This window comes from Euphorbia lathyris, chromosome 3, assembly GCF_963576675.1.
Source record: "Euphorbia lathyris chromosome 3, ddEupLath1.1, whole genome shotgun sequence".
NCBI lineage: Eukaryota > Viridiplantae > Streptophyta > Magnoliopsida > Malpighiales > Euphorbiaceae > Euphorbia > Euphorbia lathyris.
Genome location: NC_088912.1, coordinates 79,631,506 through 79,775,684, shown reverse-complemented (window position 1 = coordinate 79,775,684; position 144,179 = coordinate 79,631,506). Strand labels below are relative to the sequence as shown.

The 144,179-nt window shown below is 35.1% G+C and overlaps 9 protein-coding genes, 1 long non-coding RNA gene and 1 pseudogene across 10 annotated transcripts; 6 read left to right on the top strand and 5 right to left on the bottom strand.

Moving 5' to 3' along the window:
* Positions 1–19,200: 19,200 nt before the first annotated feature.
* Positions 19,201–24,195, top strand: LOC136223316 (mitochondrial-processing peptidase subunit alpha-like). Its single transcript, XM_066011248.1, has 13 exons — positions 19,201–19,394; positions 19,917–20,159; positions 20,287–20,583; positions 20,768–20,935; positions 21,679–21,846; positions 21,946–22,026; positions 22,150–22,216; positions 22,340–22,437; positions 22,947–23,019; positions 23,132–23,202; positions 23,433–23,482; positions 23,708–23,820; positions 23,909–24,195. Exons 1-13 carry the CDS (start codon positions 19,356–19,358, stop codon positions 23,953–23,955), a joined length of 1,515 nt encoding a protein of 504 aa, XP_065867320.1. The 5' UTR covers positions 19,201–19,355; the 3' UTR covers positions 23,956–24,195.
* Positions 24,196–34,431: 10,236 nt separating this feature from the next.
* Positions 34,432–38,110, top strand: LOC136224218 (pentatricopeptide repeat-containing protein At1g51965, mitochondrial). Its single transcript, XM_066012488.1, has 2 exons — positions 34,432–35,244; positions 36,440–38,110. Exons 1-2 carry the CDS (start codon positions 34,456–34,458, stop codon positions 37,643–37,645), a joined length of 1,995 nt encoding a protein of 664 aa, XP_065868560.1. The 5' UTR covers positions 34,432–34,455; the 3' UTR covers positions 37,646–38,110.
* Positions 38,111–45,905: 7,795 nt separating this feature from the next.
* LOC136224163 (stem 28 kDa glycoprotein-like) lies at positions 45,906–49,073 on the bottom strand. The gene is made up of 3 exons (XM_066012426.1): positions 48,672–49,073; positions 46,276–46,485; positions 45,906–46,185 (listed from the first exon to the last, which is right to left on the bottom strand). The coding sequence occupies exons 1-3, from the start codon at positions 49,049–49,051 to the stop codon at positions 46,008–46,010; spliced, it is 768 nt and encodes a 255-aa protein (XP_065868498.1). The 5' UTR covers positions 49,052–49,073; the 3' UTR covers positions 45,906–46,007.
* Positions 49,074–69,119: 20,046 nt separating this feature from the next.
* LOC136222737 (kiwellin-1-like) lies at positions 69,120–69,671 on the top strand. Its single transcript, XM_066010467.1, has one exon. The coding sequence runs from the start codon at positions 69,120–69,122 to the stop codon at positions 69,669–69,671; it is 552 nt and encodes a 183-aa protein (XP_065866539.1).
* A 1,930-nt stretch (positions 69,672–71,601) lies between these two features.
* On the top strand, positions 71,602–72,470 carry LOC136224506 (kiwellin-1-like). Its single transcript, XM_066012859.1, has one exon. The coding sequence runs from the start codon at positions 71,827–71,829 to the stop codon at positions 72,379–72,381; it is 555 nt and encodes a 184-aa protein (XP_065868931.1). The 5' UTR covers positions 71,602–71,826; the 3' UTR covers positions 72,382–72,470.
* Positions 72,471–73,536: 1,066 nt separating this feature from the next.
* LOC136222736 (putative ripening-related protein 1) lies at positions 73,537–75,312 on the top strand (annotated as a pseudogene).
* A 32,813-nt stretch (positions 75,313–108,125) lies between these two features.
* Positions 108,126–121,585, top strand: LOC136223633 (uncharacterized). Its single transcript, XR_010686045.1, has 6 exons — positions 108,126–108,211; positions 108,646–108,749; positions 111,815–111,919; positions 116,658–116,761; positions 119,273–119,383; positions 121,345–121,585. It is a non-coding gene; the product is annotated as an uncharacterized lncRNA (long non-coding RNA).
* On the bottom strand, positions 109,032–109,586 carry LOC136221928 (kiwellin-1-like). The gene has a single exon (XM_066009409.1). The coding sequence runs from the start codon at positions 109,584–109,586 to the stop codon at positions 109,032–109,034; it is 555 nt and encodes a 184-aa protein (XP_065865481.1).
* On the bottom strand, positions 111,961–112,920 carry LOC136223632 (kiwellin-1-like). Its single transcript, XM_066011745.1, has one exon. It carries the CDS (start codon positions 112,797–112,799, stop codon positions 112,233–112,235), a length of 567 nt encoding a protein of 188 aa, XP_065867817.1. The 5' UTR covers positions 112,800–112,920; the 3' UTR covers positions 111,961–112,232.
* LOC136221925 (kiwellin-1-like) lies at positions 117,050–117,604 on the bottom strand. Its single transcript, XM_066009407.1, has one exon. It carries the CDS (start codon positions 117,602–117,604, stop codon positions 117,050–117,052), a length of 555 nt encoding a protein of 184 aa, XP_065865479.1.
* On the bottom strand, positions 119,871–120,453 carry LOC136221922 (kiwellin-1-like). The gene has a single exon (XM_066009404.1). The coding sequence runs from the start codon at positions 120,451–120,453 to the stop codon at positions 119,902–119,904; it is 552 nt and encodes a 183-aa protein (XP_065865476.1). The 3' UTR covers positions 119,871–119,901.
* Positions 121,586–144,179: the final 22,594 nt, after the last annotated feature.

Genomic DNA, 144,179 nt, shown 5'->3' with positions numbered 1-144,179 from the left:
TGTCATCTTCCTGGCCCTGTGCTTAAAGATCTTGATAAAATTAATCGTAGATTCCTGTGGGGCGAAGCTAAGGAGGGAAGGAAAATTCATCTTGTTCCTTGGAGAGAGGTTTGTCAGCCTAAAGCTATGGGAAGTCTGGGCATTAGGAGAGCTGAAGACAATAATAAAGTCTTATTGATGAAACTCCTGTGGCGGATGTGGCAATCCCCTTCGGCCTTATGGGTCCAGCTTCTCTGTGGGAAGTATCGAAAGGATAAAGTTTTTGGGGGTCCAAAGGATAGAGTGCTTAATTGCTCCTTTCTTTGGAAAGGTATCAATGCTATTTTTGCTGAATTTTGTCAGGGTATTGGGTGGAATGTGGGTAATGGTAGGTCTATCAGTTTCTGGAAGGATATTTGGTTAGGGAAGAAACCTTTGTTGGAAGTTTGTACTTCCTTGCCTCCTTTGGACACCCATGAGTGGAAGATTGCTGACGTTGTGAACTCTGAGGGAGAGTGGATGTGGGATAAATTTGAGTCTTTCCTCAATCTGGAAACGCTCCTTTCTATTAGAGGGATTCAGATCAGTACTCATTTGGAGGACAAAGATAGCTACTGTTGGGCCCTGATAAACAATGGGACCTATTCGTGTAAATCTGCCTTTCAGTCGTTTTATCAGGGTTTGGAGTCTTCTTCCCCGTGAGTGTGGAAGACGATTTGGGCCTTAAAAGTTCCGTACCGCATGAGAAGTTTCCTGTGGCTGGGGGCTAGGAATAGGTTGCTTACTAATACGGAGAGAAAAAGAAGACATCTAGTGGATTCTGGAGCCTGTGGGAGATGTAGAGGTTCTGAGGAAACCCTGTGCCATGCCCTCAGGGATTGTGAGGATAGTAAAGAGGTGTGAAGGAAAATTCTCCCGAGGGATGTGCTTTCTTCCTTTCTTACCCATTCTGAGAATGATTGGTTTGTTGATGGTGTAAAAGGGGTTCTTTTGCCTGGGGAGAAGGGGGTTCTTCTGTTTGTGGTGGTCTTCCATCAGCTTTGGAAATGGCGGAATGAGAAGATCTTTGGAGGTGGAGTGTCTTTTCTGCCTAATGTCCTTGATTTCTTCTCTAAGAGACTTAATTCCATGGTTGATAGTTTTGCTGATGACCCTTTGGCTAGAGCTGTTCAGAGGAAGGAGGTTAGTCTTTTAGGCTGGTGTAGGCCAAGGGAATGGGTGGTTAAGCTCAACACAGATGGGTCTTGTCTTAGTGATGGGAGAATTGCTGCAGGAGGTATCCTTAGGGATGATGGCGGTAGATGGGTTTCTGGCTTCTCCCAAAACCTGGGCATTGGTTCTTCCTTTTCGGCAGAACTTTGGGGTATTTTTTCAGGTCTTAAGCTTGCCAAGAATCTAGGGGTGAAAAAGATTCTTGTTGAATCGGACAACTAAGAAGCGGTTAGAATGATTTCAGAAGGCAACGCTGTTTGCCGAAATAATCTGAACATCATTAAAAGTATTATAAGGATCAGATCCTCTTTTGAGTTTATTGAGTTTGCTCATATCTTTAGAGAGCAAAACCGCGTTGCGGATCGTCTGGCGCTGGAAGGGCACTCTGTGTTGTTAGGTCTTTCTACCTTTTCTTCCCCTCCGGGCTTCATTTCTTCTTTGATTTTGGAGGATATGGTGGGAGTCAGTTTCCCTAGGCTGATCCCGGGTTGAGGTTTTTTGTTTTTTGTTTTTCCTTTCCTTTCCTACCAAAAAAAAATTAAATTATTTGTTTGTATTAAATATTTATTTTGAGCATACAATTTTTTTTTTATGAAAAGAGTTACTATATTAAGAAAGAATGATTAGTCGATTACATCCAACTAAGCCACTCCTCGCAAAATGAGGAGCTGAGTTCCAAATATAAGGTGATGCTCATGATCTGTTACCTTGTTCGCTAGGCGACTAACGTAAGACACTCTAATGTTCCTGTATTCACTAGCCAGCACCCGACAATTGTCCATGATTAGGCCCAGTTCTGATCGGTCATGTCTGCTACTGTGAAATAGGTCTACCACTTCTTTTGCGTCCGATTCGACATTCAACAATCGGAACTCGGAATCCTTTATCCATTATAACGCGTATTGTAATCCCACAGCTTCAACCATGACAGCCGACCAATTTCCTTTTACCACTCGCTTCCAACACGCCAATATCCACCCACAATCGTCCCTACAGACTCCCCTGAAGCCTACCATCATGTTTTATGTGTTCAACGCATCATCGATATTAACTGTAAGCCACCTAAATTTCGGTTTCTGCCACTCCACCTGCTGCCTATGACCCCGAGTCTCTAGACCACTTAGCCTTACATTCGCCCTCTAATAATCCTTCAGCCAGGCAAACCCCGTCTGAATAGCTAATGCCGGAGGCATGAGAGCAGCCGACCAATATTTATTGTTCTGTTGGTTCCAAATAATCCATAGGACTGTGCATAATTTCTCCTTAGCAATATCAGTACCCAACCCTTGCATCATTTGCTCAACCCAGCCGCAAGAGTCATCCAACTGAACCTGCGTTTTCACGTCCATATCGAGATACACGATCATTCATAACGTATATTAAATATCCACATTTTTTATCCCCATATCGGTACAATAATGACTCACCCTATAAAACACTCATATCGAGGTACTCCATATCGAATAAAGTATTATGATCACAGATGCAACTACTTTAAGACCATTTCTCTTACATACTTAAGCTACATATGCTCATATGCTCTCATATCTCATAAAGAACTTAGTTTAATCTCATCATAGTTTCATCACTCTCGTTCTATAACACATCAAAGATCATTCATCTATCTCGGGTCTTAAGCCTTAAAATCCCATCATGATTCATATCAATGCAAAGTTAACGTCTTTATAACAATATCGTACACATATTTAACATGTCGTCTCATATTTATAACCACATATAAATATCATATTGCAACCATATAACATATGTTTAATCAATCACACAAACTTCTTCATGACTCATGATAGGTGACTCGACCTAGGTGACTCGGCCTAATAAGAATAGAATAAAGACAAGTCTTACAAGAATCACATACATCCCCTTATAAGAAAACAGATAATCTGACCTTCGGAATAAGGCCCAGAGTAAGAATGACCTTCTTAGTTGCATGATGTAGTCCTCAGATGAAGATCCAAAGTGAAAATATATTTTCAACATTGTCTGATCCAGGATACGGAATAAGGTCCATAGTATAAATAAGTTATTAGAATCACATGATATAGGCCCGAAATAAGCCCGAGAGTGAAATAGAACGCTCCCTAACTCTTAAATGTTGATCCGATCTTAGATTCGGCCCCTGGGTACACAAAAACTTGCAAATTTCACCATTTAAAATCATGTAAACATATAAAGTACCACATAATTCGTACCATATGATATGAACCTAAAAAGTTCATATTTTACGTACCTTAATGTCTTGTTTTATTAAGTAATTCAGGTATTATATTTTCATTACATGTTTTATTTTACTTTTTAGGTACTTAAGAAGGATTTAGGATAAACTTGCCTCTAAAAATGCAAGGAACCAAGCTTATGAAGAAAGCTAAAAATTATATCTCTTCACCAAAAGTCACATCCTTCCACCCCAAAAGTCATATCTCCCTAGAGGGTATCTCCACATTTAAAATGACATCAATTCTGGAATTTATGATCATAATTACTTTGAGAAAAAAGCACAAAAATAAGAGAGAAATGATGAATTTGACGATCAAACATATGTCTATGGCATTTTGAAGAAAAGTTGGAGAACAAGAAGAAAGAAGACATTTATGTAAAAAGATATAGAGATCATCCTTCACTATTCTCCTTCTTCTTTACTTCTTGTATTTACAATTATATTTTATATGTTTTCATGCTTATGGATAATAACTACTATATTTTAATTTGTTTATTTAACTTGGTTTAATCCAACTTACATTATTCTTTTCATAATACATGTTTCAATTAAGTTATTAATTATTCTTTGTAGTTAGGAATATGATCGAGAAACAATTTCTTAACAAAATTTATGAAGAATTGATTATTTTTTATCACTAGAGAGATCGGGATAATAAATAGTTGTCCTGTGTTGATTATTTAACTAGCAAGGTTTATGATTGATTAATTGATTCAACAATTGAGAACTAAAAATTGATATCATCGTTTCATATTGCTAAGTAGTCTAATTTATGTCGAGAGAGTAATGTTAGAAATATTTACAACCTTATCATTTGACTCTAATCTATATTCAAGTGCATTTTTAAGTTTGATTTTTATATTTAAGTAATTAGATTAGTTTTAGTTAAATAATTAACAACCTTTTTAAATTAGGTTTTCTATAAACAAAAGAAACAGATAAAAGTAATAGTGAGTAATAACAATTTTTCTCGTGAGATCGATATCTTTTTATTACTACAAGAAAACCATGCACTTGCGGAAGACTGAGCTAGCGATCGGGATCAAGTGAAAATATCTCTATGTGATAACACTTTTTCATGTGAGAACTTCCCATAAAAAACGTAGAACATATGTACCATTATTTAGAACACTGTACTTAACTTTTTAGAACACACGCTCTAAAATATAGAACATATATACTCCAGCATAGTTCTGCAACTAATGTCTCATTTAACATTATTTAGAATATTGTACTTAACTTTTAGAACACATGATGTATAATTTAGAACATATATAACATTATTTATAATAGTGTACTTAACTTTTTAGAACACATGATATAAAATATAAAAGATATACCCTAACTAATACCTTATGTCCTACAACTAATGTCTTATGTAACATTATTTAGAATATTGTACTTAACTATTAGAACACATGCTATAAAATTTAGAAAATATGTAACATTATATAGAACATTGTACTTAACTTTTTAGAACATATGCTATAGAATATAGAACACATACTCCAACATAGTTATATTAGGCATATGTTCTAAAACTAATGTCGTATGTTCTACAACTAATGTCTTATGTTCTAAATCACCAACCATTCAACACTATAGCCTGGTCGACTCTACTAGTACATCTGAGAAGCCTATTATACATTTTTCGTTGTAGCTCCGGTCACCACTCAAAACTCTTTCATGCAACCCGAGTCCACCATACCCATAGGTAAAACGGCCTTCTGGTTCCATTTTGTAGTGTTAGAATTGTAAAAAAAATGAAAATAGGGTAAAGAAATAGAAGGGACAACTCATATTATGAATTTCTACTAAAACAAAACTCAACAAAAAAAATGGAAAAGCAATCTCTTATATTTACATGCACTTGTAACTCATGTTGTGGGCTTTGATTCGGTATAAAAAATGCGAAAACGAGTGAAAAATGAGGAAGAATGAGCATGAAGAAGTTTGAAGAGTAAAAATGGAGGAAATGGGGTAAGGAGGAAGATGATGGTGATGGAGGAGATGAATGTGCAAAAAAATTGATATTACAATAATGCCATTAATGAGAGTGTTCTCACATAAAAGAAAATCATTCTCATATAAGGGAGGTGTTCTCACAAGAGCCCTCCTCTGTATATATATATACAATATGAAATAAAGAGTGACACATGGAGTATTGAGAGCCTTCAGATCCAATAAACACGTGGAAGAATGAGAGCCTTCGGATGTGACAAACTTCTGGGAACCATTATCCTTCAAGAAAACCCCCTTGCCAACTAAGTGAAAACCAACCAGAAGACTTCTCCTAGAAGAATGCTCTCAAGGGAATACTTCTCATAATAGAAGAAGGATTCGTAACAAAGGAAGAACTCCTAGAAGAAGAGAGATTCGATAGAAACACTATAAATAGACAAGTATAGAAGAAGGATTCGTAACAAAGGAAGAACTCCTAGAAGAAGAGAGATTCGATAGAAACACTATAAATAGACAAGTATTGACAAAACCTAAAAGGTACATTAACATCAATATCTCACAAGCAATTCATCACCTTCAATCCTACAAACCCTTGCTTAATTAGGCATCGAAGCAGGTTCGCTGGATTCTGGTCCCTCTTTGACTGTCTGTTCTATCTTGTAGGTACTCCAAGGAACACACACACATATACTCTTTGCATGCATATAATGGAGCATAATAATTCATTTAATCATTCTTGTAATGATTTGATATAAACACACACCTTTAGGATTATTTTCTACTAGTTTAGCTAGTGAAAAGATTGTTCTTTGTTGGTTTAAGATCAAAACCATCATTATCGCCACGATCTTTATTATCAACTAGAAATAGAGTGTTAATTGAAACATTTTTTACAAGAAAAATATCTAAATATAAGATATGTTGCTTGAGATGTTGTTACAATAATTGTTCCCTCTTAAGCCACTAAACATAACCCATTAATATAAAAACTAAATCCCAAAGAAAAATATATAAAAGTCCTATCCTTGAAGCAATAGTGAAATCTACAGAAAAGTCCAACATAAATAAAACACAAATTGCAACAAAAAATTGACAAATTATTTTTTATGGCAAATCCTCCATCAATTTCATCATCGGACAGGTTGGAGTTACCTTCTTGAGACTCCATGGACCAAGATCGTTTTCAGAAGTTAAATCCTTAACCGGTGTAGCTATTGCAGCTAATAAAGTAGTTCCCTAGAAAAAATATTACCGCTAACCAGTTTCCGTTTCTTCAAGAATTTGCCAATTAATTTCGATGGTTGATCCCTTATTGTTGTCGTTTCGATATTAAATAAGGCTTCAACACTATTGTTGGAGCAACAATTTTCGCCGTTGTTTGCCTTAACGAATTCATCGAAAATTGAGTAAAGAAGAAAACCTAGTAATATCAAATGAATGCGAGTGAAGATGTAATGTGGGTGAAATTTCCAATGATGCAATGTGCTTCCTTCATTAGATCCCGCCATTCCATCGTTCAAAAAATTGATTTCACCTTGTACTTCTGAGGACCCAACAACGACCAATTATTGAGATTGCAACATGTAAGAAGAAGAATACGCCTCGTGAGAGAGAGGTGAGGAAGGCGAGAGGGAGTGTGTTTGTGTGAGGAATGAGAGGGGACTAAACAAGATAAATGGATTGACAAAATTATTTATGATTGACTTTTGACTTTGACTGCCACGTTAGTATTTTTTTACGGTGTTAGTATTTTAGACCATATGTTGCTAACACCATGAAACACATACCCTCTATTTATGGAGCTTTAAAACGCGGGAATCTGTTTACAAATAGGCCAAATGATATGTTTTTTTTTATATTATATCCTACAATTTATCTATAATAAGATAAAGTGCAAAAATACCTTTAACGTTAACAATTAAGAGCAGTTTTATTTACAAGGTTATAAATGGTACAATTTTACCAATAATGTTAACAAGTTGGACCAATTTCAGATATTATTAAAAAAATATGTGTATTTTATTCTCGTATTTTGGATCAATTGCATGTCAGTTGGTTCGTATTTTTTTTAAATCTCAGAACAAATTTGAAGATTTCTACTTTGAAACTCATATATTTGTGATATGTTACTGATAGATTATAATACGACGCACATATAGATTTATAGTTTGAGAAGAGTGGTTCGAATGTATAAAATTGACTCAATTTGTCAATATTAAGAATAAAATTATAACATTTATGATGTTAGAGGTGAAATTAGGGGAAAAAATCTGTTCTCTCCTTTTATCTGTCTCCTTCTCTGTACCCTCATTCATTTTTTGACACATGTAAATTTAATCCTAATTAATTTTAATAAGCTTAAAACTGCTAACCTTAATTAACTCTAACTAAATAGAACTCTAGTTAACTTCAATGTCTTCTTGTTAACGTACTAATCATTGTCAAGTACAACAGAACGTAATCTCTGCTAACGAGATTATTTTTTTGTTAACTCAATTTCTTCCACAACGGATAGAATCACGATTTCAACCTCAAGTAGCAAGTTTCACGATTATTTCTGTCTCTAATCATCTCTTTATTAATAAGTTCAATAATTCTCTTCAATCTCAATTACTAAGTTTAGGGATTTGTTCATAACCTCAATTACCAAGTTTCTCTCAATCATCATTTCTCTATTAGTGAGATTCTCTTCAAATCCTCAACCTCATCCAATTTCTTTCTCATCCAATCTTATCAAAAAATCTAAATCTATTCCCATAATTGATGTATTAATTCTAATTTTCTTTCTCTTCTAATCATCAAATCCAATTCCATTCTTCCTTTATTTTAATTTCACCCGACCAATACAATTCTACTGAAATAGCAAGGTTGGAAGCGGTGATTGTTTCGAACCAGCAGTTTGAAAAAGACAATTTAGAATTTATGGAAGGTGAAAGTTATCTGTCATTAAATTCAAGCAATGAATCAATATCAATAGAGGTATTTACAAGGCAACTTTGCCCAAACTCTATTAACTTGCTTTATATCATTTTTTTCCTCTGTCATTTCCTATTAAATCTTAACAGTACATATATCTTAATCCTATAATTATATATTTATTGGCTTCACAAATATCATTTAAGTTGTACTTATAAAGAAGACAATATATCAATTTTTTTGATTTATTTTGTCAATAAAATTTGACTTGTAAAACAACAGTCCCTTGATAAAAATTTATTAGAACCTTAAGCTTGAATTTCAAATTTATTAGAAGTTAACTCAATTTGACTTGTAAAACAATAGTCCTATGTATTTTATATTAAGTAAAAGTATCTTCTTTAGATTATCCATACAACACGTTTGAGGTTTGTAAATAATATGATCTTCCATTATCAATTTGGCCCCTGCCACAATAAAAAAAACATAATACATGATCTTCCATTAGCAAGGATAAGATGATTTAGCTTGCTCTCTTGAAAATATAATTTGACAAACAATATTTAAAAACTTCAATTCACCATTACATAAGAAAATGGACCCATCATTTGATTTAATAGAAAGATAGTTTGGTATAAATGATGTTGTGTAATTATATCATTGACAACATGTAAAACAATAGAAAATATGTTCTAGTGTAAATTGACACTATGTAATTATATCATTGACAACATGTAAAACAATAGAAAATATGTTCTAGTGTAAACTGATACTGTGTAATTATAATATTGGCAATTCAAATTGGTTAAATCTGTGAAAGGGAATAAGGAGATATAAAGATTTTTGGGTTAAGCATGCAAACAAATGGCTTCAAAATTTTCATTATATCAAAATTTACACTAAATAATGGTGTTTTTAATAGACTATATTACATGTTCAAATCATGCATTTTCCCATTTAAGGATTTGCATTAAATATTGGTGTTAACTTGTTAGCTTCCTTTACACATAGAAAACGTGTTAACTTATGGCTATTCCTTCATTGTTAAAAAAAACTAGTAGAATATTATGGTTTGTGAATGTAGGTAATTGGATAGGTAAATTATAAAAGAAAAAACAGTAATCAAAATTTAGAGAAAATGTTACAGGCAATGTTTGAAGTTATTAATGCAAAGCTATCTCTCTTTATGTGTTATTATTATCATCATTAATGCTAGTTTTTTTTTCTGATTCTTGCTTGTTTCTACATATTATATTATAATATTTCACCACTTTGCATATATATTAATTTGAAGATTCTTTTAAATTTCATTATGTAAAAAATGACTAAATATATAAATTGATCATTATGTTGTTTATCTAATTATCACTCCTCATTCCACTTTGTTGTATAATTTGCTAAATTGTAGTGCTACAAATTTTATTGATCACTTGTATAGAATATATAGCTTATCATTTAAAGAGGAAAAAGTATATGTGCTAATCTTTATTGACCATTTTTTTAACACTTTTTGTGTGCCTAACACGTTAGTTTTATATTTCTTAAAGGAAGTTGAAGCTACATATACTAATTACAATGCAATATCTAGTGAAGAAGAATCACATAAAGGTGACAGACTAGAAGATACTGATTCTATTCATTCAAGAATGCTTCAAGAATTGATCCCCGTTGTTGGTATGAAGTTTGAAACTAAAAAAAATGCACATGATTTTTATAATCGATATGCATATAAATTCGGTTTCGGTACTAGATTAAGTAAAGCACATAAATCATCTGCTGGCTTTGTGAGAGATAGAATATTTGTTTGCTCATCTGAAGGTAAACGTGGAAAAGACAAAATAAGCATCTATGTAAAGAATTCATCGTGCAGAGACAAGATTTGATTATGGAGCAAGAATGAAGATTAGGTATGATTCTTTGTCTAAAAAGTATGTTGTTTCAGAATTTGTTGCTAATCATACTCATTTGACTTCAACTCCTAGTAAGACACATCGGTTTCGGTCTCATAGAAAAATATCTCTAGCACATAATGTTACGGCTGATATGGCTGATGACTCAGGACTAGATCCAAAAGAAACTATTAAGTTATTGTGTAGACAAGCCGGTGGACGTGAGAATCTTGAATTTATTGCAGAAGATTATATGAACTATTTACGTTCAAAGAGAACAAGAGAGATGAAGTCAGGTGATATAGGCGGTGTGTTAGAATATCTACAAAAAAAAAAAAGAAATCAAATGATCATAGTTTTACCTATGCTATACAAGTTGATGCAGATGATTTGATAACTAATATTTTCTGGGCTGATGCAAAGATGAAGGTAGATTATGATTACTTTGGTGATGTAGTGTGTTTTGACACCATTTATAGAAAAAAACAAGGAAGACCATTCACAATGTTTGTTGGTGCTAATAATCACAAGCAAACACTTATTTTCGGAGCTGCATTGTTATATGACGAGGCTGCTGAAACTTTTGTGTGGTTGTTTGACACTTTTGTGAATACAATGTCAGGGAAGAAACCAAAAAGCATATTGACCGACCAAGATCCTGCAATGGCTAAAGCTTTAGCCATTCAATGGTCGGATTCACATCATCGGTTATGCATTTGGCACATATATCAAAATGTTGCTAAGCATCTTAAATGTGTCTTTGAGAAGTTTAAGGGGTTTTGTTGCTAAAGACTTTAGCAGTATAATATATGATTATGAAGATGTTGAAGACTTCTTAATAGCTTGGCAAAAGATGCTTGAAAAGTACAAACTCGAAGATAACATATGGTTGAGCCGATTATTTTCTGTAAAGGAGAAATGGGCTTTAGTCTACGGGCGTAAATCATTCAGTGCAGATATTACTACTACTCAACATAGCGAAAGCATGAATAATGATATCAAGAAGTATGTGAGCTATAAGTATGATTTATTGCGATTTTTTCGTCACTTTCAACGGTTAGTAGATGATCGTCGTTATAAAGAGTTAGTAGTTGATTTTAAAGCAAGTCATACTACCCCTGCATTATCATTCCCTTCTTGTCAGATATTAAAGGATGCAGTGAAGGTATATACACCAGCAATATTTAAATGGTTCCAAAATGAGTTATGTAAAGCTCATGATTGCACCTCTAAGTTGTTTATCGATATTGGAACTATGCAGATATATGAAGTGACTGATCATGGAAAGTGTTTTCATCATATTGTCACATTTGATTCAATTGATAATACTGTCAAATGCAGTTGTAAGAAATTTGAATTTGCTGGAATTTTGTGTTCACATGCTTTAAAGGTTTTTTCAGCTAATGATGTGAAGACTATTCCTAGCTAGTATATTTCAAAGAGATGGAGAAAAGATATTAGAGATCAAGGACCGAAGATGTCTTATCCAAATCAAATGATAATGATGATTGAAATGGTAAAATAGCAAGGCGTTATAGAGACTTAGCCCGATTACACATAGAACTGGCCACAATTGCTGCTGAATCTGACGAGGCTTATGAAATTGCTTCAAATGCTCTTCACAAGACATTAGTTGATGTAAAGACATGTTTAAGGACCCTTCAAAACCCTCCTGAAGACATCTTAGTGATTAATAATACTACACATGAGGTTGTGACTGATGAGATTGTTGATCACATAGTGAGAGGAATCAAGGTTAAAGAAAGAATTGTTCACAAAGAGGATTCTATAAGACTAAAGAATGCACTGGAGAAACTTACTAGGAGCAAAAGATCTAAGAAAATATTAAGGTGACATCTCAAAGTGATGATTCCATAAAGATTTATGCTTCACAAAATCCAATTAATGAACATGTACACCATTTTTTAGTTCCGAAGGTTTTTTTATTTGTATTTTGTTAACTTGCTTAATTAAAGTGTTTCAGTTTTATGTTCTTCTTTTCTTGTTTATATCTAACTTGCTTAATTATTTTTGTTTTGCTACACCATTTCAATAGATACCTCGATATACCTTGCAGAATGGAATTCAAATGCCAAATGATTTACCTTTGCACCCGCAATTAAATTTTGTTGTTTTCTCTCCACATTCGCAATTTACATCACCTATTTTGCACCCAAACATGCAGTTTGCTTCACCCTATCAACATTTTCAAGTTCTCTCAAGGAATTTGAATTCAGGCACAATTTCTACTGAGGAACATGATTTGATGAACATAATGCAAGATGAATTGTGAGGAAGAGATACTCGATAGGACGCCTATTTAAACTTTCCTATGAATGTTTGCATTTTTTTAACAATGAGCGTTGAATATGATAGAGTTCTTGCATTTTTAAGATTGTTTTTTTAAGGACATTCTTAAGGAAGTTTTAAGAACTTAATCCCTTACTGGGATTCTTGTGCTTCTTATATTAAGTATGCTTTTCCTTTTTTCCTTTTTATCTGTTAGATTAAGTTTCAAAGTGAAGTTTCACTTATACTACATGCTTAAACTAAATAATAATTTTAATCAGCTAAAATGTTTGATGAAATCTATCTCGATAAAGTTTTCTGCTAAGCCTTCTGAAAAGACATGTAAGTGGTTATGTGAGAGGTCAAGATTCTCAAACTCTAAAAGTTTTCCAATCTCTGCTGGGATAGAATCCATTAACTGGTTGTTCTGCAATAGCCTGTAAGTGCAGTGTGCAAATTGACCAATTTTTACAACATATAGAGCATGAGAAGTTCAATTAATTACATAACCACTAAAATGGGAAGAAAATAAACAAAATGATACAATTTATCAGATATGACTAATTTATTCAAACTTTTCTGAATGAACTCATTCAATGAAGTTCCTAAGTCTAACCACCATCATAAGAATTTTAACACAAATTAATAAATAAAAAACCAGCAACAAGTAAAAAGGAATGAACTAGGTGCAACAATATTTGTAGTCTTAGTGCCACTTGCAGCGTCCATAGCTTACCCATCTTCAATGAATACCCTTCCACCTGGATATGCTCTTTGGGATGATGCTTCAATTTTAATTGACACTACAACAAACCAAATCATGCAGTCACAAGATGAATTTACTGATATTAGTTATTGGTAAAACGTGACTAACTAAACTATAGAATGTAAAAAGTTACTGGAATATTAAGTCAGAAGTGATCATTTTCTTGTTCTTCATTACATCTTCCTCTCAGTAACTTCAGTAAACAAAATAATTTACAACTGATAAACGTATCGTATCGGGTGTAATTTACAGTAAAAACCAACATATCAGCCAACAAGGAAAGACATAGCTGGCAACAACTCTAAGAAATTAGAAACCGAGCTGCGGATACTAGGCTAATGTCGAGCTTCGGATACTAGGCTAGTTGTAAAGAAAGAATAGTAGTTTTAGCTATTTTGATAAATCTGGAGAAATTAACATTAAATAGTGAGAAATGCCGAGTGAGAAGCACAATGCTGTTGAATCAGCCGTTACCGAGCTAAACTGCGAGCTTCTGTTTTAGAGTTTGTAGATATGGGAAGATGGAGAAGGCGTGTGATCTGTAGTAGCGCTCGGATATATTGAGTAGTTGATTTATGGTATCCACATAAGAAGGATCATCCTGAGACAGCTGAATACTTGAAATCTTAACAAGTTCATATCCAATCACAATGTGGTTTCGACATAAAATATTCCAAGTGTCTGCTAGTCATATATGATATATATCAAATACGCGCTCGTTAGCTCAACATGTTGTCACGATATATAATTACGCATCATATATACTTAATTTCAACAATAACAAATATTATATGGGATATAAATAAAGCAATCCCCTGAATATGGAGATTACAGATCATCCTTGCATAACCAAAAATTCCTCTTGCATAACCAAAGAAATATGTTCATCCCACCACTGTAACGAGTAACTGATAAGATTATAGATCCAGCAAAAATAGCACCAACCTGACTAGAATCATTTAACTCTTCTCAGTTACAATTAGGAATCCACCAACCTAACATTTGGATCTATAGGCCAGGGCAATCTTTGACCTTAAGGTAATGCATACGAATACTGATAGTATGAGAATATTTGTCTACCCATAGGATGAGCAGAATGAACATACAATAAATCAAACATCACACTATTTCTGATCTATTCTTCCATCTGACCAAAAAAGTCATTTCTATTTTGACTAAAAAATCCATCCCATGCAATTTTATAAGGCATATTTTAGTTGCATTAAAAGTTAGTCATTTTTCTATTTTGAATATATATTTAAGCCATATATTTCCAAACCTATTTCTCTGAAGCATTTGAATTTGAATTTCAATTTATACCTTTACTCAATTTTTTCTTTTCTCAACACTATTTGACTTTTAATTTTCAATTATGATCATATGGAATGGAGAGGCTTGTATATCAAGTAATATATAACAATTGCATTTTTCATAATTATTATCAAATATGATAAATAATAGTGCAATTTCTGATCTGCTCTAAATAATATTTAGCACTGTTAAAAAAACCAGATCTTCCTCCATCTCTAATCAAGCATCACACTATGTCCAATCTTCCTATGAGAATTTAAGTACCTTGCTCACAAATTCTCATCATTAACTTTTATTCAATATGATAAATCGGGCCAGTTTTGGTATTCATCTGTATAAACCAGATCGATTGATGCACCTACAAGAACATAGTTTCATTTAATTGATGATCTTAATCTCAATTTTATTAGCTTCTAGAATCTGTTCATATAAATTCTCTTTTTACTATTAGTTAAAACAAGGATTCTAAAATAATTAACTAGAATTGTAAAGTAAAAACAGCTCAGACTACAAAAAAATTGAACTTAAACACAACAACAAAAATTCTATGAATTCAAGATGACAAAACAGAAGATCAAATTATAAAGATAAGAACCGTGTCTATTTTTTTTTACCAAATGTGTTGATTACCTGAAGAATGAAAGTGACACAAGCGAGATCCAATTACCAATTGCATCATCTTGTTCTTAGAAAGCTTTTGATTTATGGCCTAACCTCCCTTATCTGCAAATTCATAAATGCCAATTCAGTTGCTACCCACAACTACATCAACAATATAAAAAATAAACAAATTTATTTCAATTACCAGTTGCCCGGGAAATGAAGTTTCAGTATGTCGCCACATAATATCTTCGCCATACTTTTCAAAAACACAAAAAGTATTAGGCATCAACACATGCATCCCATTTTCTGCAGCAAGATAAGCGTCGAGGAATACAACATTTTCTGGACAGTCCCTATTTGGTTCCAATGCGACACCGCACATACCATACCCAAATTCACCGGCATCAGAAAAAGCCCTATAGTACCAATCGTCGCTCAAGTCCATATATGACACGAACATTTCCGATACGAATCCTCTATATAAACTTGACGATATCTTTGCTTTTGGGTCAGTAATTGTTGGAGAAACAACTAATTTTTGTTGCTGAAGGAGGTTGACCAGATGGAAGATACATGAATCATTGCCAAAAATGGAATAAGATAGATGTGGATAGCAAACAGAGACATAAGAGAAATGGAAGAGAAAGCTAATAGTAAAAGAAAGACAAAACACTAATGGGAAGAAATATGGTTTAACCAGAAAACGATAATGGGAAGAAGAATCGTTGTTTAACCAGAAAACGATAATCAGAAGAAGAAGAATCATTTAACTAGAAAATGATAATCGGAAGAAGAAGAATCGTTTAACCAGAAGAGTTATTTAGAGGTTAACTAAAGTTGGGAGAGTTTAAGTCTATTAAAATTAATTAGGATTAAATTTACACGTGTCAAAAAATGAATAGGGGTACAGAGAAGGAGACAGATAAAAAGAGACAATAATTCTTTTTCCGTAAAATTATTAGTAATTAATGTCACAAATTGAAATTAGTAAGACTTAGGTCTCGTTTGTTTGGGGGGAAAATATTGTGTTTTGGAAAATTTTATGCAGAGAAAATATTGTGCAGGAAAGTAAAATATTTTCATGTGTTTGGAACCAACACTGGAAAATATTTTCTGGTGTTTGGCTAACACTGGAAAATATTTTCCAACCACTAAATATAGATTTTCTGTATTTTTTTATTTTCAATTATTTATATAAAACATAAAAAATATGTAGAGACATGGAAAACTGTGAAAACACAAAAATAGGAAAAAATGTAAAAAAAAACCAATGAAAACTAGAAAATGTAAAAGAACACGAAAACACAAAAAACGTGAAAAGATGTGGAAAACACGAAAATGTTAAAAACACAAAAACCTGAAAAAATATGGAAAACAGAAAAACGTGAAAAAACACACAAAAAAAAGGCTTAATACATCATTTGCCCCCTGAACTTATCTAAAAAGCTCGATTGGCCCCCTGAACTTTCAAAGTGTCCCGATAGCTCCCCTAAACTTGCATAAAATGTTCAGTTAGCCCCCTGAACTTGCGTAAAATGTAATCAATTGATCACTCGGTCGCAAAAAAGTAAGTTAAATGTGGAAGATGTATTATACGAGTCTTAAAAAAAGTAAAACTACAAAAAACGGAGTATGCAGTTCTAATATTAGAGAAGACAAGTTGTATATTTCAGCAAGTAATACCTTCATTTTTAATTTATTTTTTAATTATATAATAACATTATAAGATGCGTGGAGTACATCTTCCGCATTTAACTTACCTTTTTGCGACCAAGTGATCAATTGATTACATTTTACGCAAGTTCAAGAGGCTAATTGAACATTTTATGCAAGTTCAGGGGGCTATCAGGACACTTTGAAAGTTCAGGGGCCAATCAAGTTTTTTGGACAAGTTCAGGGGGCAAATGATGTATTAAGCCAAAAAAAAAAGTGAAAATTTGTTAGAAACACAAAAGTGGAAAAATGCAAAAATCACGAAAAGTAAAAAAAATATTAAAAACATGAAAACATGGAAAAAAAAGTGGAAAACACGAAAATGTGAAAAAAATTAATGTTAAAAACACGAAAAAAGCTTTCACATTTTCGGCATTTTTTTTACGTTTCTCGTGTTATTAATGTTATTGTGTTTTTTTGCATTTTTTTCTTCATTTTTTCGCGTTTTCACGTTTAGTTTTTCGGTTTTTCCATTTTTCATGTTTTCTTTTTTCCCCATTTTTTATTTTTGCATTTGGTTACTTTTTCGTGTTATTCATGTTTTTTTCACGTTTTTGTGTTTTGTTTGCATTTTTCTTCTTTTTCTTCTTTTCATGTTTATTGTGTTTTTCATGTATTGTCACGTTTTTGTGTTTTAGCATTTTTTGCGTTTTCGTATTTTTTCACGTTTTCGTGTTTTTTGTATTTTTCACGTTTTTGTATATTTCGTGTTTTGTCACTTTTTCACGTTGTTAATGTTTTGTGCCTTTTCAAGTGTTTACTCTTTTTTTACGTTTTTGTGTTTTTCGCATTTGTTCACCTTTTCTTGTTTTTTGCGGGGTTTTTTCATATTATCGTGTTTTGTAACATTTCCACGTTATTCATGTTTTTCGTGTTTCATATTTTTTATATTTTTATATTTTTTAATGTTTTCCCCATTTTTCTCTCAACGCTATGTTTTGGGGAAAATGATTTACCTTTTTGAAAATGTTAAAACATTTTTCCTTATTTCTTCATTCTTTTTCCATTGACTTACCACTTATTTTTCTTTGACTTATTTTCCTGCCCAAACAAACACTGAAAAATTGGGAGAATATTTTCCTGCAGAATATTTTCCTCCAAACAAACAGGGCTTTAATCAATAATTATTAATCAATATTAAAAATAGAAAAACAACAACTCATGGTGGTCTTCTTTTTTCCTTCAATATAAACCAAAATGAATAAAAGTTGAAATTCACCTTTAAAATTGGTATAAATGATGGATTTAGCTAAATTAATTTTTGATTATCAATACAGTATTTAAAATTGGCAAGAATTGTCAAATTAATTAAAATTTTTCTTAAAAAAATTTATGCACAATGCGTTTACATTAATTAAAGAAGAAAGAAAAATCTCCACCAGATCCGGATGTGATTCGAACCCATGACCTCCCAAGACATAGGTAAGCTCTCAACCACTAGGCTAAGAAATTCATCACAATCAAATTAATTAAATTAACCATGAAGTATGATTTTTTATACACGAACTTTATTATCTATATATTTTTATACCTAAATTCTATTTTTATACTTAAAAACTATTACATTCTGCGCAGTCGCAAAACGTTTTGATGTCGACACATTATTTTATGTGTCAGTGCAGAATATCAATGCACTAATATTATTTTGGAGGGTTTAATGGGATTTTTTTGTCTCTATTTCGAGGAGTTTCTACCAGAATAAATTGTTCGTGATCCATACTCCTATTTCCAGAGATGTTTAGAGATTTTATTTGTTAGTGCGGTTTTGACATCTATTTATTTTTTTCATATATTATCACTTAATATAATTATTTCATTAGCAAAAAATTTTAAAATAATAATTTAGTAGAATTAAAATTTTAAATTCAATTAATTCTTATCCAAAATTGGATACGTTCTCTTTATAAATGAAATATATTCGAAATTTATTTTTGTCATATAATGATTTGAAAAAATATTTAAAAGAAATAGAGAATAAACTTCGTAAAATATTCATGATTACAAAGTGTATTAGTACATTGATATTCTGTACTGGTGTATAAAGTAATGCTATGCTAAAATATTCTACGGTTAATTATAAAAATAGATTTTAGATATAAAAATTTAAAAATGGTAAAGTTTGAATATTAAAAATATATTATAATATATGACTAATTTGATTAGTACTAAATTGACACTTCATACAAACTCTAAGGGTTAATTCGAGACTTTATTCAAACGAAAATTGTCAGCTGCAAGATGTCCATACCTTTACATGCTGACACGGCAAGATCAAGCGTCAGATCTCACTTGATTAGTCTACACTGCATTCCACAGGAAACATTTCCCCCGTCCCAGAAAACTGGTTTTGTTCTGCTTTTGCCTTCTTCTGCGTACCCAGTCACCTTCCTTCCTTCTCTAATCTACCTCATTCAACAAGAAGCCGCAGCCTTCAAAAAATTCAAATTTTCAGGCATCTTACAATAAATTTTACGTGAATATGTACAGAACGGCAGCATCACGACTTCGAGGTCTCAAGGTCAGTACTTGGAACCCTAATTATTTTTGTTTGGTTCGCGAGAAAATTTAGGATCATGGAAGAACTTTTTATTTGTTTGCATTTGTTGTGACGAGTAATATCTATCTTACTCTAATCAAAGCCAAAATCAATTCTTTTATTTGATTAGCTCAATGGAGTGTTCTGTGAGCATATGCTAGATCCGACTCCGTTTTTCGCTTGTGTTTTTGGTATCCTGAAAATAGATGATATATTCAGGGTTCATTTTGTTGGGGTTGCTTTTGTATTTGTGAATCTTTTTCTTTGCATAAGGTTGCTGTTTTCTTATTCCCATCTTCCAGTAGGTCTGAATGGAGAACTGATCAATTGCTTATTCATTGTTGATTTCTTGTTTTCTTCTCATTTTGTTAAAAAGGATTGCACCTTGATAATAATTTGCTCTTTAGGTTCAATTTTGTTACAGAATAAATAGAGTTCTTGGTTTATAAGTTTGATTGACCAAAAAGTGTCTCCTTTCTGATGGGATTAACTATACCTTTATAGAGAAATGCTGCCAATCTGGGGGCCACCAGATATGCGACCTCAAGCGCAGCAGTTGCTTCTACTACATCATCACCAGGGTTCTTTAGCTGGCTGACTGGTGAGCAATCCAGTTCTCTGTCTCCCTTGAGCACCCCATTAGGAGGTGTTTCCCTCCCACCTTCACTTCCAGATTATGTTGAACCAAGCAAAATCAAATCAAAAACTCTTGCTAATGGTGTGAAGATTGTCTCAGAAGCATCACCGGTATGTTTTTTTAAATATTACAAGATTTCTATTATGTATTCATTTGAAGCATTAACATTCACTCTAAGTTTGTTATAATATTTTTTTTTCTTATCCTAATTAAAGTATATCTTTGTTGTTCTTTTAGAGCCCTGCAGCCTCCATAGGTTTGTATGTTGATTGTGGTTCTATCTATGAGACACCTTTGACATGTGGAGCCACACACTTGCTTGAAAGAATGGCATTCAAGAGCACTAGGAACAGAAGCCATTTGCGCATAGTTCGAGAAGTAGAGGCAATTGGGGGTAGTGTAGCAGCAACAGCATCCCGGGAACAAATGGCATACACCTTTGATGCTCTTAGAACCCATGTTCCTGAAATGGTAGAATTGCTCATTGACTCTGTTAGAAATCCTGTCTTCTTGGATTGGGAAGTCAATGAAGAGGTATTGTTTGTTTGTCCTATATTTTTTTCTGCTGAAAGTAAAATATGTGATCTTAACATTCCTGGCCTTTTGAAATTCTAAGGTTCTTAATAGGGTACATCTGGTGGTTGTTAGATTCTAATATATATTTTCATGGTTTGTGTAATTTCTTTATTTTTTAATAGTTATTTCTACGTTTGTGCAGCTCAAAAAGTTGAAAGATGAGCTTGCACAACTCTCTAATAATCCCCAGGGCCTACTTCTGGAGGCGATCCATTCTGCTGGTTATAGTGGTGCATTAGCAAATCCTCTTTTGGCCCCTGAATCATCCCTTAACAGATTAGATGGCTCTCTTTTGGAGGAATTTGTACATGTAAGAAGAAGAAACTGTTGGATCTATATTATTGTCTATTACTATGTTGCACGAAACCTTGTTTTAAAGAGTTTTCACGTTTTGGTTTTTGAAACTCTTGGAAACCGAAACTTTACTTTCAAGTCACTTTCCACTAATTTAGGAAAATGGAAACCCGCTTCTTAAAATACAATGTGTTTTTAGAATGAGATGACACATTGCTAATCAGTTCATCATGTGCCAATCATGTTGCATTAAATCAAGATTTTTTTATGGATCATTTTCTTGAAGCTTTCAAAATCAAAGTACTTATAACTTTTCTTACTTTATATGTATAAAAACATTACAAATAATTGTTTTAATTTATAAATATAACTCTGTATATTTTATTATTTACATGTTTCCTATTCCTATATTTTTATACAAATATCGTTCCTAGCGTCTCAACAGTAAACGTTGTTGTCGTGTGACCAAGAGGTCACGGGTTCTAGTCTTAGGAGCGGCCTCTTGCCAAATAAATTGGCAGGTGAAGGCTTGCCCCAAGTACACCCTTGTGGTGGGACCCCTCCCCGGACCCTTGCTCAGCGGGGACGCGTAGTGCGACCGGGCCGCCCTTTTTTTTTTTTTATCGTTTCCTAGCGTCTGATTTGGTTTCCGTTCTCTTGCAACATAGATCTCTTATTACTTTTATTCTTATTATTATTTTCTCTCTTAATTCTACTTTGCTGTTGATTTAGCTAAATGATATTTTTGTTGAACCACAGGAACATTACACTGCTCCTCGGATGGTTCTTGCAGCTTCTGGTGTTGAATTGGATGAGCTTGTATCAGTTGCAGAGCCACTGCTTTCTGATCTTCCAGGTGTGCAACGTGCTGAAGAGCCAAAATCTGTGTATGTTGGTGGGGACTATCGCCGCCAAGCTGATTCACCGGTGCATATTTATTATTATTCACTGAAGCTATCCTTCTATATTTGTTATCGACTACTTAAATAATTTTTACTTACAATGTGTTGCACGTTGCGAGGCTAGATGACGCATGTTGCTCTTGCTTTTGAAATTCCCGGGGGCTGGCATAACGAGAAAGAAGCTATAATTGTTACTGTTCTTCAGGTTTATATTGATTGTGACTCTTTATCTCTTTCTCCTCCTTCCCCTCTCTCTACATGCACTTCTCTTTAATGGTTAGATTTTCTCACTTTATGAGTAAATCAAGTTTGGTAAATTATACTGCAGATGCTTATGGGAGGTGGTGGCTCATTCTCTGCAGGAGGCCCTGGAAAAGGGATGCACTCACGACTTTGTAAGTTGCAACCATATTTCAGTTTGTTGCTCTTTGATTTCTCAAACTGCATTGTTTTGTTGTATAATTTATGTGCCACTCTTTTCCCCCTATGTTAATTCTTTTGAATGCGCTTGAACACAGATCTCAGAGTCTTGAACGAGTATCAACAGCTGCAAGCTTTTTCTGCATTTAACAGCATCTTCAATAATACTGGATTATTTGGCGTCTATGCTAGCACTGTAAGCCCAACTGTCCCATTACTGTAGTGTGTGGTCTATACTTTTGTTTACTTGCTTTTGGTTGATTGCTTTCTAGCTAGGAATTGCAATTCACTTGAATACTTGTCTTGCTACGAAAACTGCATTGTTTCCTATTCCTATATTCTTGGAGTTTGGTTTAGTAGGCTTAACACGGTACGGAAGAGATGCGAGTTTTTGCCTTGAATAGGCATGAAATCTATACACATCTAGAAAAATAATGTTTTTCTTTTTTAATATATTCTTCAGTTTTAAAGATCATAAATTCAAGCCTAGCTAATCTCTTTACACATCTTGAAAAAAAATGTGTTTTTTCTTTAATATATTCTTCGGTTTCAAAATTCATGAAAATTCAAGGGCTAATTGATCTGCTTTAGATTTTTTTCTTTGTTACAATTTAATTACTGGACTAGTATTTTCTTGAACTTGTGAGTTTAAGTATGGTCATTATATGTAAACATATGAAGCTAGAGGATGCTTTATTGTGACAGACCTCAGATTTCGTACCGAAAGCAGTTGAGATAGCAGTTAGTGAATTACTTACAATTGCAGCACCAGGACAAGGTTAACTTTTCTGTCTCAAGTTCTTATGCTTGATAGGCTACTTTATAATTATACTGCAACAATTAATTCTATAATTCTCTTTCATATCTTCTCCTTTAAAATCTGATGGCAGTTTCCGAGACACAGATTAATCGTGCAAAAGAGGCCACAAAATCTGCAGTCCTGATGAACTTGGAATCCCGAGTATGTCTCTCCCCTGGCCATACTATACTCATTTTTGTTAATTTCTCATATTTTAGCTATTCACTACTTCTAACTAAGATGTAGTAACATTTCAAAATTCCCGATAAACAGTATTTGAACTTCCCACTTCCGAGCAATATTGATATTGTATACTTCTATTTTCTACTGTTTATCTTATTATTTCTGTGTATGTTGGGGCACTTAAGATTTTTCTACAATTGTATTTTCAGATGATTGTGTCAGAAGATATGGGAAGACAGTTCTTAACTTATGGAGAAAGGTTTGATATGCCATATGCATCTTTGTTCTATATCTATGCTTAAAACATTCAGCAACTTTGATATTCTGATATTGTATACATTTCACATGCTTGTAATTTTAAATGATTTTGGAGTGTTTGATCGCAGCTCTACCAGTTTGTTCACCATTCCTATTAAATTAAATCTCGATGTTGTCATCTTGCTTTCGTGCGTGTGCATAACATGAAAATTGTTCTACATTTCAGGAAGCCCGTGGAGCATTTCTTGAAGGTTGTGGATGCAATCACTCCAAATGACATTATGAAGATTGCGGAGAAGATTATTTCGTCACCTCTAACAATGGCGTCTTACGGAGATGGTAATGTCTAGACTTGTACTATCTCTGTTTTTTGTCTAGTATTATCGTAATATGGTAATTGTGTTCATATTATTTCACTTGTTGGCAGTTATTAACGTTCCGAGCTACGAGGCAGTTAGCCGCAGCTTTCAATGAAGCTGCATTTGCAGAGGTTGAAATAAGAACAACTGAGGGAAGTTTTTTGTTTCTACAGATGAAGGGAAATTCGGCTCATTGAACAGAGTTAACCATCAGATTCTTTTTGATTTGTCTGATCCCGTCAATGATTTTACATCATGATAAAAAGTTTTGAATTCTTTTGTTTTTTCAATGTTAATGTTATGCTGCTCAGCAAGGAGAAATAAGAACAAGCAACAATACATGTTAATTTCAGCACTTCACTTTTTCCAATGTCTGCTTGGTTTGAGGAGGATGGAAGAGGATACCCTTGGGGAGTAGAAAAAATGTTGTTTTATACTTGCAAAACATGGAACTTATCATAGCCCAACATGGAACTTGAAGAAGAGTCGCTAGCTAGCACAAAGCTGAACTAGAGATATCAGACTTGAATTGAACATTCAACCACAATTTTGCTTCGCCCAACTCAATGCTTCTCTTAGAATTAAAGCCTCTGCAAACAGCGCATCAAGGGGACCATTCAAGTCACCATTACAACAGGCAACGGAATTATCCGCAGAGTCACAAGCAACAATTTCGTAGCACATGGAATTTGTGTTTTGGAAAATCCTTGCATCAATATCTGCTAGAGGAGGAATCCAATGAGACGCAAATTGTGCCGAATGAACAGAGGCAGAGCAATTCACACTTCAGGTTTGCTTCCGTTGGGAGAGAAATGTTGCGCCATTACTAAACATAATAAGGGATGACACATATCGATTATTTCAAAGCTAGTTGTTACATTTTTCACATAGAGACTATTCCACTTCAGAGCGACTGAACGAACTCAAAACAAAATTCCAAAAGGAAGGGAAGCAAGTAAATTGAGAACTAATGTCCCCAATAGCTTAGGAATTTCACATTTGCCTTGCTTTTCATGCACCCAACAAGAGCATGGAAAACATCTTCATCACCATAAGAGCACCACTAGCAACCAACATCGATCGGAACATGATGATAGCTAGAGCTTTTTTAGTCGACAGACACCCAATTAATGATCTCCATAACAATTTCTTAACTTTGGGGGGAATGCTGGATTCCAAATTGAACGACAACTAATTTGAGGGCGCTGGTCGGATGTGAGGCATTTATAACCACTTTTAACCGAATATTGCCCAAACTTCTCATCAACCTAGAACCATTGGTCTTTAATATTGCGTTTGGAAAAAAGAATTTGCTTAATTATAGCTCTATCTCGCTCATTGAAGAGAAATAAAAGGCTCTCGTGATTCTAGATGTCAGTCACCTCATCGTGAAGCATAACCACTGTATCATTGGAGCTGGCATTGATAGGGACTTGCTCCACAAAAGGATTATCACAATTTGATAACTAGGGGTCCGGCCATAACGAAATATCTTTCCCATCCCCAATAACCATTGTAAAACCAGATATAACTAGATCTTTTGCAACCAAATTTCTTCGGAACACATAACTTGTCCCACGTCTTCCACCTAATTCTTTTTTTCTCCTTATCTTTTGTTCCCCACCAAAACGACTTCATCATCTTCTCCAAGTTGGAACACAGGAGCTCCGGGAGAAGGATAAACTCATAGTATAAAAAGGTAAAGCCTGAAGGAAAGACTTAATGAGCAACTTCTTGCCCACTCTAGATAGGAAGTGAGACTTCCAACTGTTTGTGAGTTTAGAAACTATATCTTATAGTTAAGAAAAAACCTTAGCTTTCTTCCATCCAATTAATGAAGGAGGACCTATATATTTTCTAGGAATATCCATCAGAGACATTCCAATGAAGTTGCTTAAAAAAAGTAGGTTGTGTTAGAGCCGTTCTTGCTGAAGGAGATAAAGGATTTTGAGAAATTAACTTTCTGTCCCAAAGCTGCTTCATAATTGGAGAGAGAGTTTTTAATAGTTGCACACTCAGAGGAGTTGTATATGAAGAAGAAATACCTTCCATATGCAAAAAAATAAATGAATGATACTAGGAGATGAAGTAGTAATACGACACCCATGGATCAAACCCTTATCTTCCAAGTCATAAAGAGCCACAGAAAGGCCCTTAGCACAAATTGGATTTAAATAAGGGGAGATAAGATCTCACTGTTTGAGACCCCTCTTAGGAATAATAGCTCCAATCTTGTGATGCCCATTAATAATATGGTACCTTGGACTATGCACGCACTGAAGGACAAAATCAATCCACTTATAAGAAAAACATAATTTGCACATAATTTGTTTAAGAAAGTCTCACTCAACTTGGTCATAAGCTTTAGCCATATCCAATTTAAGCGAAAGCAAAGCCAATTTTATCTTATTAATGTAATGATTGACCTCCGTGTGACCAGAGGTCACGGGTTCGAGTCTTAGGAGCGGCCTCTTGCCAATTAAATTGGCAAGGGAAGGCTTGCCCCCAATACACCCTTGTGGTGGGACCCCTCCCCGGACCCTCGCTCAGCGGGGACGCGTAATGCGACCGGGCCGCCCTTTTTAATGTAATGATTGACCTCAAAAACCAAAATCACATAATTGGAGATAAACTGGCCCAGAATAAAAGCACTCTGGGATGGAGAGATAATTAAATCAAGAACTCGCTTCAACTAGTTAGCTATCGATTTGGATAAAATTTTGTAAATAACATTACACAAAGCAATAAGGCGAAGATCAGTAACTGATTCAAGCTTTGTTTTTTTAATGAATAAGAATCAAATTCATGTCATGAATAACATCACGCAGAACACTCGAATTCAATCACTCTAAACAGGAAAAAGTTACATGAGTTCCCACAACATCCCAATATTTTTTTGTAGAAGCACAGATTGAAGCCATCAAGGCAAGAACTCTTGTCAGGGTGCATAATAAAAACAACATGTTTAATCTCTTCCACCACAAAAGAGCTTATCATCTCATCATTAATACCCTATGATTTTTTTTTGTTTTTCCACATCAACTATACTAACTGCATTAGAACCATTAGTTGTGAAAAGGGAAGTAAAATAATGAGAAAGATGAGTATCGAGACTAGTGGACCAATCATGCCAATTTCCATCTCCATCTCCCAGCTTGTGACAAAGGTTTTTTTTTGCACCTATTGGTTATCGAAGCATGAACGAATTTTGAATTAACGTCCCATTCACTCAACCAAAGTTGTTTTCATCGTTGGTGCCAAAAGACTTTTTGTTGAAGAAAGATTGTATCTAATTTATCACACGCTTCTAAAAACTCCTCTTGAGAATTAGGACCAGCTCTGCGTTTTAGCAACCTCATTGTTTCTCCACATTTTGCAATTTCAGTATGAAATTATTACAAACTTCCTCTCTCCAATGAAATAGGTCTTCCTCGCAAGCTTGCTGCCGCACCAAGAGGTTAGGTGATGAAGCATTATTCCAAGACGAAATAACATTATCACGACATCCCTCCTCATGAAGCCATGAATTTTCAAAGCGAAACCTTTGTTACCATTCACACAACACTGCTTGATAGATAAGAATAATGTTACATGATCAGAAGCATGCATATCTTCAATGTAAACTTTTAGAGAAACCATAAAAACCGGTTAATCGATACTTTGACAAATCTTGAATAACAACTACAGTATCAATGAAATTCGAGAAGATGCACAAAATTTATGTACTTTCGAAGAAGGGCCAAACCCTCACCAGTATTAACAGAATCAATGTAAAAAAGACCATCATAGCAAAACTTTCGTTTTATTACTTCAATTTTACTACAGTTACATTTAACTTTTATCAAATAAAAATTGACGCCTGAACTTATATATAAAATCCATCAACATCTGAACTATTTGGGGGTTGCCCATCCCGACGGTTCCAGCTTAGGATACTCATTATAATGGACGGGTCTAGCAACTAGAGCCCACCTAACACAAGTTTTTTTGATCTACTATTAAAGCATCCTTAGGTGAGTTACCTCCTACCTCCATAAAATCACATTCTATTGGCCCATTTGCCTTAAAGCCCACAGTCTGCTCCACTTCATCATGACATCTTCTTTTCACCTTAACAACAACAAGCCCATTAGTGGTTGCATTAGGTCTTACTGTATCTGCTTTGTTGTTATCAGCAATAGATTTTATCCATTTATTAAACAGAACCAGCTCCATAAGCACTAGTTTGGGAGGGAGTTAATAGAGATAAATGAGAGTAATGAAGATTAAATATCACATTAATCTTGTTTGAGAGTTATTTTTGGAGAGTAAATGAAAGTTAATGGAAGTTAAATGTTTAGTTCATTTAACCTCCAAATCGGAGGGTTAATGAGAGTAATGCAAAGTTCATTAAATTTTTTTTTTATCTCTGCAGAATAAATTTAACCTTCCATCCCCTGTATATTTGAACTCCTAAATGAAGTTAAACTTTTAACTCTCATTTAAATTCTATAAACTCCGAAACAAGGTTAATTTTTAACTTTTATTTCCATCACTTCCCTTTCATTTCCATTACATCCATTAACTCTCACCCTATTAACCTCTAAACTCCTAAACAAAGGCTAAATCTTGGGTTTCTTAATGCCAACATCGACTTCCGCAATTTGTGGCTTGTTTGGGTTGACACTCACATCAGTAACCCTAGATGATTGCGCAACAACCACCATTGGTGGGCGCATCAAGCATAAATTTTGATTGCGGTGAATCCATGTTCCGACGCGACTCAACCCTCATCTAAACCCCGCACGCCATTATCACACTCTTAGGATTAGTCAGTTCAAAAACCTATATGCAATATTTATCCACACGACCAATTCTATTGCAATAGAACCAAAAGGTCGAAACATGCTCATATTAAAAATTTATCAAACAAATATTCTCCCCCGGCCTTCCTGATCTTCATCTTCCGGTTTAAAGGTTTAACGACATCAAGAGAGACCCGAATACGTATATATGTACGTCTGAACACAGAGAATTATTGGAATCGAATTCCATAAAAATATCTAGATAATTCCCCACAATAATGCATACCTTCTCTGACATGAATCCAATAGGAAGGTAAAAGTTACCCAAAACTCAGTTTCATCGAGGAAAACTATATCAGGAGCTTGGTCTCCTTCCAAGCTAAGAAGAATCAGTAAATGCTGCTTAAAGGTCCACAGATCGCCCTTTACAACCCACCCCCTTTCCAATGGGTGAAAGAAATAAAAATGAAAGAGATTCAACCTTACCTCTTTAATAAACATGCCATTCGAACCTCCAAAGCTCTGCAAAAGTGTTCTTTATGATTGGAACTCTAAAATTCTTATCAATAAGCAAACATTCGGTCAAATTCCAAGCAGGTGGGTATCATTGGCGCCCTGTTTGGTAAAGAGCGTTTTGGGATAAAAAGAGCGGTTTTGACCAACTTTAAAGGTTTGACTACTCCGCTAATTGGAATGTTTGGTGGAGAGAGGTTTGGGATGAAAACGCTAAGAGCTTTTTCAATTAGCGTTTTGCAATATTAAAATTAATGGACTTCTTTAACCTTAATAGATAGACTCCCTCTTCTCCTGCGCCAAAAATAATGCCCTTATTCGTCTTTTTGCACAAACCGCTATTATCAATCAACTAATTTTTACCAAACAGGTATACACAAACAGCTAATCAAATCAGCTAATGTAATCAGCTAACAGCTAATGTAATAAGCTAACAGCTAATTCCCAAACAGGACCATTGTCTAATCACATCTTCTACCTATATAACTAACCCACATTCATTTTGCACGGCCAAAGTCACACTCAAATCAAACGCAGATTCCAAAATCATTATTGCAAACTAAATCTCAACAAAGAAGAACAACCAAAGAAGAAAGGCAGTCGCCGCTCGTGAAAAGCGAGACAAAAATGCACCACTCGTCAAAAGTAAGATTTATTAAGTTTTAATTTGTTCTTTAAGAAGCATAATATTACAATAACTCAATTAAATAAATAGTAAATTTACACGTTTTTGAAGGGGTTAAACCCAAAAGGGGCATTTAACTGAATTATTTTCAATTTGGTAATGATTGAGAAATAATTCCTTTAGAGAGACTATTTTTAACTTTATGGTTAAAAAGAGTCCCGTTACTGCGACTTACACCGATAGGTTGGGAAATAATTCCCTTAAAATGTCTCTTTTTAGAATTGAGAATCAAATTAATAAAATATATAAAATAAATTCAAAATAAATAGGTCATTTTAGAAACTTCAATGGATCATTTATTTAAAGAATTAATAGATTATTTTGGTTAATAAGAAATTCATTCGATCGATTACAAAGGTACCATATAGCAAGTGGGTTACTAAACCCAGCCCCATATTCACACTTCCAGCCCCGAAAAAAGACCTAACCGCCCTTTGAACAAAAACTGAAAATTTGAATCCATCCCAAACTCTCTCAAAGTCATTTTCATCCGAATCAAAGACAACACGTTTGATGGAAGACAATCCGTTATCACGAGAATAGACGGGAGTGATGCTACGTCCGAATTCGAGGTATTTTTCCGATTTAACTTCCTTGCATTTCTGTAATTTGAATTGGAAAAAAAAAATCTGGTTCGGCACTCGGGCGTGTGAGCATCACGCCCCCACCTCATGGTGGGGCGTATGAGTATCACGTCCCACCATGTGGTGGGGCGTGATAGCCACACGCCTCACCATGAGGTGGGGCATGATGCTCATACGCCCCACCATGAGGTGGGGCGTGATGCTCACACGCTCGAGCATATTTATGGATGTTTTTCGGATTTAGACACCGAAACGCTGTAGAAATGTCACGTTTTGGAATGTAATGTTCGTTATTTATCATTTACAGGAGGTTTCGTGGGAAGAATTTGACGGAAACGGCATAGATTACAGCTCGCAGTTTTTTCCCAAACAAACATATCATGAAGCTGTTAACTGGGCAAAACAGACGGCAATTGGGATCGGGTTTGAGTTAACCACATTGTCGCACAAGACGGGACGCAAGTCAAAGTGGATATTGGTTAAATGTGCTCGTGGTGTTAAGAATTATAAAAGGAAAAAGAATATGGATATGGATGTTATACTACGGAAGAATACAAAAACAAAGTACTGTGGTTGCAAATTCCAGATAAAGGTTATGGAAATCGCTGAATTGGGCGGTTGGGTGGTGAATGGGATTCCTAGAGATAGAGGACATCATTGTCATCAGTTGGCTGTATATCGTCAGGGCTACAGACAGATGAGCGGACTAATCCTAGCTTCCAAAAAACTTGTTCGTGAAATGAGTTCAGCTCAAGCTAAGCCTTGTGCTATTTTTGCTGCAATCAAAGAAAAACATCCGGAGGATTGCCCGACACAAAGACATATCTATAATTACAGGGAGAAAATCAGGACTGAGAGCTTTGAGGGTCGGGATGTAATCGGTCAGTTTTATCGGCTTGCTATAGATAAGGACTACATACATTGGATGCAAGCGGTGCCGGGCAGCAATGTCGTGACTCACTTATTTATGGCACATCCAACATCGATCACACTGTTTCGATCTTATTACTTGTTTGTTGGTATGGATTCAACATATAAAACAAACAAGTATAAGATGACATTCTTTGAAATCATTGGAATGTTGCCTTCAAACAAAAACTTCTTGATCGCCTATGCAATCATGAAGGATGAAACTGAGGGTAGTTATATGTGGGTGTTACAAAAATTGAAGCTTTTGCTCCAACCTGATGTGCATCCGACAGCCATTGTTACAGACCGGGAGTTAGGACTGATGCGGCCGGTTCGTGAGGTATTTCCTCATTCTCATCATTTATTGTGCACATGGCATATTAATAAAGATGTGGAGGATAGAGTTGGGAAGTTGAGTGGAATGAAGAAGTTTGGTGAAATTTTTAAGAATTCCAAATGGAAACGTATAATTGAAGCCCCGATAGAAGCCGAATATGAGGCGGCAGTGGTAGCCATGAAGAATACTACTGGCAACTGGCCTGGTGTGATTCAGTACGTGGAGACCACGTGGCTAGTGCATAAAGAGAAGTTTTGTCGAGCATGGACGAACAAGGTGTTGCACTTAGGAAACACCACAACCTGTCGAGTGGAGAGTTCACATGCACAGTTGAAACAGTGGTTGAATTCATCTACTGGTGCACTCGATACAGTGTGGGCGAAGGTGCACAAGGACATTGAGGCTCAGATCGAGGCGATCAAGTAAGACATTTATTCTATTATTTGCTTTAATCTTTTAAAATTTAATACATTAGTTTTGTAATCCTTCATTGTATATAATCAGATACTCACTCGGGGACTCGAGAAGAAGATCTGCGGTGAATCACTGTGGAGAACCTTTCGCGTATCTCGACTTACACGTTTCACATCACTACTTGGCTGTACTAAGTGATGAGCTCAAGCGTATGCACGGATTGAGTATGGATGTGGTAAGTGAATGCGGATGCGTGTTGCCCATGACTCATGGCATTCCGTGTGCATGTGAGCTTAAAACATATATTGACACAAATGAATCGGTCCGTGTTGACCGCATCCATCCTTTTTGGAGATCTCTTACGTTTGAAGGGTTGAGTGACATACCAGTTACTGCTTTAGTATATGCTGACGGGTCTGAGGATCACCGATTTTTTCAATCTCTTGTGGAAAAGGTTGAAAAATTAGATCCTTCAATGGTGCGTAGCATATCGATGATGATTCATGATCAGATAAACCCGGAACAAAGTGGCTTTAAAGAACCTGAGGTCAAAGACACTGTTAGGGGTAGACCAAAGGGAAATTCATCAACAAAACGAAATCCGAGTGCATGGGAGTACAATCAGTCACCACGAGGTCGAGCACGGTCCTCAGGTTCGAGGAGTAGTCGTAGTCGAAGCCGTTCCTCATCCTCATCTGTGCATGACAGCCAGATGCCGGGTATATTTGATTTCATTTATATATATGTTGAAGTTAAAGTAAATATATTTTTATTGATAAATTTCATATATTAATATTTTCAGTCGGATTTGATGCGGATATCGCCGGTTACCACCATTTACATCGGGTTCAAGGTCTCATCGTACCATGTATTACTGGATTCCATGATGTTGTAGCAGATGGTAACTGTGGATTTCGTGTTTTAGCCGATGCCATCATTTTTAACCAAGAGGAGTGGAAGCTGATGAGAGTTCTTATAGAGAATGAGATGCGGGCAAACCGTGATCTGTATGTGCCAGTGTACGGGAACAGATTTGATGCTGCCCTCACACGTATTAAATGGGCAGGAGCGGGTTGTGGTGAGTCCCACTGGATGGTGAGTCCGGATGACTTATTTGCTGCTGCATCTGTATTGAACGCAGTAATTTTCCTCTTTACTACACAACAATTAGGATGTTGCACTATACTGCCGATGCGTTCGGACGATGGAAGACCACCAGAGCGAGAGATTGTGATTTTTCATTTGGGGAGTTATCGTCACTACATACGCCTTTATTTACATTCTGCGTTTCCAGTGCCTCCCATTGCCACCCAATGGCGATTATTTTGTCATCAGAGTGTTCGTCACTTGGAGAATCTATACGCTGAAAGGAGAGAGGCTTGGACTAGATTATATTAGTTTTATATGTTGTGATTAATAATATTTATTAATTAACTTATATTATTTTTTGGTTTTAAGTACAATTCTGTAGTTACGGGTTTAACGGCCTATTTACGGGTTTAACGGACTATTTACGGGTTTAACGGACTATTTACGGGATAAAAAAGCTATTTTTTTACCAATCCGACACACGGGCGTGTGGCTATCACGCCTCACCGTGTGGTCGGACGTGATAGCCTCACGCCTCACCGCGTGGTCGGACGTGACAGCCACATGCCCGACCTCGCGGTGAGGCGTGATGCTATCACGTCCCACCACACGGTGAGGCGTGATATCTATACGCCCGACCGCGAGGTGAGGCGTGATGGCCACACACCCGCGTGTCGGATTGGCAAAAAAAAATAGAAATTCCCCTCCCAAAACCCATAAAAGGGCATTTTCGTCCTTTCACGGGACTAGGGGTGGGAATTTGGGGCTGAGTTTAACAACACCCTATAGCAAACTGCTTTAAGAAAAAGCTTAGTACGTGAAGGACATCAAAGGCTATTATGAGATTAACACATCTCACTACTTCAAGATTACTTAGATAAGTCAACTAATTTTAGAAATGTTTTATTAACCTTTAAACTTGTTTAAAATATTTTATTACCTTTTAAGTAGAATAATGAGATAGTTCGACAAGTTAAAACGTTTTTATGAGATTAACACATCTCACTATAAACAAGTTTAAGATAGTTATACGAACATTTTGAAAATTACAGGTAACTGTATTAAGAAGCAGGAAAAAGAAAAAAACTAATATCAATTCTAGTAAGCAAATAGTTGCAGGGCGGCAGGCCAAGGCCCATAGTAATGTGATATTGGGAATTCCATTTTTGATCCGTTTAGGTCCAACACTTACAAACGACGTCGTTTTGCGCGTTTGAACTGTCATGACACTTTTTATTTTAAGCCAACAACATCTTACCTCAGAACACTTCTTCTCTTGAATTTGCAGCGGTGGAAGGCAATGAGGCATCCCCTGAAACACTACCACTGTTTTCAGATAGCCACCGCGCGCCGCCACTTCTCCACCAAATATACTGCCAAAATCACCTCTACCTCCGCCACAGGTCGTAGTCTCTCCGTCGAAGTTACTCAACCTCTCCCTTACGACGTCCGCGGCTACCTACTCCCCCGCCATCATGTTGTCTGTACAGTTACTCAAATTCTCCTCCAGTCTCACCGGAAAACCTCCAAGCAATCTCGCTTCTCTACTCCTCCTCCTCGAATCGAACCAGATCCTTTCCTTTCCCTCGAAGACTATCTCTCCGAACTTCAACCCTCTCTCACTCCTGCTGAATCCTCTGAAATTCTCAAATCTTTAAACTCTCCTTCCTTGGCAATTAAATTCTTCTACTTTTGCCCCTCGTTTTCCCCAAATTTCCGCCATGATTCCTTCACCTACGCCCGCCTCATTCTCATTCTCTCCAACTCTTCCCTTCCTGATAAACTTGAGCTTGTACGAACGATAATTTCCGATATGGAAAAGAATGGGGTACGTGGCACTATATCCATTGTGAACATATTAATCGGGTTGTTTGGGGATAGCGAAGACTTGGAAAATTGTATGGCGCTGATACAGAAATGGGGCTTGAGAATGAATGGGTATACTTACAAGTGTTTGCTTCAAGCTTATTTGAGGTCACGTCACAGTGAAAAAGCGTTTAAGGTTTATATTGATATGAAGAGGAAGGGTTACAAGCTTGATATTTTTGCTTATAATATGCTCTTGGATGCTTTAGCCAAAGATAGCAAGGTTTGTCTCGTTGCTTTTCATTTCTGGGTTTTCTGATTTTGGCGAGTTTAATAATGTGCTTTAGCTGATATGTGCGAATGATACTTAACACTAGCATACATACAAAATGGTTAGTGCGTGCGTGTTCAGTGTTCTTATGGTTCTGGAGTAGATTCATATATAATTCGAAATTCCTACATGTATACTCGTTGCTCTCTTACACAGTCAAGTGGTGCGAATTATGTGGAACTGTTGTTTGATTATTGAATTATAGATAGGTTGTCTTTATGCCAAGTAGATTGGCGAATAAGAATGTCCATGATAGAGCGGCAAAGTTTTGCAAATTCCATCTCCAGCATCTTGCCAAATATTCACTTATATATTAATGTTATTTGATCAGTGTAAATCTGAGTCCTCAAGTAAAAACACTTTTCACTAGTGAATAGTTTCGATGAAAAAGCTGTTGGTTGGAGTTGTTAGGAGCTCCTTCTCCTTAAGTAAGGTCTTAGGTTTGAGTTCTGTGAATAAGAGAACTTGCTTAGCTTAACTCTAAAAGATGTATTCATATATTATAATCTTGAGTCACAATATCTTACCGCTTGCCAGTCCTTTCCAACTTGTTTCCAAAGTCTTGCGGATGGTAAAAACTAAAAATAAGTAAAGTTTTTCACTTTTAAACATTGTGAGTTGAAATTATAATATACATTGTTTTGAGTTATGGTAAGCAACTTGTGGCTTAAATTTATCCCACCTTTCTACCTTTTGATGGGGTTGGGATTCTTTGACATATTCAGATCAGAGAGGCCTCACAAGGCATTGCGAAGTTTCATTGTGTACTGCCAAATGATATATAAAAGTCACTGAAACAAGTGAGAACATTGAATTTGAGTAGTAGTTTTGGTGAAGATGCTCCCAAATATCTGGGGGATCTTTCTTGATAAGTTTTACTATACTTAAACAAGAATTTTCTTTCAAGTATGAAACTTCACTGGGAAATATTAGATGCATTGAAAACTCTGGATATTTTTTGTTGTTGCTTAGTTGAAACCCAATGCTATGCAACACTAAAGTAATAACGGTAAAGCACATAAATTAACGAAGTACTAAAGTAGGGTTATTGTATCTGTAGTTGATGAATGCAGTGTAGTAATTATTGTTTTTACTGCTCATGTCATCATCAGAGAGCCTGATTGTCTGATCTACAGCATTTTGACAGGTTGACCAGGTTTACAAGGTATTTGACGATATGAAAAAGAAACATTGTGAGCCTGATGAGTATACATACACAATTATGATTCGAATGACGGGAAAGAGTGGTAAAATTGATGAATCACTAGCATTATTTGAGAAAATGCTAGACAATGGCTGCTCTCCCAATATAATTGCTTATAATACTATGATGGAGGCACTCGCTAGCAGCCGGTTGGTAGACAAGACCATTTTCCTTTTCTCAAAAATGGTGGAAAGAGATTGCCGGCCCAATGAATTTACGTATAGTGTCATACTCACACTTCTGGCTGCAGAAGGGCAACTTCAGAAGCTAGATCAGGTTGTGGAATTATCAAAGAAGTATATGAATAGGTCTATATATGCATATCTCGTGAGTACTCTAAACAAATTGGGGCATGCAAGTGAAGCTCACAGATTGTTCTGCAACATGTGGAATTACCATGATAGAGGGGACAGGGATGCATGCTTGACAATGTTAGAGAGATTATGCAGTGCGGGAAAAACTGCAGAAGCTATCGATTTGTTGAGTAAAATTCACGAAAAAGGAATAAATGCAGAGACAAACATGTACAATATAGTATTATCTGCTCTTGGCAAGGTAAAGCAGATATCCCATCTTCATGATCTTTATGAGAAGATGAAACAATCTGGCCTTCCACCAGATGTAATCACGTACAATATTATGATTTCAAGCTTTGGAAGAGCGGGAAATGTTTTCGAAGCTATCAAAATATTTGAAGAACTTGAGAACAGTGATTGTAAACCTAATACCATCTCTTACAATTCCTTGATTAATTGCCTTGGTAAGAATGGTGATCTTGATGAAGCTCATATGAGGTTCAGGGAAATGCAAGAGAAAGGGTTGAATCCCGATGTTGTAACATACAGTACGCTCATAGAATGCTTCGGTAAAACAGAGAAAGTGGAAATGGCTCGCAGGTTGTTCGATGAGATGATAGCGGAAGGTTGCTACCCGAACATTGTGACATACAATATCTTACTGGACTGTCTGGAGAGGAATGGGAGAACTGCAGAGGCTGTGGAATTGTATGCAAAACTAAAGCAGCAAGGTTTAACTCCTGATTCAATAACATACTCTGTGCTTGAACGATTGCAAAGTGGTTCACATAGAAAAGTTAGAATGCGCCGGCAGAATCCAATCACGGGTTGGGTTGTTAGTCCTTTGAGGTGATGATGAAAAGGTTGTGGTAGTCTCAACTAAAGGGGAAGAAAGAGATAGTGACCATTTTGGTAGGTCATGAGCCATACACAAGCCTGGCACCCTGTTCTCAATTAAGAAGAAAGACTAGCTAGGGGAGAACTCTGAGTTAATTGGCTTCCCATTTTACAATCTGATTTCAAAAGTATTAGTTTTTAATTTTTAAAGTTATGCTCTTGTTCTTTCTTGTGTATATATTTTCGTGCTTGTTTTTGAACTCTAGAAAATCTAGTACTTTTTAAGATTACATGTATTTAGCCACGCAGAAGATGACAAAGGCAATTAGGTTTTAACATATCTTTACTGACTTTTTCGAAAATTCTACCCTTCAAAACTATCCTTTGGTTACCACATTTTGAACCTTCGGAGATAGATGTCGATGTTGTGTTTTAGGATTATTAATGTTCTTTTTTTTTATATATATAACATTTTATAGTATCAATGCTTTTTTGTTTATTAAATTTGCTCTTATTTATGGCAAGAGAGAGAGAGAGATGGGTATAAATGCCAATAATTCTAGGGATATTTAAGAAGAGAAATTTTGTCTAGTTTTAGGAGAGAAGTATGGATGATAATTTTTTTATTTTAATAGTCCAATCAATGTTTTATTTTTGATGGAAAACCTTAAACCCCGCTATTTGAGATATGATTAACTGATTATAGATTTAAATTGTAGCATTTTTAGAGGGTTAGTTTATATTTTTAAATCCTTTTAAAAGAATGACTAAATCTAACATATTTCAACATATAACTTTCAAATTTGTCATCGTTTTCTTTATAAACATAACTTTGTGTCTTTTCCCCGCTTTTTTTTTCTCGCGCGCTCTCTCTAAATAACAAAACAATCTACAGAACGATTACGAATACTACGATAATCAATCCAACCCACAGTTTATACAACAAGATTTTTTACAATCATCTAAGTTTTTTTATTGGTTTTTAGTTCCATTGAAAAGATTTAAAGCTTAGTCCATTCATCGTTAAGATCTAGCATTTTGTTTCTCTCTAACCCAATATATATTGTTTCTCTTTCCTTTTCTTGCTTTTCCTAGTCCTGCGAACCTCAAAAACAGTGGCATTGTCGTTTGAAAATGCATTTTGGTTGGAACATCAGTTTCATATTTTTTTTCCAACAGTGTCGATATCTATCGATTTCTGATCAATATCGACAGATATGATGATATTGCATCGTATCGATATTGGTCGATATATGTCGATATTGTATTTGATATTGACGTATATCGGCCGATGGTATAGTCTTTAATATCGATATCAAATACAATATCGACATATATCGACCGAATTTAATCTTCAATGTCGATATATGTCGATATTTGTCGATAACATTTACAATATCGACATATATCGACTGAAGTTCCAAATAATATATGTTGCCCATAAGATTCAAATTGATACCTGTAGTTTTTATATTAATAATAAAAAAAACAGCACATAAGAACAAAAACATAAACACATAAGAAAAAAAAACAACAAAAAAACAACACAAACAAAATACATAAACTAAAAAAAAAAAAAAGCTAGAAATATCCGAGACCCATAAGAACATCAGCATAGTTCTTTTAGGCTTTCTCCAACTGCATTTTCAGATTCTTCACCTCCTTCTTCATTCTTCTCTTTTCATCCTCGACTAAGTCAAGATAGTCAGTCATGGATTCACATACAAAAGACATGGTTTTTTTGTCATGCCTCTCATGAATCTAATGATTTCTTCCGTGTCACCATCACGGAAGGAATCTTGAAAGTCAAAAATGAGTTTTTCAAACTCGGAAAGATGAACATGTGGTGGAGGTGGTGAAGAAGGTGGCGCAAAAGATGATCCTCTCTCCATCTTAAACTTTAGAGGGTAAAATCAAAGTTACTAGAATGAAGAATTATGAACAGACACATCGTATATTTATAGGAGAAAACACCAAAATGTTCATAGGGAATCTCAATAGCCAACATTTAACTCTAATGATAATTGGTATTCGAAAAATTCATTCTCAAACCCATGAAATGTACATACAATACAAGAACCCAGCAAATGTACATACAATACAATAACCCATAAGTAAAATCAAGTTATTTACCCTCGTTTTCATCATTTCTTCTGAATCCGATTCGTTGTCCGATCTTCGCGTTCTAGCAATGTCTGATCTTTGCGTTGTCTGAGCTTCGCGTTCGCCAGAGGAAATCGTCGAATAAATCATCGGATTCGCGCAATGAAATATGTTAGAGAGCGGAGTATTAGAGAGCGTAGTGTAAATGACAAGGGAAAATGTGGAAGAATATTGAAATATGCTAGTTTTGATCGTTTATTTAAAAAGAGGTAAAAATGTAAACTAACCCCTTAAAAAGTGTCAGTTTAGTAATTCTCCCATTTAAATTCTCTGTTTTAGTATATATTATTGACAAAAAGGAGAGATTTTTCATATCCCCACTTTTGAAGAAAATATAAAATAAAATAAAAAGAATTTGGAAAGGATGAGAAATTTATCAATCTTCTAAGAAAGAAAAATAAAATAAGAAGAAAAGCAAGAGAGAGACTATGTTCAGTTTCTAATATTGAGTTTTATTTTTTTTTCTTTCTTTTCAGGTTATTGAACTTTGTTGATATGAACATTTATTTCTTCAATTCATCTCTTTAGACATTTTTCTAGAACTGCTTAAAAGGTTTAAGTTTTGATTTAATTGGTAGGTTGCTCCACCAATTTTAATTTTTTTCTTTTTTGTTTTCCAATCCAAGCATCCAGCAAATTTTATTATTATTAATTTTTTTCAATCCAAGTATCTCATGTACTCCCAGAAAAGCAATTCTTGTGTTCTATCAATAATTCAATGAGTCTTTCCGGGGGCTCTTTTTCATATATCACCTCAACATAGCCTCCATATCCTCTTTCCTTCATTATTTAACATGTTGGGCTTTTTGTATGGCTGAGGTAGCTGCTCCCATTTCCTTGGCATGTCTACTAATCTTTAACCTCCTCAAGGTAATAGGTTGTTCCATCGTTCTTCAAGCAGGGCCGGCCCTGGGCATAGGCTTGGGGTGCGGCCGCCCAGGACCAAGGTTAAAAAGGGTCCAAAATTTTTAATTTTATTGAATATATACTATTTTTTTTGTTATAATATCCCTTATGTCTAAAAATTGATCAAATAATATGATACTTTAGGTCTAAAATTGGTCCAAACATCTATTTTTAGATTTTTTAGTATAATTTTTTTTATTAAGGCTCTATTATCTCTTATTTCGTCTGGGACCCCTAAAATGTCAGGACCGGCCCTGTCTCCAAGATTTATGTAGAATGATAGTTGGTTGTTGGGGGATAGCTTTCATGTTCTCTTGAAACGGTTTCTATAACACCTGATCCTATAAAATGTAGATATTGTCCGCTTTGTTCTAAATTCAACACCTTGAGTCTTATCATTTTAAACCACGTTTGTATGTATTATATTCCCACCTTACTAATAAGTTTCACTCCCTTTCTATTTTCGATGTAGGATTCAATTCATTTATGCCCTTATCGTCATTCTGTAGAACACTCATTGTTCAGTTCCTGATGTAATATGATTGGATCCTCCTCTCTTACTTTCACTAATGAATTAACATTTGTTCTTGAGGACTACTTTTGGAAATATTGGAGATTAAAGGGTTAAACATCTAAATGGGATTAGTTGGAAAATAATTCCCCAAATTTAGGAAGGGGTAACAAATATTTCTCTATAAGGAGCTGTTTTTTTATCCAGGATTAAAAATAGCTCCACAAAAAATATTACACTTTTTTATATATATGAAAATAGTAGTATATTAAATAAATTAAAAAATATTTATGTATATATATTTTTGGGTAAAATACAAAAATAATGCTTGTGGTTTGTCTTATTTACAAACAGAGGTTTGTGGTTTAAAAATTTACAAATAAAGGTGTGTGATATGATTTAATTTACAAAATAAGATATTTCAGATTACGGCCCTGTTTGGTAAAGAATGTTTTGGGATAAAAAGAGCGGTTTTGACCAACTTTAGAGGTTTGACCACTGAAACCGCTAATTGAAGTGTTTGGTGGAGAGAGGTTTGGGAGAGAGTTTTGGGATGAAAACGCTAATTTAGAAAAAGCTCTTAAAATGAGCTTTTTCAATTAGCGTTTTACAATATTAAAATTAATGGACTTCTTTAACCCTAATAAATAGACTCCTTCTCCTGCGCCAAAATTAATGTCCTTATTCGTCTTTTTGCATAAACCGCTATTGGCCCTGTTTGGTAAAGAGCGTTTTGGGATAAAAAGAGCGGTTTTGACCAACTTTAGAGGTTTGACCACTGAAACCGCTAATTGGAGTGTTTGGTGGAGAGAGGTTTGGGAGAGAGTTTTGGGATGAAAACGCTAATTTAGAAAAAGCTCTTAAAAGGAGATTTTTCAATTAGCGTTTTGCAATATTAAAATTAATGGACTTCTTTAACCCTAATAAATAGACTCCATCTTCTCATGCGCCAAATTAATGCCCTTATTCGTCTTTTTGCACAAACCGCTATTATCAATCAGCTAATTTTTACCAAACAGGTCTACACAAACAACTAGTCAAATCAGCTAATGTAATCAGCTAACAGCTAACAGCTAATGTAATCAGGTAACAGCTAACAGCTAATGTAATCAGGTAACAGCTAACAGCTAATTCCCAAACATGGCCATTATCAATCAGCTAATTTTTACCAAACAGGTCTATACAAACAGTTAGTCAAATCAGCTAATGTAATCAGCTAACAACTAACAGTTAATGTAATCAGCTAACAGCTAACAGCTAATTCCCAAACAGGGCCTACATTATTATATTCTGATGCAATCAACAACATTTTTATTTCATTTTTTAAATTATATTTACATATTAACAAAACACATAACCAAAAATTAAACTGCAGTTGTGTAAAATGAACTTCAATATTAATTTCAATTCATAGACCGTGAAATTAATAAAAAACGTGAAATTTCTACCATATAATTTATGGTTTAGATTTAGGGAGCTGGTTTTTGGAGGGGGGGGACCGTGTTTTCTCGATATGTAAGAACAATTTTTTTCAAGATGACAATGTCATTGGTTGTAATAAGAACTTAACAGTGTAATCTGAAATACCTTATTTTGTAAATTAAATCATATCACAGACCTATATTTGTAAACTTTTAAACTGCATGTCCCTGTTTACAAATTAGGCAAACCACAAGCATTATTTTTGTACTTTTCCCTATTTTTTTATTATAAGTATATTAAAAGATTAGAAATTTGTTTTTTATTTTAATAAATTAATATGAATAGTGATTGAATATATATTTAGTCCCTGCATTTTTATATAATATTAATAACACTTTTAGACAGTTTGACAAAAAAAAATTGTGATAAACTTATATGTAGTAGAATTAGTTTTTATCATTTTAACATAATTTTCGTTAGTAATGATGAGGAGGACAGCAAACCTATTTCTAGCTTTGGAGCTAGTGTCTGGTCTAACACGTTATTAAATATTTAATTGCAAGAAGACAGTTTGATAAATTATTTTTCAAATTGACCAAACTTATCAATGTTAGAGATAAAATCGCTCTTAACGGCCAAAGTTAGGAATAAAATTACATCATTTTTAGACATTAGGGTAAAATTGCTTCTTACTATAACATTTGGAGTATTTTTTACATGAAATAATAATAATAATAAAACAGTTATTCTATTTGAGTTTAGGTTAGATATAAATACAGTTAATAGTAGAACGGTTTTCCCACATAATTCTCCACTTCTTTCTCATTCACTCACATAGTTGAGAATAGCAGTTACTTTCTTTTACTTCTACTATATATTAACTGTACGCAGACAGCTATCTTCTTCTCTATTTCACCAGGCAGGTATCTATCCATCTCTCTTTTTCTATCATTGTTCATCCTATTTGTCTTTTCTCTAATTTTCTCACATGTTCTTCAGATTCTCCGTCAATGGCATCCAGTTTCCAGCCGGACTACTTAACTACCGAACACGACCTTCTCAATTACTTCCATGATCACAACTTCAACTTCAACTTCAACTTGAACACATTGTTTGAATTTGAAGAATCCTTGTTTTCACAAGAATTCGACTCCAGTAAACGCCATAAGATCACATACTCCGACTTCAATTCGGGAATTCCATCTCACCCTAAAATTGAAGTTTCAGCAAAAGTGAGCCGTGATAATAATGAGATGATGACGAAGAAACAAAGTAGAGGAAGCTTGTCTGCTCAGAGCATAGCAGCAAGAGAAAGGAGAAGGAAGATAACTGAAAAAACACAGGAGCTCGGAAAACTTATTCCCGGAGGGAATAAGATGAACACTGCTCAAATGCTTACTTCTGCTTTTGATTATGTCAAGTTCTTGCAGGCTCAGCTTCTTCGGTTTTGGGACACGAATATTGAAGTGAAAAATATGGTTGCTTCTCCCAGAGTTGAGGAGATTTTGTATTCTCAGAAGAAATGTTTGGTTCCTACTGAGTTACTTCTCACCATAGCTAAAGATAAGGCCATTCAATCGAATGCTTTTATAGTTGATCAGATTCATATGTTGCTCGGAACCGATTGCTATCCTCAAACTCGTTCTTCCTTTTAATTTCTTGTATTGTTAGTCTCGTTCTCCTAATTCTAGGTAATTAGTAGAATCTAATCATTTATTTGTTGCTGCTAATTTACTGATTAATATCTTAATGTAATTATTAGTAGTTTCTTATTTCAAGAAATGGATTCTAACTGTTCTGTTTTCTTGGTATAGAATATGTGCTTGATTACTTTTCTATAGGGAGTTTTGGATTTTTTTAAGATTGACAATATTGAAAAACAAATACACATTTATGGTGTTTTTTGATTTTATTTATCCTGAATAATCAATTATAATATAGATTATAATTATTTATTTAAGTTGAGATTAAATGAATATAATAATATGAAAATATTAATTATATTTTTATTATAATAGTAATTATCCTATTTATGAAGCATCAACTCTTCCGGAGTCGGAGCAGACTCAACACGGAACACAGCCATATCCCACCGTGTCCATATCGTGTCCAATTTTTTAAAAAGTGTGCATGACCAAAATACCTTTTGAGTTTCAGCGGATCGGACACATTTTACTCGTGGCTGTTTATCTAAGTTGATTCAAGTATAAAAAAGAATCAAAGGTACTCTATGAGAGGATCATCATCACCCGACTCATCATTGTGCAAATGCTCATAATCAGAGGAATGGAATTAACCCGGTTCAGAGAACTCATCATCAAGCTCATTATCGAAAGGAGGGTAAAGATTAACCCAGAACTAGAGTATGGATATAGTTTAAACGGTGATAGCCCTATTCTTCAGCAAGCTGCACTCTTGCTCTAGTAAAAAGGCCGGATCCTCTAATAACTTCCTCTTAGACTCCTCAGCATTGAGAAACCACTACTGAAAAGATCGGGAATTAAAAAACTCTTCATCCAACACTCATGTGAGTGACTCTCATGATGCAAATCCTCCTCCCGCCTCTGGACTTTCTCCTTCATTGAAGAATGAGCAGCCTTCCACCTAGGAGTTCGGGGAGATTTGGGAAGGACAAAGGGTGAATTCCACCAGAATATCTCCACATGTTGGGTATAAATACCCAAGTAACCTCGTTGGCTAAACCCTACTCAATAGTCTGGGGAATGAGCATGAATCACCAGTGGAAAAATGTTCGTTAGTGATGCCTCAATAGCGACGCCTCTTGTAATGCACGTTGTTAATGACCATCAATTATGACGATCCTTGTAATGAAACTGTCAAAAACCACGCTCATATGCACCGTGTGTCACTATTGATGGGTCAATATCGATACTCATTACAAATGTACGTTGCAGATTCATTCTTGAAAGTTCATTCAAATCCTCCTTCATCAACTTATCAGGAAATAACAAGTTCAACGCTTCTCGAAGCCAATGCTTTCTCATAAAGAACGATAAATTAGACTCAGGGGGACACTTGATATCATGCAAATATAACTTTGCCAAGTAGAACCGCAGAAGCTTGAACATACTCTCAAAAGAGTATTTAGGCTCACTCCCTCCTATCAACATGAGACATGTGGCCCATCACGGGCTAAACTTTAATTTTATAGTAATTTATTTTCTATCCTATTATACTTTAAATTTTAATTACTTATTATTTAAGAAATGATATACTTTGAATAGTTATATGAAGTGACTTTTATGCAATTCCATTTCTTTTCTCTTTAAGATTATTCATTTGGATTGTTTTTTCTTTCTTTCCATATGGATATAACAACATCATATTAATTTGCATAAATTAGTACAAAAACTAATTAATTAATGTAATACATGGGATCAGGAAGCTTGAAGGTTCGGTTGCCATTATTAGTCCCCAAAAGATCACTCCATTGGTCACCAATGTTGCCTATTATTCTATATCCCTTTTTCTCAAGCTTTGCTCTTTCATTTGATTTATACATAACTGCTGTCTTTCCTGTATAAGATGATGCCCTGCAATTGCGATCACATATCCATTATTTGGTTAAGGAATTGAAATATATTTATATTATATGATTGGAATTGGTAATCGTAATTAATTACTTGAGTATGAGCTTCTCCCATTTACGGTATCCAGCATTTTTGAGATTAGTAGAAGTAATCGATTTTTTATCTACACTTCTTCCTGTTAAAAATACTATCTTAATTCCGAGAGACACCAGTTTCTTGTACAGGTATAAGGATTCCGGCAATGCTGGACCCTTCCCTTTCCCAACCCATTGGTTGAACAATCTGGGGTTGTACGGCTTTGCTCTGTAAATAAATACATTAGTTTGTTAGCCGTTACATTTAATATCATTTCTATCAGCTATATTATATTATGGAGGTTACCTGCTATTAAACGATCATGTTGTTTAATGGTAAAAGCATCCGTAGTAATATTAGTAAAGTGCAAAGTTTAAAGTTCCTAATGTTCAATTTTGAAATTCTGAAGCCATAGTAAAATTAAGAGCAACTATGGCTGTAATTTACTCCTAAAATGGTTTCAAGATTTTCGAGGAAGAGTAAATTTAAACCAATTAATGTACAAAATATCACACTTCCAATCACAATATTTGTCAAATGTACACAATTGAAACCTCAATATTAGGACTATACATAAGATATCGCAAATGTTTGTCAATTTATAAGATTCAAAGATAAAAATGATATTAGAATTGAAATATGTGGTGCCTATATATTTAGTGGTTAACATCACAATCCTATGATGTGTTACTTTTTCTCAGAGAGTGATATCATACAAAATGATAACTGTGTATCTGAACATTTTTGTTAAATCTTTTCCGTATTGACATGTAAAATAAAATAAGGTTTAGAGAGGAACCGAAATATGACGAACCGGTTTTGATATCTAAATGAGTCGAGTGTTTATGAAGAATTGAAGAATATGTACTAATTACGTGATAATAGTTAACGTGACTATATATATATATATATATGGTATTCAAATCCTTGGTTAATTAGAATTTCATTTGACTTAAGATTTCCTTTTCCCCATTAGAAGTCTGTCTTGTCATAGAAGTTTTTTTATCATACGAAGTTGTTATTCTGATTCCAAAGCCTGTGATATCATTTTTTGCGTTATATACCTCCGCGTTTTGACTTGTAAATTCTTTAATATTTCAATGGAGACGATATTGTAAGCATATTACGTAGGAATGGAGTGTCAGTATTTAAGTGGGTATAAATGAGTGTAGTCCAGAACCATTGATTGAGAATGGAACAAAAAAGTCAAGTTAGTGGTCCATATTGTCCGGAATATGTCTACTTTCATTAAACAAAAAAACACACACACTTACACTTGGACGATAATAATTGGATAAAACTTAGTATTTGTCAAAACGCAAATCCTAAAGTGGTAAGATATATGTAATACATAAACCCATCAAGTAACCAAATAAAGATATACCAATGCAATCAAATACTCATCCAAATAAATAATATGTTTAAACCATTATTAGCTAGGCTACTAAAAATGTTTTTTTTTTTTTAACACAGAGGAAACTTTTATTTAGATTAGAAATGTGTTTAAAAAAAGATTATTGTTAAATGTGATATTGCAATCCACCTTGAAATTAAAAATTACAAAATAAATGGAATAACATGTATCAACTAGGGTTGAGGCCATCCGTATTGTTCGAGGCTCAGAGCCAAAAGCCAATTTAGATGGAAGTTTTATATGCACGCTGGGACTCAAACTTGATATCTAACTTAAACAGTTTGAAACTTTTTTTTTTTTTTTTTGATAATAAACAGTTTGAGACTTTTAATCATTCTAACTTGATATATATTAGTAATTTGTTTTTTTTTTTCAGTTTTATCGTAATCAAAAGTTCAATTTTGCTCTATGGAATAGTTTTATCCAAATTAATTTACATTGATATTGATTTTCATATAGATAATGGGGTAAATGTTACTAAATAATAATTATAGTGTAAACACCTAACATTTTTTTATTGTATTAGCTAGGGTTGTGCATTTTTCGGAAAAATTCATTTGATTTTCCGGTTCGATTTTTTGACACTTCGGTTCGGTATCGATTTATAATTTTAGATTTATTTTGGTATTCAGTTTGGTTAAAAAAAAAAGGTTAAAAAACATAATCTAACCGTACCAAATTACCCATATTCTATATTTATGTATACATATACATATTTGATTTTACAAATTTAATTTTTTATTTTTCTCAGAAATAATAATTCAATATAGATATATTTTGAAAATATTATTTTTTTTAACTAAATTTGATTTATTCGATTTAAAACCGAACCAGATATTTCTTCATATTGTTTATTATTTCAATATGATGCCAACTATTTTGATAGTTTTGGTATTTTTTTTTTTTTTTTAAGGGGATCGATTTTGAACCGATCCACACAAACAATGGTTTAAATTTAGACAATAAAGAAGTAGATAAAGAAATGAAAATAAAAACGTACCCAAATCCATGGTGAGCAAAGTAAGGTAAATTAGAGAGTGAAGTTTCATCAATATCAAAAACCCAAATATCCTTGCCGTCTCCGGCCAGTTGGAGGGTCTTAGCATAAGCCAGAGCTTCGTCCGCGACCGCTTTGGAGTCTTTCCGGTACTGTTGGCCTAACATGTAATTTCCTACGTAGGCTTCACATGTTTGAGGAACTGTTATCCATTTGACAATATTGTTGGTTTCAACGCCAAGTCGCCAGCTCAGGCAAGATATGCCCGGAACAGGGTGGCCGGCTCCGCCTGATTGTGGCCGGAGAAGGTGGATTTGGTGGGTGCCATGGCAAGTCGATAATAATATGATTGTTGATAAGAAAAAGAGTTGAAGCAATGCCATGAGATATGATATGATATATGATGGTTAATTACATTGTGAATGCAAACTTAATTTTCTAGGCTTTTTATAGGGCCTTATTCTTCTTTTCTGACCTTATATTTCATTATAAATTACTCGTGTGCCTTTATTTTTTATTTTCTTTTTTCCATAGAGGAGATGCTGGACCTATGCCTATCATAGATTTTAGGGAAAAGTAATAGTAATAAGAAAAAACACTTATGTTTTCATTGTGTTGGTACAAAAATAAAAAATTTATTTTTATGTTTATATAAATAAAAAGATCACATTAAATTTTAAATAAAGTTTCATAGAAAACTGCTCACATCCTGTGTGAGTTTTTTTTTTTATTAAAAGTGGGGAACAAAGAAAAAAGATCCAGAGATTCCAATAAGGTTGGTATCATCTAAGCATCCAAACCCAAATCCGAATATTTTAAAAGATAGAAAAAGTTACAAAAAGTTAATAGAGAGAAAGAAACAACCCACAAACTAAGCAAATCGATACAAGGCTCGGCCGTTAAAATTGTCCCACAGAAAGCTAGAACAAAAAAATCGGAAAAGAGTCCCACCACATAGCATCAGAGCAAGTCCTACCAAAGTTTGCGAGGGCATCAGCAACCCGATTCCCTTCGCGGTAGACATGCGAAACCTCAAAATGCATTCCAAAAAACATACGTTGACACTCGATCCAATCCTGACGTAATTCCCAAGGAACCGTGATACCCATATCACGAATAAGAGCAACAAATTAACTTCGCTCCACCTGACATGTGGAGAAAGGCCTGAACTTTCTATCCAAAATGAGCTAATTCACTTGATGTGTAACAGCCATAAAAAGAAGCCACATGACGTGTGGTTTAGAATTCCAGCAAACCACTCATGCATGGTTCGGCGGTATAACACGACCGAGACGCACCAATAAGAACTGAACCGAATCAAAGGTTCACACTTGAAAGTATGCAACCTCATCTACATATGTGTACAACAACCCACTACCCATTAACCCAATAAAATATGAAAGAGTGGACTCAAATGTCAAACATGGGGAATGAATTGAGAAAAAGTCGGATGAATACAAGCAGTGAGTGAAAGCTACGAAAAAAATGAGGGTAGAGGGCAATATTCAGCCAACAAAAGATTCCAAAAAACTATAAATAGACCCCAAAACATCATTCCAAACCCCAACTAATTAATCCGTAGTTCAAAATTCGGTCTTTTATTAGCAACTCGTTTTCAAGTCTTTTATATTCAATTATCAATCCCGAATCCAAAACTCACTAATTCTTTAGTTAAATTAAAAGTTCACTGAAATCCCTCTTTGTCCAGTTTTATTAATTTCTATCCATTGCTTTTACATCCCTTAAAAGTGCAGTGAAGTCCTCTATTGATAAATTTATTGTTTAGAAAGCTGTAAATAATTAGTTAAATATTACTATTTGCAAATAAAAAATCAGAATCCAAAATGTGAGTTATATAAATGGTGATGCATGGTTTATAATTAAGATTTATCACCTCTTTATCCTAAATAAGATCTAGTGTGAAGATTACATAATTGAAATAAGGGATAATTACTAATCTAGCCCAATGAAGAACTCCACTTTACATATCTAACTCACCTTCCTTTCATTTTACCAAATTAGACAAATAAACCCATTTTGGACAAAACTACCCTTATTTTAGTTTGAAGGTTCATCTCCTACCTCCCGCTCCTTCCACTTCCACTTTCTCACCTGACCTTTCCCATTCAACTTCATTGTGGTTCATCTTCTTCATTTTCAGTTCGTTTCAACTGCATTTTACGTTTTGAACTCATCACTATATATAATCCGGGTTGTTCTTCTCTACATTTTCATTTTCATTTTCTCCTACCTCGACATTTTCATCTCTGGTTTCTTTCTTCCCTGCGAAGCGCGACTGTGATGGCAAGAAAACGGAAGGCGACGGCGACGGCGGCGACGGCAAGCGAAGAGGAAGGACGGACAAAGCATAAGGTAAGCATGCATCATCTTCTTCCCTGTTACCGCCATTAATGGATTAAATGCGCTCGAATGCGCTCGTATGTTAACTGTATGTAGATATGGTCGCATTTGTTACCTAAATGCACTCAAATGCGACAAGGTATAATAGGCGAACATAGTGTCGCATTTGTTACCTAAATGCGACACATGCGACGAGCCATTCCATTAAACTGTCGCATTTATTACCTAAATGCGCTCAAATGCGACATTATACACCATGAAACATTGTCGCATTTGAGCGCATTCACAGACGAATGCGACATGATTGTAAGCCTTATACATAGAATATGTCAGTTTTGTTAGAGAATTTAATGTGTGTATGTTTAAAATTGTTACAGCATGATCCCAGTGAATCTAAAAAGAGAAAACATAGTTCCATTTTCAAATATCCCAAGGCGGTTAATTCGGATGCTCAAGTAACAGTCAGGTTTAATATGGATTCTGGGGTCATGATAAAGAAGTATTTGAGTGAAAAGCAGCTAGAAATGTATAGGAAAACATGTTTTGGTCAATATTTGGATATGAAAGTTGCTAGTTTCTCTGCTGGAATAGTGCATCATGTCCTATCACGGGAGATTAAACATAAAGAAAGTAAACACAGGGAGATGTGGTTCAGGGTGAGGGGAGTTGATATGCGGTTTGGAGATTGGGAGTTTGGCCTGATAAGTGGTTTAAGGTTTGGGGTAAACATTGGGGAATTCATGGAAAGAATGTATGAATTAGAGATGCCGCATAGGTTGCGAAATAAGTACTTCAAGAAATACGAGACAATAACGACAATTCACTTCTTTGAAGTTTTGAAAAGTGTACAATGGAAGAAGAAGGATGCGACCGACCGATTTAACCAAGATGTTGTGATGATTGCCATGTTGTACTTTGTGCATGGCAATGTATTGGATAATGCTAACGAGAGACATGCAAAGGATTGGGTTTTGGATCTTGCAGATTATCCAAGCCTGTTTAATAAGTTTCCATGGGGGACGTTGGCTTGGGAGAAGACGTATAGGTTCTTGGACTGGGCCATTAGCAAAAGACTGAAGCAATTAGAGGCAAATGCAGCGGAAAATAGGAAACGTGTGCCATATCAACTTATTGGATTTGCACACGTATTCCAAGTATGATTTGTGTATAATTTGTGTATGATTTGTCTATATATGTTTAGTGTTTGAATGCGCCCAATTTCCATCTGTGTAGCATTTATAATGGAATGCGCTCAAATGCGACATGATTGAGTTATAACCGTGTCGCAGTCGAGCGCATTGAAAATGGAATGCGACATGATTAGGTTATAAACCGTGTCGCATTCGAGCGCATTGAAATTAGAATGCGACATGATTAGGTTATAACCATGTCGCATTCGAGCGCATTCAAATGGAATGCGACAATGTTATAATTCTTATCAATGAATACCTCTTATTTGCAGACTTGGATTATTGAGTTGTGGAATGTGACTCATGCATATTACACAATGAGAAGTGGCAGCCCACTTCCACGCTTGTTTAGATGGTCCCAGAGAATAGTCCCCTCAAACAAAGCAATCAAAGAAACGTTTTCTGTAAGTGGAATGAGATTCGTGTGTTTCTCTTTACTTTGTATTTGTTTACCAATACATTGCTATTTTTTTTTCAATGTAAGGTTGCTGATCCTCCAGACGCGTGTCTTGTGGTTGAGGATAGAGAGAAAGAGTTCGATTGGTACACGTATTTGGTGGACCATGTTGAAGGACGGGAAGTTGATATAAATGCTATATTTGCCCCAATAATGAAAGGTAAGGAGAAGGTTGAAGCTGAGGAAGAGGAAGGTGATGGGGAGGAGCTGAGGAAGAGGAAGGTGATGGGGAGGAGGAAAGTGATGAGGAGGAAGGTGATGAGGAGGAAGGTGATGAGGAGGAAGGTGATGAAGAGGAGGGTGATGATGGAGGTGATGGAGGTGATGATGAAGAGGGTGGTGAGGAAGGGGATGAAGTTGATAGATATATCATTGCATCACGGTCACAAACGACCGAGATAAAAACAACTTCAAAAAGTTCTAACGGATGTGCTTGAGAGGCATCATACGTGGTGCAAGGGACAATTTAGTAAGATCGACAGTAGGTTAGACAACCTAGATGAACGGGTATCATTGATTGAGGGAGATATAAAAGAATTAAAGGCGATGGGTCGACCCAATGCTAATGTGGAGAATGAGGAGGCTGAGGCCAGTAAAATTCGGGAGGAGCCAGTGGTCGAAGAGGGGCGGATGAAAGATGGAAAGGAACAAGAGGCAGGTATGGTTCAAGAGGAGCCGATGAAAGATGGAAAGGAACAAGAGGCAGATATGGTTCAAGATGAGGAGGTTCAGAATGTTATTGTGGTACCAGACGATTCTGTGCAGGAGGAAGTTGCGCAATTAGATGAGGTTGTCCATCTTGATGATTCTGTGCCTGAGGAAGTGACACCAAAGTTGCAGTAAGAGGTATAAGTTGGTTGAATTTATACATATCGTATCTCTGTGTCGCATTCTGTAGTGGAATGCGCTTGAATGCGACAAGATTTTGCACTATGGCTTGTCGCATTAGAGCGCATTCATCTCCAATGCGACAAGATGTTGCACTATGGCTTATCACATTAGAGCGCATTCATCTCCAATGCGACAAGATGTTGCACTATGGCTTGTCGCATTAGAGCGCATTCATCTCCAATGTGACAAGATGTTGCACTATGGCTTGTCGCATTAGAGCGCATTCATCTCCAATGCGACAAGATGTTGAATTACAGCTTTCACGTATGAATTATTCATTACCATGTTTTTGTAGGTGGTTGATCCAAAAGAAGATAAAGGTCGAGGGACCGGAAAAGATGAAGTTAAGGAAAATACTCGAGGAGGTATAGTTCCAACCCGAGGTGGAGGCACAGTTAGAGGTAAAGGAGCAGGACGTGGAAAAGGAGTAGGACGTGGAACAAAAGTAGTACGTGGAAAAGGTAAACGGGTTGCTAAGGTTAGCAAGTATTTGAATTCGCCGTGGACCGATCCATTAAAGTACACCGATCCAGTAGCATTATATGGTGGCCATATCAAGTCCGGATTTGAGGAAAGACCAGTCATTTGTAATGTTGATGATCAGCGCCACCGAATAGATGCATGTTTGATAGAAGAGCTAGAATCGTGGATCAACGGGCCTGAATCAACTCAGGGAATACGTTTGAAAGGTTTAGAAATATACAGTTTGGATGCAAAAATTTTCAATACACTTCGGGATGTGGGGATGTATATCTGGAATGAGGTAACCTTAATCTTATATCATATTCATTTGTAAGTATGTGACTTTTACTGTATTAAATGTTTGCATAATCTTATTATAGCATATCAATGGTTGGCTGTATTTACTTAGACGACAGTCAGTACAAACTGATGTGGCTGCAGAATGGACCACTGTTGATACTGACTTTGTTGGATGTATGTGCCAAGCCATGTTTGTGAATGGGTTCAATGAACCGGGGTGGGATAGTGAAGACTATTTCGTACGAAGAGTAAAAGGTGATGCAGATAATTTTGTACGCCCTTGGCACACAGTGAAGAGAGTGTTTATTCCGATAAATTACAAGCAAGAGCACTGGATCCTAGGAGTGTTCGAGTTGGGGAATATGCACTTATATATATATGACAGTTTTGTATCAAACATGTCGGAGCAACCTTTGGATGCGGTTCTCCAAACACCCTTGCAAGTCATTGTTAGAGTAATGGAATTGAGTGGCTATTTCGTAGATGGACGGGAAAATGTGCGACGGATGATCACTTGGAGCAGAGTTACAGGGGTGCCACAACAAATGTCCGGCTCAAATGACTGTGGCGTTTGGACTTGCATAAACGCACAATTCTTAAGTGGATTACATGATCTCCCGCATGACGACTCTTATGTATATCCATACAATTCTACGGATGGCGCTTTCTTTCGTTTACGACTTACGGTTGAGTTGTTTTATGGACGTTTGTTAGACTTCAAATGATATTGTACTCTGATTCATGATGTTGTTATATATGTAATATTTATGCACAATTTGTTATAAACCCTGTCGCATTTGAAAGGAATGCGCTCAAATGCGACGTCAAGTATTCACAATGAATTTCCTGAGTCGCATTTGAGCGCATTCAACGCACAAATGCGACTAGGATTCTTCTAAACCCTGTCGCATTTGAATGGAATGCGCTCAAATGCGACGCGAAGTATTCACAATGAATTTCCTGAGTCGCATTTGAGCGCATTCAACGCACAAATGCGACTAGGATTCTTATAAACCCTATCGCATTTGAGTGGAATGCGCTCAAATGCGACGTGAAGTATTCACAATTTGTACAAGATAACAAGATAAAGTATTATACAATATAAATTTGTTTGTCCCCAATAGAATCATACAAGCACATGATAAAGACAAATGATCATAAATGCTTCGAGGTAGTAGTGTTAGAACAACTTGCTGAACTTGAGATTACACTAGGAAGCCGACTAGTGTTTGGAAGCATGGATGGACAATTCAAACGATTATGACCGATGCTTCCGCATCTGCTACACCTTGTGCGAATTACATCTTCACCCACAGATGGCCTTCTTTTTTGACCTTTTGGTCGACCAGCAGACCGTCCCTCCTTCTTAGGAGGAAGCACTTTCATAGGATTCTCGTTCACTTTCCATTCTGATTGATGACCAAGTGGATATATCGACTCACCCCATGCCAACTTAACTGACTCGTTGGTGTAGTAGCGATGTACCCACCTATAGGCGTTATCCATCCTATGTTTGGAAGCAATTTTGCATACGTGTTCACATGGAAATTGTGCTAGTTGCCATTTCCTGCACGTACATGTTCCTGCATTTAAATCAACAAGTCCCCCCTTAACCCGATCACCGATTTGAAAGGTGTGATTATCCACAGGGAAATATGAACAACGTATCGCTGTCTCTACATGCTTTATCATCCTTTCTTCCGGCTTCCTTGCCAAATAGCCCACACGTTCTTCTGCAGAAACATATTAATCTCGTAAATAATTACGTATGTCTAAATAAAATAAAATAAAATAGAATACACGTTTATAACCTGCTTCTGTACGTCTCTCGTAAAACCATTTTTGTAGTGTCATGCGTATGAACTCAACCAACATTGTGATTGGTAGACGTCTAGCCTCCACCATTAACGCGTTGAATGATTCTGCCACATTCGTCGTGATAATGTTATATCGACGACCACAGAAGAATGCACGAGACCATTTCTCTTTTCCAGCTTGCAGTAAATATTCGGCAGCACCGGAATGTAGTGAACGAAGTGTTGCAAAGGATTCCTCAAAATCAGATACCCGATAGGATTTTGCACATTTCCAAAATGCCTCATCTATCTTACGAATTCCACGAAATTTGGCCTTAACATTTTGTTGCAGATGACGTGCGCACGCCCCGTGAACAGCATTAGGAAAAACCAAACTAACTGCATGTATAATGCTTTGGTTCCGATACGATATAATGGCTAGATCTTCAACATCATTCAGACACTCTTTCAGTTTGTTGAAAAACCAGAGCCATGATTCATTACTTTCTTTCGGTCCAACTCCAAATGCAACAGGAAAGATCATTTTGTTCGCATCAACACCAACTGCAATGTATAATATGCCGGGATATTTACCTTTTAGAAACGTTCCATCAACGGCAATGACAAGTCGAATATGTAGTTTAAAACCTCTCAATGATGCACCCATAGCCATAAAGAAAAATCTAAATTGATCATCATCGTCTGTCTCGATATGTGTCACGGTACCCGGATTTGTACTTTTCAACATCTCACAGTAGTCCGGCAACAACATGAACGATTCCTCCGGGGAACCACTTTGTGCTTCCAATGCCCAGTGTCTTGCTCTGCAAGCTTGCATATAAGAAAGATTGACGGAAAAATCTCGTTCAAAATCAAAAACAATATCCTTTGGTCGATGCACCCGATTTTCCAAATCAAACCTGCTTCGGAGTAGTATCCCTGCAACACGTTTCCCCGCTTGCCTATGGTGCGGACATATCTGATCTCTCCCACAAGCATGCATGTCCATACCATCTATTCTTGAAAGCCTGAACAAATTGGAACCTGGAATGACGATCCCTCTAGCCCTCCAATTGCATTTGCCCACATCCTTACATTTCACCTCAAACAAAGAGTTGTTTGATTTGTAAACCTTCCATTCAAACTTATTTTCAATTGCATATTTTCCAAGTGAATCTTGCAATTCAACTTTGTTTGAAAATATATCATTGACCCTCAAAGCAGTACCTCTGTTTGATTGTTTAGGTGCAATCATATTCACGGGCGCATCGCATGGCTTTGGACACCATCGAAATGGATCAGTCATCCTTTTCATTCTATCTTCATCGCCATCCTCATATGGGATACGTTGGACGTATTTAGATTGCTTAACTGTTTCGTGAACACTTTTAACAGGAATTTCATTCTGAGTGGTATCTTCATTCTCCACATTATCACCATTATCGTAACAATAATCATTATCATAATGCTCATCATAATGATCGTGATTATCATTATTCATATAATCATCGATGCCATTTCCACAATCGTTGTCATCCTTACCATGTATAGGAGCATCCAGTTCGATGGTGGGATCATTACTTACTACTTCCGTTGGTTTGCTTTGACCAACATGTCCATCCTTGTTAGGTCGCAATGTTGAAGCTTGTATTGTTCGCATGTTTAGAGTAGCATACAATGGAATCAAATCGGTCGGATTCATTCGGCAGTACTCTATGAATCCCATGACATCTCCATCGTCATCAATATCTGCTATCCCACCACGCAGTTTATTTGGACCATATGTCGCCTGCATTGACATTTGGAGATCATACGAGGTTGAGTCAACGCAGAGTGCACCATAAACTTTTTCTTTCAACTTTTGCAAGTCAATATCTATTGGCAAAACCAACAACTTCGCTTTACCACCCACGTATGTCATCACTTTTCCTTCTGTAGTCCACTGTCCGTTCCAAGATAAAAAAACACGTACACCTCTCTTTGGTTGACATACTTCTACATTTAGTAAAATGGACACGTGATCAAAACATAATAAAGCCAATTCATATGTAAATGAAGCTCAAATGCGACATGATATACCAAAATGCGACTCAAATGCGACAAGCTATACCAAAATGTGACTGCCAAATGCGACATGGTACATCAAATGCGACCGCCAAATGCGACCGCAAATGCGACATGGATATGAATGCGACAAGCTATATATTAGTCCTTGTCGCATTTTATTATCTGTGTCGCATTTGACCACCGAATGCGACAGATCGGGAGACAATAGCGGAATCGGAAAATGTCAAGATTCAAACAAATGTATTCGAAAACCAACTGTGTATTTCTAGTAATATGTATGAAAAATGAGGGAATGGTACTTACATGAACTTGAATGGGGCATGTATATCTTTAGATCTTGGGTTGAGTTGATAAATTTTTCTGTGAGAATGTGAAAGTAAATGAAAGGAAAAGAGGAGATGGTTGTTATATGAGAATAAGGGTAGTTTTGTCCAAAATGGGTTTATTTGTCTAATTTGGTAAAATGAAAGGAAGGTGGGTTAGATATGTAAAGTGTGGTTCTTTATTGGACTAGATTAGTAATTATCCCTTGAAATAATTGGGATTAAATGAGTCAGCACCCTGTAATATTTGACATACCGTAGCGATAGAATCAGAGAGGGCCCCCTCCAATATGGAAAAATGCAGAATCCACGTTACGTCTGTAAGCTGAAGTTAAGCCCATTATGTGCAATTGTGCATTATCCAATCACCATTCAGACAACCATTATCAATCAATAGGATCAATTCCACAATCTCCTTAATTCATTTATCAATTCATACTTTACCTATACTATATGTACCGGTTTTATCAAAAAAAAAAAAAAAAAACTATATGTACCGGTAGCCCCGTTTTAAATTTTTTTTTTGGGATCTTATGCTAAATAAAAAAATGGATATCATTAAAAAAAAAAATTAATACTTTTATATAATTTATAATGTTTTATAAAATGAAATACTAAAATACTTTTACCTTGAATTTTAGCATTATAAATATAATAAAATAATTAAATTAGATATTGTATAATAACAATAAAAAAAAATTGGGTTCCTTAAGACTCTTATTTGGGAAGGTTTAGAGGGGTTAATAAGGATTGATAGAAATCCTTATTTGGGAGGGGGAAGAGTTAGTAAGGTTTCTATAAACTCATGTTTGGAACACAAAAAAAAATAGAAAGGTAAGGGTTTGGAGAGGTTTTGAAGAGTTTTTTTTAAGAAATTCCATCTAATTTTCAACTCTCCAATTTGGTGGGTTTAGAAGGGTTGGAAATTACCCTTCCTTCCCTTTCCTTACCTTTCCCTACCCTTTTCTACATTTCCTTTATTAACCCTTCCATACACTTCATCCAATCAAGCCCTTAGAGCGTTAATTTTCTGGATAAATTAACATTCAATTAATTTTTCACATAATAATTAATAATAATTATTTATTTAGATTTGTATAATAAAAAAATTTGGCCTCTTAAATTTAGACCCTGTGCGGGAGAGCTCCTTGTATACCCTTCTCCTACTCCCCTGTGTACCGAGTTCAATTCCCACAACCTCAATTTATTTTAGAAATTGTTTATTTATTTAAATTTTATTTTTCAATAATTATAAAACTATGTTACCATTATTAATTAATTTATTTATTTTCATAACACTTTTGATCTCATTTTTATTATGTCTTTTCCATTAAAAAAATAATTTCTTATTTTTGAGACTCAAATTTCTAAATTAAATTGTAAAATTTTAAAGCTAAAAATAAAAAAAATGTAAAAATGTTATAATTTTTTAGAAACTTGCATTGAACTAATAAAAAAAATTAAATATATCACATTACGCGTTAGGCTTGTCCAAAATTTAAAATTCTAAATCCAAATTTCTAATTTTTTTAGGTCTGTTAGGTCTCTTTAGATCCAAATTTCTAATTTTTTTAGGTCTCCTAGATCTCCTTAAATCACTTTTTTTACATGGTCAGACCTCCATAAATCTATATTTTTTACATGTTAGAACTATTAAACGAAATCTAGGTTAATTTTGAGAAATTGTACATTAATACTTAAAATTGATTTTGACCATTCAAATTATAACACGCATATATACAAAAAAAAAAAAACAAACGCACGTGTAAAATCGCCCCCCCCCCCCCCAAATAATCCAGTATTCGCCACTGTTTATTATCCTACATATATATCATCCATCCAAAGTGATTCATTGCTTACAACTTTTATATACTTTAAAGGTTTTAACACCTTTGTAGCCCCTTAACTTGTTTTTTTTCCCACTTTATCCCATCAATTTAGGGGACAATTCATTAGTCCTACTTTATGCTCCTGATGTGCTTACATGACGTTACGTGCACATTCCAAAAACACATTTTGCATCCATTTCACTACGCTTTCTACACTGATATAAAACCATACATTTATTGCTTTGAAACGAACATATAAGAGTTATATGTGGTGAATGAAGGGGCTAATAGAATGTACAATCTGAGTTGATCAATGTCATGTAGGCACATAAAAGACATGGAATATTACATTTATTAAGTTGATGGAGCTAATAAGTTGTTCCGTAAGTTAAGATAACAAATTGAAAAACTGACCAGTTGAGAAGCTACAAAGATATTAAGCCTACTTTCAAAGAATACATGTTAAAATAGTTTGTACACATAAGTTTTATTCCCAATTAAATTTATAACTAAAATAAGTTTGCATATTTATGTTTTTAAGGTGGAAATTTCCCTTCACCTGTGGAGACCCACGCGGACGGATGGGATAAAAAGAAATCCTCAAAACTTTTAATGAGGATTTTTCGGATTCACCTCACAAGTGTTGATGGCGGAACGAAGAATGTATCATCACTCCCACCCGTACAATGTCTCTCCTATCCAATACTTTGAAGCTTACAGTTTTAAAACACGTCAATATATATTAAAAATGCATCTTATATTAGTAAGTCTCAGTTACTCTCGCTATCTCTCTCCATAACTGATATGAGAATTGTTATCACATGAAGTAGCTTTTTACTCATATCTATTACTCTACTTCGTTGGCTCCAAAATTGGGTGGTTACACTAATAGCCCACAAAGTAGGTTTTTTTTCTTTTTTTTTTTTTTTTGCGGACCAAAACCTACGCCTTTTACCCATGAGTTGCTTTTATTCCAAACCAAAGAATCATACTTTAAATATCCAACACCCTTCATGTTTTTCTTTACAAACCGTTGACCAGGCCACTAATGTTTTATGCGGCTAGTGTCAAGATCCAATTCATCCATAATTAGGGCTGTAATCGAGTCGAGCCGAGCCGAGCTTTGGTCTGTTCAAGCTCGGCTCGTTATAAAATTAACGAGCTCGAGCTCAAACCGAGCTTGCTATAAAATTAACGAGCCGAGCCCGAACCGAGCTTTGGCTTGCTGAACGAGCTTGAGCCGAGCTTCGAGTTTGTTTCGAGCCCAAAATCCTCTTTTGGACTTGGTTCATTAAGAAAATTATCTAACCATGAATTGTTTGTGAGTAAATTGTTAACTATATTTGTCAAGTTTGCTCGCAAATAACTCTTTAATTATGTACATAAACAAGCTCACAAAGAAAGTTCGTGAATAAATAAACAAAATGCTTACAAATAGTTCGTCTATTACTCATTTATTATGTTTGTGAACGAACTCATCTAATAGCAAATGAAATAATATTAAGTTTAGATATTTATGAACTAACATAAAACTATATAATTTTCTACAAAACTAAACTTTATTCATAAATGTTCTAATCGAGCTTTCGAGCCGAGTTTTGGTGTGCTCAAGCTTGGCTCGTTTACAAACCGAGTCAGTAAATCTTGTTCACGAGCGGCTCGTTTACAAATTGAGCCGAGTCGAACCGAGCTTTTATCGAACCGATTACCGAGCCGCTCATGAGCGGCTCTGTTCATTTACAGCCCTATCCATAATGAAAGTTTCTTTTATATTTTTGAAAGAATCTGTAATGAAAGTTATTATCGGTTATATATATGGATTCGAACCTGGCATCTCTCATTTGTACTTCACATTGCTTACCACTAAGCCATTTACTTTTCTTATGTATATTGTCACGCGCTGTTTAATATACCAGTGCCTTTTAGCTTCTATTGTTTAATATTTGACGCATGCATTTATTAATATCGATTAAATATGCAAAATAATGAATTATTAATAGAAAAAAAATAAATTTGCATAATATGAATTATTAATAGAAAAATAATGCATATAATAATGAATTACTAATAGAAAAAAATCCAAGAATATGCTCTAATTTCTTATTTATTTTATTCCTTTATATTTTTGTAATTTATGTTATATAAGAAAATATATTTTTTAAAACATACGTTAGAACATATATTTTAACTTTTAAAACACGAACTATGAAGTTTAGAACGTACATCATATTTTTTAGAACATACGTTATGTTTTTTTAGAACATGCGTTATGTTTTTTCGAACATGAGTTATAAATTATATTATAGAACAAATGAAAAAACGATCCAGATATCTACTGATTTTTTTAGAACATTATATTTAATTTTTGGAACACAAACTATATATTTTTTAAAACAAACGTTAGAACATATATTTTAACTTTTAAAACACGAACTATGAAGTTTAGAACGTACGACATATTTTTTAGAACATACGTTATGTTTTTTTAGAACATGCGTTATGTTTTTTCGAACATGAGTTATAAATTATATTATAGAACAAATGAAAAAACGATTCAGATATTTACCGATTTTTTTTAGAACATTATACTTAATTTTTGGAACAGAAACTATATATTTTTTTAAAACAAACTTTAGAACATATATGTTAACTTTTAAAACACGAACTATGAATTTTAGAACGTACGACATATTTTTTAGAACATACGTTATGTTTTTTAGAACATGTGTTATGTTTTTTAGAACATGAGTTATAAATTATATTATAGAACAAAGAAAAAACGATCGAGATATCTACTAATTTTTTGGAACATTATACTTAATTTTTGGAACACAAAATATAAACTTTAGAACATACGTTATGTTTTTTAGAACATACGGTATGTTATTTAGAATACGTGTTATAAATTATATTATAGAACAAATGCAAAAATGGTACATATATTTATTATTTTTTTAAAACACTATATTTAATTTTTAGAACACAAATTATAAAGTTTAAAACATATGTAACAATATTTAGAACATCGTCCTTAATATTTTAAAATATAAATTACAAAAATATAGAGGAATTAAATAAATAAGAAATTAGAGTATGTTCTTGGATTTTTTTTCTATTAATAATTCATTATTATGCACATTTCTTTTTTTTCTATTAATAATTTATTATTATGCATATTTAATCGATATTAATAAGTGCATGAAATCAAATATTAAACAATAGAAGCTAAAAGGAACTGGTATATTAAACAGCGCGCGACAATATACACAAGGAAGGTAATTGGCTCAGTGGTAAGCAATGTGAAGTGTAGTTGAGGAGTGCCAGGTTCAAATCTCCCCTATGAAGCAGTGTTTTTTTAAATTTTTTTACCCAAAACTACGTAGTTTTGGGTGGTTCTCACCTAGGAAAGGGTTCTCACAAGAGCCCTCTCCTATATATATATATATGAGACCCTTTTAAATGGTTGAATATTCCAATTTTTACAATTTTTATTTATTAAAAGAACTTTTTAAACATAACAAGTTGAATGGGCATTCGTGTTAGAAATTATAAAAAAAAATAGTTATTTCAGTCTTAATTATTAAGTTTAACCTTTTATTTCAAATGGTTCATTAACGAGACAGAACCCATTCCATAAAAACTGTGAGGGATGACAATTCATTCTTGAAGGAAGTGTTTCAATATTTTAATTAAAATATTTTTGAGTATTTTTATCTTAAAAAATTAAACCTTTCATATACATGTTTAAAAGAGTTTTTGAAAGATAAGTACATTTTTAAATCCCTTCATGATTCAACTTCAAAAAAAAAAAATCCCTTCATGATTCTTTTAGACTCTTCTTTGCAAAATTTAAAAAAAAAACACAAAATCATTAGCAGTGCTAACCCTAAGGGGTAAAATGCCGGGCGACCGTTAAGACCCCTCAATTAAAGAAGTCTAAATTCTTAAAAAAAAATAAGGATAAAGTTTAAATTTGCTCATGTCGTTTTTGGAAAAGTGTAAATCTACTTTTAATGGATAAAAGTGTTTTTACCCTTAACGTTTCTAAGCATGATCACTTTTACCCATAGCAGATAGGAAATTTGAACAGACTGGCTTACCGTAATTTAACTCACTACTTAATTATTATGTCGAACTTTCTAAACATTAATTATGTTAAAAATGTTTATTGTGTTGCAAACAGTTTAAAAAGCTGTCAAAATTAAATATGCAATGAATAGATCAATCACACAAAAAAAATTGCACAAAATATTTACGTTATTAACACATTTACAAACGACCCGACAAAATGCACAAAAATCCTTCAATTTATCTATAAACTTATTTAGAAAATTCGATATAATAACCAGAAAATGATTAAATTAGTCTGTTCAAATTTTCTATGAGGTATAAATAAAATTTATCCTACTTTAAAATATTAGGACAAAATTTCTCCATTTCATACAATTGAAGTAAATGTGCATTTTCCTTGAAACAATATAGGCAAATTTAGATTTTATCTAAAAAATTTAAAAGCAATTAATGATTTTGAAAGTGCCGAATAAAATTTTGCTTTCACTTCCTCTCTCTATTTTAATTTTCGAGATTTAAAGTAACAGACTAAAATTTATTCTTTAAATTGATATTTATTCTGTATTAGTTTGTGTTTAAAATTTTAGAATATGCATATATTTTGTTAAAAAAATAGGAATAAAGTATCAAAATAGGTCTAAGGTTTTTGGGAAAGTATCAATTTAGGCTCAACGTTCAAAATAACACCAATATAGATTTAACGTTTACAACATAATAGTATCAATTTAGACTTAACGTTTACAATATAGCATTAATTTAGGCCTCACGTACAAAATAACACCAATATAGGTTTAATGTTTACAAAATAATACGAATTTAAGCTTAATATTTTACAAAATATATACAATTTAAGCTAAACGTCATAATTGATTCAAAAAAAAAAAAAGTTAAACGTCATAATTAAATTAATCATATTATATTCTTTCCCTGTTAACTTTATATGTTATCTTTTTATTTAGTTCTATATTATTATTTATTATAATACAATTAATTAGTATTCTTGTCCTTTAAAATCTTATATTCGTTTTTCATAAATGATTCCATGACTACTAAATAAAAAGATAACATATAGTGTTAATAGGAAAAAAATATCGGGTTCGAGTCTTAGGAGTGGCCTCTTGCCAAATAAATTGGCAGGGGAAGGCTTGCCCCTGGTACACCCTTGCGGTGAGACCCCTCTCCGGACCCTCGCTCAACGGGGACGCGTAGCGCACCGGGCCGCCCTAATTTAATTGTGACGTTTAGCTTAAATTGGATATAGTTTGTAAACGTTAAGCTTAAATTCGTATTATTTTGTAAACGTTAAGCCTATATTGGTGCTATTTTGTACGTGAGGCCTAAATTGATGCTATATTGTAAACGTTAAGCCTAAATTGATATTATATTGTAAACGTTAAACCTATATTGGTGCTATTTTGAACGTTGAGCCTAAATTGGTACTTTTTCAAAAACCTTAGACCTATTTTGGTACCTTATTCAAAAAAAAAAATATGAGCACGGGGCTGATAATGGTCCTGAATATCCTGATCGAAAATGAAAAATAGAAACACAAAACACATGTCAGATTTTAGACTTACCTTTAATAGTATGTTTCATTCTCGCATGACTAGTCTCTATTACTTAAAGCTACCAGACTAAAGTTCCACTTAGGTATTACTATAGGCCAAATTTATAATGGAAACGTGCACAGTGACCAATACAGCATCGTTTTGTTGGGGCCAATTTTATAAATGTATGCGCAAAAATAAATTACTAAATCAAACTCGTTTATTATCTGAGAGGTCCAGGATTAATTTTTCTAAATCGCTGTAAAACCTCTTAAAATTGAGCTATATTTATAATACAAAATTAGATCGTTTTGAACAAATTTAGAAAAATTTATCCATTATCGTATATTAATAAATTGAATTTTATAATTAAACAAATTCAATGGACTAATTAACCACTTCAACCTTAATTTGCTAAACACACTGGATTGCAACCACCACAATCTTAATTGACCATAGACGGTGGAGCCAGAATAACCCATAGTAGGGGGCGGTTCTGGGGATGGGGGGCTTGCTCCAGGCCCACTTTGTCTCCACCTTTGCACGTGCACCAATCAACTATTCTCCTTTCGGAACATCCCATTTATATACGTAAATCACACTAGCATTAGACTGCGCCATGATAAATTTTACAGTACTCCAAAAATAATATGCTCTACTAATAAAAATCATTTTGCATACTACTATAAATGTAAAGAGAAAAATATATACATCTAACATTAATTGATTCGTCGGTATACTACTCCCGAGGCACTCTGGTTTTTCTTTCCGCTATACACACCTTCTCAAGTTAATAGATCAATTCACCATCCCCTAAGAGCCACCTAACAATAAGGAGATCTATTCCTATATAAAGGCAATGCATGCACCTAGGGAAGCTCTTTGGTTCTCTCTCTCTTTCCATTAATAGATTACTTTCTCTACTTCCTTGAAAGTATCCCATTGACTTAGACATCATAGTATGGATGTCAGTGACCGGCCCTCCTCTGACCTGACTTGGTTTGTAAGTCCCTGTCCAATACCATGTAGATATTGTCTGTTCTGGTCCAAATCCAGCACATTGGATCTCACGGCTTTAAAATGCGTATGCATGTATTGGATTCACAACTTACTAATAAGTCTCAATCACTCTCTCTCCATTTTCGATGTGGGATTCAGTTCATTCCTGCCCCCCATCGCCATCCCTTAGGGCCGCTCCTTGCTCATACCTTCTATCCCGGCGCCACCCACTTTTGACCGGGTCGTTACATGCTTTCTCTTACACACAGACGGACGATTAAGCTTACCCTTTTTCCTCTATGATATGGTTTGCTCAAGAAAGTAGTAATTATGAGGCTGCTGAATATGTATAGATGTTGATGTTACATAAGGTGATTAAGAAGTAAACTTACCCACAAAGCGAAAATTGGAAAATATGTATATAGTGGACGTGAAGCAACTTTTTGAAGATAAAGTAAAAAACAACTATGCAAGTTGAAGTTGAAGATGGAGGCCTAGCCTAGGCAATGGTTGCGTTGCGGTAGCTAGATTAGATAATTGTGACATTGAATATTTGACACTATGTGTGATATACCAGAATTTATGCATATGGTCACTTCAATTTGTCTGCCTTAAGGTACAAAATGTAGGTAGTAAATTATGAAAAATGTAACCCATTATGATCATCACAACAGAAAAGGTGCATACTTTCCGGATCTTGCCCATCTAAGTGACTTCATTTTTCTATAAAAATGTTTGGTTGTATATCCAACAAAATCTTTTGTATCACAAGATTTTTATTCATGGACCCAAACTCAAATTGAGGGTTGTAGGAAGTCATCTCCACTCCACAAAGTAGAAGTAGGAAGTCATGAGATCAACACCCAACCTCTTCAAATTTCATGTTTATAGAGAACAGTACTTTGTATGATAACTTCCCTAAATTGATAATACAAGCCATTTTGAAGGATCAGTCTCGGCTCGGTAGAAAACTCGAGCTCAACATCCTGTTAAAGATCGATTAATTAAGAAAACTATCTGATCTGTTCACGTGCAGCTCGTTTATTTGTTCATGAGTTTTGCTCGCGAGTAGCTCGTTAATTCTGTTTATGAACTTTGTTCGCGAACATCTTATTAATTATGTTCACAAACAAGGACCACGAACAACTCATTAATTTTTGTTTAAAATGAAGAATTGAAACTGAATATAGGGTTTCAATCTCATTTGAAATTTCTTTTAACTCAAACATAAATAATTTTAAAACCTACAAAACTAAAGTTTCACACAAAACTAGGTCGTTTTACATTTCCTCTTTTATAAAAGAAACACTATTATTATATATATAAAAAAAATTTCAACTGAGCTCGCTCACGAGTCTACTCATGAACATTATAATCTTACTTGTTCACGAGCTTATAACTAAGTCTGAGTCTGGTCGCAAGCTTTTGAGCGATTTTCGCCATGCTCAAGCTCAACCTGTTTACAAATAGAGCCTAAAAATCATACTCAAACTTGACTCGTTTATAAATCGAGTTCAACACCAAACCATCACATTTACAGCGGTGGACATAAATAAGACATGCTATTGCAAAATGGAAAGGAGTGGAGGCACTCTTATGCACATTTATGAATTACTAAGACACATAGTCCTTAGTTTTATGTGGAGTCATCACCACTCAAGTCTCCCTCATTTTCTTCGCCTTCCTTCTCACCCTTCTCATCTCGGTCCTAGAGATATCAATAACTAGAAAATAGAATCTATTCAAGCTACACAAATGAAAAGTTTCATGAGTTTCCAAAGCCAAAAAGGAAAGGAAATAGGCCGATTATTTGATTTTGTTCTGCATATGATATTTCTCTTAAAGCTTCTCAAATAGATAATTCAAATCAATTTCATTTCAATATTTGGAGGTTTGATTCTGTTTAATAGACAAATTACACCAAAAACAAAAAATGGTTCTTAACTTGCATATTTGCAGTCAATCATCTATTTAATTTATATACTAATTTTGTCTCCACTCTTCAATCATAAAGTCACAATACTAGTCAGCTACAATTTTTTATGACTTCAAAAGATCATAAATTTGTTCTAATTTGAGAAATTTGCCTATTTAAAACAGCCTCACAAGCATCTTCTTCACATCCAACAAATTCACATAAAGAAAAAGTGAAAAAAAAATGAAGCAAGTTTATTCAAGCATCATTCTCTTCCTTATCATAATTTCAACTGCAGAATCTCAAACCTGCAAACCAAGCGGCAAGATAAGAGGGATAAAGCCTCCACCAAATCAATGCAACCAAGAGCACGAATCTGATTGCTGTGTAGAGGGAAATCTCTACACTACTTACAAGTGTTCGCCACCGGTGACCGGCCGCACAAAAGCAACTCTCACGATCAACAGTTTCGCAACCGGTGGTGACGGCGGTGGTCCATCAGAATGTGATAATAAATACCATCCGGATAACGAGCCAGTGGTCGCACTTTCAACAGGATGGTTCAATAATGAGAGTCGATGCTTGAAGTATATAAATATATATGGAAATGGAAGGAGTACTAAGGCGAAAGTAGTAGATGAATGTGATTCAACAATGGGATGTGATAAGGATCATGATTATCAACCACCTTGTCCTAACAATATCGTTGATGCCTCCGAAGCTGTTTGGAAAGCTTTAGGAATTTCCGATCCTGACAGTGTCGGGGAATTGGATATTTATTGGTCCGATGTTTGAGATGCTTGCATTCAATATGTAAAAAAAAAATATTTTCTTATGTAATATGTTATGTGGCACGTATATATTATGTAGTTCTATTGTGAATCGAATCCTTGTTTACGATCAAATTGGAACTGTTACCATTCTGTTTGTTGAACTTGATGGGTAAGTGATGGTTGGATTTCTGAAAGCATTTCAACTAAAATAATTTTCTTCTAAATTTTGACTGATTAGTTCTCAAGAGAAGCATTAAAGTTGATATTTTTTCTATCATAAGGTAATAAATGGGAAATTAAAAAAAAAAAAAACACATAAGAAGATTCCATACTTACTCTTTGATATGCTTTCTTCAAAATTACAATGGGAGACTAAAGCAACTTCGCATTTCCTAGAACTGAGGCCCTTTCCTCCTTCATTGCTTAGCAATCAGGTACCATAATTTTCTGCAATTTGCCAACAGAACATTTTATATAGAAAAAAAAAACTTCCCTTAACTGAATTCATCGTCCTTGTAGGATATTACAAGCCATTTTGAATAATCAGTCCTAGGGAGACCAAAATACTTTCTCCCATGTGGCATAAATTGGGTTGTGATCAAGCCGAGCTTTGGCCTGCTCATGCTTGGCTTGACAGTAGCTCGAGCTTAACATCCTGTTCAAGCTCGGTTCATCAAGAAAATTACCTGATCGTGAGCTGCCCACAAGTACTCATTTGCTCGCAAGCAGCTCGTTTATTCTGTTGATGAACTTTGCTTGCGAACATCTCATTAGTTATGTTCATAAGCAAAGGCCGCGAACAACTCATTAATTTTGTTTAAAATGAAGTATTGAAGTCGAATATAGGGTTTCAATCTCATTTGAGATTTCTTTAACACAAAACTACGTAATTTTAAAACCTACAAAACTAAAGTTTCACACAAAACTATGTAGCTATACATTTCCTCCTTTATAGAAGAAATACTATTATTAAAAAATAATCGAACCGAGCTTATAACCGAACCTGCTCGTGAGCTTTCATGACGCTCAAGCTCGGCTCGTTTACGAATCGAGCCTCATAATAATTCAGAAGAACCAACCAAAGTAATAACATGGCATGTAATACTATCAGACCTGAATTTGGATCACAACAGACATTTTTGGAGTTAAGGCATTGCACCTGAGTGAGGATAACACCATAAGGTGTCTCCTTTAACACCACTCTGAAATAGAATATAATATAAAAGAGGAAACATGGAAAATATGTATTAAGCTATTTAGAACAAAATTGCTAAGTGCTTCAGATAATCACTGACTCTCTATTGTCATGGTCAGGGAAAAAGTAATTTAGAAAAAAATAATAACACCTTAAGCTACATAATTGAAGGTAATTGCAACAATGACACATATATCAGTGTACAGAAAAGACAAGACTGAACTGAAAAAAAACAGGATATACACATTTCAAATTGCAAGCTTTAAAATACCATCATATAGATTTATTGATTTATTTTCATTTTAACATGAGCAAAGTTGAGGATTTTCCTATTGAGGTTTTTCATGCTGAATTAAATAGTGCAGAAAATAGCCAATGATGCAGCAGGAGTATAATGAACAAGATAAGGTTCTCCAAAGCTTTTGATGGTCATTTTTAATGTATATCTCAACTAAGGCCTTAGATATGATTCATCCTAGGGCCGGATAGTGCTGGATACCTAAAAAAAATTGAAATTATCCTTTTATATCGGGCTCAGCTAATCCCATTAAGGCCGGATAGTGCTGGATACCCACGAAACCCGTACCATTGCTATCCCTTTTAATGGGCTTGCGGACACTACCGAAGCTGCTGCCATCTGCACTTTCAATTAAGAGGTTGTCCAAAACACACTACTTATTTGCCGCTTACTTGATTATGTTAACATCATCCTATTCCTCCGAACAAAAAACAAATTACAGCAAAAATACAGAAAATGGTTCTTAACTCACAAATTTACAGTCAATTATCTATTGAAGTGAGAAACTTATTTTGTCTACACTCTTCAATCATAAGTTAAAATAGTGGTCAGCTAGCAATTTTTTATGACTTCAAAAGATCATAAACTTGTCCTAACCTGAGGCAATATGCCTATTTAAAACAGTTTCAGGCAAGCATCTTCTTCACATCCAACAAATTCACATAAAGAAAAGGTAAAAAAAAAATGAAGAAGCAACTTTGTTCAAGCATCTTTCTCTTTCTTATTATACTTTCAATTGCAGAATCTCAAACCTGCAAACCAAGCGGCAAGATAAGAGGGATAAAACCTCCACCAAATCAATGCAACCAAGAACACGAATCTGACTGCTGTGTAGAGGGACATCTCTACACTACTTACAAGTGTTCGCCAAGGGTGACCGGTCGCACAAAAGCAACTCTCACGATCAACAGTTTCGCAGCCGGCGGTGATGGCGGTGGTCCATCGGAATGCGATAACCAATACCATCCTGATAACGAGCCAGTGGTAGCACTTTCAACAGGATGGTTCAATAACGAGAGTAGATGTTTGAAGTATATAAATATATATGGAAATGGAAGGAGTACTAAAGCAAAAGTAGTAGATGAATGTGATTCAACAATGGGGTGTGATAAGGAACACGATTATCAGCCACCTTGTCCTAACAACATCGTTGATGCCTCTGAAGCTGTCTGGAAAGCTTTAGGAATCTCCGACCCTGACAGTGTCGGAGAATTGGATATTTATTGGTCCGATGTTTGAGATGCTTGCATTCAGTATGTAAAAACTTTTATTTGCTTATGTAATTTATTGTTCATCTTATGCATATATTATGTGGCATATATATACTATTTAGTCCTATTGTTACCATTCTGCTTGTTCAACTTATGGGTAAGTGATGGTTGGAGTTCTGAAAGCATTTCAATTCAAATAATTTTCTTCTGAATTTTCAAGAGAAGCATGAAAGTTTATATTTTTTCTATCATAAGTTAATATCTGGGAAATTAAAAAAAAAAAAAAAAAAACAAGAAGATTCCATGCTTACTCTTTGATATGCTCTCTTCAAAATTACAAGGGGGGGACTAAGCAGCTTCACATTTCCGAGGCCCTTTCTTCCTTCATTTCTTTGCAATCAGGTACCTTAATTTCCTGTAATTTGCCAAAAGAAGATTTTACAAAGAAAATTCCATCATCATATAGAAAAAATAAAAAATAATATCAGTTACAGATTAATTTCCCTCTTATGAACTTGAAAGCAATGTTGTCAAACCAAGCAAAATATGGTTTCTGGAATTGCCATTATATTTTTCTTCGGCATCCCCGAATTGAAATTGACAACATTTAGGAATCAGAATATTCAATGTGCAAAAGTCTACAAAAATCATTTTCACCAATTCAACAGATCTCATGCTGTCGAGGCTTAAAGAGTGTACTGTAACCAATTCAATTGGCACATCTCCACAAAGTAGAAGTGGAAGGTCATCAGTTCAACACCCAATCTCTTCAAATTTCTTGTTTATAAAAAAAAAAGAGTGTAATGTAAATAGAGTATTTTGTATGATAACTTCCCTTAACTGAATTCATTGTCCTGGAGAGACCAAAATGGGAAGGAGTGGAGGCATTCTTAATTCCTTATGCAACATTTATGAATTACTAAGACATAGAGTCCTAAGTTTTTTGTGGAGTCATCATCACTCAAGTCTCCTAGAGATATCAATAAATAGAGTCCTTTTCACCCTTCTCATCTCGGTCCTAGAGATATCAATGACTAGAAAATAGAATCTCTTCAAAGACAAAAAGGAAAGGAAATAGGCCGATTATTTGATTTTTGTTCTGCATATGATATTTCTCTTAAAGCTTCTCAAATAGATAATTCAAATCAATTTCATTTCAATATTTGGAGGTTTGATTCTGAACATGGGATACTGTATTGAACATATGGTCATATTGGAGATTGCAGATCATGATAAAGCATCACTAAATAATTATTCAGAAGAATCAACTAAAGTAAGAACATGTAATACTATCAGACCTGAATTTGGATTCCATCGGATATTTTTGGAGTTAAGCTGCTCCCACTTTGCACCTCTAAATGTATCATGTTTTGGCAGACAATGACAATCTCATGACTAAGCAAACCTGTAACAGTTCTTTTAGCTGTCACAGTTTCTAAGCAGTTGAATTAAGCAAATTAAAAAATATTTTTTTATGTCATGTTATACATAAAAGTAAGTTCTATCCAACTTGGTTGTCATGTCACTATTCCAATGAATTTTTCCGTCTGAATTGGTTGAACTGACTTCATTGAAATAAGAAAGAAAGTTCAATAACTTTACTGAAACAAAATGAAATTTAGTAATATTTTTGAAATTAACCCCATACTTCAGTGACCATTGCTACAATTTACTCTATATTACCTAGAGCTAGCGTGCTATGCCGAACCGGTTGCGATATGCACTTTTAATTAACTAGTTGTCCAAAAGGCTCTCCTTTTTTCCATTTAGCTGATTATGTTAACATCATCCAATTTTTCGGAACGAAAAATAAATTACAGCAAAAATACAGAAAATGGTTCTTAGCTTACAAATTTACAGTCAGTTATCTATTTAAGTTATAAACTTATTTTGTATCCACTCTTCGATCATAAGTTACAATAAGAGTCAACTAGCAATCTTTTATGCCTTGAAATGATCATAAACTTGTCCTAATCTGAGGCAAATTTAGCTTACAAATTTACAGTCAATTATCTATTGAAGTTATAAACTTATTTTGTCTCGACTTTTTAATCATAAGTAACAATAATAGTCAACTAGCAATTTTTTATGACTTGAAATGATCATAAACTTGTCCTAATCTGAGGCAATTTTTGCCTATTTAAAACAACTTCAGACAAGCATTTCTTCACATCCAACAAATTCACATAAAGAAAAAGCAAGAATAGAAATAAAGAAACAAGTTTGTTCAAGCATCTTTGTAATTTTCTGTCTCTTCGTTATCATAATTTCAAGTGCAGAATCTCAAACCTGCAAGCAAAGCGGCAAGATAAGAGGGAAAAAGTCTCCACCAAATCAATGCAACCAAGAACACGAGTCTGACTGCTGTGTAGAGGGAAATCTCTACACTACTTACAAGTGTTCGCCCCGGTGACTGGTCGCACAAAAGCAACTCTCACGATCAACAGTTTCGCAGCCGGCGGTGATGGCGGTGGTCCATCTGAATGTGATAATAAATACCATCCCGATAATGAGCTAGTGGTAGCACTTTCAACAGGATGGTTCAATAACGAGAGTAGATGCTTGAAATATATAAATATATATGGAAATGGAAGGAGTACTAAGGCGAAAGTAGTAGATGAATGTGATTCAACAATGGGGTGTGATAAGGAACATGATTATCAACCACCTTGTCCTAACAACATCGTTGATGCCTCCGAAGCTGTCCGGAAAGCTTTAGGAATCTCCGATCCTGACAGTGTTGGAGAATTGGATATTTATTGGTCCGATGTAAAAACTTATTGTTCATCTCATGATTATCAATATGTAAAAACTTTTATTTGCTGGTGTAATTTATTGTTCATCTTATGCATATATTATGTGGCATGTATATACTATTTAGTTCTATTGTGAATTGAATCCTTTTTATGATCAAACTGGAACTGTTACCGTTCTGCTTGTTCAACGTATGAGTAAGTGATGGTTGGAGTTCTGATATGCTTACTCTTTCATATGCTGCTCTCTACAAAAATTACAAGCTTCGCATTTCCGAGCCAAGCAAGCAATTAGGTACCTTAATTTCCTGCAATTTTCCAACAGAAGATTTTACATAGAAAATCAGATCATTTGGAGAGAAAAAAAAAAATAGTTGGAGATAAATTTCCTTCTTATGAACTTGATTGAAAACAATGTTATCAAAATATGGTTTATGCAATTTCCATTATATTTTTCTTTGGCATCCCCGAATTGAAATTGACAACATTTAGGAATCAGAATATGAAAAGTTAAACAGTATATAAAAACACAATCAACCCAAATCCTTTTCACCGATTTATCAATTCATTGAAATCTTTTGATTCAATCAACATCTGCATTTAGCTTACCAGTTCAATTGCCAAGTAAATATAACCCACGGTGTTGACGAAGTGATATTCCATAGCTAAACCCGCCTTCTTCTCCGCCGTAGTACGAAACACAAGCACATTTTGAAACCATAAAAAGGAAAATGAATTGTAAAAAGAAGGATTGAAGCAGAAAACGACATTGACAAGTTTTAAGCTATATGCTTTATCTAAAAATCATTATGCTTTCACCAACTTGAAATGAATGAATTCAAAATCAACAATTGAAATAAATTCCAGATTTTCTTTTGAAATATATATTTTTTGAATTTTCCATTTATTAATGTAAATCATAATCCAAAAAAAGAAATAGTTTTTTTTGAATCAATAATCGATGAATAAAATTAATGAACCCGAATTGGGCAACATACTTGGTGAAACACAACTCGGTAAAGAATTAAAGAATATTGGACAAGAATTTAACCGTGCCGCCTTAGCCAAAGCATGGGTCGCGCCATTAGCTTATCGCTGGATCCATCTGAATGATTAAGAGTCATTTCCGCTTAAGCCCTTGTTTGGGAGGAGGTTAATGGAAGTAAATGGAAGTAATGGAATGTTAAGTATTAAGTTAACCTTGTTTGGGAGTTATTTTTTGGGAGTAAATGGAGGTTAATGGGGTTAAATCTTTACTTCCTCTAACCTCCAAACTCTAACCTCCAAATTGGGGGTTAATGGGAGTAACGTAAACTTTTTTAAAATTTCTTGTCTCTGGAGAGTAAACTTAACCTTCATTCCCCTCCATATTTAAACTCCCAAACAAGGTTAAACATTTAACCTCATTTACATCCTATAAACTCCCAAACAAGGTTAATTTTTAACTTTCCATTCCATCACTTCCCTTCCCTTTCCATTACCTCCATTAACTCTCACCTCCATTAACCTCCAAACTCCTAAACAAAGGCTAAAATTTCCTTGGACGCTGATATATCCAGTTCTGTGGACCGGACAGTGTCGACCACCGTCTTGGCATCCGATTCGAAGGCCACGTTGTTAATTTCTTCCCTGCGCATCCAATCCACAGCTCGGAACAATGCCTCAGCCTCACTCTCCTTCACTGTAAGCACATTTTGAACCTTCTCTGATCTGCCCTACAGAAACGTCCCGTGCGCATTCCGGAGAACAGCTCCTATTCCGACGAAACCTTCTCCTTCCATGAACGCCGCATCTGAACAGCACGATAACATTTCCGACGGCAGGGGGTGCCAATTTCTGCAAATGCTGCCATAGCTGTATCCGCTAACAGATGCCAACTCTTTCTGCTTCAAAGATTTCGCCCGACCCCAGTCATCACGCGTTATCTGTGCTCTAAATAGGATATCTTCAACTGCCGCAACTTCCGTCTTCCAGAGACGATCATTCCTGGCCCTCCACAAACTCCAATTATTCATAAGAAGTGCGTTCCCTTCATCCTCATTCAAAACCGTCGTAACTTTGTGGAACCAATCTCCGATTCCGTCGGCTCGCCTCACTTGTTCATGTACAACAGATATCAACCTAACCTTACGCCAAAGGCGAACAACAACAACACATTCTGTAAAGCAATGCCATTCGTCTTCCCAACAATCATTACACAACACGCAGTTAACCTGTAATTGGATACCACGCCTTTGTAAGTTCACTCGAACGGGTAAACTATTCCTTGCCAGCTGCCAGTTGAAGTAATGAACCTTGTGCGGGATTTCAGCCTGGCATAAGCGCTTCCAGTTACCTTCCACCATATCCCTATTCCTCTTCTTCCATATTCATAGCAACTCTATATGCGCTTTTTACTAAAAACATGCCATTTGTTTGAGCTTGCCAAATAATCTTATCTTTGAGACCTGATAGCTTTGTCGGGAGTTTGCTGATTTCTCTAATATCTCTGGCATGGAATACTTCTTCCAATAACTCAAAATCCCACTCTAACGCATTAGGAATAAGTAAATCACATACCTTTAATTGCTCAAGTCCCGCTATCATAGGAGTTTGAAAAAATCTGTTTGCCTCATTTCTCAGCCATCTGTCTTTCCATACATTTATTGAATTCCCATCTCCAATCTTCCACCTGACCCCTTCTCTGAGAATAAGTTGAGAGCTCTATATAATTTTCCAAATAAAACTAAGAGAGTGCCCCAATGAAGCACCAAAAAAATCCCATTTAGGATAGTATTTAGCTTTGAAGATTTGACTGACAAGCGAAGTGGGTTCGATAATAAGCCGGCACCCTTGTTTTCCCAATATAGCCAGATTAAAGGCCGTGAAATTCCTAAAGCTGAGTCCTCCTCTCAATTTTGGAATACAGAGTCTGTCCCAAGACATCCAATTCAATCCCCTCTCACTTGATTTTTTATTTCCCCACCAAAAGGAATTAAGCATCTTCTGTAATTCGTCGGCAGTAGACATGGGCAATAGGAATACACTCATAAAATAGGTGGGGATAGCTTGCCCCGTAGCTCTGATAAGTGTCGCTTTGCCAGCTTTGGACATGCCTTTCCCTCTCCAGCGCTGAAGTTTTTGCCAAAGTTGGTCCCTGAAGTGTGAAAATATAGCTTTCTTTGATCTGCCAACTAGGGAAGGTAGACCGAGATATTTTCCATTTGTGAGAGGATGGAAAACTTCCAAAATACTACTAATCCCCTACGCTAACTCAGGAGCCACATTTCTGCTAAATATAATCCCTGATTTACCATAATTGATCGCTTGCCCTGACGCTCTTTCATATTTCCTCAGAAACCTCCTTGACCACTCTTGCTTCTTCGATATTTGCTTGACAAAACAAGAAAGCATCATCAACAAAGATAAGGTGAGAAACGGAAGGTGTGCCCCTGGTTACCTGACAACCATGCAAATTCCCTCGACTTTCTGCCTCTATAAGCAAAACAGTTAGCCCTTCCATACACATCAGAAACAGATATGGCGAAAGCGGGTCTCCCTGTCTAAGTCCATGTTTAGGTACCACTGGACCTACAAGCTGATCATTAACTCGAATCATATACTCCACAGAGGAAATACAAAGCATTACCAGCCTGGCCCATTTGCTATCAAAGCCCAATTGGATGACTATAACGATATTAGGATCTTAAATGTGAAGGAGGTGTACCTATTGGATGACTTTAACTATGATATCATATTGACATATTAAATACAGGTGAAGATGGCCATAATTGACATATCAATGTGATATCTCAGATAAATCCATCCAATGGGTAGACTTCATTCACATTTAAGATCCTATTAGCGTTTCAGTCATGTTACAGTTTAGCGATATCACTATGTATTGATGTACAGTTTCCGAATTACTGTTACAGTTGAAATGCTATCAGTTTGGTAGTTTTATAATTACAGGTGAAAGGATATTATTACAGTAATGTTACTGTTACAGTTGAAATGCTATCAGTTTGGTAGTTTTATAGTTACAAGTGAAATGATATCATTACAGTAATGTTACTGTTATAGTTGAAATGCTATCAGTTTGGTAGTTTTATAATTACAAGTGAAATGCTACCAGTTTAATCATGTTACTGTTATAGTTGAAATGCTATCAGTTTGGTAGTTTTATAATTACAGGTCAAAGGATATCAGTACAGTAATGTTACTGTTACATTTGAAATGCTATCAGTTTGGTAGTTTTATAATTACATGTGAAATGATATTTAGGATTAACAATGTTACCGTTACAACTGAAATGCTATCAGTTTACTTGTGTTATAATTACAGGTTAAATGATATCGGTTGAAAACTTTATTGTTTCTTCTGAAATGCTATCATTTTAGTAGTGTTACTGCTTCAGTTGAAAAGCTATCAGTTGAAAACTTTAGTTTAAGCTATTGATACAGGTGAAAAAAATAGATAAATATACCGAAATGTATTTTACAATCCCTACAAATATAATAAAATAAACTCAAAATACGATCCCAAATCATTTGGCCAAATGCCATGCACTCATAATATGATCCAATTCGTCTACATGCCTCTTCGCATCCTCCTCACTAAACTGTCATAATGTTTCTACCACACGGTAGCATTGGATAGAAAGGCAACTAACCCACTGCACAAAAGAAAAAACAAACAGTCATTAATTGATTTTACTTATATTTTTTAAATAATATGATTAAAATCAAAATCACTAACCATCTCACTGTTCGTACGAGTCTCAACAGCCGTTGTGGGTGTATGAATACTGTTAATGAGACGGGGATGTGAATGACGGACATACCAAATCATGTACTGCTCACCAGATGCTGATAGAGTCCGTGCGACAGTAAAAAATGATATGGTGAGCATGGAACCATGAGGAAATGCTGCCCAACAATCTAATGCTAACACATTTGGCATCTCAACCCGATACCTCATACTAGATCAGGGTCGCATGGCCTTCAAGGGCCTAAAAATCGGCTGCGGAAGTGTCTGCATATATCCCAGCTAGGGGGCGCATCTACTGGGCACGTAAGGCTCGATCATATCCCGGTATCGTATCTATCCGGAATACAAGGTCCTCGTAGTGCGGGATATGGCACTACGACCATACGGCAGCCACATCACCTGCATATGTATAAAAATAAATTAGTTTAAAAGTAAATTAATATATTTTAATTACAAAGTGGTTAATAGTTAAATGGGAATTGTACCTCATCAGCAGTCAACCTATCAAGTCGGAGTCAAAATGCTCTCACCCTATCCTCTGTCTTATCCATCGATATCGATGGCCACATAGAAGCCCTAGGACTATCAGGGTCCACTGTTAATCCCTTCTGCTAAGGCCTGAAGCACGGGAAGTACTTATAAATCCATATTTGAAGAAGAGTCAAACAACCTGTGATCTGTCCGCAATCTCCTCTACTAGCAATACCTAAATGATGGTATAGGTATGCTAGTGCAGGTGAGCCTCATGAGTATCCACACGCGTCATCTGCCCCCCTGCACCTCCAGCAAACAGGAGGGCCGGATCCGATCACCACTCTTATCCATAAACAAGGTTGAACCAAACATAAGCCACATCCAACCTATCGCCTTAATATCTTGAATTTGTCCTACTTTACATATATTAATGACGGAACTAGCACGTATACCACCAGAGCGGTAGTGAGATGCCATCAACTCCTCACTAGTCACCCCAAACAGATTAATAACAGCTGCCTGAAGCGCCTCAGTCTCATGGTCAACCGTCACCATAGGTCCATCAACTAGAATATGCAAAATCTGCAACACGTCATGTAATAGTATAGCCATCTCAACGAAAGGCATGTGAAATGATGACATGTCCGGCTACCAACGCTCCATAAAAGCAGATATCAGGGCCGCATCAATATGAGGGTACATGATAGAAGGTAGATGTGCCAACCTAAATGACTGTATAAGTGTCTTGGTCTGCTCACAAGGCCTATTGAACCATGTCACCGGCTTACTGCAATACCTGAATCTCGTATAGCACCTGAGGACGGCCCTCTCATGCCCTCTCCATATACCAGCTGCTATATGTCCTAGGAAACTGGGAATCACTGAACCATCAACAGGATCCCCGGGGACATGCTCCTTCACTACCCAGTCGTCCTCTATAGCATCCCTGGAGCTTTTGATTCTCGCTGAAATTAAATTACACGTCTTACAGTTGAACTATTGAAATCTTATAAGAATAACTGAATAAAAATAAATAAGAATAAATCACTAATTCAAATTTTTTACCAAATGACGACGAGGACGACCCGATCGCAGTAAAACGCATGTCTCGACCCTTCATCACATACATAGGGGGGCATATCATCATGTGGAGGAGGTAGTGAGCCAGCTACGTCTATCCGATCATCATCACCACCCTCCTCCTGCGGAAGTCCAACATGCTGATCATCCTTATACGCCCTTCGGGCATCGTCAATCATCCTCTGCTGTATCTGAAGCCTCTGAGCGGAGGCAGTGATAACACGACTAGTGGTATGGTGGTATCCGGAACCACCGTCATCCTCTGAATGATATTAATACTTTGGGTCAAAGGTTTACTTGGTCCAATGGTCGGCATGGGACGACTCTTTTTGAATGTCGTCTGGATAGAGCTTTGGTGTCCGATGGCTTTTTAGATTCTTGGGACTCTATCTCTTGCACGACTTTGGCAAGGTATAGTTCTGATCATTGCCCGATGCTCCTTCAATGCAGATTTGGGGAACTAAGGATTTTAAGGTTCAGATTCCATGCCATGTGGACCACTAATGATTCTTTAAAGGGGGTAATTGCTAATCATTGGACAACATCCCACATCTCTCTCCCTCTTGCACAATTATTATGTCATAAACTTCACACTCTTAGGCCTATTCTCAGGGATTGGAATAAAAACGTGTTTGGCCGAATTGATTCTAATATCCATCTGGCAGAAGTTAATCTTGCCGATATTCAAAAGCAAATTTCAGAGCAAGGAGATTCTCCGGAGTTAAGTAGTGCTGCTTCTGCCGCCTGCTCCAACCTTGATTTACAACTTCTTCGGCAGGAGATGATGTACAGAGAGAAAATCTGTGTTAAGTGGCTTAAAGAGGAGGATAGGAACACTAGTTTTTTCCAAAAGGCTGCTAAAGTTAGAAAGACTTGGGCCGGCATTCATCATTTAAGAATCGGCGATGGGGGTCCCACTTTTGACACGATAAGATTAGCTGATCATGTTATTGAGTATTTCTCTAATCTGTTTCGTAGTTCTAGGGAGCATATTGATCTTTCTCCAATTAATGAGGTAATTCCTAACTTAGTAACTTCCTTGGAGAATGAGGAATTCATTTCTAAACCTTCCATTGAAGCTATTAAAGATACGGTCTTTTCCATGGATCCTGACAGTGCCCCTAGTCCTGATGTTCTTGGGGGAACTTTTTATCGTTTCTTTTGGGATATTGTAGGAGAGGATGTTTGCAATATGGTTCAGGCTTTCTTTGATCATGGTTGCATCCTGCCTGGCTTAAACTCTAGTATTATGGCTCTAATTCCTAAAGTTGCTGAAGCTGACAGAATAGAGAATTTTCGTCCAATTGTAATGAGTAACTTTGGTTTCAAAATCATCTCAAAAATTATTGCAGATCGACTTGCAGTTATTGCAGCAAGGATTGTCTTTCCCAACCAGTATGGTTTCCTTAAAGGTAGAAACATTCACCAGTGCATTGCCTTAGCTTCTGAGGGAGTTAATATGCTTGACAGAAAACGTTTTGGTGGTCACATGGCCTTAAAAATTGATATTCGTAAGGCTTTTGATACTTTAGATTGGAACTTCCTCTTGGCTGTATTGGACTCTTTTGGGTTTTCTCTCACTTTCAGAGATTGGATCCTAAACATTCTGGCATCTGCTCGTATTTTTGTGATGATTAACGGTTCTCCAAAGGGTTACTTTTCTTGTTCTAGAGGGGTTAGACAAGGGGACCCCCTCTCTCCTTTTCTGTTTGACATTGCTGAGGACTTTTTCTCTCGTTGGCTTGCTAAGATGGTGAGGGAGGGTACTTATTCTCCTATGTATTATTCTGGTGGAAATTCTTTTCCCTCTCACCTTCTTTTTGCTGATGACATGCTCATTTTTGGAGTGGCATCCTTAAGCAATTTGCATGCTCTCAAGAATTTCTTCCTGCTATATAGATAAATCTCCGGTCAGCAGGTTAGTTGGGACAAATCTGCTATCTTTTTTGGTTCTCAGGTGAGTCCCTCGATGAGGGTTCGTCTTGCTCACTGTCTTGGCATCCATCTGGAGTGTCTCCCCTTCATTTAGTTAGGAGTCCCTCTATTTAAAGGAGCTCCACGAGCTTGTTATCTCAGTAGCCTTGCAGACAAATTTCTCTCTCAATTTAGCAAGTGGAAAGGTAGCTCTCTCTCCTTTACAGGGCGTTTAACTCTAATTAAATCTTCTATTACTAGTTCTCTGGTTCACTCATTCTTGATCTATAAGTGGCCAGTGGGTTTGTTGAATAAACTCAATAGAAGTGTTAGGAATTTCCTTTGGATGGGTTGTGTTGACTAGAGAAAGTCAATCACGGTTCCCTGGCAAACTTGTCGCAAAAGTTTGGAGGATGGAGGTTTGGGCATTAAGGACTTTAGGATCTTTAACCAGGCTCTCTTGGGTAAGATTTGTTGGGAATTAATTCAAGGCACCAGTGTTGCTATTTCTCTGATGAAGTCTAGATTTCTGGCTGTCTTTGGTTTGCCTAAAGCTTCCATTGCTCCATCCTCGATTTGGTCTTCTTGTAAGTTTGTTTATTCATCCATTTGGGACCAGACCTTTTGGTGGATTGGCCAGTCTTCAAAGCTCAATTTCTGGACAGATAAGTGGATCATTCCATCGGTGGCGGACAAATTGAGTCTTGATCATCAGGATAAGCATTCACGCTTTAATTCTGTTGATGATTTTTTGGTTAATTCGGAGTGGCTTTACTTAGACACTCTTCATTTGGTTGTTCAAGACAGTATTCAATCTATTCACAGGGGTAGAGATGATCTTGATTTCTGCGTTTGGCAGCCCTCTATGAAGGGTATTTTCTCTGCCAAAGAGTACTATTCGATTATCAGTCCTATTTCCTCTTCGGTGGACTGGTATAAATTTGTTTGGAATGATCACACTCCCCCTTCTCGTTCCTTCACTTTCTGGAGAGTTTTGCATGGCCGGGTTCTGACTCACGACCTCCAGCAGCATCTTGGATTCTCCTTTGCCTCTCGTTGTGTTCTATGTGGTAGGGATGCTGAGTCCATTAACCACCTATTCATTAGCTGTTCTTTTGCAGATTCTCTTTAGAGGGCCATTGAGTTTCACTTTGACTGCTCTTTGCCTCGTTATTCACAATTCAACCACTTCTTCAGCTCTCTTCGTAGCATTCATTTTGGCTCACGGGTGTCGATGATCTAGTGTGTTGCCGCTGTTACTTGCATCTGGTTAATCTGGCATTGCAGGAATGAAGCAATCTTTAAGGAAGTTTCTCCTTCTATTCAGCACTCGAAGATCACCCTCTTTCGAATGATTCGAGAGTCCTTTGCCACTTCTAATGGTTTTTGCTCTTCACAGAGAGATGATGTTATCTTATCCCGTCTTCTGGCTTCTCCTAGGCCGCCTCCGACTCCCAACATTATTCTGGTCCATTGGCTTAAACCTCCTCCAGGATGGGTTAAAGTCAATGTGGACGGCTCTGCTTTTGGCACTCCAGGCAAGGCAGGAGCGGGAGGTATTTTTTGCAACTATCGTGGATTTCCCAAAGGCTGTTTTGCTTTTTCTACCCCTCATTCTTTTGCTTACATGGCTGAACTAAGAGCCGCTATTTTTGCAATTGAACTTGCTTGGGAGAAAAATTGGCATCAGCTTTGGGTTGAGTCAGACTCAATGTACGTTGTTAATCTGCTTAGACATCGTTCCATGGATGTTCCTTGGAGTATTCGTCAAGAATGGTTGCATTGTCTCAGCATTTGCTCTAGGATGAACATTCTTTTTTCACACATCTTTAGGGAAGGAAATAGAGTTGCTGATGCACTGGCAAAGTTTGGAGTCTCTTCCTCATTGATCAATTGGTAGCCTTTAGCTCCTGCTTTTTGCCACAAGTTTATCAATGATGACATTTGTAGTATTTCTCACTTGCGTTTTTCTTGACTTTCCTAAACTTTTCTCCTCCCCCTTCTTTTTGTTTGTTCTCCTTCCTCTTCTCTTGTTCAAACACTCATTTTTCGTTTATTAATATATTGCGGGTTTGTCAGTTCTTGGGCCACGGGTGCTCACCCCGCCCAAGTTCTGTCTCGTCCCAATTTCTATCAAAAAAATTAATTCCACGCTTCAATACCACTATTTTTTTTTCCTATTTCGGGTCCGCCTATGGATGTCCCGACATTTAAATTTAAAAAAAATTAAAAATTGAACAAAACGAGTGGTTCACCCGTTTTTCCTTAGGAATTTTCACTAGAAAAACGGGTGGTTCACCCGTTTTTCCCTAAGTACGAAACAGGTAGTTCATCCGTTTGGTCCTAGGGCCAAAATTGGTGAACTACCCGTTTAGTACAAATTCATCGACTTCCGTCTCCGAATCCAGAGACGGAACTCGTGATTTCAATGCGATTGTCAATTATAACACTTACCCAATTAATGATTGCTCCTTTTCTTTTGCCGTGTTTTAGGGCCATGAATGTTCTTCGGGTTTTTGAATTCCAAAGAAGTTTGAGAGAATTTCAGTTTTTTTTGTTGAAAAAATGAAAGGGCAAAAGTGTCAACTAGGGGCGGTGATAAGTAGATGGAGGGCGGTGAATAGCAATCCACTTTTCTAAAGCTTTTTCAAATCTGTGTAAAATTGGAAGCCCCTCTTCTAGCCAAGTCAGAGCAGCCACGTTTGTGAACTTGATCCTTAAGTTTGTAACATATCACTTTTAGTTCTTGGAGTTATTTTTTTTTTGTTGAATGGCTCTACTTGAATGGATAAATATTCCTCTTTGGTGAACTTAATTTGCTTGCTGAATGGGTCCTTTGGATTGAAATTTGACCTGAATTTGGCGTGGATCTTGGCCCATCTTTTTATGTGGACCCTAACCCAAACTAAAATGGTTTGTCCAAAAATAATTTGCTTCGGTTAATGGGCTTTGACCCAAATAAAAATGGTTGTCTATATGCTGAAACTTCTGAAATGATTGTGAGATTTGACTCGGCTTTTTGGAAGTAGTAAACACCGGTTATGTCGCTTTAACATTGATCTTTGATCGCTTTGTCACCTCCTTTTGGGTTGCCTTTTTGTTGCTTTTTGGTTATATTCAGTTGCCATGGTCATATTCGGTTGCCTCAGTTATATTCGATCGTCCCTCAGTTGTTTTTGTTGCCTCGGTTGATATTCGGTTGCCCTTCGTTTGTCTTTGTTATTTTTCGGTTGTGTTTGGCGAGGGATCTCAAACCTCCAATGGTAAACAGCTTGTCCACGGGGCATAACCAATACTTTTTTATTTCGTTGAAATCCAAAAATATGTAATACTTGTATTATTAATAAAATTCCATTTTTAAGAGTCAATTGTCGTTAATTTATTTATATTTCAATTTTTGAATTTTCTTTGTCATAATTTATTATTTAAAAATCAACTATATTTTAAATGTTTAATTATAATATAAATCACAACCAAAGTTAATATATTTTAACTTTAATATATGATATTACATCATAATTCACAATTTAAATTATAGCCGCTTTCAAATATAATTTACGACAAATAAATAAACATTGAGATATTAATCTGATTGGTTGATATTTGAACTTTAATTAATAAATCATAACTCAAATTCAAGCAAATTCAATTTTATTCAAAATACGAGGGACATATCTCGAATAATTTTTTTTTTTTTTGTAAGAAATGAAAGGAAAAAAACAAAACCAACAAAAAACCTACACCGGAATCAGTCTAGGAAGGCTGACTCCAATCATATCCTCTAGGAGAGAAGGCAAAAGAAAAGAAGGAGGAACAGATAGGGTAGAAACACCTAACATTCTCCCATGCCCAGTAGCTGCTAAGCGATCCGCCACGCGGTTTTGCTCCCTAAAAATATGGGAGAAATTAAGATACTCAAAGGCAGGACGAAGCCTCAAAATAGCTTTGATGAGATTCTGGCTCTTCAGACAAACAGTCTGGCTATCTGAAATCCTGTTAATAGCCTCCAGATTATCAGATTCCACCGAGAGCTTTTTAACACCCATGCGAATGGCGAGTTTAATACCTGACAAGATACCCCAGAGCTCCGCAGAAAAGGAGGAGCCCGTCCCCAACTTATGGGTAAACCCCGCTCTCGAATAAAATTCATAATATGTTAAAATTATACATTAATTATATTAAATCATATTTTGAACATAATTCAGTATTTTTTATCGGTTTATACAAAAATATAAAAAATTGGCTCTAATATCAAATTTTCTCCTTAATAAATTATTTTCGAGATAATACCGCATATTCTGAACAATTTACGCATTGTTCAAATTTTGAGTAAAATTTATTGAAAACTTAAGAATTGGTCCTAATAAAAATGAGTATCTATAAAAGTATAATACAAAAAACAAGAACCAATGTTTATGAACTAGGTCACACCAACAATAATACCCTTAGGAGGCTTTAAAGAGAGTAATTCAAAGCGATAGTGTAATCATATCTTCAAATTCTACGAAAGTCAGAAGGTAGTAGAATCATCACATATGGTTAATAAGGTTGGAAAACATGTTATCAAAGTTGTGTGCATCTTCATGGAACCACTTCTACATGTTTTTATGCCAGCATCCAAATGCTTAAGAGTGGAAGGAGAAACACAAGGATGGCTTACTCGAGAACGACTTCTTCTTCTTCTTCTTTGATCGAGCCTTAGTTCCCTTAATTCTATAACTTGGAGTTGTGCAATCATGATTTATGCCAGCCCTAACCTTATACCTGAAACTCAATCGGCTACAATTAACCTTTCTGAATCCTGTATAAGTGCTTGTTGTGATTCGTACAGACTTTGTTTCTCTGGTTACATACAATTTTTTTTTTGTCTATTTTCACCTGTGATATACTCGAAGTCATTTTGTTGTTTCTAATTTGAGGCCCTCAATAATGTCCATTTCAAGTTCTGGTAATTTCTTCTACACAATTTGGAAATAATAGAGTGTGTCTTCTACTGAAACCTGGATTACCATCATAGGTTTGAATTTATCATGTAATATCTTTGTTCACTTGAATATTATATTTATGCTATTTCATCAATGTTACCATGCAGATCTAGTCAGTGTGAGTTTTGCCAGGAGCGGTGGGTCTGGAGGCCAAAATGTGAATAAAGGTTTGTTCCATTCACGACTTCAGTATTTGATTGGGATCTCACTCTTTGAGGACTTATACTCAATGCATTTGTTTTCTAACTAGGACACTGAACACCAAGGTGGACATGCGCTTCAATGTTCAAAATGCAAACTAGTGGGAGAGGATTATGCAAGCGGTTGGTATGTTGCTTGTCAGTGACATTACTTATTTTATTTGTCATAAGAATAGATGAGCTTATGTATGATAATGAAACATTTCAAATATATTTGGGTACAAATGCATGTTTACTATGAATGAATAAGGACCATCTTCTTCTGTTGTATGCTTAGTTATGGTATTAATTTTATATGTTTTAATATTAATAATAATACAATTTATTTATTTAAGGGTTAAGGTGCAAAAATATCCCTAACTTTTTGGGTCAGGAGCAATTTTACCCCTAAAGTCTAAAATGATGCAATTTTACCCCTAACCTTGGAAGTCAAGAGCAATTTTATCCCCAACATTGATAAATTGAGTCTATTTGATGAAAAATAATAACATATTCAAAATTAAGTTTGATAATCTGATTTAATTGTAAATTTATAGTTAATTATGATATTCATGCAGGAAACCATGTTGTAATTTGGGGTTGGCCTACAAAAACAGAAGCCCAACAAATAATTGTAGCACACATTCACGACTCAAGAGAAAGAGGGCATAAACTTAATATTTTTATAAAAATAATAATACAGAAATATTACTTCTAGAACATATTGATGTATAATGATTTTTGCATATAGAAATGTTTGTAGACAATATTTTGTATCAGTATCTGGGTACTTAAAGTGAAATAAAATGTTTTTATTACATCACTTGTTACGTGTAATAAAAAATGTCATTTTCAAATAATTTTTTTTTTTATATAATTTATTTTCCTACTTTATTTGTTAGGGTCATTATTTGCTACTTTACTTTTAAATCTCCAACATCTCAGGATCGACATTGTCTTTTTGGCCCCACTGATATTTCTTTGATAAGTTTCTACTTGTAAATGATGTAATTGTTTTCGTTGTTTAATGTAATTCTCTTTTCTTAATGTTGGATATAAATGATATCCACAAGATTTCTCTAACCTCTATGGGATAGGTAATGAACCCGGATTTAACAATTAAATCAATCAACAGATTAGGCTTACCTCTTGTAGTGCAGATCCGTTGAACAACAGCGGAATTGATCGTCCTTTTTCTCTGTATGACCGATCTAGGAGATTGCTACACCACATAAACAATCTATGTTTGTTCACGAACTAAGAGCTCACCGAGGAGCAGAGGGGCGGCAGCTACATGGAGTTTAGAAACGACCTTGTGTAGTCTCTAATGTTTTGCCTCTATGTGTATAGTGTAAATCTCAGCACTTAGCCTTTAGGTTTAGCCTCCATACATGTCTATTTATAGATAGGCTAAACATGAACCCTAACCCTAACCATAACAAATCAGGTTATGAGCAGGCTATAAATGGGTCAGTAAATGGGTCAGGGCCCGTTTACCCCATTTATTCATACATCTCGCACTCGCACATAATGGAAACATATTCCACTACTCTGTCTCGTTCGTACTCGTAAATAGTTCGTGTGACCGGTATACAATTGAGAACACAAACGTTGTATACTCGTTGGAGATATATAACCTCTCGAATTACGTGTGTGATTAAGAAATAGTATGCTTTATCCTACACTTCATATCACATCCACTGTAAACATCATGATCTCAACAGTCTTATCTATTTTCACAAGCGTGCACACATGCACAACTATTCGGATTCACGAAACATAGAACTACAAAATGTGAACTTAATAAGGTCTTTCCCTCTTACTATGTTCTTTCCATATAATTCATTTTACTTGCCTAGTTGGTCTTTGTCCGAGCTGAATTAGCACCTAGCTCTTGAGGGCATCCTTCCAAAGTAGCCAAAATGAATTACACTTTTTGAACTAGTTAAGGGTATGAAGGATAACGTTTCGAGAAAAACATTGTTTTCACGAAGAGAGTCTCGCATTAGGAAAAAAGTGAGATTCTCCTTTTTCCATCTCTTGGTCACGAAGCACACATGGTATGAAAAACATGCGTCATGATGTTTAAATCCTTCCATTTGAAGGAAGCGCATGTCTGTGCCTAAAACAACACCATACGAAGGTTTCAGTTTCGATGTGCCATACCATCTAACCTTAGTCTCTCTCATTATAGGACTACCTCCGGTTATCTTAGATAGAAAATCTCATTCAAACATTTCTTATTGAAATCTTAGATTATAAATTATCTTATATATATATATATATATATATATATATATATACATATCCACTTGTATGTATAACTCTATCTTACAAACTAATGAACCTTGATCCATTATTACTACAAGATGGTGTCAATTATTGAGCAAGTTCTCGTTTACTCAAAAATTCACCTCATCCTTATCTTTGTCACCATAATTAACAAAATGAGGGTAAAGGCTCGTGTGAGTGAGCTACTTCTCTGTCCGACATGCTCAATCATAAATATTAACAAATAACATTTATCCGTACGTGTATTATAAGTAATTCAAAACTCTTTATTGAATTCAAAATACATGTTACATGATGCGTGCCGTCTAGTGTAGTGTTTTCTACGACAAAATGTATATTACGATAAGTGCGTTACGACTATGGATGTGATCTTTCTAAATTCTCTATCTTTACTAGACGTCACTACTTAGGGGCAAGTGTACCCCGTCGTATCAAGTAATAATCCGGTTAAGACCGGGTATCGAATCCACGAGATTTATAATTGCAAGTATTAAACGACTCGGTTTTATACGTTATTTAAGCGGTGAATACTTTGGGGTTGATATGGGAACCAACTACAAACTACTCCTAACTATTGGTGAGACAATTTTATATAACAAAACTCTCCAAAATGATATGGATGGCGATAAGTTATAAATATGATAAACAACGACTCCTAGTATATATACGGTTAATGATTTATTCTTGCAATGACGACTACGTGTAGTGTGACCGACCCGTGAAGTACTTAGACTACGTGGTTCCTAGTCAAGGCGTGTCTAATGCTTGGGACCAGAAATTAGGGCCCGTAAGTTCCGTGGCTTGTCAATTCCTACGGTTTCTGGAGCGTCACTTCCGGTAAGGCAACACCTATATGAATCCCTAAAGATAGCCTGAATGGCGTCGGAAATCGCGTTCTCCTACACAATAATTAATTACGAGTATCAAAACAAGTAACAAACATCAACACATATATAGAGAAGAAGATTATGAATCATGAATTATAAATATGTAGAATGTAAATATGAAATACAACCAAGCCTAGTACATAGGAAGAGTACAAGCTAATTAGCAAGTAAAAAGGGAAGAATCCACCCTCGGAACTAGCTAACCGGACTCAAGGTCGTCTCTTATGACTTGGAGGTGGAGCTTTCGAGCTTGGTGAACGGAGAAGGAACGAAACTTTGACGGAATGCCGGAATCAACGAACAAGCCCGAAAGGTGATAGAGTTTTGCTAAAATAAAATGAAATCTCAAACTATATAACAAGAACTTAATTTATACAAAAAGTTGTATATCAAAAGGGTGTGTACATGAGTGCTAATCACTCTTATTTATACATCAAGCTGGGGGTAAGATTGTAATTCCACAAGGTGCAAGTATGGAGGAACATAATTTTGTGCAGAAATCCCATAATACGCCCCGCGTATGGTGGTATACGCCCTGCGTGTGTGCCCATTTCGTCAGAAATCTCCTGCATGTGGACCAATCCTAGATCTTGTTGTCTCAAACACGCCCCGCGTAGACTGGGATGCGCCTCGTGTGTTTGAGACTCTGACTTTTTATCGCTTGATTTGGTCCTTTCACGCCGTGCGTAGCTTGAGGCAAGCCCCGCGTAAATGAGTCTCTGAACTTTTATGTTGAAGAATTCCCTCACACGCCCCGCGTGTAAGGTAGTACGCCCCGCGTATGGATAGTTGACTCAGGGAGACCATGCAGTCTGACTTCAGGATTAGGCTAATCATTTCTGACATGTGTCATATGCCTCGCGTAGGTTGGCATACGCCTCGCGTGTGCTGACTAGATCCCACATGGTGCCTGTGGATAGGGCAATTATTTCTGACTCCATGTTTCACGCCCCGCGTAAGGAATGAGGCACCTCGCGTATTGAGTGGATTTTCACTCCTTACTCGTACCTGAAATACAAATCTCGAGAGCCGAGTTAACTTGACGTTTTTATTTCCTAAATTAATCTAAAACAAGGAAAATTAACTGAAAGCACGGAATTTATTTTTATTTCATTATTTTATTAAAACACTCTATTTTTGTAATTAAACTTATTTATTTCTTCTAAAATTAACCCGTAAATCACGCTAAAAGATAGGGGTAAAATGCCCCTATCATTACATCAATTACATGTAATAGAAATAGGTTTAGATCCTAAGTAATCCCTGAGATCTAATATGTTTCACAAAAACATCTCTCTTGACAGGTTTTATTAGAGGATAATCAACCATGTCATGAGTTGAAACATATTTCATATAGACTTCTTTGCATGTAACTAAATCTCTAATAAAATGATACCAATCTCAATGTGCTTTGCTTTGCTATGAAACAGTTGATCCTTAGCAAAAGCAATAGCAGATTGACTATCATTGCTAATTGTTACTGGAGATCTAGTAGTAACAATGTTTAGGTGATTCATAAATCTATTCAACCAAACGGCCTCCTCGGTTGTAGATGAGTAGGACATGTACTCATGTTCCATGGTGGATAAGGCTATACATGCCTGTTTCTTGCTACTCTAGGAAATTGCCCCATTTTCGAGTAAAAAGGCATAGCCAGATGTGGATTTTTGTTCATCCAAATCTCCTGCCGAATCTGCATCTGTGTATCCTTTGAGTAGAAGATTCTTTCCTTGATAACACATAGAATAGTCTATCGTTCCATTGAGATACCTGAGTATTTTCTTCACAGCGGACCAATGAACTTGACCTGGATTGGATTGATATCTGCTTACCATCCTGACAGCATGGCAGATATCAGGCCTAGTGCATAACGTTACATACATAGGGCTACCAACCGCATTAGCATAAGGAAGATTTTCCATTTTCTAGATTCCTTGTTGTGCTTTAGGGAACATGTTTAAGCTCAAAACATGATCTTTGCTCATTGGGCTATCTATAGGTTTGCAATCTCGTATATTGAATTGCTCAAGAACTTTGTTAATGTAAGTCTCTTAAGACAAGCCCAACAGTTTCTTAGAGCGATCCCTTGTGATCTTTACTCCAATGATATATGTTGTGTCTGCCATATCTTTCATTATAAAAGTTGAAATTAACCAAGCTTTGGTTTGATTTACATAAGTCTTATCATTACCTGCAATGAGATTATCATCAACATATAATGATAAGATGATAAACTTATTTCCGGAGTGTTTGGTATAGACACAGTGGTCTTCTTCAATTTGATTGAAGCCATTCGATGCCATCTCATTATGAAAATGAAGGTACCATTGCCTAAAAGACTGTTTGAGGCCATAGATCAATTTGATAAATTTGTAAACCTTTTGGTCGCATCATTTTTGAACGAAACCTACAAGCTGTTGCATGTAAAATTCTTCTTCCAATTCTCCATTTAGAAAAGCAGTATTAACATCCATTTGATGTAGCTCCAGGTCTAACCTTGCCACTATTGCGAGTATGAGCCTTATGGAAGTAAATCTCACAACATGGGAAAAAGTCTCCTCAAAGTCTATTCCTTCATGTTGTGTATATCCCTTAGCGACTAAGCCAGCCTTGTATCTTTCGATACTGCCATCAGCCTTTCGCTTAATATTGAGAACCCATTTGTTCCCAATTGCCCTTCTACCTTTGTGTAAGTCAACTAATTTCCAAACATATGACTTTCATGGAAGTCATTTCTTCTTCCATTGCCTTAATCCATTTGTCCTTTTCGGGACAAGAGAGAGCCTGTTGAATATTCTTCGATTCTGCATCCTCACCATGAATTACTAAAAGAGCTGAGCATTCAACACTGAATCGTCGCGCGATCAACTTTTTGTCTTTTAGTGCGATGCGGTTCCGAATCCTGATAGACGAATTTCATATATTCATCATAATTCAGTATGCTCCCACTAGGACCAAGTTCCATATTGTCATAATAATGGGGAAGAATAGCGCTCCCATTTTCCTGCGGATCTAGAGTATTTGTAACGTTATGAGGTACATTGACATGATCTTGTTCCTTGAATTCCTAAGAGATTTGAACATTATCAGGTTCCTCACCCCTTGAATCGAGAGGTCTGTTAGGCTCTAATTCCTCATAGAGAGTGCTATCTTGGTCAACATCACCTGATTTTGGAAACTCGTTTTCCAAAAAGACAAAATCTCGTGATTCAAATTCTGTTACTATTCCATCTTTGTTTTCTCCTACTAGAACATATCCTTTTGACAGTTCTGGGTACCTTATAAAGATACATTTCTTACCCCACAAGCCTAGTTTCCCAAACTTGCTCGAGGTGTCATGGGCGAAGGTGGTGCAGCCCCAAGGTTTTAAATAGTTTAAAACAAGCTTACAATCATTCCATAGCTTATATGGAGTGGAAGTTACAGATTTGGAGGACACTCGGTTTAGGACGTAAGTTGCCGTGAGCAACGCATCTCCCCAAAATGATATGGACAAGTTGGCCTCAACCATCATCGGCCTAACCATATCGAGAAGAGTTCTATTCCTCCTCTCGGCTACACCATTTTATTGAGGAGTGTATCGAATTGTCAACTGATGTTCAATTCCTTTTTCATCACATAAAGCATTGAATTCATCTGAAAGATATTCCCGATCTCGGTCAGTTCTCAAAGCTTTGACTTTTCTATCTAACTAATTCTCAGCTAAGTTCATGAACTTTTTGAAACAACTTAATGCTTCAGATTTATGAGACATAAGATAGACATGGCCATATCTAGTATAGTCGTCAATAAAAGTGATGAAATAGTAGGCGACATGCTTTGCCCTCACATTCATTGGACCACAAACATCTGAATGGATTAACTATAAAGGGTAGTCGGCTCGAATAGCCTTTCCGAATGTTTTTCTAGACATCTTTCATTTGAGGCAAGTCTCACATAGTGGTAATTCAACTTTGTTCAAACTACCTAACAGACCTTGTTTAGCTAATCGAATACGATCTTGGCTTATGTGATTCAAACGAGCATGCCATAATAGTGTATCTTTATCAACAGAAGAAGAAGAAGAAACAATGTTAAAGGAAACAAAATTATTATAAGTACTCAATTTAACATCTATGGCTATTAAACCATTCGTAAAATAACCAGATCTATAAAAGGTATCTAGCAGACACAACTTCAAGCTGTTATTGTTAAAATACAAATTAAAACCCATGTTCATCAATTGAGAAACGGAAATGAGATTTCGACGAATCTCAAGGGCATAAAGAACATCATGTAGGAAGAGAGTTCGACCTCATCGTAGAACCAACCTACAAGTACCAATCCCTCGAACTTGAACTTTTGAGTTGTTTCCTACATACAACCACTTTGATCCCTCTAGCAAATGCCGTAAATCTATGAAGGCTTCACAATCCTTCATTACGTGGTCCATGGCACCTAAATCAATTATCCACAAAGGATCTAATTTAGTCAAAAGAATAGTAGAAGATACATAAGCTTAACTGACAAGCGTTTTAGAAACATGTACCTTAGGGACTTTGCATTTAGATGTATAGTGCCCTCTTTGCTGACAGTATAACATTTCACACATGAAATGTTCACTTTCCGCTTGTTCTTTTTGTTCTTTATCTTTTCTCTGGGTTTTTTGGCTTGCTCTTTTCCCTTGCCATAGAAACACTTACGCTTCTGACCTTGAGCTTTAAGAACATTCCCTTTGGGATGAGAACCGACATAATTAGCTTCAGAGTTAACTCGGACAGTAGCTAACCGATCCTCTTCCAACTCAAGATGGCGACTAACATCCTCAAAGGTTGTAACTAATGTGGAATGAGTTAGGTGCATCTTCATATGCTCCCAACTGTTTGGCACCGAGCGAATAACAGCTTGAACCTTCATCTCATCAGTCAACTTATGACCTCCTGCATCGAGGGAACTGGTCATATTGGACATTTCTCTTAAATGTTTCCTCATGGTGTGATCAACCTTCTTCTTGTAGGTATCAAACTTAATTGTAAGCGATCAGAGCTTAGTTAGAGATGTGCCTCCAAACTTATGCTTCAAAGAATCCTATAGATCCTCTACTGTCTCTTTAGTTCGATACTCTTTCGAGAGATCATCATCCATTGCACTAAGCAGAATGAGTCTGGCTTGGGTATTCTTCTTCTTCTAAGCCACATAAAGATCTATATCCCTCATATGCTAAGCAGTAGTTCCTTCCTCAGGTTTGGCCATGACCGTCGTTACTAAGAACATAATTGTCCTCTAGCAAGTACTCAATTTTGACGCTCCATGCATCATAGTTGTCTCCATTTAGTTTGAGGTCTATACATAGTTCAATCACTACGGATTTGGTAGCTGAAGTCATTGTGATACTGATCTACAATGAAGTAAGAAGTTGCACGGCTTATTAAGAAGTTCTTATAATACACGTTTTAGTTCTTTATACAACCTATATCTAACCAATCTCAACTTTACACTAGAGTTCAATTCGAAAAAGAGACCTAGGTAGGCTCTAATCACCCTTTAATTCTAATGTTCGGCTTTGATTAACTAGATAACCTGCATAGAAAACACTTATTACTGGTTTGGAATTAGCTTAATGGTGTTAGGCCAATAATTGAAAGATTGGTGGTTTATGTAGTGCTTTCATTTCTATCGTAAACAGTTATAAAAGCTATGTAACATATAACATAATACATCAAACCACAATTGGAAAAAAATTCTCAAATTTCAATTAATCAATAAAACCAATAATCTCCCGAAAATGGAAGTTCTACAAAAAGAAAAATCCATAAAACCACATTGTCAAAACCATCTATTAAAAAAGAATATTCAGAACTCAACCAAAAAAAAAAACCTTAAAATATAGGTCCTAACCTACAACCCCTGGACATATCCACTACCGTCTGCCAAAATATGACTTTCTTACAGGAACATGTCCAATGACACGTACTACGTACCTATCAATGTTCTTAGTTAGGGTGCTGGCATACACACGGGTAGGTATTATCTTTCCTGATCGCAGAGTTATCCTCAAACTGTTTCGAGGAATTCTAACACCCTTCTCTCCCAGCATGTTCATGAACAACTGCACAACATTTCTGTAGTTGTTCTCGTGAGTTACCCATGTTGCATCTAAGATTGTCTTAAGTTTCTTATGCTACAATGATTCGTTGAATAGGGCATACTCGTCATACCCTCTAGATAAACCACCAGAACAAATGCACTCTTGCATCTGAGTATGCAATGACTCCAAGTGACGCGTAATCGCTTCTATGTCATTCCAAATGATCTATTTATCTAAGCGACACCTTTTTATATTCCTCTCCATTCATTTTATTCTAACACGTTGAAATGGAAAACAAGCAAGGTGTGGGATCCGGTAAGTGCCGACCATAACTGCTAGGCACAAAAGAAAAGTGAAAGATTAGGTCATGAACTAAATCTTTCGGGGATTAAAAACAAACTTTGATCCATTTCTTTGAGGAACATATAACTCACGACAAAAATATTTTCTCATATTACATGTAAGCATGATTATATTGGTTCCACAATATTTATAAACAGATTATAGTCATACAATTATACGCAACAGACTACATATAAATTTAAAAATAACATTTGATTATCTATCATGAATTTTTTTTTTTTTTTTGGTAAGAAGGGAAGAAAAAAAAACAAACAAACAAAAACCTAACCCGGGATCAGTCTAGGAAGACTGACCCCAATCCTATCCTCAAGAAGAGAAGGTAACAGAAAAGAAGGAGGAACGGAAAGGGTAGAAACACCTAACATCCCCCCATGCCCAGCAGCTGCCAAGCGATCCGCCACGCGGTTTTGCTCCCTATAAATATGGGAGAAGGTAAGAGAATTGAAGGCAGGACGAAGCCTCAAGATGGCTTTAATGAGATTCTGACTCTTAAGACAAACAGCCTGTCTATCTATCATGAATTAATAATCAATGAATTAGAAAACACATTTCTAATAATTATTTTTAATTACATGTATATTCAAAACATATTAAAAATACATTTTGAATGTCTAAAAATTAAAAAAAGTATATTAATCGTTTATTAAAAAATAATTTTTAATCAGAAACGGGTCTCTGAAAAATTAATTTTTAGAATCTGAAAAAAAGACTTATTTTTCTAAGGATTTATAAATTATTTTTACATGTTAAAAAAATTACAGAATGTTAATTAATTCATTATTAATTATTCCGTACACCCAAAAATAAAATAAAAATTAGAGAAAAATCCTTAATAAATATACGAACATCTTAGAAAAAATCGACTTTGGACCAATTTCGGGAAGCCACCGCACACGCCACATGTGCCATGCATGTGCGCGGTGGCCGGCAGTGCGTGAGGCCACATGCCGCCTTGCCGGCGTCCGATGGTGATGAAAGTCTAAGCGGTGGGGGGGGGGGGTTGAGGTCTTTGAGTTTGATGGTATAGACGGTTTTGGGTTTCGGTGATGGGAGAATAGCAAAACGGTATAACAGACCCTATATCGCGCGCGTTAAATCGCAAAAACACACCTAAAATTTCCAACAGCATTTGGGACGAATTTCGACAGATCGAAATCATCCTTAGATGCACTAAATACACAGATCTGAAATAGACTCAACCAACACATGCATTTCACAATCAAACAAATCAATTAATTGTCAATCAACGTCAAAAGGAACCCTATCAGATGGAACACGGAGCCAAAAGGCTCTGATAACAATGTTGGATATAACTGATATCCACAAGATTTTTCTATGGGACGGGTAATGAACCTCGAATCTAACAATTGAATTAATCAACAGATTAGGCTTACCTCTTGTAGTTGAACATCAGCATAATTTATCGTCATTTTGCTCCATATCACTGATCTAGGAGATTGCTACACCATATGAATAATCTCCATTTGTTCACGAACTAAGAGCTCACCGAGGAACAGAGGGGCGGCGGCTACAGGGAGTTTTCACAGAGAAACGACCTTGTGCAGGCTCTGATGTTTTACCTCTTTATGTATATTGTAAATCTCAGCACTTAGCCTTTAGGTTTACTCTCCATACCTTTCTATTTATAGTTAGGCTAAACCTGAACCTTAACCCTAATCCTCACATATCAGGTTACGGGTGGGTCATAAATGGGTCAGTAAATAGGCCAGGGCTCCTTTACCCCATTTGTTCCTACACTTAAAAATGTAAAAAATTTATTTCAAACAATTTTTTTGAAAGAGTTTACCTCAATAATTAATGTATAGTGTCATATATAATAATAAAAGTAATTTTTAAATTTTATTTATCAATTTAAGTAAAGTCAATTAATTTCTTGAAATAGTTGAAATTCTTTGTTAATGTCATTTCTTATGAAATTGCTTGATGGATCTAGGTCCGATTGAATGCGTCTTTTGTTTGAGTGTTGGGTACAAAAGGAGAAATTATTAGAAGCACTCGGTTTTTAATGTCAAATGGAGGATTTTCCACAAATTTTTTGCCATGTGTAATGTGAACCCACACATTATAAGAAGTCTCACTATTTTAATTATTAAATGGAGTCACAATACACGTGTCCAAATGTGATTTTGGAGACATCAAAGTGATATGGAAGACCGAGTACTTAAAATAAGAACTCGTAAAAAAGACTAGTTAGGGCTTTTAGACCTCTTGTGAACGAAAAGTTTACTTCCCACATAACCCATTAACTTAAAATATTAAATTATTATATATATATATATATATAAAATTATTAGGTAATGATAAGGAATAACTTTTATATAATTATATCTAAGGTTAAGGAATGACTTTGCTGTCCTTTTATTTATTGATTCTACTGTTTATTTATTTTATAATAAGTCCATTAATTCTAATTAATCTCAATAAACCCACATTTTATAGCAGAAAGAATGTGATTTAATGTGGATTGATCATATTATATGACATATAATATGAAACAAAAAAATCTCTAGAAAGATATGTAATATGAAACGGAGGGAATATTCAAAAGGAATACACATTCATGAGACAAAAATGACGTAGTAATTAGTTTTGTTAACAATATAAGAAATCTAGATTCATTAAACATATGTTTAGCCACTGCTTGCATACCTATCTCTATTTTACTTAAAGAATAGACATGGCTTCAGCGATTTCAACTTTCACTCTTTTTGTCTAAATGATTAGACAAAATAAAACAAACATATGGATATCACAATCTAAAACAAACCTATTAACCAAACATTGCACCACCGATGATGAAGACTTTGATCTCAATCTCATTCTGGTACATGTTGAGATTCCAACATGCAGTATAAAATCCAAAAAGCTATGGGTAGATGGATGGAGATATTGAAGGAGATAAAGCAGAGAACCACATCAGTAGAGAAATTAAAAAACGACATAACTATAAGAAGGGATAAGGACGAAAAGAGGAGATGCGATTAGGGAGAGAAAATATTAGATAAGAATTAGTTTATCCAAAATCGAAACATAAAATAGAAAATGGTTGCGGTTGTAAAAACATATGGAAAGAAAACTGGAAATACCAAGTTAAAAAATAATAGATGAAAAAAGAAAATAAAAAAAAGAATAATTAATTAAAAATTTTAACAACATAACGCAAAAACTAACTTTCTATTAGCTTGCCACGTGGCAAAATAAGTTCCAGCTTTTATAGTGGTGAAGCTCTAGCCTAGTGGTTGAGAGCTTACCTATGACTAGGGAGGTCATGGGTTCGAATCACATCCGGGTTTGGTGAAGATTTTTCTTTCTTCTTTAATGTAAGCGCATTGTGCGCAATTTTTTTTTTTTAAAAAAAGTTCCAGCTTTTATAATATTAATAGATTTTTCATTTTTTCATTATTTTATTTTATTATAATATCAATAATATTTTTTATCCTCGCTAATTCTTATAAATAAAGGTTGAAATATTGAGATAAACTTAATAATTAAAACATACTTTTCAAAAAAAAAAAACATACTTTGAAGAAATGATATTAATTTTTAAGTTATATTTATCAACTTAAGTTTTAGGTTAATTCATTTCTTGAAATGGTTGTTAATATCATTTCTTATCAAATTAGTCGATGGATCTAAAAAGAATAACTTCTATATAATTATATCTAAATTTGATTACACCTGAAATATTATGTAAAAAGAATTCATAATTATATCTAAATTTGATTACACCTGTAATATTATATAAAAAGAATTCATAATTAGGTCACATTAAGTAGGCATTCTTCATGTCCTTTGTATTACTTGGACATAAAATTGAATTTGATTTTAGGTAAATTACACTATAATTATGATTGGGGGTAAATTATTCATGCAGGAAACCCATGCTGTAATTTGGGTTTGGCCTACAAAAACAGAAGCCAACAAATAAATGTAGTACACATTCACGACTCAAGAGAAAGAGGACCTAAACTTAATATTTTTATAAAAATAATAATACAAAAATATTACTTGTAAAGCAAATTGATCTATAATGATTTTTGCTTATAGAAATATTCGTAGATAATATTTTGTATCAGTATCTGGGTACTTATAAAATGTTTTTTTCATATGAAATTGGATATTTTTATTATATCACTTGTTACGTGCAATAAAAAATGTCATTTTCAAACAATTTTTTTTATATAATTTTTTCCTACTTTATTTGTTAAGGCTATTATTTGCTACTTTGCTTTTAAATCTCCAAAATCTGAGGATCGACATTGTCTTTTTGGCTCCATGGATATTTTTTTGATAAATTTTTACTTGTAGATGATGTAATTATTTCTGTTGTTTAATGTAATTCTCTTTTCTTAAAAATGTAAAAAATTTATCTCAATTTTTTTTTGAAAGAGTTGAGGTCAATAATTAAAGCATAGTGTCATATTCCTAGCTCGGACCTAGACCCAGTACAGAGTTCGTTCCCTACTTATCTCAACAAGCCATGGAAAGAGTATTCGAGAACTGTGGTTATGCAATCTCACATTGATGGGCATGTTGATTAGAAATTATAACAAGACCTAACCAACATAAGCTGAAGTAAAAGAAGAATCAAAAAACAAGACTTAGATTGAATGGAAATTTACCAAGAATATCATAAATAAGAAGGATGGTAAGGTCGGAATAAGGAGAGCCAGTGAACGAAAGCCACTAGAGAATGATTGGCTTGTCTTCTCATCAATCCACCAGCTTCTCTATTCCCCTGCTTTAGTACGACCACTCCTTAGGAATAAATAAATTGCAGGAATCAAAGCCACCGGAGAATGAAAAGCAGGTGCAATTAATTCAATTAAACTAGAGCTTTTGATCAGCTCTACTCTCTGATTCAAAGACTATGGTTCGCGAAAACTGACTCAAAGGAGATGCACACAAAGGGAGAGGATTCTTAGGCCTGTAAAATAGAAGTGATTGTTCATTTGCTCCAAATGAAGAAATAGTGCCATTATAGTCCAACGTAACAATAAAAGTCCCTAACATAGCAAGCAATAAAAATCCCTAATTCTGATTCGACATGCTTATCAAATTGACTAACAGATGAAATTTCTACTGGAGGAGAAGAAGAAGGAAGAAGAGATGGATATGGAGAAAAAAGGAAGAAGAGATGGAGATACCTGAAATTGACACCTTAATTAATTAGATTAAGTTTCCGGCAAACAAAAACAATCAAAAGGTTGAGAAATTAGTAACAGAGCCTATTTTGGCCGAATAAAATGGAAGAAGATGAATCGTTGTCTTTCTCTCTCTATTTCACTGTGTCAGGTTCCTTATTTGTAGGGATTAAAAATATAAAATTCTGTTAATTAAATGTTTAATTATCTAAATCTCTCTAACCGTTGGATTACATTACATGTTAATCTAAGGGTGAAGGACCAAATATAACTTGGTCATTAGGGTCTAATTGAACAGCTCTGTGTGTAAAAATACCCATAGATACTCATGATTATATAAGACCGAGAATAAAAAAAATTAAAATATAAAAAGATAAAAGTAGGAATATGGTAATATGGTAATACATGAATACCAAAAAATACAAAGGTCCAAGGAAGCAAGCTTCAAGACCGGTTGGATGGAAAATGTCAAATGAGAGGAAGGAGGCGAGGCAAGGCAAGGCTGAGCATTTAAAAAATCAAATGAAGAAAAAAGAAAAGAAAGGTGCAAAATTATTGTTTCCTTATAAGGTAAGAAAGCAATAGAAAGAACTAACAAAAAGTAATAGACCCACAACCAAGAACCATAATCCACATGTTTTGTTTCTTTTTTACCTTAAAAGATGTACCAAACAGTTACACTCTCATTCCTTAACCATGTCTACTTCTACTCAATTATCACTCTTAAATACCATCTACCATTTTGAAGAGTGGTTTCTGAAAACCGAGGGTGCTCAGACACTCGCAAGCCCTTGTGCTATGAATAAGACAGTCTCCTAGCTCGCACGTTAGTGATATCCCTTACCTGGCTACTACTAACCACCTAGCTCCTTAGCTCGGATAGGTTAGGTGAGTTGACTATTTTCAAGTGCCATGTAGTAAATACAGATTAAGACACTAAAAACAAAAGCTTGCAATATAGCGACACCTAATTCTAGACCGGTTAATACAAGAAGTCAAAATAAAGGACCAAGATCCCCTATGAAATAGAAAAGATCATTCATACATAGCATAGTCCAAGCGAACCCACTTAAAGGAAGCAGACTCCATTAGCTTACCTTATCTTATTTAGCATCTCATTTAAAAGCATGCGGTAGAAGTCTTGATTTTTAAACTCAACATCATTTAATAAAAGATATCCCTTGAGGGTTTGTAATTGCAATTCTGTACCAGAAAAAGGAGAAGGAGGCCTTTTTCGTAGTAGACTTTATCAGAATTATATTAAGGAAAATTTATCTTCTTCTCTACTCTCTTCCTCTTAATTCTCTATTTCTCTCTTCTTTTCTATTCTTCTCTTTCTCTAAAATTTACTTTTGCCCTAATTCCTATTGTCATTAATCATACTCCTGACAAAACACAACTCCCTAAGACTTGAAAGGATACCAACTATCATAACAGAAAACTTGCAAAAATTAGACTGAAAGGCCAGGGCAAACCTGAGGGAAATTGAGGCCTTTGCTTTTTGAAGCGGGAATAAAGAAATCCCGCAGCAGAAAGAGCAAAAGCAACCCCGACTTGGAGCAAAACAGGCATAATTGTTTGTTTCTTCTGTTTCATGACTGATAGTGACAAAAGAAGTGATAGAGAACCCTTGAGTGCCTTTAATCAGCTACCGAATTCTTTCTCTCTTCGTTGTTCGGTCTCTAGGTTTTCTGCATTGGTTTCTGAGGGGGCTTGTCGAGACTAGAAACATTTACATCATGTACTGTTAGAAACAGTGTAATCCTTTCCACAGGAAAGATCATCACAACCTTACAGAAATAAAGTAATAACATAACAGAATTAACTACCATGAAAAGGTAAAATATCTTAATCAGTCCTTGTACTTTTCTTCTTACGCGAGTATGTGACAGTGATTTGTTAAATTCATAGAATATTACATTTATGTAGATTTTGTTAAATTTATATTTTATTTGTTTATTATTTAATTCAGATATTTAAATGTGTAAGAATACCCATAGATACTCATGATTATAAAGACCGAGAATAAAAAAAATTAAAATATAAAAAGATAAAAGTAGGAATATAGTAATACATGAATACCAAAAAATACAAAGGTCCAAGGAAGCAAGCTTCAAGACCGGTTGGTTGGAAAATGTCAAATGAGAGGAAGGAGGCGAGGCAAGACAAGGCTGAGCATTTAAAAAATCAAATGAAGAAAAAAGAAAAGAAAGGTGCAAAATTATTGTTTCCTTATAAGGTAAGGTAAGATAGCAATAGAAAGAACTAACCAAAAGTAATAGACCCACAACCAAGAACCAGAATCCACATGTTTTGTTTCTATTTTACCTTAAAAGATGTACCAAACAGTTACACTCTCATTCCTTAACCATGTCTACTTACTTCTACTCAATTATCACTCTTAAATACCATCTTCATCACCATTTCAACCCCAAGATTAGGACTTGAGCTTCCTTCTAAATTATAGGCTTGAACATATCACTAAAACCAGGGACGGATCCTGGGGGCAAATAGATATGTAATGTAAAATAATAAATTTACGAAAAATAAATAACAATCATAAATCAATTAAGACAACACAAGAATTTCATTTACACAACTAAATCAATTAACACAAAAATTTCAATTAACAGAACTAAGAAATAATCACAAATTCTATACGGAAAAACGAAAGAAAGCAAGAATCCAAGAAAATGAAATTACATGCGACGAGTGATGATCAGCCACCGGTGTAAAAGATTTTAGTTTGGGGAGTTAGATATTGTAAATCAGACAATATCAGTTTGGGGGTTTGGGGTCGAAGCTGTTTTAGAGATTTCAGTTAGGATGAAGTGAATTTGAAGGACGATTGCACATGGACATACTTGGAATTTTACTCTGTTTTAAACTATTTAATATTTGTTTTTTTTTTTTTTTTTCTCTTAAACAAAACGATGCAGTTTTACTTATGGAACACGTGGTTTTGTTAAGAAGAAAAAACCAAAAAACAAATAAATATCTAACTAAACTTGAGCAGAGCAACAATGGAGGGCAAGCTTCAAATCTGAAAAATTTACCAGATACAGTTCTAAAAATTTCTAGATCTACAGTGGGGGCCGTCCCTGGATTTACTTAGTTTATATAAGACGCATGAATTTTGGGCTTTCTACATAAACAAGGGCGAATACAAATTTTGAAAAGCTAAGGTTCAAATTTTCACCCCAACAGCCCCATTTTATGCAGTCTGGGGGTTGAATTACCATTTTTGAAGAGTGGTTTCTGAAAACCGAGGGTGCTCAGACACTCGCAAGTTTGCCCCTATTTTTATTAAAGAATACTACTACAAGTTAAAGAGAGTTTGACAACATCTAGGAACAGTTTGACAAGATAAATGCAACACTGAATCTTGCACTTCGCAAATGATGATTAGAGAAAATGCCAACATTTTATAGTTAATCAAATTAACTACCGTTTCAAAGACCATCAACTGATAGTTACAACATAAGATAGTGATGTTTCAGTTGTCTAAGCAACCAATCCATAAAATTGACCTTATTAAGTTTAAACTTAACTGTTAATAAATTAATTAGTTAAAGGTTGTATGGTTAATTACCATCCAAACAATTAGGCCAATTTTAAATTGTTTAGCATTGTAATTAGACCTTGGAGATATAGTTGCTCAAATGGCTATTCAGTTATTAGTTTGCACAAACCTGGGATACAACAAATTGTAGCATCATGTAACTTGGTATGCATCCGTCTGCAAATCAATTACCCATATATTATCACTAAACTCCTACTTAAATTAGAGACTAGAGCTTAAATCAAAAGACTTACTGTTCAATAAGTGAAGAATCTTGGATAATTATCTCCATATAACTCGGGGCTTACCTGTAATATCATAAGAAATTTTATTATAAGTCTTACATACCATGTCACATAAGTACATATTCACGAAAGTGAAGAAGTCTTGCCTGCGAGCCATCTTCAATAGTGTTTAAATCATTGCCAAAAGACCATAAATCATTTCACAGACGGCAGTTCATGATAAAGCTATCAGAGCTATATAATACAAAAGCAGTTCACTCTTAATTCTTGAAAAATACGACATTTAGCTTACTCTTGCTCACTGTTCGAAACGCAGGCCGCCTGGACCGTCTAGGTCCCGCCTAGGCGCTCGACATCGAGAATCCGTCCCGATTTTCTATGATTAGTCCCTCTAGGCGTTTTATTGACTCCTAGGCGATTTTCAGCCGCTTAGACTCCGCCTAGGCCACCTCGACACCGCCTAGACCGCCTAGGTACTGCCTAAACAACAATGAACAAAAGCATATTTAATTGTGAATTTATTTTTTTGCTTTATTATAATTTACTTTTAAGTTATTTCAATGATATTGTTGTTGAAATGTTGATGTTTGCACAATTTTAAAGATATATGTCACAAATGTACATGTTTTTCTATATTAAATAATTTTATATTATTATTATTCTTAGATAGTATAATACATATTTTAATTGAATTTATACAATAATTTGTTGATTAATAAATAAAAAATACAAAAATACAAATCCGATTAATCACTGATTAATCTCCGACTAATCTCCGATTAATCCTCGAGGACCCTGCCCGTCCGACTAGCGTCTGACGTTTTTTACAACCTTGCTCTACACCTGATCTAGTACACTTACTAGCGTCACTATTCAATATTTGTCAATATTCAAAATTAGGTCACGTTACGAGGCATTCTTTATGTCCTTTGCTTTACTTGAACATAAAATTGAATTTGATTTAATGGGCTTGGCCTACAAAAAAACTCAAGCCCAACAAATAATCACCGAATGCTATAATTTTCATATATTGAAAACATATAAAAATTTAGGAAGAAAACTCTTGGTTGCAGCTAACATGAAGATGAGAGCTTACACACCCGTTTCACACACTGAACTGAAGAACCAAAAGTCTCTGTAGAGGTGAGCATTTTGGTTGAAATTTGTGTTTGGCTAAAGCATAAAGCTTAAAACCTGTCAATGTCGTTTTCTGCTTCACTTCTTTTTATGGTTTCAATTTTCAAAATGTGTTTGTGTTTCGTACATATTATGGCGGAGAAGAAGGCGGGTTTGTCTATGAAAGATCACTTGTTCAACACTGGGTTGCATTTACTTGGCAATTGAACTAGTAAGCTAAGTGAAGATGTTGATTGCATCAAAACATTCCAATGAATTGATAAATTGGTGAAAATGATTTGTTTGATTGGGTTTTTGTGGACTTTTTAACTGTGAATGTTCTGATTCCTAAATCTTATCAATTTCAATTCGAGAATGCCAAAGAAAACACTGCTTTCAAGTTCATAAGAGGGAAATTAATCTGTAACTAATATATATTTTCTTATGTTGGCAAACTGCAGGAAATTAAGGTACCTGATTGCAAAGCAATGAAGGAGGAAAGTGCCTCGGAAATGCTAAGTTGCTTTAGTCTCCCCTTGTAATTTTGAAGAGAGCATATCAAAGAGTAAGCATGGAATCTTCTTGTGTTATTTTTTTTTTCATTTATTACCTTATGATAGAAAAAATACCAACTTTCATGCTTCTCTTGAAAACTAATCATTCAAAATTCAGAAGAAAATTATTACAATTGAGATGCTTTCAGCAATCCAACCATGACAATAGAATGGTAACAGTTCCAATTTGATCATAAACAAGGATTCAATTCACAATAGAACTAAATAGTATATAAGATGAGCAATAAATTATACAAGCAAATAAAAGTTTTTACATATTGAATGCAACCATCTCAAACATCGGACCAATAAATATCCAATTCTCCGACACTGTCAGGGTCGGAGATTCCTAAAGCTTTCCAGACAGCTTCAGAGGCATCAACGATGTTGTTAGGACAAGGTGGCTGATAATCATGATCCTTATCACACCCCATTGTTGAATCACATTCATCTACTACTTTTGCTTTAGTACTCCTTCCATTTCCATATATATTTATATACTTCAAGCATCTACTCTCGTTATTGAACCATCCTGTTGAAAGTGCTACCACTGGCTCGTTATCAGGATGGTATTGGTTATCACATTCCGATGGACCACCGCCATCACCGCCGGCTGCGAAACTGTTGATCGTGAGAGTTGCTTTTGTGCGACCGGTCACTCTTGGCGAACACTTGTAAGTAGTGTAGAGATGTCCCTCTACACAGCAGTCAGATTCGTGTTCTTGGTTGCATTGATTTGGTGGAGGCTTTATCCCTCTTATCTTGCCGCTTGGTTTGCAGGTTTGAGATTCTGCAATTGAAAGTATAATAAGAAAGAGAAAGATGCTTGAACAAAGTTGCTTCTTCATTTTTTTTACCTTTTCTTTATGTGAATTTGTTGGATGTGAGGAAGATGCTTGTCTGAAACTGTTTTAAATAGGCATATTGCCTCAGATTAGGACAAGTTTATGATATTTTCAAGTCATAAAAAATTGCTAGCTGACCAGTATTGTAACTTATGATTGAAGAGTAGAAAAAGTCACTGAAATAGTGACGTGATAACCACGACATTGAAATGAACTTGCTTTAGTTTTACGTATAACATGCCAGTCACGTGGCAATCACGTGATACTAAAAATTAAAAGTACATTTTTAATTTGTCATGTGACAGTTTCAAGTATTTGAATCAAGTAAATATTTTTTTTTATCACTTGGCTGTCATGTCATACTAAGAGTTGTGACTATTCCATTATTATCCAGTGATTTTTTCTCTCGGAAATAGCCGGACAGACTTAAAAAAAAAAAAAGGCGGCCCGGTCGCACTACGCGTCCCCGCTGAGCGAGGGTCCGGGGAGGGGTCCCACCACAAGGGTGTACTGGGGCAAGCCTTCCCCTGCCAATTTATTTGGCAAGAGGCCGCTCCTAAGACTCGAACCCGTGACCTCTTGGTCACACAACAACAACGTTTACCGTTGCGCCACGGCTCGCCCTCCCCGGAGAGACTTTATTGCAATAAAATGAAATTTGAATTTTTTTTGATAAAAAAATGGAGCAGCCTTTTTGAAATTGACCCCAAACTTATTATGTTATCATCGGTGCAATTTACCCATGTAAATTACATGATGTAATATAGGATTTGGAACCGAAACAGATCTTAAAACATGATGCAGTTAGTAATTTTGTTCTGCTTGGACCTATGGATTTTTCTAAATAACGTGTTGCAGGTTTGCTTGATACATAATTTCCACGTTTCTTTCTTTACTTTATATTTTATTTCAGTAGTATTACAATTTACATGCCATGATGTTCTTAAATGTCTGACTTATTATTTAGTTGATGCTTGTGTTTTTATATAGCTCTGATGGCTTTATCATCATCTGCAATCTCTGAAATGACCCTATGTTCAATAGAGTACCCCATGTTTCACACACCTCCAAATATTGAAATAAAATTGATTTGAATTATGTATTTGAGAATATTGAAGAGAAATATCATATTCGGACTGTCATGGAACCAAGTGAACTAAAAGCTCAATCTTATAGTTAATGGTCCACTTCATATTAATATCTGACACCAAATAATCAGCCTATGTTATCATTGGAAAGTCTTGAGACCTATTGAAAGGGGATTTTATTAGGAGGACTGGATCCTTTGGAGAAAAACGACACATGTCGAAAATGTATGGGGTCCTGAGGACCCGGTCCTTGTTGTAATTTCCCCTGTTAAAAGAGTTTCTTTTGATTTTCATCTCTTTCTGGCTTTGGACTTCAACCCTTTTCATTAGTATGCCTTGAAGAGATTCTGTTTTCTAGTTATTGATATCTCTATTCTCTAGGACTGAGATGAGAAAGATCAAAAGGAAAAGAAAGAAGGCGAAGAAGATGAGGAAGAGTTAGGACATTGATGATGACTCCACAGAAAAACTTAGGACACTATGCCTTAGTAACAGTATTTTTCACATGGACCCTGATGACCACGTGAATTTGGTCATTCACCCGTTAGATGTAGGCTGATTAAATCTAAGCTTTAGGATGCTTTGAATCTCCGTGGTCATTAGGGTCCATGTGAACACTATTGGCCTCAGTAATTCATATAAATGTTGCATAAGAATGCTTCTATTCCTTCCAATTTTGCAATGACATGTCATATTTATGCCACATGGGATAAAGTGTTATGGTCTCTCCAGGAATGATTATTTAAAATGGCTTGTAGTATCTTATAAGAGTTAAATGCATCAACAGCCACTACAATAAGGAGTATGTGGATGACACATTGTGTCTATAAAGTAACTAAAACCGGATCTTGACACCAGAAAGTTGACATGACATCCACGTAAAACACATCATGATTCTCTTGTAACATATGCTAGATGACACGCGGCTTGCACGAGGCTTTGCTTTATAAAACTTTGAATATTCTGATTCCTAAATGTTGTCAATTTCAATTCGGGGATGCCAAAGGCAAACATAATGGAAATTGCAGAAACCATATTTTGATAACATTGCTTTCAAGTTCATAAGAGGGAAATTAATCTGTAACTAATATTTTTTCTATATGATGGGATTTTCTAATAAAATGTTCTGTTGGCGAATTGCAGGAAATTAAGGTACCTGATTCCGAAGCAATAAAGGAGGAAAGGGCCTCGGACATGCGAAGTTGCGTAGTCTCTGCCCTTGTAATTTTGAAAAGAGCATATCAAAGAGTAAGCATGGAACCTTCTTATGTTTTTTTCGTTATTATTATGTCCCGTTTATTACCTTATGATAGAAAAAATATCAACTTTAATGCTTCTCTTGAGAATTAAGCAGTCAAAATTTAGAAGAAACTTATTTTAGTTGAAATGCTTTCCGAAATCCAACCATCACTTACCCATTAAGTTGAACAAGCAGAATGGTAACAGTTCCAATTTGATCATAAACAAGGATTCAATTCACAATAGAACTACATAGTATATACATGCCACATAATAGATTACATAAGAAAATAAATTTTTTTACATATTGAATGCAAGCATCTCAAACATTGGACCAATAAATATCCAATTCTCCGACACTGTCAGGATCGGAGATTCCTAAAGCTTTCCAGACAGCTTCAGAGGCATCAACGATGTTGTTAGGACAAGGTGGTTGATAATCATGTTCCTTATCACACCCCATTGTTGAATCACATTCATCTACTACTTTTGCTTTAGTACTCCTTCCATTTCCGTATATATTTATATACTTTGAACATCTACTCTCGTTATTGAACCATCCTGTTGAAAGTGCTACTACTGGTTCGTTATCGGGATGGTATTTATTATCACATTCCGATGGACCACCGCCATCACTGCCGGCTGCGAAACTGTTGATTGTAAGAGTTGCTTTTGTGCGACCAGTCACCGGGGGCGAACACTTGTAAGTAGTGTAGAGATTTCCCTCTACACAGCAGTCAGACTCGTGTTCTTGGTTGCATTGATTTGGTGGAGGCTTTTTCCCTCTTATCTTGCCGCTTGGTTTGCAGGTTTGAGATTCTGCACTTGAAATTATGATAACGAAGAGACAGAAAATTACAAAGATTCTTGAACAAACTTGTTTCTTCATTTCTATTCTTACTTTTTCTTTATGTGAATTTGTTGGATGTGAAGAAATGCTTGTCTGAAGCTGTTTTAAATAGGCAAAAATTGCCTCAGATTAGGACAAGTTTATGATCATTTCAAGTCATAAAAAATTGCTAGTTGACTATTATTGTAACTTATGATTGAAGAGTGGAGACAAAATAAGTTTATAACTTCAATAGATAATTGACTGTAAATTTGTAAGCTAAGAACCATATTGTGTATTTTGCTCTAATTTGTTATTTGTCTGGAGGAATAGGATGATGTTAACATAATCAACTAAATGGAAAATAAGGAGTGCGTTTTGGACAACTAGGTATTTAAAAGTGCATATGGCAGCCGGTTCGGTAAGGCGCGCAAGCCCATTATAAGGAATTGCAGTGCTATGGGTTTCGCGGGTACCTAACACTATCCGGACCTAATGGGATTACCCGATCCCTATATAATTTAACACTATTTTTTTTGTGAAATGGATAATTTAAGAGGGATCTGAAAATCCTGCTACCTATGATGAATTGTATCTAAGGCCTTAGTTGAGACCATCAAAAGCTTTGGAGAACCTTATCTTATTCATTAAAGTCCTGCTACATCATTGACTATTTTCTGAACTGTTTAAGTCAGGACGAAAAGCCTCAATATGAAAATCCTCAACTTCGCCCATGTCATACAACAACAACAGCAACGAAGCCTTAATCCCGAAATGATTCGGGGTCGGTTAACATGAACCATCATATAAAACCGTGAAATCAAGTCGTGTCAGCGATACAAATTCGCTCCCTCCACTCCGTCCTATCCACTACCATATTTTCCTCAATTCCCAGTAAACTCATATAACTCTCGATCACCCTCCTCCAAGTTTGCTTAGGTCTTCCCCTCCCCCTCACCACTACATCCCTTTGCCACTCTTCGGTTCTCCTAACCGGCGCATCAAGCGCTCTACGTCTCACATGGCCAAACCACCTTAGTCGGTTTTCTCTCATTTTATTCTCAATAGATGTGACCCCTACTTTTGTCCTAATTATTTCATTACTCACCCGATCCTTTCTCGTATGACCACACATCCATCTCAACATACGCATCTCCGCCACCGACATCTTATGGATGTGGCAGTGTTTCACTGCCCAACACTCCATACCATATAACAATGCTGGTCTAATTGCCGTTCGGTAGAATTTCCCCTTCAATCTATTAGGCATGCCGGGGTCACAAAGGAAACCCGTAGCACTCTTCCATTTCGCCCAACCAGCTTTAATCCTATGAGCAACATCTCCATCTACTTCTCCATCCGTTTGGATAATAGATCCTAAATACCGGAAGCAATCCGAGGCCTGAACAACTCTCCCATCTAGGGTGATTGTCCCTACCTCCCTACTCCTATGACCGCTAAACTTACACTCCAAATATTCTGTCTTACTTCGGCTCAACTTAAAGCCTCTAGATTCTAGAGTTTGTCTCCATAGTTCCAACTTCCTCTCCACTCCTTTCGTCTCATCAACCAACACAATATCATCTGCAAACAGCATGCACCATGGTATACCATCTTGAAGTGAACTTGTTAGTTCATCCATAACGATGGCAAAAAGAAATGGGCTTAGTGCGGAACCTTGATGCACTCCAATCGTAATAGGAAACTCTTCGGTCTTCCCAACACTAGTACGTACACTCGTGCATGCTCCCTCATACATGTCCTTTATGATGTCAATATATTTCCGCGAAATGCCTTTCCTTATCAAGGCCCACCAAAGTACTTCCCTTGGTACATTATCATATGCTTTCTCCAAGTCAATGAATTTCTTCTTATTTCGATAGTGCTCTATTAATTGTCTCATTAGATGGATGGCTTCCATAGTTGATCTTCCCGGCATAAAGCCAAACTGGTTTTCCGAGATCTTCACCGTCCTCCTTAGCCTTTGTTCGATCACTCGCTCCCAAAGTTTCATAGTGTGACTCATTAATTTGATTCCCCAATAGTTGGCACACTCTTGGACATCGCCTTTGTTCTTATACAAAGGGATTAAGATACTTTTCCTCCATTCTGATGGCATCTTATTGTTTCTCCAAATTTTGTTGAAGAACGTCGTCAACCATTCGATTCCTCTTTCTCCCAAACATCTCCAAATCTCAATAGGGATGCCATCAGGTCCTACTGCTTTCTTCAACTTCATCTTACTTAATGCCATTTTGACTTCACCCTTTTGAATTCTCCGCAGGCATTCATGATTTATCATATCGTGATGGATACTTATATCTCCAATATCTTCAACTTCGCCCATGTCATAAAGAAAATAAATCAATAAATCTATATATGATGATATTTTTTTAAAGCTTGCAATTTGAAATGTGTATATTCAGTCTTTCAGTTCAGTCTTGTCTTTTCTGTACACTGATATATGTGTCATACTGGCATTGTTGCAATTACCTTTAATTATATAGCTTCAGGTGTTCTTATTATTTTTTTCTAACTTGCTTTTTCCCTAACCATGATAATAGAACCCAAAAACCATTACAAAACAGGAAGTTATCACACAAAATACTCTATTTTGTAGTAGTGAATAGATTGCATTTACATTACATTCTATTTTTATAAACATGAAATTTGAAGAGGTTGGGTATTTAACTGATGACATCCCACTTCTACTTTGTGGAAAACAGTCACAAAGTCTTCTGCAGAAGCAGAATATAGGGCCATGGCAACAACATGTGAACTAAAATGGTTGTCTTATCTGCTAGCTGAATTTTGAATTGAGGTTAATTTGCCAAGTCCTTTATATTGTGATAACCAATCGGCTATCTACATAACCTCAAATCCTGCCTTTCACGAACAGACTAAGCATATTGCTATTGACTGTCATATAGTGAGAGAATATCTACAGGATCGGTTTATCACAACCCCACACATAGCATCACGATCTCAACTAGCATCTTAAGCAAGTTGGGGATTAGTTCAACTCTCATCTGTAACTTGAGAAGGGGGGTGTTGGAATTCAGTTGTTACAACTAAAGAGTGAAGGTTGCTGAGCTGGCAAAGGAATGCATGAAGGACTAGTGAGAAAGCGCAAGTTAGGAAGAAAAAAATCTATTTGTATTCTAATTAGTATAAATAGACTTACTGAGTTGTAAGTAAGCTAAGCTATCATTTTTCATTTGAGAAATTTCCATTTCTGTTACATTTTCTTCCTCTCTATCATTCTCTCAATATCTCTAGGACCGAGATGAGAAAGGTGAAAAGGAAGGTGAAGAAGATGAGGAAGACTCTATGTCTTAGTAATTCATAAATGTTGAATAAGAAATTAACAATGCCTCCACTCCTTCCCATTTTGCAATGGGAGAAGTATTTTGGTCTCTCCAGGACTGATTATTCAAAATGGGTTGTAGTATCCTACAAGGACAATGAATTCAGTTAAGGGAAGTTATCATACAAAATACTTTATTTTGTGGTAGTGAACAAATTACATTTAGATTACACTCTTTTTTTTTATATATAAACATGAAATTTGAAGAGATTGGGTGTTGAACTGATGACCTCCCACTTCTACTTTTTGGAGATGTCCCAATTGAATTGGTTACAGTACACTCTTTAAGCCTCGACAGCATGAGATCTGTTGAATTGGTGAAAATGATTTTTGTAGACTTTTGCACTTTGAATATTCTAATTCCTAAATGTTGTCAATTTCAATTCGGGGAGGCCAAAGAAAAATATAATGGCAATTCCAGAAACCATATTTTGCTTGGTTTGACAACATTGCTTTCAAGTTCATAAGAGGGAAATTAATATGTAACTGATATTTTTTTTCTATATGATGATGGAATTTTCTATGTAAAATCTTCTTTTGGAAAATTGCAGGAAATTAAGGTACCTCATTGCAGAGAAATGAAGGAAGAAAGGGCCTCGGAAATGCGAAGCTGCTTAGTCTCCCCCTTGTAACTTTGAAGATAGCATATCAAAGAGTAAGCATGGAATCTTCTTATGTTTTTTTAAATTTCCCAAATATTAACTTATGATAGAAAAAATATAAATTTTCATGCTTCTCTTGAGAACTAATCAATCAAAATTCAGAAGAAAATTATTTCAATTGAAATGCTGTCAGAACTCCAACCATCGCTTACCCATAAGTTGAACAAGCAGAATGGTAACAATAGGACTAAATAGTATATACACTCCACATAATATATGCATAAGATGAACAATAAATTACATAAGCAAAAAAAAGTTTTTACATACTGAATGCAAGCATCTCAAACATCGGACCAATAAATATCCAATTCTCCGACACTGTCAGGGTCGGAGATTCCTAAAGCTTTCCAGACAGCTTCAGAGGCATCAACGATGTTGTTAGGGCAAGGTGGCTGATAATCATGATCCTTATCACACCCCATTGTTGAATCACATTCATCTACTACTTTTGCTTTAGTACTCCTTCCATTTCCATATATATTTATATACTTCAAGCATCTACTCTCGTTATTGAACCATCCTGTTGAAAGTGCTACCACTGGCTCGTTATCAGGATGGTATTGGTTATCGCATTCCGATGGACCACCGCCATCACCACCGGCTGCGAAACTGTTGATCGTGAGAGTTGCTTTTGTGCGACCAGTCACCCTTGGAGAACACTTGTAAGTAGTGTAGAGTTTTCCCTCTACACAGCAGTCAGATTCGTGTTCTTGGTTGCATTGATTTGGTGGAGGCTTTATCCCTCTTATCTTGCCGCTTGGTTTGCAGGTTTGAGATTCTGCAGTTGAAAGTATAATAAGAAAGAGAAAGATGCTTGAACAAAGTTGCTTCTTCATTTTTTTTTTCCTTTTCTTTATGTGAATTTGTTGGATGTGAAGAAGATGCTTGTCTGAAACTGTTTTAAATAGGCATATTGCCTCAGATTAGGACAAGTTTATGATCTTTTCAAGTCATAAAAAATTGTTGTGACCACTATTTTAACTTATGATTGAAGAGTGTAGACAAAATAAGTTTCTCACTTCAATAGATAATTGACTGTAAATTTGTGAGTTAAGAACCATTTTCTGTATTTTTACTGTAATTTGTTTTTTGTTCGGAGGAATAGGATGATGTTAACATAATCTACTAAGCGGCAAATAATGTGTGTGTTTTGGACAACTAGTTAATTGAAAGTGCAGATGGCAGCAGGTTCGGTAGGGTCCGCAAGCCCATTAAAGGGATAGCAATGGTACGGGTTTTGTGGGTATCCAGCACTATCCGGCCCTAATGGGATTACCCCAGCCCGATATAAAAGGATAATTTCAATTTTTTTTTTTTTTTTTTTTTTTTTTGTGAAATGGATAATCCTGCTACCTAGGATGAATTGTATCTAAGGCCTTAGTTGAGATATACATTACAAATGACCATCCAAAGCTTTGGAGAACCTTATCTTGTTCATTAAACTCCTGCTGCATGCATCATTGACTATTTTCTGCACTATTTAGTTCAGCATAAAAAGCCTCAATAGGAAAATCCTCAACTTTGCTCATGTCAAAATGAAAATAAATCAATAAATCTATGTATGATGGTATTTTAAAGCTTGCAATTTGAAATGTGTATATCCTGTTTTTTTCAGTTCAGTCTTGTCTTTTCTGTACACTGATATATGTGTCATTGTTGCAATTACCTTCAATTATCTAGCCTCAGGTGTTCTTATTATTTTTTTCTAACTTACTTTTTCCCTGACCATGACAATAGAGAGACAGTGATTATCTGAAGCACTTGGCAATTTTGTTCTGCTTGGACCTATGAATTTTTCTAAATAGCTTAATACATATTTTCCATGTTTCCTCTTTTATATTATATTATCTGATAGTATTACATGCCATGTTCTTACTTTGGTTCTTCTGAATAATTACGAGGCTCGTTGCTTGAGCATCACGAAAGCTTACGAGCAGGTTCAGTTATAAGCTCGTGAGCTAGCTCGGTTCGATTATTTTTTAATAATAGTATTTCTTCTATAAAGGAGGAAATGTACAGCTATATAGTTTTGTGTGAAACTTTAGTTTTGTAGGTTTTAAAATTACGCAGTTTTGTGTTAAAGAAATTTCAAATGAGATTGAAACCGTATATTTGACTTCAATTCTTCATTTTAAACAAAATTAATGAGTTGTTCGCGGCCTTTGCTTATGAACATAACTAATGAGATGTTCGCGAGCAAAGTTCATCAACAGAATAAACGAGCTGCTTGCGAGCAAATGAGTACTCGCGGGCAGCTCATGATCATGTAATTTTCTTAATGAACCGAGCTTGAACAGAATGTTAAGCTCGAGCTACTGTCGAGCCAAGCATGAGCAGGCCAAAGCTCGGCTTGATCACAACCCAATTTATGCCACATGGGAGAAAGTATTTTGGTCTCCCTAGGACTGATTATTCAAAATGGCTTGTAATATCCTACAAGGACAATGAATTTAGTTAAGGGAAGTTTTTTTTTCTATATAAAATGTTCTGTTGGCAAATTGCAGGAAATAAAGGTACCTGATTGCTAAGCAATGAAGGAGGAAAGGGCCTCAGTTCTAGGAAATGCGAAGTTGCTTTAGTCTCCCATTGTAATTTTGAAGAAAGCATATCAAAAAGTAAGCATAGAATCTTCTTATTTATTTATTTTTTAATTTCCCTTTTATTACCTTATGATAGAAAAAATATCAACTTTAATGCTTCTCTTGAGAACTAATCAGTCAAAATTTAGAAGAAAATTATTTTAGTTGAAATGCTTTCAGAAATCCAACCATCACTTACCCATCAAGTTCAACAAACAGAATGGTAACAGTTCCAATTTGATCATAAACAAGGATTCAATTCACAATAGAACTACATTTTATATACATGCCACATAATATATTACATAAGAAAATATTTTTTTTTTACATATTTTTTTTTTACTTGGAGGAGGGTGATCGAGAGTGATATGGGTTTACTGGGAATTGAGGAAAATATGGTAGTGGATAGGACGGAGTGGAGGGAGCGAATTTGTGCTGCTGACACGACTTGATTTCACGGTTTTATATGATGGTTCATGTTAGCCGACCCAGAATCATTTCGGGACTAAGGCTTTGTTGTTGTTGTTGTTGTTGTTGTATTGAATGCAATCATCTCAAACATCGGACCAATAAATATCCAATTCCCCGACACTGTCAGGATCGGAAATTCCTAAAGCTTTCCAAACAGCTTCGGAGGCATCAACGATATTGTTAGGACAAGGTGGTTGATAATCATGATCCTTATCACATCCCATTGTTGAATCACATTCATCTACTACTTTCGCCTTAGTACTCCTTCCATTTCCATATATATTTATATACTTCAAGCATCGACTCTCATTATTGAACCATCCTGTTGAAAGTGCGACCACTGGCTCGTTATCCGGATGGTATTTATTATCACATTCTGATGGACCACCGCCGTCACCACCGGTTGCGAAACTGTTGATCGTGAGAGTTGCTTTTGTGCGGCCGGTCACCGGTGGCGAACACTTGTAAGTAGTGTAGAGATTTCCCTCTACACAGCAATCAGATTCGTGCTCTTGGTTGCATTGATTTGGTGGAGGCTTTATCCCTCTTATCTTGCCGCTTGGTTTGCAGGTTTGAGATTCTGCAGTTGAAATTATGATAAGGAAGAGAATGATGCTTGAACAAACTTGCTTCATTTTTTTTTTCACTTTTTCTTTATGTGAATTTGTTGGGTGTGAAGAAGATGCTTGTGTTAGGCTGTTTTAAATAGGCAAATTTATCAAATTAGGACAAATTTATGATCTTTTGAAGTCATAAAAAATTGTAGCTGACCAGTATTGTAACTTTACGATTGAAGAGTGGAGACAAAATTAGTGTATAAATTAAATAGATGATTGACTGCAAATATGCAAGTTAAGAACCATTTTTTTTTGTTTTTGCTGTAATTTGTCTTTTTGGGCCGAGGAATAGGATGGATGATGTTAACATAATCAACTAAACAGCAAATAAGTAGTGCCTTTTGGACCACTAGTTAATTAAAAGTGCGGATGGCAACTGGTTCAGTATAGCGCGCTAGCTTGGTCGCTGAACTTCATTTTGTTTAATAAAATCATTGAACTTTTCTTTTTATTTTAATAAAGTCATCACAAACAATTCAGACATAAAAAGTCAGTGAAATAGTGACGTGATAACCACTATTTAGAAAAGAATTTATTTTAGTTTTACGTATAAGGTAACCACATGTATGCCTAAAGAAAAGAGTAAAACACACATTTGTTTTTTTTGCTATTGCTATCACGTGACAGTTTCAAGTAGTTGAATCTGAGTAAATATATATTTTTTCTCATGTGGTTGTCATATCAGGTAAGAGTCATGATTTATCTAGTGATTTTTTGTCTGAAATAGCCGAACAAACTTTAGTTACTATCCGTGCAGTTTACCCATATAATATAGGATTTGGAACAAGACGGGTCTTAAAACATGATGCAGTTAGTAATTTTGTTCTGCTTGGACCTGTTAATATTTGTAAATACGTCGCTTGATACATAATTTCCATTTTTCCTTGTTTACTTTATATTTTATTTCAGAGATGTATCCTCATTCAGGTGCAAAGTGGGAGCAGCTTAACTCCAAAAATGTCTGATGGAATCCAAATTCAAGTCTGATAGTATTACATGCCATTGTTCTTACTTTGGTTGGTTCTTCTGAATTATTATTAGTTGATGCTTGTGTTTTTATATAGCTCTGATTGCTTTACCTTGATCTGCAATCTCCTAATATTGAAATAAAATGGATTTTAATTATCTATTTGAGAAGCTTTATGGAAAATATCATATGTAGTCCAAATAATCAGCCTATGTTATTTGGTGAATATCTATCATTGTCAAGTCTCGATATCTATTAAAAGGGGATTTAATTAGGAGGACGCCATGCATTTTGCGACTCGTGTCATTTTTATGACAAAAACGACACGTGTCGCAAAATGTACCAGGTCCTCCAAAAACTCGGTTCTTGCTATAATTTCCCCTGTTAAAAGAGAGGTTGTCTTTGTTTTCTTTCCTTTTTGGCTTTGGAGTTGAACCCTTTTTCATTTGCATTCCTTGAAGGGACTCAGTTTTCTAGTTATTGATATCTAGAAAAGGAAGAGTTATGATGACTCCATAAAAAACTTAGGACACTATGACTTAGTTGAGGGAAAATAGGCAAACGTTTGGCAGCGGAAATATAAAAATTTTAACATTTTTCCATTAACCCAAGATCTGTTAATCGTTATTTCATATAAAGAGGGATAGAAGGAAATACCTTTTGATGTTCTATCTACCGTTGCAATCGAAGTGCTCACAACTCTTACTTCGAGTTCCCGAGCACAAGACAAAAACACAATTCAAAACCAAGTTAGAATTCAACCGTATGAAAGCAATCAAAATAGATTGCCTCTAATTAATCAACACAAGATCAAGGAATAGAGAAAGAGATTAATAATCAATTGAAACGGAAGGAAGCGGTGAATGATCTCGTCCTTAACAAGGGGGTCGAAAATTCTTCTCTTCGGTAGACTATAGCTTGGCCGAAATTTACATATAAGGGGGTATATATACTCTCTTGTATCTAAACCCTAGTTAGATAGAATTAGGTTACTGAATAAGAATTTAATTCGGAATATAATTCTTACTTATTATTTATCATTATATCTAAATATAAAGATAATAATAATAATAGGAGCATTTTAATCTCATTAAACCTTCTAACTTATTTATCCTTTAATTAATTTAATTCACAATCATAATCTAATTAGAATTGTTAAAAATCAAATTAATTATTTATGTATTTTTATACATAAAATCGCCCCCCTATTTACTGGGCCTTAGTGGACTCAGTTGGGCTTCCATCAATTAATTAACATCTGTTTCTCTTTTGGGCTCCAAGTCTTATATGTGACCCATTAGGTTTTTATTGCTTCTAGCCGTATGCAACCATTAATTTTCTCAGAATTACATTTAATCTTTGCATAACGGAATGAGTACGCGAAATGTGATTAGCAAATCCGAAATATTCCCCCAGAGCTATAAGAAGACAGGTTGATTCTGTCGTTGACCTTTCCGTATTAGTTACAGTATAATTCGATCCTTTATCAACTACATCCTTGAACTGAATCTTATGACTATGGATAATGTCAAGTCACATATAGCGAGACGTTCGTTTTACTTGTACAGACCGAGTTAACTCCAATTAGATAGGTTAAGTGAAATCTGCATTTCAAGTCATAAGCTATCACCTTGCAAGGATTTAGAGTTAAGTCTTCCACAAGCGATCCTTGGACGTATCTCCCATTTATCGGGAGTGACAAATGCTCAATCCAATGTATAAATATCCTGCAATTACTTCCTGTGATACCCAACGTCTGCCGTTCACACTCCAGAGTCATCTCTGTTATGGATCGTGTTACAACAGGATCAAAGCATCACATTCCATAATCTAGAATCATTAATTAACATTCCTTTGAGTCTTAGGATTACTTATACCTATTAATACCAATGAGATGAACAAGTGACAAGGATAAATCTACACATCATGTTATCTCAAGTCGGGTCCCCAATCCTAATGAACTCCCTTTCATTGGATCCATGTAACTGTCCAGATATCTGCATATCTGAAGCTTGTGAGATTAGCTCTCTGTCTCGACAGAAGACATTGTTACATGCAAGTCTCAACAGTGATATGGCAATCCTATTTCTAAACATATTACTTGACTTGGGGTGGTTTTAAGTTTATTAGTTTATTATAAAGTTTCGTCTCACTTCATACTTGTATGAACACTTTATAATCACTTTAAACAAACTTAGGGATTTCCTTTTATTAGACTTATTTAGTTCTTAAAAGAGGTTGCCTTTATATAGTTTATGAAACAATATCTATTTAAAACAAATGATGTAAAGAACACTTCATTTACATTAAGTTTATATCCTAGAACAATTGTCTATAGGACACTAAACCCCAACATTAGTAATTAGAAATGTTGCATAAGAATACTTCCATCCCTACCAATTTTGCAATGACATGTCATATTTGTGCCACATCGGAGAAAGTGTTCCAAGACATGAGTTGCTTTGATGCGAGCAATAAAAGCAGAAGTTTTATAATTTATACAAGGATCAGCTGCCCATTGAGCTTCATTTTCGACATTAGGTATCCATCTATAATGCCTTGAAGTTTGTTCTTCTTCTCTGCTAGACTTTCGGGATCTAAATAAGTTGAAGACTGAGAAATAAGTAGTGGTGGAGAACTTATTTTGCCTGCTGCTGCCACCCATGATTTTAGTGATATGTTCGAGCCTATAATTTAGAAGGAAGCTCAAGTCTTAATGTTTGTGATGGAGATAGTTGGTATTTAAGAGTGATAATTGAGTAGACATAGTTAAGAAATGAGTTTGGTACATCTTTTAAGGTAAAAAAGCAACAAACATGTCAGTCTCTTACTTTCTACTGCTTTCTTACCTTATAAGGAAACCTTTCTTTTCTTTTTTCTTCATTTGATTTTTTAAATGCTCAGTATCCTTCCTCTCATTTGACATTTTCCATCCAACAGGTTGCTTCCTTGGACCTTTGTATTTTTTGATATTCAAGGTATTAATTAATTACATATTATTTTACCTTTTTATATTTTCATTTTTTCATTCTCTGTCTTACATAATTTATGAACATCCATATGTATTCTTATACATTTAAATGATAAATAAATAAAATAATATTTAAATTTAACAAACCTACGTAAATGTAATTTTCTATAAAGGCAACACATTCATTTGGGTTTCCAAACTAAAGCTTCGAAATCAATTAGGACCCTAAACTATCAAAATCATCAATCATGTCCTTAAACTAAGCAAAAATCATTATTATTAGTATTACATGCCATGTTCTTACTTTGGTTGGTTCTTCTGAATTATTATTAGTTGATGCTTGTGTTTTTATATAGCTCTGATTGCTTTACCTTGATCTGCAATCTCCTAATATTGATTTTAATTATCTATTTGAGAAGCTTTATGGAAAATATCATATGTAGTCCAAATAATCAGCCTATGTTATTTGGTGAATATCTATCATTGTCAAGTCTCGAGATCTATTAAAAGAGGATTTAATTAGGAGGACGCTATGCATTTTGCGACTCGTGTCATTTTTATGACAAAAACGACACGTGTCGCAAAATGTACCAGGTTCTTGCTATAATTTCCCCTTTTAAAAGAGAGGTTCTCTTAGTTTTCTTTCCCTTTTGGCTTTGGAGTTGAACCCTTTTTCATTTGCATTCCTTGAAGGGACTCATTTTTCTAGTTATTGATATTTAGAAAAGGAAGAGTTATGATGACTTCATAGAAAACTTAGGACATTATGACTTAGTAATTAGAAATGTTGCATAAGAATACTTCCATCCCTGTCAATTTTGCAATGACATGTCATATTTGTGCCACATGGGAGAAAGTGTTCCAAGACATGAGTTGCTTTGATGCGAGGAATAAAAGCAGAAGTTTTATAATTTATACAAGGATCAGCTGCCCATCGAGCTTCATCTTCGACATTAGGTATCCATCTACAATGCCTTGAAGTTTCTTCTTCTTCTTTGATAGACTTCCGGGATCTAAATAAGTTGAAGACTGAGAAATAAGTAGTGGTGGAGAACTTGTTTTGCCTCTGCTGCCACCCATGATTTTAGTGATATGTTCGAGCCTATAATTTAGAAGGAAGCTCAAGTCTTAATGTTGTGATGGAGATAGTTGGTATTTAAGAGTGATAATTGAGTAGACATGGTTAAGGAATGAGTTTGGTACATCTTTTAAGCAACAAACATGTCACATCTGTGTCCCTTATTTTAGTTATTATACTCAAATATTAGGTTATATTATAGTTAGTTATTGATTGGAGAGTTAATTGAGTATTATGGATATAGTTTGGAGGCTAATTTGATATTTTAAGTGTAAAATTAAAAGTTTAGGGCAAATTTTAAAATAAGTTAAAATTTATAGGGACCAAATGGGATATTTTCTGGGAAGCTAAATTCCCACATTCAAGACCTGAATTACGGATTCAAAAAAATAATTAAAAAAATTAAAGCAAAATTTACCAATATTATATATAAATAATATATGATAAATAATAATAATAATTAAAATACAAATAAAATAAGAAAAGTTAAGATGTGGCACTTTGTAGAAGAATGAAAAGAACAGATATTGAATTCCTAATTTCAAGATGCACACCAAAATATGGTTTTGTTTTGAAAATAATTATGCCACATGTTAAAGTTTTAAAATATATATATAATAATATATATGATAATTTGTTGGAGTAGAGGTGTCTTTATATGGATGATTAATCCATTATATGGCATATATTGAATAAGATAAGTAATCCATTAGGAGTATTTTTTTTATAAAAGGGATGAATAAGAAAGAAGAGGGGAGATGCATATTTTTATTAGTTTTCATCTGAAGTGGTTTTGGTTAAAACCATAGTTGAGAAAAAAATGAAAAGAGTTTTAGAAGAAAATATAGTTCGTAAGGCGACTCCAATCATTTCCACGGTTGAACCAAAATTCTATCAACGAAGATCGGAAGTTGGAGATCGGAGTTAGATGGTCTTAGAATAGTTCGTATGTGACAGATTATAGACAGATTTTGAGACTCGAGTTGTGTCTTTCATCAATTAATTGTCGAAGTAAGTAATTTATCAATTACCTTTTTATGATTTTGAGTATCTATATATATATATATGTTAAGTGATCTTTATAAATTTTATCTCTTAAGCTAATATTTGATTTTAAGATGGTTATATTAGTATTTTTGATAACTTATAATTTATGAAATAAAGGTTATATATATGCTTATTTATGTGTTTATTTTTAAGAAATTGAAAATTAGTATTGATAAGTATATTTTTAAATTATTTATGGGTGATTTTAGTTCAATAATGAAGTATGATTTAATATTTTAGAAATTGATTGAGTAAAGGTATTGAGAAAACTTTATGATGTTGATTTATGAGTTATATATATATATTTACATATATATATATATATATATATATATATATATATATATATATTTCTGATTTTAGTCATATTAAAAGAGTATTTGATTTTAAATGATTTTGTATTTTGAGCAATTTTTAGTGAATATTTGAATAATTGTGGTTCTTTTGCGGAAGCCAAATGGTTTATGGTTTACAGTTTATGATTATGAAATAATTATGAAATTTGATTGTGAAAAGAGATTTGAGCATATAATATTTTTAGTATCCATATATCAAGAGTAATCCGGATAGGTGGTTTTTATTAAAGTCCGTATTTAGTGAGAAATACGGTCTGTGTACACAGTTGAAAGACCTATCGGGTATGGCAAAAAAGTGTTGAGTAAGACCATGCGGGATAGGCAAATTATGAGATATCTCGATTCTATTATATTGTGGGGATTGATACATACGGGGATTATCTCTCGGATGGATACGGTTTGGAAAGTAATTATTGAGATACGTTTTGTGGAGTATTTATTGAAATACGGTTTATGAAGTGTTTATCGAAATACGGTTATTTTGAATATAAGTTTTGGTATTAAGTATTTTAATATAGTTTTACAATTTGTGATATTTGAGAAATAATGTTTATAACAAGCTTGTGATATTTTAAATTGTATATTTGGTTAAAAGTACTATTTTGAGTATTTTATTATGGTTTAATCCATAAAATGTTCATTTTTAAGAATATGAGTTTTATATGATGCATTTTGGAAATTAAAACATATATATAGTTATTTTGAGTATAAATATTTTATGTAGTTGATAATTACTTACTGAGATTTTTGTCTCACCTTTTTTTAATGTTTTAATATTTTTAGGTGAGAGTACAGGATATAGAGAAGATTACCGACCGATTAGACGAGGATTGGAAGTTATTGCTTATTGTTAGAATTATCATTAGAACCTTAGTATTTCAATTGTAATATAGTGGAGAGTTGGTAAATATGTTGAGGTTCTTGAATGAATAATGTAGTAGGAATATTGGTTTATTTAGAATATAAATTTAAGAGGAATGCCTATAAAAGTGATATTTATGATATTTGGATAATTTGGAGACTCTTAAGTGTTGATTGTGATCTTTTTATTTCACGCTCGATGCCGATTGAGGTCGTTTAGGGTCGGGTGTGACAAAACATGCGAGTCGCTTACTTTCTACTCCTTTCTTACCTTATAAGGAAACATTTCTTTTCTTTTTTTCTTCATTTGATTTGATAAATGCTCAGCCTCCTTCCTCTCATTTGACATTTTCCATCCAACAGGTTGCTTCCTTGAACCTTTGTATTTTTTTGATATTCATGGTATTAATTAATTACATATTCTTTTACCTTTTTATATTTTCATTTTTTCATTCTCTGTCTTACATAATTTATGAACATCCATATGTATTCTTATACATTTAAATAATAAATAAATAAAATAATATTTAAATTTAACAAACCTACGTAAATGTAATTTTCTATAAAGGCAATACATTCATTTAGGTTTCCAAACTAAAGCTTCGAAGTCAATTAGGACCCTAAACTATCAAAATCATCAATCAGGTCCTTAAACTAAGCAAAAATCATTATTATTAGTATTACATGCCATGTTCTTACTTTGGTAGGTTCTTCTGAATTATTATTAGTTGATGCTTGTGTTTTTATATAGCTCTGATTGCTTTACCTTGATCTGCAATCTCCTAATATTGATTTTAATTATCTATTTGAGAAGCTTTATGGGAAATATCATATGTAGTCCAAATAATCAGCCTATGTTATTTGGTGAATATCTATCATTGTCAAGTCTCGAGATCTATTAAAAGGTGATTTAATTAGGAGGACGCCATGCATTTTGCGACCCGTGTCATTTTTATGACAAAAATGACACGTGTCGCAAAATGTACCAGGTTCTTGCTATAATTTCCCCTTTTAAAAGAGAGGTTCTCTTAGTTTTCTTTTCTTTTTGGCTTTGGAGTTGAACCCTTTTTCATTTGCATTCCTTAAAGGGACTCAGTTTTCTAGTTATTGATATCTAGAAAAGGAAGAGTTATGATGACTCCATAGAAAACTTAGGACACTATGACTTAGTAATTAGAAATGTTGCATAAGAATACTTCCATCCCTGTCAATTTTGCAATGACATGTCATATTTGTGCCACATGGGAGAAAGTGTTCCAAGCCATGAGTTGCTTTGATGCGAGCAATAAAAACAGAAGTTTTATAATTTATACAAGGATCAGCTGCCCATCGAGCTTCATCTTCGACATTAGGTATCCATCTACAATGCCTTGAAGTTTCTTCTTCTTCTTTGATAGACTTCCGGGATCTAAATAAGTTGAAGACTGGGAAATAAGTAGTGGTGGAGAACTTGTTTTGCCTGCTGCTGCCACCCATGATTTTAGTGATATGTTCGAGCCTATAATTTAGAAGAAAGCTCAAGTCTTAATGTTGTGATGGAGATAGTTGGTATTTAAGAGTGATAATTGAGTAGACATGGTGAAGGAATGAGTTTGGTACATCTTTTAAGGTAAAAAAGCAACAAACATGTGAGTGTCATACTTTTATCTTTTTATATTTTAATTTTTTTCATTCTCTGTCTTACATAATTTATGAACATCCATATGTATTCTTATACATTTAAATAATAAATAAATAAAATAAAATTTAAATTTAACAAACCTACGTAAATGTAATTTCCTATAAAGGCAATACATTCATTTGGGTTCCCAAACTAAAGTTTCAAAGACAATTAAGACCTTAAACTCTCAAAATCATCAATCAGGTCCTTAAACTAAGCAAAAATCATTAATTGGGTCACTGTCCTATCCTAAAATTTGAAACCGTGACTATTTGACATAGATTGTTCAAAATGAGTTTTGAGAAGAGGGTCTGAAACTGTTTAACCGAATGGTTTTCTATAAGGCCTCAATTAATGATTTTTTTTAGAATTGAAACTCAATTGATGATTCTTGGTTAGTTCAGAACCTGATTGATAATTTTGATAGTTTAAGATCATAATTGACTTCAACCCTATTTCTGACTTCTGACTTGAACCCTATTTCTTCTTGGATTGCAAATTGGAGAAAATCTAATCTAAGAAAAGAAACTATAAAATACCAAAACGACATGCATGCTCTCTTTATAAACTTATAAATTACTACCCATCAGATTCTATAAAAAAAACACAATGTCACTTATAACATTTGAGTAACACAAATAACACAACAAAAAATGTATTGGTTCTTTCAAAACATGCCATAGCCGATTTAATTTAAAATTGCATATCTTAAATCTTCCAACTTTACTATTGATCTACTCATCCAATAATTGATTTGAATATGTCACTAGAACGTTATGTGCCTTAAAAAGTTCGTCTTCGAAAATCATTTCGCAAATTTTTGTTTATTTAAAACTTTTAAAACCAAAACCTTTTTTATTTCAAATTTAATAATTTGTTAATCTAATTAACCAATGATTAACTTGGAAATTATGTTGTATTATGTTTAACACGGATTTATAAGGTTCAAGATTTGATTAATTCGGAAATATACTAATGGGTCTGACTCAATTATCCAGGTGATTAAATAAATAATTTAATATCCAATATTATTATTTTTATTTATGCATATAAAAACATATATATAATATTTTATTTTATAAACTATCCAATAATATATCTATATTTATAAAAAATTTATATATATATATATATATATATTATTTTATATAATAATACAAGATAAAAATATTTTATCCTTTCAACCAAAAATAACAACTTAGATTTTATTTTATTTGCAAAATTTAATTTTATAAAATTTGATTTACATGTAATATCCAATATTATATAGGGGTGAGATCTCGTGTGATAATAAGCTTATGGTGTGACAGATTAAAACTACGTAGTTTTGATGATAATTATTTTATTTCTTTTCTTTAAATATATATTTTTCCGACCTTTCTAACCTCGTTTTTTGAAATTTTTTATACTATTAGACTCGTCTAAATTAGATGGTTATTTTGAGATCCCTGAAGCTCAGGTAAAAAAAAAATTCCGGTGAGCGGAATCCGGCGATTAGGTGGGTATTTTCCGGCAAGAAAAACAAAAGTGCCCACAAAATTTTTTAAAAATTCCAGAAAATATAAAACATTATTCTAAAAAACATTAATTCTTAGGTCAAAGCAGGATTTCCTACAGTTTAGTCCCACTAAAACTTTTTCCTTAATTTTATCAATTTTACATGATTCAACAATTTATTGGGTCAAAACCGTAAGGAATCTTGCTTTGAGCCAAGAATTAAAGTTTCTTAAAATGATGTTTTACATGTTTTGAAATTTTTTGATAATTTTCTGGCTACGTTTTTTATCCTACCTTTCAACACTATATGTTGGAAAAACCAGCACATACTGATGGACGGCAGCACGTTGTTCTAAATCAGTGTACAAATTGTTCTAATTAGTGTACCAATTGTTTCAAATCAATGAATCAATTGTTCCAATAAAATAATTATATTCGTCCAACAAAATTCTTAAATTATTCCAACAGAATACTTATATTGTTCCGACAGTGTACAAAATTGTTTCAAATCAGTGTACCATTTGTTCCAATATAATACTTATATTGTTCCAACAAAATAGTTATAGTGTTCCAACATAATACATATATTGTTCCAACATAATAAATCAGTTTACCAATTGTTCCAAATGAATTTTATTATCTATCGTTTTCAATTTCATTTTTGTTTTTTAGGATTTAATATAGTATCTTCAAATTTATATTAGTTATATTATTTAGAAAATAATTTTAATTTTTATATTCTTCCAACAGAATAAATATGTGTACCAATTGTTTCAAATCAGTGTACCAATTTTTCCAACAGAATAGTTATATTGTTCCAACAGAATACTTGTATTGTTCCAACAAAATACTTATATTATTGGGTCGTAACGAGATTCCTTACATTTTAGTCTCAATAAATCATTTCCCTTAATTTTATCTATTTTACATACTTCAACAATTTATTGGGGCTAAACCGTAAGGAATCTCACTTTGTCAAGAGTTAAAGTTTCTTAGATGTTTTATATTTTCTGAAAATTTTTGAAAATTTTCTAGACATTTTTTTTCTCACAGAAAAGCAGCCACATGATCGCCGGATTCCGTTCACCAGAAATTTTTTTACCTGGGGTTCTGGGATCTTAAAATGCCCGTCTAATTAAGATGAGTCCAATGGTATAAAAATTTTCGAAAAACAAGGTTGGGAAAGTCGGAAAAATGCATTTTAATGAAAATAAATAAAACAATTTTCTCTCTCTTACGATGACATCAGCACTGCCATCATCCTCCTCCTCCATTCTCTTATTCGCATCCTTCTTTTCCTTTTATTTACAAATTTGCCACATTTCCATACTTAATTACAAAATTGATCATTGTCACACCATAAACTCTGTCACACCATAAGATTTTTATCATACATAAATATATATTATCTAGACCTGTTCACGGGCTTAGGTGCTTGCCCGACCCAGGCTCGTATCCCTTAGGCCGGGCTTGGACATGAAAATTTATCTTTAGGCCAGCTTGATCTAGGCCCATTAAAACCTGTCTATTTAGACAGGTTTGAGATTTATAAAAATAGTATGGGTCGGTCCAGGCCGGTCCGCCTATTCATATTAGTTAATAATTTATATATTTGTATACTAATATTTATTTTTAAATATAATTTTTGCTTTTTTAGTAATAAAAATTATAAATATATATTTAGGTGGATGTAACTCATTTGTTAAACATTTTTAGATAAAAGCTTGTTGGACCCCACCCGAGTCCAACCCATTGTTAAACAAAATATCTTTTCGAAATCCATCCTGGCCTAATGGAAAAAGCAATGGATACTACATAGGCAGATAAGATGGATGTAACTCATTAATACGCTTCAACATACCATTCTTAGTCTTGATTATAATGTCTCTGAAGTATCAACATCTCCCACTATTAAACTCGCAACTTCTGAAGCACTTGGCATGTTGTACCTTCGCCCATCTGTTTTCCTACCTCCAATCAATCTTAATTTTACCTCTGGATATTCATCACCAGCCAATCTATCCCTGGCTACTCTAAATGACTCTGCTAAAGCATTGTACTCGTCAAGCATAACTTTAGGTCCTTAATGATGGATTCATCAAAACGTTTCTTCGAATTTCGAGAGCTAGATTGATATATTGAAAAAGGTAACAATTAGATAAAAAAAATTAATTCTGCTACGGTAATTATAAAGCATATAATAACATACCAAAAAGATCCCGCTCTGTTAGAAATCTCATTCTCTGTATCATGTATGTAAAGTTGTGCAAACTTTGGTTGTGATCCATATTGTGGTAGCAAACTACCAATCAAGTAGCAATTTTGACTATTAAGTCTGAAGACATATGGTCCATTTCCATTGTCCAGTGAAGAATCAATCTTACCACCCATTGATGTAAAGGAGAACATCATATTATATTCTATGTACAAAAGATTATGTAATGTATCTGGGAGATCCCTCATTAATGGTAATTTTACTTTCCCAACCCCATAACATAATGTAAATATAGGTACACTGGAATTTCGCTGCTTACGAATTCGCTCTTCATACCAAAATAATGCACCACAAAAAGAGCATATATATTCAGGAACTCCAAAATCCAATATATCTGCATTTTGCATAATTTATAGTTTATTAAAAAAATTATAAGTATATTACTTATTGTATTTAAATATTGTATATTGATCAATAGAATAAAAACATTCAAATACAATATTAAAACGATGCATATAAATTTTGTGATTAATTTCAACACAAATAGACAATAATATATTTATGGACAATAAATGTAATACCATTATTAATATGCACATCATCCGATGTGGTGGTGTTTGGCTTACGCTTTTCACGAACTGGTGAGTTTTCAAATGAATTAATGTTTTACATATGAATTTATGAATTATTATGAAATTGACTAATATTTGAATAAATAATTACTTCGTAACATAAAATTAATGAAATACTATTAGTAATGTCTTGTAGATAAATCATTCTATCTTCATTCGCATGAAAATTCTTTATACTCGTAGATGAAACACCTTCAACTAAAAAAATGTTTATTAATTCACAAATAATTATAATTGCTTTCAAACAATAAATAACATATCTATAAAACATAATGCATCATTTTAACCCTCGTATGAAATAAAATTTACGATACAAAATAAGTTTAAGATTTAGATACAATGATTTTAATTAACTTGCAAGTTATGTGGTTGAATATTTAAATGTAAAAATATCGATATATTCAAAATCTATTAATTACCTGATCGAAACTCCTTTATATTGGAATTTAAGTTCATGGCACGCTTCTCTTGCAATTTATTCTTCCTTTTCATCATTGCCTCATGGCTTTGCAAGTGAGAATTTTCTTGTGATAGGAAAAAAAGATGATTTGGTGTCTGCTTAGCACACAAGAAAAGTCAAATAATCTTTACAAATGCATATATAAATTTATTATTAATGGTTGATTTATAATTTATAATGTGCATAAATTATATTTACTTGTCTAGTTGATGAGCCAATGATAGCGCGACTAGCGGTATAGTGATGAGGTTATTATGTGTGTTATGATTAAGGTCTTTCTAGGTGCTTTAACTCTACTAGACGCTACTACATAGGGGCAAGTGTACCCCGTCATATCAAGTAATAGTCCGGTTAAGACCGGGTATCGAATCCGCGAGATTTATAACCACAAGTATTAAGCTACTCGGTTCTATTTGTTATCTAAGCGGTGAATACTTTAGTTTGGTTTGGGTGACAACTACAAACTACTACTAAACTATGGTGAGACAGATTTATCAAAACTCCAAAGAAGTGATACGGGTGACGATAAGTTATAAATATAATAAACAATAACTCCGAATATATACGATTGATAATTTACTCTTGCAAAGACGACTACGTGTAGACCGACCGACCCGTGAAGTACTTAGACTACGTGGTTCCTCCTAAAGGCGTGTCTAATGCGAGGGATAAGAAACTAGGGCCCGTAAGTTCCATGGCTTGTCAATTCCTACGGTTTTCGGTGTGTCAATTCCGATAAGGCAGCACCTATATGGCTCCCAAAAGGTATCGGGAATCGCGTCCCCCTACACAATAATCAATTACGAATATCAAAACAAGCAATAAATATCAACACGTATAGAGAAACAGAAATGTGGAACGCGTGGAATGCGGAATACAACCAAGCCTAGTACATAGGAAGAGTGCAAGCTAATTAGCAAGTAAGAAGGGAAGAGGAATCGGCCCTTGGAACTAGCTAACCGGACTCAAGGTCGTCTCATAGGTCTTGGAGGTGGAACTCTTGAGCTTGGTGGAAGAGGATGGACGGAACTTCGACGGAGTGGCAGAATAAATGTACAAGCTCTCAAGGTGGTAGAGTTTTGTTACATAAAATCTGAATGAATGAAATGAGTGCTAATCACTCTTATTTATACACATCAAGTTTGGGGGTAAAATCGTAAATACACAAGTCATAAATAAGATTTCACATTGTAAATGCATGTTTCACATGGCACGCCCCGCGTGGATAGGAGCACACCCCGCGTGTCTGGCAATTACCCATCCCGTAGAAGATTTCTCTTAAGCGTGGACTGAATTCAGAAGAGTTGACTCAACCACGCTCCGTATAGACTAGGGTATGCCCTGCATCATTGAGTATGTAGAACTCCGAATTGAAACATTACTCTTGTACACCCCACATGAATTTGGGGACGCTCCGCGTAGATCTAGGGACGCCCCGCGTAGTTGCGTCTCTGGAACTATTGTCACTGTTTCACACCTTGCATGCCCTCGCGTGCTCTGTTTTACGTCCCGCGTGGTTGGTGTTGACTGTGTGGGAACACATAGGTTAACTGTCGTGACTTAGTGGGAATTTCACAGTTGCGTGGCACGCCCCGCGTGGAGTGCTTTACGCCCCGCGTACTTCTGAATCCCAATTCTTCCTTTGTCCGTTTTATCTTGTACCTGTAAAATACGACTTACGAACACCGAATTAGCTTGATGTTTTATTTTTCTGAAATTAATCAAAAAGTAGGAAAAAAAATTAAAAGTACAAGTTTTATTTTTATTTTATTATTTATTTGAAAACACTCTTATTTTTGTAATTAAACTTAATTATTAGCTCAAAAATAAACTGTACATCATGCTAAAAGAGAGGGACAAAATGTCCATATCAACCTCCTCGGACTTTAAAGTTTTACTTGTCCTCAAGTAAAGAAAGTCGAAAGATAAGGGATTGAGACAATTAAGAAACAAACCTCCGGTTAGTTTAACCAAGTGCGTGATTCCAAAACCAAGGTTTTACGAAAAGTTTTCGATGAGTACTTATGCAAGCGAATGAGTGACCAAAACTTATTCGAAACCTCCATGATCAAACTTAATAGGCAATATTAACGGGGATTGATCATTCTTTGAGAACTCAATTGTACCTCACCAAGGTATTTCACTCTTATCACTCAATTTTTGGTGGGTTGGTGTTTGTACGCTCTTCTTTGTACTTACTCAAAGTCATCCCGAGTTTGCATGTTCATCCGAGTTTTTCCACCTATATTATGGTCGGGCAATATTAAAAAGGAACCGGATGGGGGTTGTAATATAGGTGGGCTTTTTAGTGTTGAGTGGTTAATATTAGGAACTCGTGTCCAAATACCAATTTTGGTGATTGCATCATCTTTTTATCATTTTGCCCTAGCAAGCACGAAAGATGGATTTTGAAATTGTTCGAGTGGAGCTTGAGAATGCCTATTTTACTCTCTATTTTTGCTTTATTTATTTTTCCTTTCTTTTTATCCAAGAGTGGCACAAAAAGGATTTCAAAGATTACTTGTGCTTTCTTGCTAGAGACTTAGCTTGTTTCGGGTCTTTTTGATGCATTTGATTTTAGTATTCGAACAAGAGGAAAAGGGTTACGTGTTAAAAGAGTGTTAGCAAAGAAGTTGGTTAATAGGCTCGATGGGTCTTCCTAAAGGTTTATGAAAACGAAGAAAAATAATTAAGAAAGAATTAGCCTAAGTGGGTTCGTTTTATCATCTATTGCGCTTCTTACCAAAACAAATGTACTTAACCCGATATTTAATGCAAACTCTATGAATTGAGTGGAGCAAAATTCCTCTAAATGTTGTGAAGAAAAATACAGTTCTCGTGCGAACTCTTTTAGGCTCAAACTACCTCACATTGATTTCGGGTTTAATTGTGTACTTTCAAGTTCGCATAAAATTTTCAAAAATCTCGTTTTTATTGCCTTTTTAAATTTCGCTATAGAGATAACTCATGGGTTAGGACTCATTGCTTTTGTTAAGTGCTAATCTTAACTATGCATAAACTCCCTAGCTTCGGAACCAACAATTAAACTTCTTGATTAGACTGATCCTTTGTATTTAAACGTTTTTAACTTTTAAGGACAAACAACGGAACTTTTAATTTATTTCCGAGGGAGGTTATGTGTCGGAAGAATTTTTGAACCAATAATTTAGTTTAATTATTTTTGTTTTATTGCTTTTTTTTGTTTTTGTTATTTTTAATTTGTTTTTATTTTTCTCTAATTTTTAATATATATACGTTTTTAAGTGGCGCCACACGGGGCTTGGTTTGAGCTACGCTCCGTGTGGTATGCCTTAAAAACGGTCACATCTTTCAGAGACTGGTTTACGCGGGGCTTGCCTAAGGGCACGCTCCGCGTGAACCATATTCCTGGCGAATTATTGAATCAGAGGCTAGTTCACGCGGGGCTTGCCCAAAGACACGCTTCGCGTGAACCATATTTTATTTGTTCGGAACACGAAAATTAAACGTCTAAAATGGTACGAAAATGCACTAAACATGAAAAAATAGAAAAGTAAAGTTCAAAATGCAAATATATTAATATATAAACATGAACGAAAAATAAAAACAAAGATAACGTGCAAGAACAAACTAAGTGCGGGATTGCACGGTCCTCCGCGTGACTAAAATAGACGTTAATTCCAGAAATGTCTTAAATTAAAAACAACAGAGACACAACACAAAAACAAAAAATAGACAAACATAAAACCAGCAAAACTATGGTGGAGGCGGATGAGGGGTGATTTAATATTGCAAGGATCCTACAGGTCTGTTTCTACGCGGGGCGTATTGGTGGGTACGCTCCGCGTGACATGCCCTTTATTACATTTTTTTAGGCAGAGATGTGTTCACGCGGGGCTTGGCCATAGGCACACTCCGCGTGAACTTTGGATAGAGAGGAATTTTGTTTTGCTGCATAGAAGTGATGCTTAAAAATAAAGAAAAACGAAAAATAACGTATATAGTACATATAAACAAAGGTTCGAGAATGTAAACCGGTGCTACGTTTATAGTCGGAGTAGATCGACTTTCTCAATGGGTGTGACTATTGCAGGATGTTCGAATTAGAACCTGACGGATCCGAACCTTTACCGTTAAGGAGAGTTATTGCTTGTCTGGATTCTCTATTTTTGGCTTGCGGGTTTTGCTTGGTATTTGTCGGGAGAGTTCCTAGCTGCCTCTCCTGTTGTTGACGATTTAAGTGAGCCACTTGGTGACTCAAATCCCTGTAAAACACCTCATTATCGGCAAGACGTGTTAGAATGTCCTTAAGCAAGGAAGTTACCGATTGGCCTTGCACGTTGTTGGGAGGTTGGGCGTTTCTCCCTCCGGAAACATTTTGTGATTGGCCTAGCCCATGCTCCCTATATTCTTGATGAAATTCGGGTGGAGGCCTCAATACATTATTATTATTATTATTACCGTACGACAAGTTAGGATGTTGGTACCTAGGTCTCCACCCGTTATCCTTATTATTGTGGTGGTGTGTGTTCGGGTAGGAGTTTGAGTTAGAGTTGTACCTTTGGTTACCTCCTACGTAACTTACATTTTCGGCATCGCTGGCAAAAGGGCTACCGACATGGCAATTGTGTCCGTCATGATCTCCACCACAGTGATTGCACATCAGGACATGTGCATCTTTGTTGAGGCTTAATTGTGTTATCAAAGCGTCTAGTTTCTTATTCATCTCGACCATGGAACTCTTTGGAGCCTCTTTCTCCATGGCGAACGCTTGGTGTCGCAGTGGTCCGGCAAGCCGATCTTCTTGCCACTGGACGCTTTTCCTTGCGACCTCGTTGATGAGCTCATATGCTTCACTTGCCGATTTCCTAAACAGGTCGCCACCTGTTGTGGAATCCACAGTTGCACGATTAGTAGGCGTTAACCCATGATAAAAAAAAGTACTTACAAAATCATGCTTGGGGATGTCGTGGTGCAGGCAACTTCGGAGCAACTTTCGAAACCTAGCCCAAGCTGAGTGAAGGGCCTCGTATTCAAGTTGGCGAAAAGAGGTAATGTCATTGCGTAACTTCATGGTTTTGGATGGCGGAAAATAGTAAGAGAGGAACTCCTTCTCGAGCTCGTCCCATGACGTGATGGTTTCGGCTTCCAATGAATGCAACCACTCGAACGCTTGGCCTGTCAAAGAGAAAGGAAACAGTTTTAGATGTACGGCCTCAGCTGGGACACCATTTTGTCGAGAAGTATCGACACACATAAGAAATTTATTAAGGCGTTCGTTAGGGTTCTCATGAAGTTCTCCTCCGAATTGACCGAGTTGTTGGATCAATTGGATCATGCTAGCCTTGATCTCATATAAGTTGGTCGGGGTGGTGGGGGCAACGATTCCATTGCAATTTTGTGGCCTATGTGGAGCTAGGATCTCCATCATTGTCCTTGTGTCGTTGCCTCCTCCATTTCGGGTGTTGTTCACCGGTGGGTTGGGTTGGTTGGTTTCGTTGTTGACGTTGGCCATCTTTTCTCTCCGGATCCTACAAAGAGTACGTTCAATTTCAAGATCAATAGGAACAAGAGTATTACTCTGAGATCGGGTGAGCATAAACTATTGAAAAAAAATAAAGAAGAAAATATGAACAAGAAAGAATGTTGTTAGTATATAAACAATTTATACAAAAAGAATGCTTAGACTAACAATAAAACGTTTTGGTCTAATATTGCGAGAAAATATAAATCTCCGGCAACGATGCCAAAAACTTGATCTCGCGGCTAGCGGTATAGTGATCAGGTTATTATGTATGTTATGATTAAGGTATTTCTAGGTGCTTTAACTCTACTAGACGATACTACGTAGGGGCAAGTATACCCCATCGTATCAAGTAATAATCCGGTTAAGACCGGGTATCGAATCCGCGAGATTTATAACCACAAGTATTAAACTACTCGGTTCTATTCGTTATCTAAGCGGTGAATACTTTAGTTTGGTTTGGGTGACAACTACAAACTACTCCTAAACTATGGTGAGACAGATTTATCAAAACTCCAAAGAAGTGATACGGGTGATGATAAGTTATAAATATAACAAACAATAACTTCGAACATATACAATTGATAATTTACTCTTGTAAAGACGACTACGTGTAGACCGACCGACCCGTGAAGTACTTAGACTACATGGTTCCTCTTAAAGGCGTGTCTAATGTGAGGGATCAGAAACTAGGGCCCGTAAGTTCTGTGGCTTGTCAATTCCTACAGTTTCCGGTGTGTCAATTCTGGTAAGGCAGCACCTATATGGCTCCCAAAATGTATCGGGAATCGCATCCCCCTACACAATAATCAATTACGAATATCAAAACAAGCAATAAATATCAACACGTATAGAGAAACGAAAATTGCAAATCATATATTATAAATGTGGAATGGGTAAATGCGGAATACAACCAAGCCTAGTACATAGGAAGAGTGCAAGCTAATTAGCAAGTAAGAAGGGAAGAGGAATCAGCCCTTGGAACTAGCTAACCAGACTCAAGGCCGTCTCGTAGGTCTTGGAGGTGGAACTCTTGAGCTTGATGGAAGAGGATGGATGGAACTTCGACGGAGTGGCGGAATAAATGTACAAGCTCTCAAGGTGGTATAGTTTTGTTACATAAAATCTGAATGAATGAAATGAGTGCTAATCACTCTTATTTATACACATCAAGTTCGAGGGTAAAATCGTAAACACACAAGTCACAAATAAGATTTCACATTGTAAATGCAAGTTTCACATGGCACGCCCCGTGTGTCTAGCAATTACCCATCCCGTAGAAGATTTCTCTTACGCGTGGACTGAATTCAGAAGAGTTGACTCAACCATGCTCTGCGTAGACCAGGGTACGCCCCGCGTGGTTGAGTCTCTGGAACTCCGGATTGAAACATTACTCTTGTATGCCCCGCGTGAATCTGGGAACGCTCCGCGTAGATCTAGGGATGCCCCGCGTAGTTGCATCTCTAGAATTATTGTCACTATTTCACACCTTGCACGCCCCACTTGCTCTATTTTACGCCCCGCGGGGTTGGTGTTGACTGTGTGGGAATGCACAAGTTGACTGATGTGACTTAGTGGGAATTGCACAGTTGCATGGCACGCCCCGCGTACTTCTGAATCCCAATTCTTCCTTTGTTTGTTTTATCCTCTACCTGTAAAATACGACTTACGAACACCGAATTAGCTTGATGTTTTATTTTTCTGAAATTAATCAAAAAGTAGGAAAAATAATTAAAAGTATAAGTTTTATTTTTATTTTATTATTTATTTGAAAACACACTTATTTTTGTAATTAAACTTAATTATTAGCTCAAAAATAAATCGTAAATCATGCTAAAAGATAGGAACAAAATGTCCCTATCAACCTCCTCGGACTTTAAAGTTTTACTTGTCCTCAAGTAAAAAAAGTAGAAAGATAAGGGATTGAGACAATTAAGAAACAAACCTCTGATTGGTTTAATCAAGTGCGTGATTCCAAAACCAAGGTTTTACGAAAAGTTTTCGATGAGTACTTACGCAAGCGAATGAGTGACCAAAACTTATTCGAAACCTCCATGATCAAACTTAATAGGCAATATTAACGGGGATTGATCATTCTTTGAGAACTCAATTGTACCTCGCCAAGGTATTTCACTCTTATCACTCAATTTTTGGTGGGTTGGTGTTTGTACGCTCTTCTTTGTACTTACTCAAAGTCATCCCGAGTTTGCATGTTCATCCGAGTTTTTCCACCTATATTATGGTCGGGAAATATTAAAAAGGAACCTGGAGGGGGGTTGTAATGTAGGTGAGCTTTTTAGTGTTGAGTGGTTAATATTAGGAACTCGTGTCCGAATACCGATTTTGGTGATTGCATCATCTTTTTATCATTTTGCCCTAGCAAGCATGAAAGATGGATTTTGAAATTGCTCGAGTGGAGCTTGAGAATGCCTATTTTACTCTCTATTTTTGCTTTATTTATTTTTCCTTTCTTTTTATCCAAGAGTGGCACAAAAAGGATTTCAAAGATTACTTGTGTTTTATTGCTTTTTATTTTTGTTTTTGTTATTTTTAATTTTTTTTATTTCTCTCTAATTTTTAATATATATACGTTTTTAAATGGCGCCACGTGGGGCTTGGTTTGAGCTACGCTCCGTGTGGTATGCCTTAAAAACGGTCACATCTTCCAGAGACTGGTTTACGCGGGGCTTGCCTAAGGGCACGCTCCGCGTGAACCATATTCCTGGCAAATTATTGAATCAGAGGCTGGTCCACGCGGGTCTTGCCCAAAGGCATGCTCCGCGTGAACCATATTTTATTTGTTCGGAACACGAAAATTAAACGTCTAAAATGGTACGAAAATGCACTAAACATGAAAACATAGAAAAGTAAACTTCAAAATGCAAATATATTAATATATAAACATGAACGAAAAATAAAAACAAAGATAACGTGCAAGAACAAAATAAGTGCGGGGTTGCACGGCCCTCCGCGTGACTAAAATAGATGTTAAGTCCAGAAACGTCTTAAATTAAAAACAACAGAGACACAACACAAAAACAAAAAATAGACAAACATAAAACCAGCAAAACTATGGGGGAGGCGGATGAGGGGTGATTTAATATTGCAAGGATCCTACAGGTCTGTTTCTACGCGAGGCATATTGGTGGGTACGCTCCGCGTGACATGCCCTTTATTACATTTTGTTGAGCGATTTCCGCAAGTGCACGGTATACGCTTGTAGTAATAAAAGATATCGAACCCACAGGGAACGCTTTTTAACGAAAACTTATTTTGAATAGTTAGATTTACTTTCAAGGTTTATAAAATGTAAAATCGTTTAATTGGATTTGGTTTTGGAATTGCTAGAATAAGAATTAGATTAGAGTATGACGAATGTTAGAAACCACTTCTGATTTAAGGGTGAATTTGCAAAACAGAAACGTTTAGTTCTTTAGAAAAGTAAACAAATGTATTCGTTTGCATTAAGCAAAGAAAACAACTTTAAATTTTGTATAAATTATGAAAATGAAATAACGTAAATTCCTCTAATTAAAAGGCTTTGAACGCAACAATCCCCTACCGGGTTCGATTGTTTCCTTAACCAAATTAATACTCTTTCGAGATATCAATTCGTCTAAGTGTTCAACAAAGTTTCCTTGTAAAGATTTTGAATTCAACTACGTTTTAATGAAAACACCAGAACTCACTTCGAATCATTTACCAAAGTGCTACATAAAAATCTATCGAATAGAATGAACTTTATTAGATGAAATGTGAACAAGAAGCATGGAAACTTTCGACGACTTGCAAGCGAACGGGTTGTCAATCCTTTCCTTGGGTTTCGTTAGAGTTTGTCAGGCTCAGGGGCGGATCCTCTACTAAATCTTCTCGTTGAATCTTCGGAATAGCGATTGGTCTATCGACTACCAAAATGTAAACTAATATGAACAAATCTAAATGCTACTGTGTTTGTAATTATTTAATAAATAATGTGTGTACATCATATTGCTTTTTACAAAATCGAATTTCTAATCTCTGACTCATTTCTGAGTCAGAGTTTCTGCATAACTCATGCACTAATCTTAAAATCTAACTCTCGCATCATATTTCAACTCTCAATCAACTCTTTATTTATAGATGTTGAAGAGTCGTGATTAAAGGGTCGTGTCCGTTGTGACGGGTCGTGTCCGCTGCGAAGAGATGTTTCTATCTACCCGAACGAACGCGTTTTTTGGAATTTAAACATGTGTATGTTTTGCTGCAAAGGCTGCTGATCTTACCGAGAATAAATAATTCTCGGCCGAGAATGAGGAAGTGATTTTTTTGGTCTTCGGAACAAAGCAAGAAGATGCCTGGAAAAGGCGTGTCGCGACCGAGAATATGGATTCTCCGCCGCGGCCCATAAATTCTCTATCGAGAATTTGGACTCTCAACCGAGAATAGGAATTTTTCTCCCGTTTCTGACTTCGTTCTTGTCTTTCTTGTATCGGTGTGCTGATTTCTTCGTCTTTTGGC

Bases quoted from the DNA above. Each gene is read 5' to 3' on its own strand.
- LOC136221925 (XM_066009407.1), bottom strand. From the start codon at position 117,604: ATGAAGAAGCAACTTTGTTCAAGCATCTTTCTCTTTCTTATTATACTT.
- LOC136221928 (XM_066009409.1), bottom strand. From the start codon at position 109,586: ATGAAGAAGCAACTTTGTTCAAGCATCTTTCTCTTTCTTATTATACTT.
- LOC136221922 (XM_066009404.1), bottom strand. From the start codon at position 120,453: ATGAAGCAAGTTTGTTCAAGCATCATTCTCTTCCTTATCATAATTTCA.
- LOC136223316 (XM_066011248.1), top strand. From the start codon at position 19,356: ATGTACAGAACGGCAGCATCACGACTTCGAGGTCTCAAG. The intron at 19,395-19,916 runs GTCAGTACTTGG...ATACCTTTATAG, and splicing joins CACGACTTCGAGGTCTCAAG to AGAAATGCTGCCAATCTGGG. The intron at 21,847-21,945 runs GTGCATATTTAT...TTGCGAGGCTAG, and splicing joins GCCGCCAAGCTGATTCACCG to ATGACGCATGTTGCTCTTGC.
- LOC136224218 (XM_066012488.1), top strand. From the start codon at position 34,456: ATGAGGCATCCCCTGAAACACTACCACTGTTTTCAGATAGCCACCGCG. The intron at 35,245-36,439 runs GTTTGTCTCGTT...GCATTTTGACAG, and splicing joins CTTTAGCCAAAGATAGCAAG to GTTGACCAGGTTTACAAGGT.
- LOC136223632 (XM_066011745.1), bottom strand. From the start codon at position 112,799: ATGAAGAAACAAGTTTGTTCAAGAATCTTTGTAATTTTCTGTCTCTTC.
- LOC136224506 (XM_066012859.1), top strand. From the start codon at position 71,827: ATGAAGAAGCAACTTTGTTCAAGCATCTTTCTCTTTCTTATTATACTT.
- LOC136222737 (XM_066010467.1), top strand. From the start codon at position 69,120: ATGAAGCAAGTTTATTCAAGCATCATTCTCTTCCTTATCATAATTTCA.
- LOC136224163 (XM_066012426.1), bottom strand. From the start codon at position 49,051: ATGGCATTGCTTCAACTCTTTTTCTTATCAACAATCATATTATTATCG. The intron at 46,486-48,671 runs GTACGTTTTTAT...ATTTATTTACAG, and splicing joins TTTGCTCACCATGGATTTGG to AGCAAAGCCGTACAACCCCA. The intron at 46,186-46,275 runs GTAATTAATTAC...TCGCAATTGCAG, and splicing joins TGGGAGAAGCTCATACTCAA to GGCATCATCTTATACAGGAA.